The following is a 144,179-nucleotide window of genomic DNA, read 5'->3' as shown; positions in this document are numbered from 1 at the left end:
AATAAAGTCTCATTTGGAAGATTTTGTCTTTATTTCCTTTAGTATTTTTGGAAGGTGGAAACTGACTTCAGTAGGTAGGACTACGGAGCAAACATTGCGTAATAAAGCAATAAGCCCCAAGAAGCCGTGGTTTACAGTGAATTTATAACACAGAGCGGAGTGCCTAAAACCCCCTTAGCTGTAATAAATTCGCTGTAAACCACGGCTTCACAGGGCTTATTGCTTTTATAAAACGTTTATTCCATATAAGTAGCAAGGTTTCACAAAATAAAACAAAGCAAATAAACATAAAAAAACATTACTCTTCCGCCAAACAATGTAGTTCTTCAGAAACGGTTGTGGTTACAACAAAGTGGTTGCCGAGCAACACAGACTCAGAAACAAAGAGGTGTGTGTTTGTAGATTAAATTTACAACCGCTTCGAACATGGCTCAACCAATCAGAATCAAGGACCGAAACTATCTGTTTTAGAAATATTATTTATATTCCAAGCTAATAAGTTCTATAATTTGTCTTCCTCCACTTTTCAAAACAAAACGCCCCTGGGTGTTGCATACAACTCACAAAGGGAATATAGCACTAGCTGAGCCCTATATGAAAGCACACACATGACAGGGATTTAACATGAATCCAGCTGTTAGGAGAACTCTGCACAGCTTAGCAATGATACTCTATGGGCTTTGGGGCTAAATAGACTTGATGCTAAATGTCACTGCACAGCCTTGTGGGAGCACAGTTGTAATTGTGCCAAAACTTTGATAGCATGCGTATCTTGAGAATGGGGTTTTCTGTGCTCTGGTCAATAAGTGCTGTGATGACTAAAAAGCTAAAAATGTAACTGCTGGCAGACAAAGCAAACAAGGTCCTTGTATCAACTGTGCTCTGTGAATATTTGTGTACTCCGCATCTGTGCCGGTTGGCTGTGCGGAGTGATGGCATCAGATGTCGGTGTTGGTGACACACGTAAAATCAGAGAGAACAACAGTCATCTGACAGGGCTGCTGATTCAAACAGCACTGTGAGTGACACTAGCTATTGATGCTGCGCTGTTGCTCTGCTAGCTGACATTACAGTGAAGTGTCTTATGACAGCAAGAGGTGAGAAAGAGAGGAGTCGAATCATAAGCTGCTCAGTTGCTCTGAAATATATGGTTGATGCCATTATATAAATTCATTTGAGGTACAGTGAGGCCCAAAAGTCTGAGATCACATGAGACATCTGCTAACAAAAGAAATAAAGATTTCAAAAGGTTTTAAAAAATGTGTTATGACATAAAATGAATAAGAAATATTGAAGATTCAATGTCTATGTCAGTAATAAAATGGAAAAATTTGTGACACTGCCAAAAGCAAAAGGGGAACACATACAGTACCATACCAAATACTAAATACATAGCTTTTAATTCAACTTTACAAATTATATTGCAGTATAAATTGATATATATACATATATATAAAATTAAATAGAATATCATAAGTGGTTTTAAACTTTTTGGGATATCTAATGCTTTATAATAAAAAATACACTGTAAAAAAAAAAATGTAAAAAAAAAAACAGTCAAATAACTGGCAGATACGGCTGCCAAACAAAAACTGTAAAATTACAGTAAAATATCTTAATTGAAGTAAAGTACAAAAACAATAAAAAACATAAATTTTCATTAAAGGTATTACATAAAAAAAATGTTATTTTACAGATTACGTTTCAATTACGATATTTTATTTTAATTTTACGTTCTTTTGTTTTTTGTCATTTGACCGTTTTTTACAGTGTAATTAATATGTATGTGTAAGTGAATAATTAATAATCAGTATATATTGTGTATAAACAAAGTAAATGGCTATGTTGCAATTCCTTTACATTTGACTTTTGGGCTTTTTGCTTCTTGTATTGGATAGTTACAGTATATAATGACAGGAATTTTTTGGGAAGGTCGAAAGATTGGACTCAAACCTGTATCATTCACACAAGCACCACAGCTCAATGCACCAGGAACACAAATGCTTCATGGTTATTTCTTCAGCTAACAATTGCAGAACAATGCATTACCAAATAAGTCTTACATATAACCCTAGAATGCTGATGATACACTGCCGTTTAAAGACTTTTTACTTTAATACTTTTATTACTTTTATTTATCAAGGTTGCATTAAACTGATCATAAGACATCATAACATAAAAGTTCTGTTTCAAATAAATGTTCTTTTAAACTTGTTATTCATCAAAGTTGTACTGCATGGTTTCCACAGAAACAAAGCAGTACAACTGATAGCACAGTGTAAAGGCTTTTGCTCCAGAGTGTGTGATAGCTTGAGAAAGATGAGAGAACATGGATAAGCCTCAGATGGACAACATGTTCATCATTACTGAGAGTATGAGTGTGTGTAGAGTCTCGCAGTACATCCGCTCATTATAAACTCACTTAGATTTAGTTTATAAGTCTACTGATTAAGTTCTCCATTCAGTCCTATGCTGGTCCGACTTCATTTTCTCTCTCTTTCTCTGTCCTTTTGGACTGTGACAGTTGAGTGGAGTAAATAACGCATTAGTGCTGTTTTGGGCCCAGCTGTGTGTGTGTGTGTGTGTGTGTGTGTGTGTGTGTGTGTGTGTGGAGTAAAGAGTGATGAATTGCCTGAATAATAAGGACTCCCAGGAGCAGGCCACTTAACCACATGGCATTTTGGATCAGGCACATTGAAAATACAATACACAAACTTACACACACAAAACACTAACATTGAGAGTTGAGCATCGGGGATAACAAACATTCACTAATATTGAGTGTGCAGATAGAGAGCATGATATGAACATCAAAAGCAATCTTCTTTTGACCTTGAGATGAATATTTAAAGGATGAGTGTCCAAACACACATCCAGGATCAAAAAATGAACCTCCTCCTGTGAAGAAAGTAATCTAAAATATAAGTGTGTGTGAAAAGCGTTCATTCTCCATCAGGAAATGTGATATCCTTTATGAGCATGAGTGTGCCAAAGAGCAGCTAAATGTGCCTTTGTTGTTTCAGTCTCATCGTTGTTGGGGAAGCTTCTTTGAAACCGTAGCTTATCAAGTTACAAACTACTCATAATTTAAAGCAGTTTGACAAGAAGTAAGCTACCTGTACCCCCTTAAAAAAAAAGAAAAAAAAAAGTAATTTATTACACTATAAGTAGGTAATAAGAAGTAGCAGGTTGAAGACTAAGACTTTGTTACAGGCCGCGCCAGTGTGATTACAAAATTGTTCTCTTTTACAATATGTGCTGCCATTATTTGTTATACTATATGGCAAACACCAAAATATAAACAGTCCAAACGTGGGATGAAACTACTCTTTCTGACTGAACCAGCAGCACAGAGTAGTGAACCATTAGAAAGCATGGTGTGAACTTACCCATTTGAATTCGACAGAGTTCTCTGTTACAAAATCCTATGGGCTCCCCAAATGACTTGAAGAATATAGGAAAAAATATTGTGCCAAGCTCAATATGAATAAAGTTACATTGCATATATAGAGTTACATGAATGTCAACTCAAAAACCTCAACACTTAACTTACGATAAAATATGCAATATTAGTGTTATTGGGGCAACATACTGTAATGATCTGTACTGTCATTATTATAGGATATTATAGGTTTATTTATTATTTTTTTCATTTTTGCTTTGATCATAAAATGTCACTTCACTTCACTTCAAAATGTTGTATATGGCTGCAAAAAAAGAAGACATTAATTTCACAGCTTTTATACAGTGATTAAAAATCAGTAAATCATGTTTTGAACCAGTTAATTTAAATAAACTGTCTGAATGCACCAATGTACAAAAATGAATTCTCGGACTTCCCAATATTTCATGAGATAGAGAATGGACATTTTAGGCAAGCCAAATGGATTGTTTCCTTAGTTTGTTTGAGTATAAAGCGGTGTGCACCAGTGTTATTTTGGTATTATTTATATGCTTGGTTATATTATTAATTAATATTATGAATTTGCCTTTATTTTTATTTTTATATTTTCAGTTTTCTTTTTAATTTTAGGTTAAGTTTTATTTATTTTTCAGTTTTAGTCATTTTATTTTATTTCAGTAAGTTTTCAAGTTTGAGTTTTACATGTAATATTTATATTTTATTTCAATTTTTTTTTTAAATCAAGTTTTTTCAGTTTAAGTTAACACTGGTGTGAACAATACATTAGCGAATAAAACTGTAACTTAGCATTTTAGCTTTAACTACACAGTCGTCGGGCAGTCGTGGCCTAATGGATAGATAGTCGGACTTGTAACACGAAGGTTCGAGTCTCAGGTCCGGCAGGAATTGTCGGTGGGGAGAGCAAATATCCAGCGCTCTCTCCACCCTCAATACCACGACTGAGGTGCCCTTGAGCAAGGCACCGAACTCCCAATTGCTCCCCGGGCGCCGAAGCATTGGCTGACCACTGCTCCGGGCGTGTGTGCACTTGGATGGATTAAATTCTGAGTATGGGTCACCATACTTGGCCACAAATCACTTCACTTTCACTTTTTTTCACTTTCAGTAGCTTCTTACAGGAAAAGCCACACTATTTGGAAAACAGCTGTGCTACTGTAATGCTACTAAATACTCACTAGCACCATTGCTAGTTACTCCCCAACTCTTAAGGTCCTTGCACACTGACTCTGAAATTTTCTAATGCGTTTTTTCGTATTCGTCATCCTGCTGCGAGACGAAGTGGATGAATTTGACAATCGCCATTCTGGATTTTGGCATTTTCTTGTACGGAGGCTCTGAATTGTCAAAACACCTTTCAAAATGCTTGCTATGGATGCAAAAAACACAGAAAATCAAACTCGATCCAAAATTTTTTTATGACGGGCGAAAGTTTTGGAGGTGAAACGTGATTGACACAACGTAAGGTCATATTTACTTTCCAAAGTGTGAAAATTTCGGACGAAAATGTGTGCAATGGCCTTTACTGTCATCAAACCAGAAATCTGAATCAAGCACTGACTTGAGGTAAATATGTGTAATGGAGATGGCTAGGATCGCAGGAAGTCTGAAACACACAAACACATAGCAAGCATCAGTCCTCACCCCTCCATGAGATTTTTGAAAGAGGGAACGAGAGAGAGAGAAAGGCTTTCTTTGGATGGCTGTTTAAAGCATGAAATTGACTTATATTTCTCCTCGTCTGCTGCCTTTGAAGCCACAGCTCATGACTGTGCACATACTCAGACTGCCATCAGCCAGTCAGCACTAACATGACACTTCAGAGTCATTAGTCACATGGCATTTTCAGCTCAGCTTATTGGTGCAAAAAAAATTCTAAAGTGAAAAAGCAAAGATACGCAAAATTATGGGCTGTCCTGCACCAGTCAAGCAACTGGCAGGCATTGAGATGAATAGAAAACTGCAGGTATGAATGTGAGAACTGCTCTAGTATCCTTCACCACACAAGCTCCAGAGCCTTCTACTAACTGCAAATAAACAACTGTCATGCTGTGTGAAGTACTATCACAAACAAAAGAGGTGGAAAAGAAGGGAACTGAACCCAGCACAGAGGTTTCTCCCTCTTAAAGCGTCTGCGTGTTCGAAGCCAAAAGGGAGGCAAACTCACTGACAAAAGCCCTTCCCTCTCTTTCTAGGCTGATGAAAGCTGCTGCACTGACCAGCACTCCCTGCTGTACACGTTCACAGCTGGCATACACACACTTCCACACTCTCAGTGTGTGAGAGTTGAGCTCGCTGAAGAAAAAAGGACACCGCTCAGAATGACAAGCCTATTGATTTGAACAAGAGAAGCACCTTCACAGCCAGGGCCGGCGCTCCGCACACGCACATCACGCACTGCGCGTAGGGCACCAAGTGCTTGGGGGGGGCACCAAAAAATCTGGGTCGTGAAAATATCATCACAATATAGGCTACTAGTATAAATAACAAATAAAATATTTCTAGCATGTTAATATACAAAAGCAATACAAAAGTAATATAGGCCTAGACCAAATTAGTCGAGAAAAAGGTGAATCTCTGTGCCAGTCTCCCTCTGGTGCCCCCCCTTCCCCACCTCCCAGTGGTCTGTTCAATTATGCTTCAATCAATTTCAAATTTGGCCGACACCGACCTCAGACATGGCCTCGAAAAGGCACCAAGAGTCGGGGGCGGAAAAAAGAAAAAAGAAGAGACAGCGGGATGATGCTCGCGCGTCGCTTGCAGGTAAGACAATGTTTTAAATAAAAATGTTAGTTTTGTGCGTGTAGTATGCATGTCCAGGGGCGTCGGCGCGTCCGCGTCGCTAGTAGTGCAAAAGATCCGGGGCTTTAGCCCTGCATGTTGAGTCTTTTATTTTAACGGGGTCCGGGGGTTTCTTCCCCGGGAAATTTTGAAACTTGGGCTGTTAAAGATGCAGTTTGTTTGAGAAGGAAAGGAAGGCCAATCGTTGGGGTCCTCATCGTCATATTTGAATGACAAATAAAGCTAATTTTCCCCCTAGGTAGGCTATACGTTACAGATGTGTGTGCATATAGCTATTAGTGCCAGGGCCGGCGCTAGCCATTTGGGTGCCCTAAGCACAAACGCTTGGCGGTGCCCCCCCCACCACCACCAAAGAAATAACTACCATTCAGAATTTCTTAGGTTCTCTTTACTTCCAAAATAACTGCTGCAAATAAATAATTGGAACAGAACAATGTAAACACAGAAAGTTAAAAGTGCAAAAAAAGTTTAAAGTGCAAATAACAGTATAAGTGTATGAATTTTATGAAGTATGAATTTTAAAGTGCACATTTTAAACTGCAAATAACCATACATAACTGCACAGTAGAATTTACTCAACAGAGGGACTACATCTCTATAAAGAGACCATTCTGCTATTCTATAGAACTATATTAAACATTTTCACTACCATCAGTTGTCAGAGGCCCTACAGAGGCACACACCTACATTTCCTAGCTGCAAAATCAGCTATCAGGTCATCATATGACAGTTTCTGAGCCACGTCCCCATTGATGCTGATGACAGCCAGACCACTTAAACGTTCCTGCCCCATTGATGAACGCAGGTACGTTTTGATGAGTTTGAGCTTTGAAAAAAAAAATTTGTATAATTATTTTGTATATATAATTTTGTATAATTATTTTGTATATATAATTTCTATATACAAAATAATTATACACAGTACACGCACATATATCATGTAGACACAAACTTTTATTTTGGATGCGATTAATCGAGATTAATCTTTTCCCAGCCCTAATAATTTGACAACTCTGTGAATATGAAAATATACAGGTCCTTTTAAAAAAATTAGCATATTGTGATAAAGTTCATTATTTTCTGTAATGTACTGATAAACATTAGACTTTCATATATTTTAGATTCATTACAACACAACTGAAGTAGTTCAAGCCTTTTATTGTTTTAATATTGATGATTTTGGCATACAGCTCATGAAAACCCAAAATTCCTATCTCAAAAAATTAGCATATTTCATCCGACCAATAAAAGAAAAGTGTTTTTAATACAAAAAAAGTCAACCTTCAAATAATTATGTTCAGTTATGCACTCAATACTTGGTCGGGAATCCTTTTGCAGAAATGGCTGCTTCAATGCGGCGTGGCATGGAGGCAATCAGCCTGTGGCACTGCTGAGGTGTTATGGAGGCCCAGGATGCTTCGATAGCGGCCTTAAGCTCATCCAGAGTGTTGGGTCTTGCATCTCTCAACTTTCTCTTCACAATATCCCACAGATTCTCTATGGGGTTCAGGTCAGGAGAGTTGGCAGGCCAATTGAGCACAGTAATACCATGGTCAGTAAACCATTTACCAGTGGTTTTGGCACTGTGAGCAGGTGCCAGGTCGTGCTGAAAAATGAAATCATCTCCATAAAGCTTTTCAGCAGATGGAAGCATGAAGTGCTCCAAAATCTCCTGATAGCTAGCTGCATTGACCCTGCCCTTGATAAAACACAGTGGACCAACACCAGCAGCTGACATGGCACCCCAGACCATCACTGACTGTGGGTACTTGACACTGGACTTCAGGCATTTTGGCATTTCCCTCTCCCCAGTCTTCCTCCAGACTCTGGCACCTTGATTTCCGAATGACATGCAAAATTTGCTTTCATCCGAAAAAAGTACTTTGGACCACTGAGCAACAGTCCAGTGCTGCTTCTCTGTTCAAAAGTGGCTTGACCTGGGGAATGCGGCACCTGTAGCCCATTTCCTGCACACGCCTGTACACGGTGGCTCTGGATGTTTCTACTCCAGACTCAGTCCACTGCTTCCGCAGGTCCCCCAAGGTCTGGAATCGGTCCTTCTCCACAATCTTCCTCAGGGTCCGGTCACCTCTTCTCGTTGTGCTGCGTTTTCTGCCACACTTTTTCCTTCCCACAGACTTCCCACTGAGGTGCCTTGATACAGCACTCTGGGAACAGCCTATTCGTTCAGAAATTTCTTTCTGTGTCTTACCCTCTTGCTTGAGAGTGTCAATGATGGCCTTCTGGACAGCAGTCAGGTCGGCAGTCTTACCCATGATTGCGGTTTTGAGTAATGAACCAGGCTGGGAGTTTTTAAAAGCCTCAGGAATCTTTTGCAGGTGTTTAGAGTTAATTAGTTGATTCAGATGATTAGGTTAATAGCTCGTTTAGAGAACCTTTTCATGATATGCTAATTTTTTGAGATAGGAATTTTGGGTTTTCATGAGCTGTATGCCAAAATCATCAATATTAAAACAATAAAAGGCTTGAACTACATCAGTTGTGTGTAATGAATCTAAAATATATGAAAGTCTAATGTTTGTCAGTACATTACAGAAAATAATGAACTTTATCACAATATGCTAATTTTTTGAAAAGGACCTGTACAAACACTGAGATTGTGGGTTTTTTTTTTTCTAATTTCAGTTTCACCAACAGATGTCGCCCTTGACCGAACCTCTTGAAAATGACCGCATAGAACAACAACGAAAAAACTTTATCTAAGCGGTCTAATTTGGCAAAATCACATCACGTTCAGTTGCAGGGTTTTTCTAAAGTTCACCTTACCAAGAGGCAGATAGGCATTATATTGAAGCGAAGAAATTACAATAGGGAACGTTCTGCACTAATAGCTATATGCACACACATCTGTAACGTATAGCCTACCTAGGGGGAAAATTAGCTTTATTTGTCATTCAAATATGACGATGAGGACCCCAACGATTGGCCTTCCTTTCCTTCTCAAACAAACTGCATCTTTAACAGCCCAAGTTTCAAAATTTCCCGGGGAAGAAACCCCCGGACCCCGTTAAAATAAAAGACTCAACATGCAGGGCTAAAGCCCCGGATCTTTTGCACTACTAGCGACGCGGACGCGCCGACGCCCCTGGACATGCATACTACACGCACAAAACTAACATTTTTATTTAAAACATTGTCTTACCTGCAAGCGACGCGCGAGCATCATCCCGCTGTCTCTTCTTTTTTCTTTTTTCCGCCCCCGACTCTTGGTGCCTTTTCGAGGCCATGTCTGAGGTCGGTGTCGGCCAAATTTGAAATTGATTGAAGCATAATTGAACAGACCACTGGGAGGTGGGGAAGGGGGGGCACCAGAGGGAGACTGGCACAGAGATTCACCTTTTTCTCGACTAATTTGGTCTAGGCCTATATTACTTTTGTATTGCTTTTGTATATTAACATGCTAGAAATATTTTATTTGTTATTTATACTAGTAGCCTATATTGTGATGATATTTTCACGACCCAGATTTTTTGGTGCCCCCCCCAAGCACTTGGTGCCCTACGCGCAGTGCGTGATGTGCGTGTGCGGAGCGCCGGCCCTGATTAGTGCAGAACGTTCCCTATTGTCAGGGCCGGCGCTAGCCATTTGGGTGCCCTAAGCACAAACGCTTGGCGGTGCCCCCCCCACCACCACCAAAGAAATAACTACCATTCAGAATTTCTTAGGTTCTCTTTACTTCCAAAATAACTGCTGCAAATAAATAATTGGAACAGAACAATGTAAACACAGAAAGTTAAAAGTGCAAAAAAAGTTTAAAGTGCAAATAACAGTATAAGTGTATGAATTTTATGAAGTATGAATTTTAAAGTGCACATTTTAAACTGCAAATAACCATACATAACTGCACAGTAGAATTTACTCAACAGAGGGACTACATCTCTATAAAGAGACCATTCTGCTATTCTATAGAACTATATTAAACATTTTCACTACCATCAGTTGTCAGAGGCCCTACAGAGGCACACACCTACATTTCCTAGCTGCAAAATCAGCTATCAGGTCATCATATGACAGTTTCTGAGCCACGTCCCCATTGATGCTGATGACAGCCAGACCACTTAAACGTTCCTGCCCCATTGATGAACGCAGGTACGTTTTGATGAGTTTGAGCTTTGAAAAAAAAAATTTGTATAATTATTTTGTATATATAATTTTGTATAATTATTTTGTATATATAATTTCTATATACAAAATAATTATACACAGTACACGCACATATATCATGTAGACACAAACTTTTATTTTGGATGCGATTAATCGAGATTAATCTTTTCCCAGCCCTAATAATTTGACAACTCTGTGAATATGAAAATATACAGGTCCTTTTAAAAAAATTAGCATATTGTGATAAAGTTCATTATTTTCTGTAATGTACTGATAAACATTAGACTTTCATATATTTTAGATTCATTACAACACAACTGAAGTAGTTCAAGCCTTTTATTGTTTTAATATTGATGATTTTGGCATACAGCTCATGAAAACCCAAAATTCCTATCTCAAAAAATTAGCATATTTCATCCGACCAATAAAAGAAAAGTGTTTTTAATACAAAAAAAGTCAACCTTCAAATAATTATGTTCAGTTATGCACTCAATACTTGGTCGGGAATCCTTTTGCAGAAATGGCTGCTTCAATGCGGCGTGGCATGGAGGCAATCAGCCTGTGGCACTGCTGAGGTGTTATGGAGGCCCAGGATGCTTCGATAGCGGCCTTAAGCTCATCCAGAGTGTTGGGTCTTGCATCTCTCAACTTTCTCTTCACAATATCCCACAGATTCTCTATGGGGTTCAGGTCAGGAGAGTTGGCAGGCCAATTGAGCACAGTAATACCATGGTCAGTAAACCATTTACCAGTGGTTTTGGCACTGTGAGCAGGTGCCAGGTCGTGCTGAAAAATGAAATCATCTCCATAAAGCTTTTCAGCAGATGGAAGCATGAAGTGCTCCAAAATCTCCTGATAGCTAGCTGCATTGACCCTGCCCTTGATAAAACACAGTGGACCAACACCAGCAGCTGACATGGCACCCCAGACCATCACTGACTGTGGGTACTTGACACTGGACTTCAGGCATTTTGGCATTTCCCTCTCCCCAGTCTTCCTCCAGACTCTGGCACCTTGATTTCCGAATGACATGCAAAATTTGCTTTCATCCGAAAAAAGTACTTTGGACCACTGAGCAACAGTCCAGTGCTGCTTCTCTGTTCAAAAGTGGCTTGACCTGGGGAATGCGGCACCTGTAGCCCATTTCCTGCACACGCCTGTACACGGTGGCTCTGGATGTTTCTACTCCAGACTCAGTCCACTGCTTCCGCAGGTCCCCCAAGGTCTGGAATCGGTCCTTCTCCACAATCTTCCTCAGGGTCCGGTCACCTCTTCTCGTTGTGCTGCGTTTTCTGCCACACTTTTTCCTTCCCACAGACTTCCCACTGAGGTGCCTTGATACAGCACTCTGGGAACAGCCTATTCGTTCAGAAATTTCTTTCTGTGTCTTACCCTCTTGCTTGAGAGTGTCAATGATGGCCTTCTGGACAGCAGTCAGGTCGGCAGTCTTACCCATGATTGCGGTTTTGAGTAATGAACCAGGCTGGGAGTTTTTAAAAGCCTCAGGAATCTTTTGCAGGTGTTTAGAGTTAATTAGTTGATTCAGATGATTAGGTTAATAGCTCGTTTAGAGAACCTTTTCATGATATGCTAATTTTTTGAGATAGGAATTTTGGGTTTTCATGAGCTGTATGCCAAAATCATCAATATTAAAACAATAAAAGGCTTGAACTACATCAGTTGTGTGTAATGAATCTAAAATATATGAAAGTCTAATGTTTGTCAGTACATTACAGAAAATAATGAACTTTATCACAATATGCTAATTTTTTGAAAAGGACCTGTACAAACACTGAGATTGTGGGTTTTTTTTTTTCTAATTTCAGTTTCACCAACAGATGTCGCCCTTGACCGAACCTCTTGAAAATGACCGCATAGAACAACAACGAAAAAACTTTATCTAAGCGGTCTAATTTGGCAAAATCACATCACGTTCAGTTGCAGGGTTTTTCTAAAGTTCACCTTACCAAGAGGCAGATAGGCATTATATTGAAGCGAAGAAATTACAATAGGGAACGTTCTGCACTAATAGCTATATGCACACACATCTGTAACGTATAGCCTACCTAGGGGGAAAATTAGCTTTATTTGTCATTCAAATATGACGATGAGGACCCCAACGATTGGCCTTCCTTTCCTTCTCAAACAAACTGCATCTTTAACAGCCCAAGTTTCAAAATTTCCCGGGGAAGAAACCCCCGGACCCCGTTAAAATAAAAGACTCAACATGCAGGGCTAAAGCCCCGGATCTTTTGCACTACTAGCGACGCGGACGCGCCGACGCCCCTGGACATGCATACTACACGCACAAAACTAACATTTTTATTTAAAACATTGTCTTACCTGCAAGCGACGCGCGAGCATCATCCCGCTGTCTCTTCTTTTTTCTTTTTTCCGCCCCCGACTCTTGGTGCCTTTTCGAGGCCATGTCTGAGGTCGGTGTCGGCCAAATTTGAAATTGATTGAAGCATAATTGAACAGACCACTGGGAGGTGGGGAAGGGGGGGCACCAGAGGGAGACTGGCACAGAGATTCACCTTTTTCTCGACTAATTTGGTCTAGGCCTATATTACTTTTGTATTGCTTTTGTATATTAACATGCTAGAAATATTTTATTTGTTATTTATACTAGTAGCCTATATTGTGATGATATTTTCACGACCCAGATTTTTTGGTGCCCCCCCCAAGCACTTGGTGCCCTACGCGCAGTGCGTGATGTGCGTGTGCGGAGCGCCGGCCCTGCCTATTGTAATTTCTTCGCTTCAATATAATGCCTATCTGCCTCTTGGTAAGGTGAACTTTAGAAAAACCCTGCAACTGAACGTGATGTGATTTTGCCAAATTAGACCGCTTAGATAAAGTTTTTTCGTTGTTGTTCTATGCGGTCATTTTCAAGAGGTTCGGTCAAGGGCGACATCTGTTGGTGAAACTGAAATTAGAAAAAAAAAAACCCACAATCTCAGTGTTTGTACAGGTCCTTTTCAAAAAATTAGCATATTGTGATAAAGTTCATTATTTTCTGTAATGTACTGACAAACATTAGACTTTCATATATTTTAGATTCATTACACACAACTGATGTAGTTCAAGCCTTTTATTGTTTTAATATTGATGATTTTGGCATACAGCTCATGAAAACCCAAAATTCCTATCTCAAAAAATTAGCATATCATGAAAAGGTTCTCTAAACGAGCTATTAACCTAATCATCTGAATCAACTAATTAACTCTAAACACCTGCAAAAGATTCCTGAGGCTTTTAAAAACTCCCAGCCTGGTTCATTACTCAAAACCGCAATCATGGGTAAGACTGCCGACCTGACTGCTGCCCAGAAGGCCATCATTGACACTCTCAAGCAAGAGGGTAAGACACAGAAAGAAATTTCTGAACGAATAGGCTGTTCCCAGAGTGCTGTATCAAGGCACCTCAGTGGGAAGTCTGTGGGAAGGAAAAAGTGTGGCAGAAAACGCAGCACAACGAGAAGAGGTGACCGGACCCTGAGGAAGATTGTGGAGAAGGACCGATTCCAGACCTTGGGGGACCTGCGGAAGCAGTGGACTGAGTCTGGAGTAGAAACATCCAGAGCCACCGTGTACAGGCGTGTGCAGGAAATGGGCTACAGGTGCCGCATTCCCCAGGTCAAGCCACTTTTGAACAGAGAAGCAGCACTGGACTGTTGCTCAGTGGTCCAAAGTACTTTTTTCGGATGAAAGCAAATTTTGCATGTCATTCGGAAATCAAGGTGCCAGAGTCTGGAGGAAGACTGGGGAGAGGGAAATGCCAAAATGCCTGAAGTCCAGTGTCAAGTACCCACAGTCAGTGATGGTCTGGGGTGCCATGTCAGCTGCTGGTGTTGGTCCACTGTGTTTTATCAAGGGCAGGGTCAATGCAGCTAGCTATCAGGAGATTTTGGAGCACTTCATGCTTCCATCTGCTGAAAAGCTTTATGGAGATGATTTCATTTTTCAGCACGACCTGGCACCTGCTCACAGTGCCAAAACCACTGGTAAATGGTTTACTGACCATGGTATTACTGTGCTCAATTGGCCTGCCAACTCTCCTGACCTGAACCCCATAGAGAATCTGTGGGATATTGTGAAGAGAAAGTTGAGAGATGCAAGACCCAACACTCTGGATGAGCTTAAGGCCGCTATCGAAGCATCCTGGGCCTCCATAACACCTCAGCAGTGCCACAGGCTGATTGCCTCCATGCCACGCCGCATTGAAGCAGCCATTTCTGCAAAAGGATTCCCGACCAAGTATTGAGTGCATAACTGAACATAATTATTTGAAGGTTGACTTTTTTTGTATTAAAAACACTTTTCTTTTATTGGTCGGATGAAATATGCTAATTTTTTGAGATAGGAATTTTGGGTTTTCATGAGCTGTATGCCAAAATCATCAATATTAAAACAATAAAAGGCTTGAACTACTTCAGTTGTGTTGTAATGAATCTAAAATATATGAAAGTCTAATGTTTATCAGTACATTACAGAAAATAATGAACTTTATCACAATATGCTAATTTTTTTAAAAGGACCTGTATATTTTCATATTCACAGAGTTGTCAAATTATTAGGGCTGGGAAAAGATTAATCTCGATTAATCGCATCCAAAATAAAAGTTTGTGTCTACATGATATATGTGCGTGTACTGTGTATAATTATTTTGTATATAGAAATTATATATACAAAATAATTATACAAAATTATATATACAAAATAATTATACAAATTTTTTTTTTCAAAGCTCAAACTCATCAAAACGTACCTGCGTTCATCAATGGGGCAGGAACGTTTAAGTGGTCTGGCTGTCATCAGCATCAATGGGGACGTGGCTCAGAAACTGTCATATGATGACCTGATAGCTGATTTTGCAGCTAGGAAATGTAGGTGTGTGCCTCTGTAGGGCCTCTGACAACTGATGGTAGTGAAAATGTTTAATATAGTTCTATAGAATAGCAGAATGGTCTCTTTATAGAGATGTAGTCCCTCTGTTGAGTAAATTCTACTGTGCAGTTATGTATGGTTATTTGCAGTTTAAAATGTGCACTTTAAAATTCATACTTCATAAAATTCATACACTTATACTGTTATTTGCACTTTAAACTTTTTTTGCACTTTTAACTTTCTGTGTTTACATTGTTCTGTTCCAATTATTTATTTGCAGCAGTTATTTTGGAAGTAAAGAGAACCTAAGAAATTCTGAATGGTAGTTATTTCTTTGGTGGTGGTGGGGGGGGCACCGCCAAGCGTTTGTGCTTAGGGCACCCAAATGGCTAGCGCCGGCCCTGTTCACAGCAGACTCTACCAGACCTGAAGACTGACTCACAGCAACAGACCACACCACAACTGTTAACTCTTGGAAAAACTAGATATTATAGTTTACAGAAATACACAAATAAAAACACTAAGTGCATATTGACATGAGAGGTCATGGTATATTTGTGAATATAGTCACAATATACCATTTCATAACAAAGTTACTTTTATAATAATTACATTAAAATTCTACACAATTTTGTCTACATAAATTAAATCACTACATTTAATTACATATTTTATTAATTACATACTTTATTAAATACTTTTTCAGGAAGGATGCATTAAACTGATCAAAAGTCACAATGAGATTTACATTGTTACAAAAACATTCAACAGCTCGAAAATGTAATAATATTACTGTTTATATTGTATTATTGATCAAATAAATGCAACATTAAACAAACCTTACCAAACTAATTTAACCCAAACTTTTGAAGGGTTGTGTAGATCCAATATGAATCAATATCGATCTCTTAATATCAGTCAGTATTTGATATGTTTCTGTTATATTGTGCAATTCAATCAAGTCACTTCTTGTGCAGATCATCTTTCTGCCCTGACGTCACCCAAACAACAAAAATATCTGCAAAAATCAAAACATAAAATCTGCTTTCTTAAATTGAATAAGAATGATGATTACACATTGATTGCAATTTAATTTTGTTCATTAAATAATTGATATATTTGGTCAAAATTTGAACATGGGGGTGCTTACCAAAATACATTGGTGGCATATGATGCCCTCACCAAGTAGCTAGCAGGTGTTTCACCAGTGTGTTGAGCAATCAGCATCAAGAACCAGAACTATCCATTTTACAACCTAAACATGAATTATTCTGTTTGTACACACAGCAGATCATGCCATGAAATGTCTTAATTAGTGTTTCTGCATTCTTTGTTTATCTCTGTCTTTCTTTTCAATTCTCTGTCACACACAGTTTGTTGTCCCAGAAGCTGTGCTCAGTGTTAGCATTAGCTCCTTGGGTGTGTGGGCTTTGGGGAGTATGAAGCAGAGCAGTCATATACATCTGGGTAATAGCGCTGGTGTGGTGCAGGGCCGGCGCTGCCTGGTGAGGGATGGCGCTGCTCGCTGCTTGCCTGACAACCATGAATCATATGCGGCTACTCTAGAGCCCCGCTCTACCATAAAACAAAAGATGGAGATGAAAAATGCAGCAATTAAGTGATTTGATTTCTGCTCTGCCCCTCCTGTCCCTTACCGCCACACACACACCAAATCTCTCTCAAGCTCTTTTTATAACACATTACGCACTAAACACACTCACATGGCTGAGAACAGGGCCGTTGCTAAAACTCACAGTCTACAGCGCATAGCCTTTGTATCTTTGTATTGATTTTGAACTTTACACCTATTAACGTCATACAGTACAAATAACTTTCACAATTACTCACAATTAATAATTTCTTGAGCACTCTTTAACTGCAAACTAGCTCAACATGAATACTCCAACCAGCTTAGTGACAGTATTGTGCCGTAATGGCAGTTTCCTAAGTTTGTGTAATTAAGAAAGGCATTAACAGCTCTAGTGTCGGCCTCTGGGGGGCGATGAGCCTCAGCTAGGGCCGTGATGGAGTGCATGAGGGCCGTGTGTACTCACTCAGCCCTGGCAACCTCATCCATCCTGGCCTGCTCCACGCCTCTGCCACAACCACATCCAAATCACCAACTAGGTAAACACCGAGCCGACACAATCCATCACTACACCCATGTGTAAAGGCATGCTTGAACACGCAAGCTGATATAAACACTTACTTATGACATTATTAATAAACACGATCAAACAGTTATCAAATGAATGCCTATGAGTGTGCATTAATTTGGTATACAGATAAACGTCAATAGAAATCAATAGAAATCCTAATATATTTACTTTTTTTTACTTTAATGCATTCACAATTTTCAATTACGAATTAATTTCTATAATCACTCAAATTTGATTAAAATACACAGGAAATGAATTGAATTACACACACATAAACAAGCATACATTCAGTGCATTTATTAAAATCACATTTAAACTCGTGTTATTCAGGACAAACAGCACTCGTGTAATACTGCTGTCCCTGCTTGTGTGATATTGCTTATCATATGATATAAATATGAGGCAAAAACTCATACAGGGGCATTTTTGCACCAATATCTTGAATTTAAGGGCATAACTGCATTTATGGAGTTGTTGCCCTGCATCATATTTGTCAACAGTCAACTATTTGAAATGTAAGATGACGTACAGGTTTGGGGGCGGGGCCAGTCCGTTAACTGTGTTAAAATATTTTAATTGCGTTATTTTAATTAAGTAATTAATAAAGTTAATGCGATAAACTGACAGCCTAATTTAAATACAACTTATATTCAAATATTTAAGACTTTTTATGATCACCACCCTTAGAAAAATTTACTATTAATGAACTACAGTAATTTGGAAGAAATTACCATGCCAAATAATATATTGCATTATAAATAAACATATTAACACATCTCTTTCAATTAAATTTAACCCTATAACACTCTCTGTTCTATTTCTATTTTATCTACTTGTTTACTTTTTATTTATTTAAAAAAACAACTTGGCCTTCTAACACTTGCATTCTCTATTCTAACTACTTTTTTATTTTAAAAAACTGACCTTCTAACACTAGCATTCTCTATTCTTTTTCTATTCTTTTGACTTGTTTTCTATTTATTTTTATTTTTTTAAATTGACCCTCTAGCACTAGCGTTCCCTATTCTTTCTCTATTCTATCTACTTGTTTTCTTTTTATTTATTATAAAAAAAAAACGTACTTTGTGTACTACGCTAAACTAACCGAGACTTGTCACAGCACTTACATATTATATATAAGCTTAACTTGTTTCTATAGGATAAAATTCACAATGTTATTGGTAATTATACTGAGAGAATACAATAGTCACATCACTATTATTATTGGATATTGGAAATCTTTTATTTAACAATTAACATACGATATTAAAATTTATGTTTCTCAAATTTTGTTAAAATATATAGAAAATGCGCTGAATAATTTGTTATATCTTTATGTCTAGAAGTTATTGAAAGGCTGTAGATTCAAACCCCACATGGGGTTTAAATCTACAGCCTTTCACTGTAGTTCCCTTAAGCAATGCACATAACCTCTAGTTGCCCCAGATTATGCCTGTACTGAACGCATTTAAAAACAGCATCATCAAAATGACAAAGTAAATTAGTAATTATTGCATGAAATACAAAAGGAAACACTGGCAAGACTCTCTTTACAACAATATGTACATCATGTAAACAGTCCACCCACAATTAAAAGCCTCAGTACATTAGTATGGGCTTTAGGCTATTACAGTAATTACGAGACAAATATTTCATTTGGAAGCGTAAAGACTTTGGTGTTTAGCTGTGTGTCATCTAATCCAGTGGTCTTCACATTGAGATCTTCCATTGCCTCTGATCAATGGTAATAACTTGATATTGGCTGAATTTTGCAGAGAGGTTGAAAGAGCCACAGAAACATCAATACAGTGAAAATGTTGTTCACGAGCAAAGATTTTTGCTTTCCCAAACACACAGCAAAACTTGAATGCAAACGCAGACACACACACACACACATACATATAGATTTACGCACACTAACTCATGTTCACAAATGTGGCACACACAAGAAAAAAAGAGTGTACCGTATAAGAACATCAAATGAGACAAGTGCAATAGCCGTCTAAAAGCAGATTATGTCTTTAAAAGTTGATGCTATTTCTGTCAGCCAGAGATTAGTACATCACATCACAGATGTCTTATATTTCACTTGGAAAATACCAAGTAATGTTTATCAAACTCTTTGTGAATGTGTATGTGAGTTCTCAGCTTAATAGTCTCCTAATAAGACTATTTTGTTCAGATCCAGATTGAAAAGTACCACCCTTCAAGAAGGACAGATTTCATATGCTCTGAAATGCTGTTCAGATGCTAATAAACTCCATTAGAAAGGCCGTAAAGGAATGAACAGCCACAAATCAGTGTGTGTGTGCATATTTGTGTGTGCATACACAGCGGGTAGATCTTGGTCAAACATTAAAGCTTCAAACACACTCCAAGCATGTACATGAAAATGTGTTAGAATGCAACCAAGTATGCACCACATTCTTAACACTGCTACAAGGGTGCCCTGGTAGCTCTTCTATGGTCAATTTTCTCCATCAGGTCAAATACTGAGATGACGAAGCAGCAGTTTGCTTAGTAAATTAAATCTTGTTAAACTATTAATTATGTTTATAACTAGCTACCTGAATAATGACATTTTCATAGCACAGATATTAGGAGGTAATTCTATCACTTCATTGAGAACTGAGGTTTGTTACCTTAGCAGTAACAGAATGTTAAAGGGATAGGTCAGAATTTACTCATCCTAATTGTTCCAAACCGGTGTGATTTTAATTCTGCAGAACACAAAAGATGATATTTTGAAAAATGCTGGTAGCCAAACCATTTTGGTTACCATTAACTTCCATTTGTATAGACAAATAGCTAATTTACCCTGAGAGAACATCTCATTTTTTTGTTCTACAACAAATAAACATACAGGTTTGTAATGACTTAAGGATGAGTAAATGATGACAATTTGAATTTTGCGGTGAACTGTCCCTTTCAGAACGGTCCCTTTTTAGGTGAAATGTACTTGATTAGCAGTACTTGAAAAGTATGAATAGCAGACCATACGGTGGTTGGCAAAGCATTCATATCTGCACAAAGCATTTTCCTCCCTTCGCTCACTTAATTTATTTATTCTAAACCAGTGGTCAGCAAGCTTTTTGACATAAGGTGCCATTCTGTATTTTTCTTGTTCATTACAGTTCCAAATTGGCGTGTAAATATGAGGGAAATTAACATTTATAAAATAAACAACTAAATAAACTAAATGCTATTTAATATTCATCTCTTTCTCTTTCTTATAGCCTGCATGCCAATCGTTGCCCCTGAAGTCATGCAGAAAAAGGTTGCCAACCCCTGGTCTAAACAAAAAATCAAAAAACATCCATGTGTTTTTATGCAAAGTTTTGGCCATTGCAATAAATAAATATGGGGTCATATAATGCAATTCAAGTTTTCCTTTCTCTTTGGAGTGTTACAAGCTGATTGTGCATAGATAAGATCCCTGAAGTTGCAAAGACTAAAGTCTCAAAACCAAAGAGATATTCTTTATCAAAGTTAAGACTGCCACGCCCTCCTAAAGCGGCTCATTCAAACACGCCCCCACATGTCTAAGTCACGGTGTGGAAATATTTGCATAATGCTGCCCAAATGTTCACGCAAAGAAAGAAGGCGTGGTTTCAGTAACCGCAGTAGTGTTGATGCAGCCATGTCAGTGAGACGCTGTGTTTCTAGGTGAAAGCAAAAGCACTTTATTTGGCCTTCCGAAAGTGGATGCATTTAGGAATCATTAAGATTACTTACAACAGAATAGCACAACCCAGATGTTATCACAACACATTTTATGGATGACCATTTCGTGAACCTAGGAGAGGAGGTAATTCTGACTTTGCTTTGACAATCTGGCGCTTCTGAATCAGCGACTGCTAGTATGTTTTGTTATTAGTTTAAGTATTTGCTATTGACTGCTCAAATGCGGAGTTTTGCGCATCGTGTGTGTGTGTGTGTGCTGGCGTATGTGAGAGAAGGAGAAACGGTCACACAATCGGGGCTTGTGTGCAAACACATAGGAGCTTCATCACTGTGTCTGTCACGTGACTCTGTTACACTTTCGGGCTTGAACTGATGGTAAAACTAAGGACATTATTAACTGTCTTTACATTTATTTTGCTTTTTTTTTAGATAAATATTTTTATTTGTAAGAAGACACATAATGCACATAATCTAAATTCCTAGACACGCATAAAAAGTAACATTATTTTTTTTTTCAATCACTATCAAAACCGCTCTAAACCACAATTCACTTATTTAATTTCATGAAATAGTCACAGTGGCATCCACAGTGACTAGTTCAATTATGTGTCAATTTACCTGCCATTGGCATTTGATTAAAATGCTACTTTATTCACAAACTGTTTTGTTGTATTCAGCTTTTTCACAAGAATTAAATTCACAACTTGCATGGAAACATATCTATTGATGGACTACATACCTGTTATGTTATGGCCAGTTTGCAGGTAAAAGAAGCCAGTTCTAGATCAGATCATGCACCAAGATTTCAGAGTTCAGCCAATGTACTATTAAAACCATTCCTGCAGTGGAGAGAACAGCCAGCATTAATGAGGAGGAGGAGGAGAAGGAACAACAGGAAATGGTGAGTGTGTGCTCTTCCTGTTCACAGGCCACAGAGGTGAACAAAATGAACCTGTTGGTTGATAAAAAGGGTGATGTCACTGAATTAGAGATGATTTCAGTTCAAACATACAGCCGAAATGCATAATTCACACACTCATACATGCCCGCGCTGCCCACACACGAGCAAGATTTGTCTCAACACTACAACCACCCATACACACACACACACAAATACACACTCCAATGAATGCACCCAAGTGGCGGTCCCCTCAAAGTAGCGGTATGAGTAGAGAATGGAGTAAATTAGCCAGTATGTATGACTGGAGCGCTCCAGAAATAGCCAGGGTAATGTATTCTCATAGCGGCCGGTGCTTTGCACAATGGTGCCCTTAATAATACAGTTCATTTCTGCTGAAATAAATAAGGGCTCCATTTCCATCTTATTTCATGCAAATGATGGCAGCCCAAACAGGTAGAGGGAGTACTGTGTGTGTGTGTGTGTGTGTGTGTGTGAGAGAGCAGTGAAGGGGGGTGTTATAGTGTCGGGATGCATTCAAATGAGCTCCAGGCCCCTTGAGTGTGGCAATGACTCCCACGCCACCTTGCCAGTCGCTGACACACACTCGCACGCAGTCGATATGGCCGCCGTTACATACACTGCAGTGCTGCCAATATCAATTTCCTTGAATGCTCCTCAGGAGAACAGCACACAGAGGAAGACAAAGAACGCAGTGTCTCTTTTTCCTTTGCTCCATATGATAAACAATCATATAGAAAACTGCATTTAGTGTGCTATGTAAGCAGTGGAGATGGAAGCGCACTGTGGTGACACAAAATCTGAAAAATGCAGTCCTCCGAGAGCAGTTCTTTAACCTTTTAGAGAAGGTAAAGTCAAGATGAAATGGCGGTCACAACTCATTTTACTTCCATTAATGTGATGTTTTTCCGACAGGATCTTCAATGAAGGAAAAACAAAAAAAACATAGGGCCTTGATTTTATACACTGGGAATTGATTGGATTATTAAAAAAGTGGTGTCTGTATGACAGGTCTCTGTGAGACTTTTTTTTATTATTATTACTATGAAAATTTGAGGGAAGGTTACAAATACAATTCTGAAAAACAAGATTTAAATATATATGAAACAATATAGAAAATCATATATATAAATATTAATATATATGCATATATTATGAAATCTGAAGGAATATTGAAAAGAATATATTTATAAATTGGGGGAATTTGAGGGAAGATTACAAAACCCATTTTAAAATGTAAAACAATTTGAAAAATAATTTCATTTTGAATTGTATAAAAAATATGATTTTTTTTTTTATTATGATTAAAAGAAAGAAATTCAGTGAAATACTACTGTAAGCTATAAAATTATTCACAAATTGAGCAGAAACATCCAGGAACAATTTTAATTTAATTTTATGTTAAAAAATACATATAATACATATATAATATACTATACTATATACATATATAATACATATATATATATATTAAATCCAGTTTAAAAAATCCTTTCAGAAATTAGCTGTATCTTAAGAAGTTTCTTAACTTTCTTAACTAATCTGAAAAGCAAAGTTGTTTCAAAGGTGGAGCAAGTCAGTAGCTACATTTTGATACACAGAACACGCATTAAGGAAGTTAATAGGTTCAATTTTGAATTCACATTGACTTTAAGGCAAGTTAGGAACTAAAAATACACAGCGAGTTGTTTAACACCTACACTAAACAGCTTAGTTCGCTACATTTAAAAGAGTTAATGACTCATTCTCAGGCTCCACTATCTAGTTAAACCTTTCAGCTTCAAGATTCAGAGACTCCACAACCTTACTTCTTTAGACACCACTTCTCTCTCTCTCTCTCTCTCTCTCCCTAGTGTGACTTACAGCAGGCACGGGCTGCATAAGATTAGATCATAAATTACCCGCCCAGAGATCTGCATCTCTTCCTCATCTCTCACTACATCCCCACACCTCACGCCCCCTCCCTGTTCTTCTCTCCGCCCTATGTGCCCCTCTCCTGCTTTCATCTTTCATTACAGTGCAGTGTCCAAGGTTGCAGGGCCGGCGTGTGACTGTATCATCCGCAGAGCTCCAGAGAGTAAAGCGGACAGAGCAGGTCTGCTTGACTGAATAAACTCCTCGCCCGGACTTCAAGCTGCAGGTGTTCGGATGCAGCCGCCTGCTGAATCCAAAGAAATGAAGTGAGGTGCGAGGTGTGTGTCAGGGGTCCATCACACAGGACTTCCCACAAACACGTACACACACACACACACACATACATACATACACACACACACACACACATGCAATCAGCGGTCGCATGGGCTCCGTGTCCAAGTCAGTCTGCGTTTAAATTGAACTGACCCCTCCTGGCCCGATGCCCCTTCCCTCAGTGTCTCTCTCCCTCTCTCTGCGTGAAATCAGATTTGTGCACTGCACTGGCTGGTGTCTGTCGAACAGTAAGGTGATTTATCAGGAATGCAAAGAGCATGCAGAAACAATCTTTATTGAATCCATTTCCTGCTTGTCAGCCGGGATCATGTTGGCTGTTCATTAAAGGGCCGGTACGGCACGGTGCCGGCACAGAGCAGGTGAGAAGAATGTGTCTCAATGGCGTGATAGATTGGCTGCTCCCCTGCCGTGACAGCAGTTGGATGGATTAAACCGGGGGGGGGGAGGAGAGAACAGAGGGGGGAAAAATGCTGACTCCAACACTCACCCCGTCACAAGAATTTTTACGTGGCCGGCGACTGTCATTCCCTCCAAAACACAATAGAGCCAATGAGCTGTGAAAGCATGCGTGAATGTACACAATCACACTTCAGTGATGTAGTCTGGAGGTTCTAATCATTTATTGGTGAATTATCATAATTTGTATTTTCTGTCGTTTTCCACAAAAAATATCTATTTCCCTAAACAAGATAAATGTACGTGAGATTTTACTTGAAAATTATGAAAGAAGACGTTTGTCCAAAGAAAATACAAAAACATTATTATTTTGCTCTATTGGTATTATACTCACAAAATTTTAATTTGAAGAGAAATATATTCTTAATACGTATCAGTTCATGAGATATACTACTGTTCAAAAGATTGGGTCAGTAAAATTTATTTGATCAAAAATACAAATAAAGTAATATTGTAATTTATTTATTACAATTTAAAATAACAGTTTTCTGTTTAATATATTATAAAATGTAATTTATTCATGTGATGTAATATTTAGCAGCCATTAGTCCCATGATCTGTGACCAAAGTGCACATACACAGAATGTGTATCAAACATTGGACTGTCTGTTCTGATTAAACCATTTGTCTTTAGCTGCTATTTTGTTCGGGCTTTGCAACAGAAGATCTGAAAGAAACAATAATCCTACTTTGTCTTCCAGTGTCATATCCCGAAGGGTGGAGGTTAGCTTAAGACGACACACCTCCCACTGACACCACCAAGTCTCTGCGCGGGTGTATTTGTGTGTACCGATCCTGTTCTGAATCATGATTTGCAGCTAAGAGATGTACGGCACAGACACGCAGTGACAGCACGGTAGCAAATCAATACAAGCATGTGTGTGTGTGTGTGTGTGTGTCAAGGGTGTTTTCTCAGAGAGGGAAAGGGAAACAGACTCCCTTCTCCCTCAGGACAAAAATAATTAATATAAATAATATATAAATAATAAATAATAAATACAATTCTACAGCGACACCGCTGGATAAAGTTTCAGAGAGAGGCAGCTTACCTTGAGCTCACTGTACAGGCAAAAAGTCACATGACAGGAAGCCTCCTTATGACTATCAATGAGTCATATGCAACCAGTCCACAAATCAACCTGAATGGGTCAAACTGAAAATGAACAGAATAATTACAATATTTATTTTGTAATAATTATACAGTATGTTATATAAATAAATACAATCCAGCTCACCTGGACATCATCCATTTTGGTCATATAAAAATAACTTTTTTTTTTTTTATAGTTTGTTAATATATAAAATATATTATTGGTTGTTTGTTGATAAGTGTAAATGGTGTTCTATACTGGGCTGAAAACCCCAAACCAAAATTTGACTACACCCCACTGATGTGTGTTTGTGTGTGTAAGAGAGATTTCTTACCACACAGACATTGTTAAACAAAAAATGCCTTGCTCTCTCTCTAACCATTAGCTCATTAATCTGTTCATTAATCTATCCCTTGTGCATAAAATTATGATGTGTAATAAAACACAATTTCAACAGTAATGAGCGTCACTAGTTATTAAAGTAAGAATTGTTTTGATTTTCCTTTTCATTTTTAACTTGAAATGTCACAATTGCCAAAAGCTTATTAAATTACCAGCTTATTCATATGTATGAATACACTCACCTCTTCCAATAGGAAAAGGACTTGAAGTCACTATCGTATTGACATCATATCGAATCAGATCAATATCAAATTCAAGACATAATAGACCTAATGATGGAAAAACTGAAGCTGTATACAAACAATCACTTCACATACACACAAACAAACACACACACAGAGAAAGACATTAGCATGCACACACACTCAAGACTCTTTACAAACATTCTCACTTGCACAAAGACACACATTAGAACATATACCCGAGAGACACACAAGCCTCTATAACCATGTGCATGCTAATTTCCCCGTCAAACACACAATTATAATTTAAAACATGGTAAAAAATTCATTTATTTAAAATACTGTAATCATTTGTACCATTTTACACTCTGTAAAAAATATGGACTCTAAGATAAAGACAGAGAGACAGACAGACAGACAGACAGACAGACAGACAGACAGAGAGACAGACAGACAGACAGACAGACAGACAGACAGAGAGACAGACAGACAGACAGACAGACAGACAGACAGACAGACAGATATTAAACCAAACTATAACAATAAGAACAAAGAAGCCACATTATGAATTAAAGTTTATCAAATGTACATAATGAGCATTAAAATAGATAACTACTTTAATCATTTACACCTACTGACATTTCTACTCCAACAAAAATCATGATTTAAAATCTAATATTTTTCACCATATATGGTTCCAGTTAACCAATTAACAGGTTTTAACGGTAGCATTTTTAGGGTCATATTTCTGTTAAAATTGCAAAAAAAAAATCACACATTAGCACATGCATACACACTCACACACCAGCACCTGATGCATCGCCTCACTTCACACATATATGCAAGCACACATACTCAAGAGGCAGGTAAATTTGATTGAGTTGGAGGAACGTGGAACAGTTTTGGTTCTTGATTACATTAGACGGAAAAGAGAGGGATGGAGGATGAAAAGGATTGAGAGTGGCCAGCGCAGGGAAAATAATATATTTCATTGTGATATCAAAATCAATAAGCATCGACTGAAAGGTGGCTAAAGGTGATGTGTGTGTACATGGTCCTTCAGGCTCCAAAGACTTGCTGTCAAACGGCCCTGGAGGAGGAGAAGGAAAAAAAACCAGGGCGAGCAATGCAGAAAGAGAGTGAAACAGGTAAATAGAAAGGGGAAGGGAAAAAGGAAAAGGTGGCAGAGAGCAAATGAGAGTGTAAAAGGAGGGAACAGGGAGGGAAGACAGAAAGAGAGAGAGAGGCGCAGAATTCCCGCCTGGTGGAATCAATACAGCGAGGTGGAGTAGAGCACAATAGCTCCAGCCCCAGATGAGAGGTCCAGTGAAGCAGGTCTAATGCTCCCTCCCCTCGCTCCCTCCGTAGCCCCCGACCCGTTTAGTATGCAGAGCTACCGATGCACCCCCTGCAACCCCATTGGTCCTCTGCCCACATGCTACTCCGCCACACACGCAGTCACTTCCACCAGGAAAACATTTCTTGTTGAGCAGAATTCCTCTGCTCTTCACTAGTAATGCGTGCACACACACACACACTCGCATTCCAGCTAAAAACACAAAAGCAAACACACACACACATACTCCTCCGTTTTTATCAGCACTTGAGAGTACCCAGGCCTCAATTAGTTCTTGATGAATGAGCCCATAAGATGCAGCTTTCTCATTTCCCCCCGTAGCTTGATATTCCAGCAGCCATTATGGGCACAGCTCTCATTGTACTGTGAGTGAGAGGAGATCAGGCTGACTGAAATGTACCTTCACTCAAGCAGAGACACACACAGAGAAAGAGAGAGAAATGGAGGAAGAAAAACTATTGTTCTAGTATTTTTTAGTTCTTTTGATTCTTCAAACTATCTCCCTTTATATAATTATTATTTCTCCTTTTCCAAAATCCTTTCAGTAAACCTCTTTTTTAACTTACAAGTAACAATACAAGATTGATGTGTGTGAATACCTAAATCTCTGAAATGAAATGGTCAAAACAAGCTGTTCAGCACATATCTATAGGAATTCATAGCTGCCAGTTAACCAATCTCATTATAAAATGTTCTTAATCCAATATATTATATTATATTTTCACTGTATATTTTATGTTCATTTTTATCTGACGACAAATGTGACCCTGGACCATAAAACCAGTCATAAGGGTCAACTTTTCGAAATTGGGATTCATACATCATCTAAAAGCTGAATAAATAAGCTTTCCTTTGATGTATGGTTTGTTCAGCAGACAATATTTGGCCGAGATACAAGTTGAAATACAATTAGAAAATCTGGAATCAAAAAATCAAAATACTGAGAAAATCGCCTTTAAAGCTGTCTTAATGAAGTCCTTAGCAATGCATATTACTAATCAAAAATTTAATTTTGATATATTTATGGTAGGAAATTTACTAAATATCTTCAAAATATCTTCTTTACTTAATATCGTAATGGTTTTTGGCATAAAATAAAAATCGATAATGTTGACCCATACAATCTATTTTTGGCTACTGCGTACAAATGTACCCCTGCTACTTAAGACATAATCACATATATCACATATATCATTCCAGTTAACCAATGCACAAGTTTTGATTCTTCAAAATATCTCTTTATATAATTATTTAATTTTCCTTATCCGATATTCTTCCAGAAAGCATCTTCTTCAAATCACAGTACAGGATTGATGTGTGTGGATGCCTAACTCTCTGAGATGCAATGGTCAAAACAAGCTTTTCAGCACATATCTACAGTCATTTAAATGGTCGCTGAGAATTTCATAGCAGGACAAATTTCAGAAAGTGAAGAACGGAGGTTTTGCATTAGCAGAGCCGAGAGCTCTGAATAATCTCACTATCTGACATTCTTTAATCCAATGTATAATATTGCCTTTAGCTAGATTTATGCATCTTTGAACTTTAATTTGGACAGTTGAGGTTACTCAGGATCCAAAATCAATGTGTTATGAGACTCAAATAGCTTTGGTGTAAACTATTTGCAGGTTGACTTCCCTTAATGTTGCAGAAATTCACCTTTAAATTACCTTCTATATGATGTGAGCTAGACCAGAGATACAAATGGTTTGCCTAAAAACAACTAGCTTGTTTAGAAGAAGTTCAGAAGAATTGGCTGACATAATCCTGGGGTTTAGCCAGGAAGACAAAAATACAAAACAAAATCACGTTGGTGATTACAAGTGTAGTAGGAATATATAAACTACAGTGTTTTAATGAAATAATGCAAGTAGAGTTTCATGGCACGTAAATATTTAAGAGGAAAAATGTCTAATTCCTTGATATCTGCCAGCAGGTTTCATGGACTGGTTCATTATTTATGTATGACTGAAGCACCTTCACCCATTTCACAAACATTTTAAATGATCTTCCATCTATCGCTCTCTCTCTTTCTCTAATGTGCTCACGTGAATGCAGGCATCTTTTAAAACACCTTATTTTTCACCTTTTTTCGCACAAAACATCTTTCACACGTAGTGTTTCTGTCACAGAACAACACATGCCAAACAATCTTTAACGTTCACTGCATTCCTGGTTGAGATCCCTTCATAAAATGCTTCACAGAACGGTCAAAACTGAGTGAGGGTGTCGTTTAGTTTTGACCTAAGGTGTAAGAAGTAATGAGCATTAGATGATAATGTTACTTATTTTATTTATTTATATTTATTATAGTAAATTATTTTAATTTTTTTTTTAATAATTAGCAATATTTTTAATTTCATATATTTATTATGTGTCATACATGCAGTGAGATGACAAATGTTTCAAAAACTAAAAATAAACCTGAATTATTTAATAAATTAACAGAATTTTAAGCTAATAAACTTAGCCCATATATCACTGTCTATAGAATAAACACTTGTCCAAAGCAAAAAAAAAAAAAAAAATAAAATTAAAAACAGTACAAATAAACAGTATTTCTAATGTTATAATAAGCCTTTAAGACAAGCACAGCACTTCCACTTCAAAAGAGGGAATGTCTCAGTCAGCCAGAGGTGAGAAAAAGCTAATTAACATATTATATAACATATAATAAGTAACTTAGTATTGTAACAACCAGATCAGAAACGTACAAACTCTATGTGGGTGACCATTCACCAGTACAGCAGCACTAATAAACAGTGCACTTAGGAGTTCGACAAGAAGGGGGGGCTGTCTGTCTTCACTCTTGAACAGAACTCCAAAATAAACCTCACGCAGAGAAAGACAGCGAGAGCAAGCGAGAGAGAGAGACACATTAGTCCGCACCTACTCTCTGAACTAATACAATAGCTGCACAACACAGAGGGACAAAAGGGACCTCGCTTGAAATGCCAGCCTTCAATATGCACCCAGCCAATCTGATATTTAACACGAGTGTTTGGAGATTTATTTTTGTTTTTGTGCGCTGTTGTTGATCAGATGAAGTGGAAGGAAAGAGAGAGAATGAGAAAGAGAGAAAGCGAGAGAGAGGGAGAGGGAGCACAGATGAGCCTAACTAAACACAATAGATAAATACGGCGCAGCAGGGGAGCTGCTGTCAGGGGAGCAGTGCTGCTTTGTAGTGGAGAAGAAAAGATCTCTGGCAGATGAATGGATCCAGCGTCCAGCGGCGGGACTGACCCGAGGGAATCCACAGCCTCACCCACCCACTGAGGGGGCTCACGCTGAGGGAGGCAGGAGCAGCGAGTGCCCCCTACCTCTGCGATGCACATTCATACTTCACAAAGTATACAAATACACAAACATGCAAAATCTAATGAAACCTAACGAGCTCTGAAAAACCGCACCAAGTAGCTCAGTGGAAGGGGAAGGCAGGTGATTTAAATGTTCCACTGTTTAGCTGCAGACTGAAAGGAGCTGCACAACATCAACCAATGTTGTTATTTAATATACAAGTTTAACATACTGTTCAGACTAACAAGTAATCCCATCCCAAACTAAATTATTATTATTATTAATAACTTTACTATTAACCACTTATCACGTTTTTCTTAAAAATAATTGATTATTGTTTAAAAAAATATAATATTAATAAAAATTAACTTGTAATAATAATCATTACCATCATAAAAATTATTAAAATAATTTTCATAATAAATTAAACAATAATAATAGATATTTAATTTATTATTAGTATTAATATCGTTTTTAGTATTAATATTGTTTAAGATTATTAACAGTAATAATTAATTAATTAACCATTATTAATACATAATAATAACAATAATAATAATAATAATCTATTATTAACATATAAAACAATCATAATAAATCTTGAATCTTAATTATTATTATGATTATTATTATGAATTAAACATTATTACATTTTATATAAAAATAAATTATTACTGTTTTAATAAAAAATATACAACAATTTATACATTTTTAATCAAGTGTTATACATTTTAATTTAACAATTCAAGCATTATTATTATTATTATTATTATCATCAATTATTTAAATATATATATTAATACCATTTTAACCTTTACTTCTACTACTACTACAACTGAATTATTATTATTATTATTCATTTATTTTTAAATAAACAATTATTAGTTTTTATTGTTGTACTTTTAAATATTTAATCATAATATTTAATTTTACTTTAACAATTATATTAGAAAAGAATATGCATAATAATAATAATTATTATATGTAAAACACTTTTTAAAGATGCATTTCAAACTGACAGCATCACAAACACATGAGCTAAACCTCCATTGACAATTACAAAGCTGGTCCATTCACTTCCAGGAGAGGAAAGCTCCCACTGTGTCAAGAGGATTTTTTGTGCTGTACTAAGGTATGTGTATGTGAGAGGGACCTGTCAATCACACATTTCTGTAGAACATCAGCTTTCAGTGATGGAATGGCTTTTTTCTTTCTAACACACAGAATGTGATCTGGCCACTGTGCTCACACATTCCAGCCCTTACAATAGAGCCGAGCTCAGATGCTTTGATTCAAGCTCACTACAGAGGCCCAGTAATGCCCCACAGAACCTCCCATACACTCAGTTTCTCCCTTTTCTGGAAATGCTTTAAACTTAATATTTCAACTGCATAGCCTGAACTTGCAAGGCACTTTAGTCTGAAAAAAAGCCTGAACATGCAAAGCAATAAAATCTGTCATCGTTGTTCATGGGACCACATAAGTGTTTGAGCTAATCACCTGTGCCTATCACAGGAAATTACATCATGATGACACTGACTGGCTGATGGCACCACAACCTTTTACTAGTGATTATGAGACTATAGTTATATAGAGTATGTTGCTTTTTGTGCGTCCAAATGGTGTAGTTACAACATCTACATCTCTGTGGACGACTCGTGATTCCTCAGACAGGTAGATCAAAAATGCATTAAAAACAGTAATATTGTAAAATGTTATTACAATTTAAAAATTAAAATGAAAAAAGTACATTTTAAAATGTAATTTATTCTTGTGATGCAAAGCTAAATTTTCAGCAGCCGTTACTCCAGTTTTCAGTGTCACATGATCCTTCAGAAATCCTTGTGAAATGTTTAAGTAACATTTTGTATTTTTATCAATGTTGAAAATGGTTGTTCTGCCTTATATTTTTGTGAAAACCGTAATGCTTATTTTTCAGGATTCTTTGGTGACTTTTAAAAGGCAATGTACTAGAACAACGTTCAATAACACGCAAATAAACAATATAATGACTTCTAATGACACTTTTTGTCTAGTCAACAATTTATTCACCTGCATAATAACATAATTAAATGATCTTCATTTGGCGGTGGTAATGAGTCGAAAAGCATCATAACTTGTGAAGAGCTGCGGGCTGAAGCCACCTGAGAGAGTGCAGCACAACTAATAATGCAATATAAAAACATACAGGAGTAAATCAGTTCATCATCCTTTTTCTAACAGTCGCCCTATCATCACAGCACTTAATCTGTCAACTTGTGCTCTGTGTGTAATTTTCTGTTTGTGGCCAGAATAAATACGTTCGAACCTGAGAGGGTTGCCAAAATTGAGCTTTTCCACAACTCTTTCTCTTTTTGCCTAGACTCGCCAAACTCTACAATCAGATGTAAAAATGAGTGTGTGAGTGCATCCGTTTGGTGAATATGTAAGTGTGAGTGTGTACAGTGAGATCAGGAGGTCTTTCCTTTCCACCCACTGGTGAAGGACCTCACTGAAATCCTCTCATACCGCTGATATGGAATACTGCTGCTGGATTAGCATATAATTAGCATATCATTAGCATTCCATTACCTCAGCACAGTTTGTGTTGGTGTGTACAGACAAGGTATCGCCTCATCAAGAGATTCACATCCCCCCTCACCTCTTTAACTGTTTCTCCATCTTTTTTCCTCTCCACATCACTCTGTTTTTCTCCTCTGTCTCTCACGCAGAACCATGCTGGCAACGGCAGAGGGAAAGCAAGGCACCGCCAGAGTGATACAGGCACGTTCTTGTCTGCACAGAGAATGGAAGCTCGCCGCAGAGCTACGTGAGTAATCATACCCCTCTGAAAAACAGCGAAGACAAACACACACACACACACACACACACACACACTTCAGAAATAAACAAACACGTTCTCTCCCCGGTGCTTATTCATTTACCCACACCTTAATGCTATTAAAATTCTCTCCAAAATATTGCAAAATATACACACAAACAGGATGGTCTCGATATAACAACCTGGTGACTGGCTGTCAGTAAGCGCTCATACATGCACAAATAGTAAACAAAACAAACAAACAGAAAAATACTATTCCAGTTATTATCATGATAAAACATGATAAACAATTTTTTATGCCCTGCAGTGTTGGTAACACACCTGTGTGCAGCCCTCCAACGACGTGTTTCATGTCTCGGTAATAGGTCTGCCTTTTTTACTCTTAAACACATTAATGGCCAACACAAATCAGCTTTCTTAATTTAAGATATTTTACACCTACGATTTCTGATCAGAATAAGCAAGTGAATTTAAATAAACATCCTACACACATAAACGCACATGTACACCCTGATTGAGGGCAGCGCTAAGCTTTGGTGTGTTAAGTACCCCGGGTAGGTGAAGGTGGGTTTAATGACCCCGTTGATGACCAGGCCACGACTCGTTTGTTTTCCGTCCTCTCCAGCTGACACAAGCTCTACACCGCAACCCAATCAAAGAGCCTGACTACTACCTCTTTTGTTTTCTTTTCAATTAGACTCAATTAACATCAGCCGAAGGAGTAAGAGACTGTGTAAGTGAGAGAGAGAGGGAGAGAGAGAAGTTATTCCTCTTTCATGTTTATTAGAGAGAAACAAGCCGTTCCAAACCTTAATAAGCTGCCTACCTAGACAGGAAAAGACATTCTGAATTTTTCAACTCAAATTTCAGAGACATTTAGTGAGTAAAAAGATCTATTGCCAATTGACAATAGTATAGCAAAGCATAAAGCACAACTCACAAAGTCACTTTCAAACCAAGCAGCTTTCTGTTGGTCAACGTGGTGAAGTCATATGGCCAACTTGAACCCAAAGCAAAATCTGCATGGGGAAATGGGCAAAGTAACTCAGTAGGGTTTGGAACACAGCTAAAACTCACAAAACTGCTTTGTGTTTCAGTGTGTGTGTGTGTGTGTGTGTTCTGTGCATTGTCTGTAACTGGCAGAGTTATACTATAGTTTGCTTTTTAATTACAAATGACAGTAATAATAGCTTCTACGCAGCAGATTATGTCAAGTGTTTTGTTGTGCTGGCTGATGTAATGTGCACATAGTTCCAGATTGTGCATTTAAAACAAAAGCACCAGAATACTAGAGTGCTCAACAACTCTTGGGTTTGAACTTCTATGTGTGAAAGGCTCCCAAAAGGCCCAAAAGCTTGTTTATTTATTTTTTTAAGTAGGACATGATAATTCATGTGAAGGGCCATTGGTTTGGTCCGTGAAGCTTGCAGCGCTGTGGACATTTGGCCAAGTTCCCACTGCAACCCATTAGCAGAATTCCAGCAATAAACACAATTCAGGCCAAACAGCAGAGGACGGGACGGCGCTCACTCAATTCCATCCACATCCAAAAACATCCCACAGTTAAAAAGATCCTCTTCAGAATGCGAAATAGAATTAGGAAGACGGCGCTATACTGCCAGGACTCAGGAACGGCGACTGTGTCAATGTTGCTTAAGCTAAATTAGAGCTCCTTCAATGAGCAAATACACCCGCTCTCTGCCACACACACACACACACACATAGCATGATCTCACTGTCTGTCTGGCTACAAAAAGCAGCACTGCGCACACACACACAGACTAATGGGCATTTGATTAGACAGAAGCTCGTGCCTTCCAGTGATCAATAAGAATGATAGAGAGCTAATACGTCTCTGTCTGTGCCGGGACGCAGTGCTGTTTAATGGTTAAGAGTCTACAGGGAGAGCGTTCACCGCACTGCTCATGGAACAAGGGCAATTGACCATCCCGTCTATGACAGTGACCTCTTCACTGGCCAGGAATACATCATTAAGAGGTGACAGACACACTCATTCTCACACACACACACAGTCACGCGTGAGAGGTTAAGACACACATTTACAGATGGGAATAAAATCAGCGTGTGTGGGTTTCACATTTTGGCTTTGGGGGTGTTTAGCCATTATGAGGTTCGATTAAATTTGGGATGTCCCAAATTATGTTTCTTCTCAGCCTTATTGATAGGAAGAGGAGCTCATATCACATTGCTCAACGTGTCAAACCACATCCTATCTGCTTAGCCACAGCTCCAACAGTGATTGTCTTGTTAAAGGGATAGATCGCCAAAAACATGTTACAAACCTGTATGGCTTTCATTCTTCTGTATAATACTAAAGAAGATATTTTGAGAATTCCATTTTTTTCCCTTACAATTAAAATCAATGGTCACCAAAACCAACAATCTTCAAAATATCATATTTTGTGTTCTGCAGAATGAAGTAAGTTATACAGGTTTGGAACAACATACGTGTAAATAGATAATAAGGGTAAAGTAAATAACATTTTTTTTTATTTTGGGGTGAACTATCCCTTTAATACCAGGTGTAAACATCTCAATCCAACCTGAAGTGGACATCATTTCAGCAATTGAGAATTCATCATTTACAAGTCTTACAAGTCAACTAAAACAAGTCTTAAACTTTGGCAGTTATGTAGGAAGTAGACAATAATTTGAATGACTTGGAAAACCTCATGCATACATAAACTATATTATAATTTCTATCCAATAATTATTAAGATGTTATAATGGGCCAATATTAAATTTAGATACCTTTTGGTGTAAAAATGTGCAAAGAAATTAAAAGTAAAACACACACACACAATTATTTATAGTTTTAAATGCTAAAAGTAGACATTATAATCCAAGTCTGTTTTTTGAGTTAGTGTTTAGCACTAAAAAAAAAAATGGACAATGGTACCATCATGCATCTCAAAGATCATGCAGGCTACACAGAACATCTTCAGTATGCAGTGACAGATAAGTTACCTAAACAAAAACATCTGAAAGCAAATAAATACATTTAAATGAATATGAAGCATGGATATCTAAAATTACTATTTCGCTGTATATAACCAGTATTTTCATTTTCTATGCCTTATCAACATGTAGTCATATATTGATGCTAATGAATAAGGGGATGAAATCAGAGGCTCTCCCTTCGACCCCTCAATCACATGTGGTCATAGGAGACGCATTTGAAACGCACATGTGATCAGATCAACCGAAACCGATGATAATGCCAGGTGTAAACAGGGTTTTAAACGCCTCCAACTGCATTCTGTACAACATTCAGTTATATATACACTCTAAAAAAAATGTAAACACTATTTCAATCTTTCTACTTCAAAATTTCTGGCAATTTTACTGGCAATTTCATAGCAAAATTTTGTTTCACAACTAATTTTTTTTTTCAGTGTAGTCTTAATTATTGTGGACATTTATATTAACAGAGACAGCCAAAAAAGTACAGGAAATATAACTCAAACACACGTCAACAGCATGAACACCATGTCAAATACAGTTTCTTTAACATGTAGAATTAATAGTAATTGTAAAACAATGCATTAACGATTAACTTGTTAACAAATATCACAAAAATTTCTGTGTGCTTGTGTAAAGAGAGATTGCAATATATGCACATGTGTGCGCTTAGATGGCAAGAAAGGTGACTGAAAGATGTAGGGCACAGCTGGATAAACACTGAGAGACGAAGAGAGGGAAAATGTGGCATTGGTAAAGCAGTGAGACAGAGTGAGACGGCCAGAAAGAGAGAGACATGCAGCGAGAGTGAGGGCGAGGACAGCCAGCTGCAGTGCTGTGATAGGACTCAGACAGACACCACGAGAGTAGCAGATATCACCGCTGACATTTCGGGCTCCGCTACCCCCAACAGCCCCCTGGGATCACAGCAACCGTGCCACAGCCCTCCCTGTCAATCTCCCTGTGCCTGTCATTCTCCTTTTACTGACTCTCTCTCTTTCTCCCCATTATCTTCCGAGCAGCGTGCGTCCCTTCATCTGGACAGACCGTTGATCCATATCACCCCTTCTGTCCCCACTCCTCACCGGCCCACTGTCACTCGCCAGAGAGAGAGAGAGAGAGAGAGAGAAAGAGAGAGAGAGGGAGAAAGAGAGAGAGATTGAAAGAAAGGACAGGAGGGTCGGAGGGCAGTGAAAGTGAGGAATACAAGGAGAGAGAGAGGCAAAGGTTGAAGGTACTCTCGCCCCCTAAGTGTAGAGGAGAGTGAATGAGGGAGAAAAAAGGAAAAAAAAGAAAGGATGAAATAGAGAGGGGATCCAACGTGCCCTCTCTCGCACCCTCTTTCTCCTCGTTGGTTCCCTGCGCTCTGTGTTGCAGCGCTCGCTCTATTGTGCTAGCTTTCAGAAGTGCTCAGTTTGAGTGGCAGGCCGTCACAGATCAGTTCCTCGCTAAAGCATCCTGGCAGGCCGGGGTGACGGGCCAGGAAGGGATCTAAGTGGGTTTATCAGCGCCTCTTAACGCCTCTCCAGCTCCCTGACACAAAAGAGAGGGGTATTAAACATCTAAAGCAAACCAAAAAGCGTGAAAGCTCCTTATAGGGCCTCTGGATTGCGGATGTGCCTGGGATCTTAAAAAAAAAAAAAAGAATAAGAAAAAGAATAAGAAAAAGAAAGACATAAAAAATAAAAACAACCGAAAATGTCATAAATGACACAGAAAGCAATGGGAGAATTGGGCGGGCGACACTGTCATTTTGGACAATCACTTGTCAATGCGGAATAAGCATGGCTGTTGATAGAAAACTAACTCAAAATTAATAAATTGATTGTGTAATTAAAAATATTCCGTTAAGCCTGAAGTACAACCTAAATGCAAAGAACGTTTTTATGAATTACACAGACAGCTGCCACTAAAGTGAGTCTCCAAACAGAAGGTTCACACCAAGGATGATAACTATAACGATCAAATTGTAATAATTGTTCTAATTCTATGAGAATAGTGTAGTCCACACAGCTGTAATAATGAGACAGAGAAATGATTTTGTTGGAATCACTTTCAGAAAGATTTTTTTCCAGTCGATGTATGCTTAAAACATTGATATCCAATCAAGCTCCACTTCAAAGAGCTCAAGGATTTAAAGCAGCAGGTGATAATGAACAGAATGTTATCGCCTGTTAGTGTGTACACTAATATAGTTATGGTTGACTTTATAGTTACCGTTCTTAGTGTAAACAGGCATTGCATTTGTTGTGTGAGAGCGATTTTTTTGCATGGTCATGTAAACCAAGCAGCTCCTGATCAATTTTAAACACGTTTCAAAAATCTATCCATTCAGCTTAAATCCATAGTTCTCATCTAACTTAAATTAAAGTTCAACCAAAAATTGGCTGTTAATTTAGTCACCCTCAAGCCATCCAAGATATAGGTAACTTTTCTTCAGCAGAACAGTAAAGACTGTAAATGCAAGTAAATGCAAGTCCCTGGCTATAGTTACTTTGAGAGTAAAAAAGCATGTACAAGAAAGACTAAATTAATACCCGTGGCTCCTGAGAAGATACTAAGATCTTATGAAGAGAAACGATCAATCTGTGCAAGAAACTGAACATTATTTATAACATTATTACCTTTAGCCTGCATAATACTTTTATCAGTTTGCAGTTGTAAAGTTGGTTGTTGCATGTTTGTGTGTTTGTTAGCATGCCCTGAGTTGACCCATTTCTAAGTCTGGGGCTAGTGGGGGGTCCAACTTTATGTGTTTGTAAGCAAAAGGTCATGGAGAGGTTTCGGTGTGCCTGCAGGGGGTGTAACCATGAATCAGAGACCCAGTGCATCTTCCTCCACCTCCCAGTCTGGAGGAAATAAAAAAGGAACAAATTGTACTTCAACTGTTTTTAGGAAAGCTCTTCTGTCTGAGATGTTTCCTAGTGGTTACTGCATTGATTCTGGTGCACTAGTGCCAATGTGGACAACGCATGTTCTAGTCTGACTTGGGTCATTTTCATTTCTCACTTTCCTTTTCATTAAAGTGCCAAAATAAAAATGCAAAAAAGGCCGTTTCAGTAGAAGCAGAAGAACTGCTTCTGTGCTCGAATGAGTGTGTGTTTTTCTGGCCTTATCTCCATGCTACCTTTGACTTTTCTCAGCTTGTGTTGGATGTGTTTCAGAGGCATGGTAATTACATAATTACAGCTGTAATTAGCACTGTGGTTGATTGGGAGAGAGCTCGGGGGAGGCCACCGCAGGTCAACTCAACATGGCTGCGTGCCTACACCTGACCGACAGCATTCCCACACAGTATCGCTCCATTTCCTCACACGCTTTTTCTGATAATGGCTGTTTACATCAACACGTGGAGGTGGGTTCAAAGCCATAGCAAAACATATGCGAGATCGCCTAGTGTATAATAGCTCAGCCACAGCCAAGCTCACTGCTAATGTGGTTGTGAAACTCAACGAGAAAACTCGGCCACTTCAATGTGGAGGCGGCATTCGACTCTTCGAATAGCAACTTGGACGCCAAGTCTACGACAGTGAAGTCTCTGATATCGACAGCTCATTAGCAGACCTTCTGTCTGAAATGATACACGGCAACCTGCCATATATTCGGCGGAAAGAAGGATTTTGAAGCCCATGTAGGCATATAATATGCATGTTGGCTTCCATTTAAAATGACCTTTGATCCTTAAAACCTCTCAAAAAAGTTTCCAAAATATAATCTGACAGGAGAACCGGACGACCTAGTACATTTTGCCAAAATATGCAGTGAGACCATTATGCATAGAATACTGTATCCCACAATGCAAGGCCCTCGACCTGACCTTCCAAAATGCATTACAATGAATAAACCAGAAGCTATGATTTTTAACATCTTACTCATGACTTATTATTTTAGTTTAGTGCCAAAAAGAGTTCAGGCATGTTGTGTTTACACAAATTGGGTTTAAATTGCAAAATAAAAATAAATATAGCACTTATTACTGAGGTTATAATTAGATGCCAAACTGAATTAAACATGCCACATAATGAGGTCGTGTAACAGCAGTGGAGCAAACTATAGTTATAGACATTTTACTGTTGCATTCTGTTGCATACTCTTTTGCATTTTATTACTAAAAAATATCCAGTGCTGTAATGTACGCTAATATTCCTATAGACCAGAGCTCATTGTATACTGGCCACCGTCACCTGCAGAGAAATATTCAGAGGAAGTCTAGCTCTCACAGTGAGGGCTTTGGCTGCTAGCCAGGTAACAGACTAATTGTGTTTGCCCCCTACACAGCGACAGCCAAGAAAAAGTGCTCCCTAACCCTATTACAATATTGACTAACTGTATACAAAAACACAATTAAATGAATTCTATATACAAACAAACAAACAAACCCCACTCTCTCAACGGAGGGATCTCTCCTCAGTATTAGGATCACAGCTGCAGGGTTTCAATGAGGAAAGTGCAGCATTACATCTACAGATCTCCAGTAAACAGCAAAGTATGAGGAAGTCACAAAGTCATGAATTCAACACTTCCAACTCACAATCTTAAAAAATAATTAATCTTAATTGGTTATATGCAGCACCACAGGTTTATCAAGCTTTCTATAGACACTGTATAGAGGGCTTTGTTGGTTATAGCAGAGTTTAAAGTTCTTAAAGGTACAGCATAAGTCAACATTCAAAAGGCATTCGCAACACATTTTGAATGTTGACTTAAAAGCCTATACTGTACCTTTAAGAACTTACATAAACTCTGTTATAACTAACAAAGCCCTCTATACAGTAGTTATAGAAAGCTTGATAAACCTGTGGTTTGTCATTCCGTAAGACCTTTGTTCATCTTCAGAACACAAATGAAAATATTTTTGATGAAATCCGAGATCTTTCTGTCTATGGAGAGTCAGAAAGATCTCGGATTTCATCAAAAATGTCTTCATTTGTGTTCCGAAGATGAACAAAGGTTTTACAGGTTTGGAATGACAGAATTTCAGAATGAACCAACCAAGACAAGTGGACAATCTAGATTTTGTGTGTGTGTGTGGGTGTGTGTGGGTGTGTGTGTGTTTAATACTTTCATTTGTAACATTTTTTTTTATTTATGCATGAAAAATATGGACTATTTTGAGGTTGACTTTTAGAGTTTGCTTCTCACAGACATGAACACACGATATAGTTTATGAGAAAATCACAGCAGTGCAACAAAACGGTTCAATACATATGGAGTTCAGAGAGGATGCGGAATATGTGCAATTCATTTAGGGTGAATTATTCTCAGTGAGTTTGTCGCTCTGGGGTGCCATGTTGTAGGTTTTAGGGGTCTGAATTTAAGTATGCATGCAAGAGGCGGTTCACCCTCACCGGACCTCGCCATGGGTGACAGTTTCCTTGGAAACCCTTCCCAGTGCAGCAGCGTGGCTGGGGGGGGGGGGGGGGGGGGGGGGGGGGGGGGAATGTGCACGTGTGCATACAAACACACACAGGCGGGATGAATGAGGAATCGTCACACATACTAAGCACATGTCAGTCTGTGCTTCCTCCCTTCCTGTCAGCTCAGCGTTGGTCTGGTTGAGAATCCCTACAAAAAAACTAATTTGCATAAACATGCCACCTAAAATTAAAAATCACACCTCTGTGTAAAGTTGTTTCGATGTGTCAAGATTTGATTTATTGGAGCATTCCAAATCATTCAACCATTTGTGTGCTTTTTGTTTCTACCTTTTAATTTGTGTTTTACCCTCCCTTCATAAATAACCAAGCACAGCTGTCCCTAGGAAAAAAATAATCCCTCTTCATTGTTCAGATTTTTTAATCTGACATTGACAGAAACACACTGGGACCCAAAATCTGAGACCATTAGTGAAAATTCTTCTATTTTGCATTATTTTTTAATTAAAAAAATAATTTAATTAAATTTGCTGAAAAACAATTTAGGTGAAAATTTGAATTCAAAAATAGCCTAATTTCAGAATTTTAGAATTTGGTTCAGGCTGCATGAATTCCACAAGTTTGTGTAAAACCTGATGATGTTCTCAATATTACAAAAAGAATACTGTGCCTCAGTCTGTACAAAGTTAACATGATCAGCGAATTTGATTATTAACACAGAAATACTTCAGAATCATAAAATATTTCTTCTTCATTTTACATTAAAAGTGTCTTGGTCTTAAAATAAAAAAATAAACCAAAATATATATATATTTTTTTTTAAATAAAAATAATTTAAAATAACTAAATAAATAAAGACTTTTGGATCCCAGTGTATAGCTAAGTAGGTTAATTCTTAATATTTTTCTTAGCACTCACAGAGATACAGTTTCCTATGATACTGACCTCTCTCTCTTTTTCCAGATCAAACACGCTTGTTCATTCTCCACCTCTCATGCATGCTATAGAAGAGAAGAGGCAGATCTCTATGCTCAGGAGAGACACCCAGAGAAGGAAAGAGCTAGGAAAGAGGAAGCGCAATGTCAGCAGTCTGAGGTAGCTGGGCGTTGTGAGATAGCTCATCAATAGAGCCTGCTCTGCATACTAAAGAAGCCTCCAGGCATAAAGAGCGCAGTGTCCAAATTTCCAGCACATCCACTGCTAAAATATTCAGTGCCCTTGCCATAAAATCAAGTGAATGGCTGTGGAGGACAATTATACAAATAAATCTATATCTGCAACCACATGCAAATATACATACATATACATATATATATATATATATATATATATATATATATATATATATATATATATATATATATATATGATATTTATATATTTTTTGTATATTAGTCTGCAGCTAAACAACTACAAAAACTATTTTTGGCGCTACAAGATTATTTTTGTATGCATTTAAAGGACAAAAGCATAACTTATAGCTTCATAATAACTTACATATTATATATTATGATAGATATATATTTGCCATCATTAATCTGCACATTTTATCAGTAAGTGCATTTCTTGTGAATCAAACCAAATATCTTATTGTTAGCGCTATCCTCCACATGCTGAACACAGGGACATGCATGCAGAGATAGATGGATGTCAATATTTGATAGCAGTACACAACTTAATAATTTTGGCTAATGTACATTCACACTGATATAAATATAATTACATCTTTGTTTATTTAAATAGAGCACTTTACTATAAAATGTTACATTATGTTTTCTATTGTATGTTAAAGTCACTGTGGAATAAAAAATAGAAGATATAGCTGAGATGTTACAAGCGCTTCTGTCGGTTTTTCAGACATGGCACAAACTCACTGTCTTGTTTTCACTGCTAGTCCAGAGATGGGCTGTTCTCACCGTCTGCTCGAGTATCCAGCCAATCTGGTGGAACACAGCACATATGCAGATATTATCAAATTCTAATATGAAATACAAAACCGTTTCACTACTTTCAGTATTTCACTTTCATAACAAACACTATCTCTATTTTCTTTGACAAGTTAAACCTTATGACGCTACTAACTGTATTACATTTTTCAGTGCCATGGCAGATGATGGGGGCCTTTCAGACAGAATGAGTTCTTGCATTTAAAAACAGGAGACTCAGCAAAAGCACATCCACTGTTTCGAACCTCTCCATTGACGAACTGCGCTGCGTCAAGACCCTAAAAAAGCTATGAGACACAGACTTGTGTCTAGACCATTTTAACGGTTTCGAAACCAAATGTTTTTAATGTCAACTTATAGGTACACGCAACTTCAATGTCTTCAACTAAACTGTCCAATGTAGCTTTCAAAAAAGTGGTTCCTTCAAATGAAACAGTTTGTTCAGACAGCTCATAAAACCCATTCAAAAAAATTATTTACCATTTAAAGTCATTGGGCCGGTCCCAATATTCACACTTGCAGACTTGACTGCTTAAGAGCATGTGCATTAGACAGAAAGCAAGTGCACTGATGGTCTCAGACTGTCCCAGGTCTGAAAAATGCCAAAGAACATTGTCCTTGATAGACAAATAAAACAAATCCACACTATCTCTAATACCTCTTTGGAAGCATATCCTATGATATGTCATGCCAGGAACTCGGCCCAAAATTGTAAGACGTTGAGAAAACTTTTATGTGTGAAGTTCAAGTAATTAGATATTACACATTATTTGGTATTAAAATGTAAAGTTTTACGCATTTTATTGGTGCAGAGACGAGTATGTGAATTTTGTAAAATGCTTGCAACTATTTTTTTTTCCGCATAATTAGAAGCACCACAATGAAGTGGTGTCATTTTTTACATTGGGACTTCTAAACAGTCATTAAGAAGTTTATTTTAAAGTGTTCAATATTGAAAATCAAAATGTATAAATAAAAACTTGCATTTTTACAACACTATGATGTAGTGTGTTTCATCAGGTAATCAAAAGTTCTATGCACACTTATAGTCTTCATGCCCTGTTGAACATTTGGGCCAAATATTGAAAACAAGACAAGTAAACAAACGGTAAAGTGCAAAGACCACAAGTGTGGTTATTGGGACAAACAGTCTACTCTGCATTTTCAGGTGTGCGTTTTAAACAAGTATACTATTAATTACCGTTTTTGACTGCGGTATACAAATCAGCATTTATTCTGGTATTATTTATTTTACACTTATTTTGTTAGTTTATAGCTGTCTACTGTGAGTTCAATCATTCCAAATATCAGTTTTTAATAAAAAAAAATAGGATTCTGATAAAAAATATAGGCAATTTAGTTATGTATCTTTCAGTTCACTTTTTAGTAACTTGTGTAGTTTAACTATAGCTTCCCCAACACAATGTCATTTTGTCAGCCCTGTATGATTAAATGCGAGTTTAAAGGTCAAATGGAAGCATAAGGGTAGTGCCATGCAAACAGAGGGCACAAAATATACACAGCAGACACACTCTTGCATCCACACACACCCCGTCTAGCCACATCAATCTTCAGGGTGGAGCTAAATCAAATCCAGTGGCTTTCTTTTGACCCTTTCAAAGGTTTTTCATTTTCATTGCCATAGAGACCGAATCATATCGACCAACTGGGAGAGTTCAAGCTAACTAAGTGAAATCCATGTGTGTGCGGTACGAGAGTGTGAGCATGCGTCTCTGTTTGTGTGTGTCAGTGTCTCGTTGATTTTATCTTCCTTCAGTTTCATTCGCTCCCTATTCTCTGTCCCGAAGGTATATCAGCGAGAAGACTGCAGAGTAAATTGTCCCAAATTGAGTTCCCTCTCCTCGCCAGAGACAGGCCACATCTCCGGCGTTTAGAGGCGGCGAGAAAAAAAAAAGGAAAAACAATCTTGGCACAGTCAGGCTCTTAACAATTTTCTCTAATTTCCGTCTCTCTCGCTCTCTCCCCCACCATAGAGTTGCTTTCTAACTGATTCCCCATTGCTTGTCCCTCTCCCTTCCATCGTATTTCTCTCTTCCAGCTCCCTTTGTCTACCACGCCATCTATCTTCCCCCTCCCCCTTGCTTCATCTCTCTCCTTCGGCTTGTGTTCTCTCTCTCGCTCTCCTCACTGACACACTACCCATCACAGCAGACCCCCAGGCGGTAGAGTCCCGCTCTGACAATAATCACACAGTAAGTTTATAATGCTGCCAGGCCCGAGCCTAGCGCAGCGCACACTGCTCCCTCGGCTCTCCTACACCCCATTACGCTCAGTAGGAGCCGAGCTCGGGCTAGCCGAGACCTGCGCTGATGGATAGCGGCAGGGAGATCTTTAGCGCACTCCCCCATGCTGTGTACGGGGTCCACGTCTGGTCACATGTGGCCGCAATGCTAACGCTAGTGGACCAACTAAGGCTGTCTCCATTCATCCTGTACTAATGCCGTTTAGCTCCCGCCGTCTGGCTGAAAAATCATTGTACATGCTTTATTTTACATTGTCGGTATGTCGGTTTGTGGACAAACTCGCAGCAAACAGAAAAACACTTTCATTTGACAGCGATGACGGCTGATAAACCCCACTGTGAGAGTCATTCTAATAGCATAGGCTTCCTTTCAAAGTGTTTTTGCTCAAATGTCAACTTCAATGACATGCTTGTCATCCTCAGAGTATATTATACTATTTCAACATGACTGACGCCAGTATTTCCTAGAGATGACGGACTAAAATACCTCAGAAATGACTGTAAAAGTCTCTTCCAGAGATGACAGTATACCTCACAGAAATGACTGTAACAGTAGGCCACCTCACAGAGATCACTTACTAAAATAAGTGTACTGAGGCTCAGACTATACTAGGAGTGGGGTAAATGTGTATTATTATTGCTAAGAGACCATATATTTAAACAGGGCAGTTCTAATACAGCTGCCTATAATGGAAATATGCAGGTGATAAAAGTGGGAAGCAGTTTTTAATGCTAGAAAATCATTACCACTATCAACTAAAATGTACAAACTAGTGCTGTCAAACCATTAATCACATCCAAAATAAAAGTTTTTGTTTACTGTGTATATTTATTATGCATATATAAATACACACGCAGTATATATTTTGAAAATATTTACATGTATATATTTACATTCATATACAGTGCCCTCCAAAAGTATTGTAACAGTAAAGACACAATTGCTCTGTTGACTGTGGAGTCAAAACATTTACAAATATGATTAAAAGATGAATATGTGACAAAACTACAGAATGTCACATTTTATTATTGAGTGATTCAACACATAGATGTTTTACCAGCTAAGAAGTTCAGCACTTTTAGAGTTTCATCCCTCTATCTGATGTGAGCATAAGTATTGGAACAGTTGCCTCGCAGGTCTTTCTAAGTGATCAGCTGTGTCCTGTTGCATTAATTCTTCAGATATTAAAAGCAGGGAATGTGTCGTATCAGTTATATCCATTACTTCTGTATTCTGAATCTTGCATTCGATGATGACACACACAAACCAGGATGAAGATGAGGGAGCTGACTTTGAGAGAAAAGCAAGCAATTTGGATGCTAAAAGAAAAGAGGAAGTCAGTTAGAGCTCTAGCAAAAACAAAGGGCATGGACAAATCAAGAGTTTAGAAACCACCAGCAAACAACAATGACCTGATAAACTGAGAACACAACAGTAGTTGATGACAGACAAATCATAAAAGCTGCGAAAATGAACCATAAAAGACGTCTGTAAAATCACCAACAACTTCCAGAAAGCTGGGGTGATGCTCTGACAATCTACTGTCCTCAAGAGACTTTGACACAGAATTACAGATGCTACACAGCAAGATGCAAACCTCTGACCAGCACCAAAAATAGAAAGGCAAGATTAGAGTTAGCAAAAAAGCCCAAAGGTGAGCCAGAAGAGTTTTGGAACTGTGTTTATGGACTGATGAGACAAAGATGAACCTTTATCTAAGTGATGGGAAAGCAAAAATGTGGAGGAAAAAAGGGAACTGCAAATGATCCCAAGCATACAGCCTCATCTGTAAAGCATGGTGGAGGTGGTGTCATGGCATGGGCATGTATGGCTGTCTCTGGAACAGGCCCTCTCTACTTTACTGATGACTTAATGTATGATGACTGTAGCAGAATGAATTTGGAAGGGTACAAAGCCATCTTGCCTACCAATATTCAAGAGAAATGCCACCAGATTCATTGGGAAGTGCTTCATATTGCATCAGGACAATGACCCTAAAACACCCTATAAGTTCAGTCAATGAATTTATAAGGGCAAAGAAATGGAAAGTTTTAGACTGCCCAAGTCAATCTCCAGATTTAAATCTGATTGAACATGAATGTCACCAGCTGAAGAGGAGAGTAAAGGCAGAAACTTCCCAAAACAAGCAACAATTGGAATTGGCTGCATTAAAGGCAGGGAAAGTATTTCAAAGGATGAGACCAAGAGTCTGGTGATGTCTATGGGTCACAGACTCACTGCTGTGATTGTGTGCAAGGGATCTGCAACTAAATAATAGCTTTTAATCTTTTATATTTGCCTTATGTTCAACTGTCCCAATACTTATGCTCACATCAATGAGTGGGATGAACTCTAAAAGTGCTGTTCTTTTTATTTGGTAAATCATGTATGTGTTGAAACGGCTAATAATAAAATGTGACATTCTGTAATTTTGTCTCATATTCATCTTTTAATCATATTTGTAAATGTCTTGACTCCACAGCCAACAGAGCAATTTTGTCTTTACTGTTCCAATACTTATGGAGGGCACTGTAATTGATATTATATATAAAAAAAAAATAATATATAAACATATATTTTTCTTAAATATATCCATGTATGCGTATACATATACATAACACATACACAAAGAATACACACATATATTTTGTGAACAAAAACGTTTTTTTTTAATGCGATTAATCGTGATTAATCGTTTGACAGCACTAGTATATACCTTAAATGTAGAAAAAGTGGCACAATTTACCCCACTCCACCTATCTCAAAAACACAATGCAAACCACACTTACAAACCTATACTATGTGAAAGGCACTATACTTTTTTGCTCATGCAGTAAAGTATCTCACAGAAAAAAATATTAGTAACTACTTTCATCAACAAAGATACACTTCCGGTCCCCACTAACATTTGCGTGTATTGATACAAAACGTAAACTGATATTAAGATATTACGATCACACTTTATTTTAAGGTTCAATTCTATGACTTATCCCTCAATAAACTCCTAATTTGCTGATTATTAATAGTTAATAAGGCAGTTGTTAAGTTTGTAGAATATGGTTCTGTAGAATAAATGCTTTATAAGTACTAATAAACAGCCAAGTCGTGGGGAAGTCGTGGCCTAATGGTTAGAGAGTCGGACTCGTAATCCAAAGGTTGCGGGTTCGAGTCTCGGGCCGGCAGGGATTGTAGGTGGGGGGAAGTGAATGTCCAGCGCTCTCTCCATCCTCAATACCACGACTGAGGTGCCCTTGAGCAAGGCACTGAACCCCCAACTGCTCCCCGGGCGCCGCAGCATAAATGGCTGCCCTCTGCTCCGGGTGTGTGTTCACGGTGTGTGTGTGTTCACTGCTGTGTGTGTGCACGTTGGATGGGTTAAATGCAGAGCACGAATTCCGAGTATGGGTCACCATACTTGGCCGTATGTCACTTCACTTTCACTTCACCAATATGTTATTAATAGGCATGCTAATAAGCAACTAGTTAATAGAGAGAATTGGTCCCTATACTAAAGTTTTACCAATATTATAAACATAAACATCAGTTTGCTATAAAGCTGATTTGAAACAATGTGTATTCTGAAAAGTGCTATACTGTATAAATAAATTTGACTTGACTTGAAGAAATTAAAGACAACCAGTTTTGCCTTCATGCTGACTTAAATTTGGCTTTCATTTGGAACTGCCACTTAAAGAGAGCTGTTGTTGGAAATAGCAAACATGCTTTAAACTTGAAGATACAAGATTGAGATACTAGCTTAGCTGCTATACCAAAAAATAATCTATCATGTCACAAATCAAATAAGTCATCTATCAGGATATGAGAATCACAAGCACCCACATATATACAGACATCCCACCGCAGGCCAATATGAATCCAGTGCGAGCTGTGTTGCCACAGATCTCTCAGCGCTAATGAAAGCAGTTTGAGGAAGTAATCTGATTCATGGTCAGCAATTAAATGCAGGAGAGGACTGTCACTATAAATTACACACGCCTTCAGTCTCTGCATCTCGGCCAGGATCAGCCCTCAGACTGCCAGATCATCTCCATCAGCTCCATCACACACACTAATCATATCTAGGTTTAATGTGATAATCATATTTCAGCCTGAACGTTCTCGCAAATGGGCGTATCAGTGTAACACAATGCAAACGCACCCACAACATTAATTACAGGTGTTTTGTTAGTTGTTATTGTAGCCATTAAAATTGCTCTATATTTACACAGTCTAGCAACGGTCTCTAGTAATAAATCAAACGTTAGAATGTTTAGATTAGATTAATTTAGAGAAAGTGAACTCTGAGATGATGCATTCTCATTAGATCTTAAATACCTGGGATGTTAGTTTTTTCCAGGAGTGAATTAGGTCCCCATCACTAGTACAGAGGGACAGTAATATCATGGTTCTTTGATATACCATAGTACTGTATTAATGCCATATTTATACAAGAAATTAGATGAAATGGGTGTATTTTGAACAGGTGATTTTTAACATAATGATATGAAACGTTTGTAACCGCTAATAAAGTCCAAAATAAATAAAATAAAATAAAATAAAAATGCTTACCCACTCTCTCCATCATGAAAACACCCAAAGAGGTGATATTCTTGGTACAATGATTATATCAGTAATACATGCTACTCAATGATAACCATATTTAGCTGATGATATCTACAACAATACATTTATATATATAGAGAGAGAGAGTTGTTGTCATGCAGTATTTAAGGTGTATTGTATTTCATTTGATGAAGTGATGCTTATAATTTTAATGTAATAATACACAATGTTTATAAGCATTAACAAAGTGCCATGTCAATGAAACGAAACAAAAACAAAACAAAACAAAACCTCACCTGTCATGTCACTTCCTCGCTCTCTTGCTAACAAAATGCTAGTCAAAACAAAACATAACTTAACAAAAAAATCAAAACTGCAGGTAAAACTTGGCCTATGTCATGTTCAGTTACCATCTATGCTCTCTTACCCTTTTTCTATCTCTCTTGACTTTTCTGAGTATTACAAATGCGAAAATCCATAAATATCACCTGCTTTCAGTGTATACATCAGCAGAAAAACAAACTCAGAAATGGAATTGTATTAAAAAAATTAATCGTTTACTCAGATGAACCGCTCTTCTGCTTTCTGAAGTTCTAGGAAAAAGTCTGCATCAGGTGCATTGAACACCATAAAAAGTCCACTGGAAAAATAAATCAATATCTGGCTCACAAACAATGCTAAAAAGTCTACCCGGAAATGATATTTTGTTACTACACTTGAGCCAATAATTGGTCTTAAATACAGCATCCTGAAATGCCGCCTGTTAATTGAATACTATATAAAGGAAGTCAGGCAGCATTAATGCTTCAGCTATCCTGCGGTTCAGAGACCAACAGGGATCGGGTTGTGATGAATAATTCTAACCCGGCACAGCTGAACTCTGCGTGTGTGTGTGAGCGCCTCATACCACACAGGTATTTTACACTCCTGACATGTCTATCAAGCCGCTGCCAGAGCTGCTCCCGCTGTCAGATCTAAAAGATGACAGGAGGGAAGGAATGTGCGAGAAAAAAACAACAAAATAAACAAAGACATCAGACCTCGCAAAGGGGAGAGGCAGAACTCTATGGTGCAGTCCCTGCCTCCCTGTTTTGTGTGAGCATGGCTGCTGCTGTATACCTCACATGCTAGTTCGCCGCATCTTGTTTCTTGTTCCCCCGCAGAAACCGTAATCATAAACTATGTGGAACACATGTCCCCTCAGGGACCTACAGACACATACCGCGATGCCACAGCCTGTACGCCGGGCCGCTCTGTGGACTGCAGTGCACAGTGTAACAATATACACACGTCCTGTAAACATTCACACACAAACACACAAGCAGAACTAATGGCACTCTTGCTGCTGCTGCGGAGGTGACCTGCAATCTGGAAGCGATGATGCTGTTTTTGTTTGAAATAGGTCTGTGTGAAACAGAAAGAGACAGAGGGATTAGAAGAAAAACAAGGTTATAGAGAAAAGGTTTGCAGGGTTTTCAGATGCAGTAGGGAGGTAACTGACTCAAAACAGTGATGCTATCCAACTTAACTAAAATTTCAGTAGCATATCTCATTGTTTTACAACTGAAATTAGTCAATAATTAAATTAATTTGCATTGAATATTCCATTTGTTGCATTCAAAGTCTGCCTGATTCATTTCAATTTTAATAATCAGTTTGAAAGCATGTACAAAAACTTGCACTGTAAATATACATTGTGTGGTACCAAAAGAACAGTTATGAAAGAACAGTTCATCCAAAAATAAAAATTTAATGAAAGTTTAAATTTAATATACTCACTCTCAGGCTATCTCAGATGTTGTTTCTTCATCAGAACAGATTTTGAGAAATTTAGCATTACATCACTTGCTCACCCACGGATCCTCTGCAGTGAATGGGTGCCGTCAGAGCGAGTGTCCAAACAGCCGATAAAAACAAAACAACACAATAATCCATGCCAATCCAGTCCATCAATTAACAACTTGTGAAGTGAAAAGCTGCATGTTTGTAAGAAATATTTAATTGATGGACTGGAGTCATGTGGATTACTTGATCCTGACGGCACCCATTCACCGCAGAGGATAGGTGAGTAAGTGGCTTAATGCTAAAATTCTCCAAATCTGTTTTGATGAAGAAACAATCTAATCTTGGATGGCCTGAGAATGAGAAAATTTTCATGAAATGTTCTTTTTTGTTTGTTTGTTTGCGTGAACTATTCCTTTAAAGACATTTAATATAAAGTGGGTACAAATATTTAGTTAAATACTACTGCTCATCACTATGGTTTGATTCAGTTATACAAATCAGGCAGCAAGGTGTATATTAAATAATTTAATATATTAAATTTTTGACTGAATTTATTTAATTGCTTCAACCTAATTGAGAATTCCACTGTTTTTGTGTAAGAGGATGAGGATGATGAATTGTTAGCCCGATGTACAGCTCTTTTGAGGGTAAAAGGGAAGGCTAATGATGAAGCCCTTTTGGTATATGCCTCCTACCCTCAACCTCTTTCTCTCTGTTGCTGTTTGTCCCCTTTCACTTCTTCATTGAATATTTATATGCTTCTTTAGCAGGGATGAACTGAAAGGAGAACTTTGCTATGGGGCCCTAACCCTGAGCAATTACATTTCTGCCCAACACATGGAGTTCTAGCATCAGCCAACAACTTCCACAACAACATCTCAAACCATACAGTAGGCATGAAATCCAATTGAACCCCATATTACTGAGTCAGTTCCTATGTTCATCAAAATGTAAATCACTCTGCCCCAAACTACATTTTTGATGGTGCTGCATAGGCCATACAGGCTGCTGGTTAATGTTTTAATGGTTCATTTGAATAATTTACTCACCTTCTCTTCTAACCTGTGCAAATTTTCATCCATGGATATGAGAGGATGACGACTTGTGCACTATATTCCAAGTCTTCCACACTTGCTACACTTGTTATTTTGAATCCAAAAAGTCTAATCAAAACCTTAATGAAATACTTAATGAAGATCTTCTTAAATGCATGCTTAATACCATATGAGGAGGAGGAGGAGGAGGAACTGTACTGAAATATATGCTACAGTTCAAAAGTTTGTAAGAAAGTCTTAAAGGTTTTGAAAGAAGTCTCTTATGCTCACCAAAGCATAATTTATTGAATAAAAATGCAGTAAAAACAGAAACATTCTGAAATAAAATTACAATATAACAAAATACCTGTTTCTTTATTTTAATATATTTTAAAATGTAATTTATTCCTTTGATGGCAACACTGAATTTCCAGCATTGCTATAAAACTTAATTGTTACATGATCCTTCAGAGATCATTTTAATATGCTGACTTGGCGAAGAAATATTTACTACTATAATGTTGAAAAAAGGTTCATATTTAGAAACCATTATATATTTTTTTCAGGATTCTTTGATGAATAGAAAGCTTAAAAGAACAGTCTTTATTTGAAATCTCTTGTAACATTATGTCTTTACTGTCACGTTTGATCAATTAAATGCATTCTTTTTTAGTAAAAGTTTTTTGTTTTGTTTTTAATCTCAAAACTTGTGAATGATAGTGTAACTAGTTGTGGAGTGGATCATCATCAATCCAGATCAGAATATGAGAAGTGAACATGATTAAAATCCAGTCCTGTCCTCAACTGTTTCTTATTGGGCATCCCGTTTTACTCATAAATACGGCACAATACAGAAGCCAAATGGGTTGCAGATGACATTTCACTTAGACTTACCTACATACTTTTATATTCTCAAATCATACTTTATAAACACTACCCTATTTTTTCCACCACCACTATATTATTCAAGGTCTTTTCTTCTGGTGCTCAGGTGTATTGAATTAAATGCTGAACAAATGACTGTAAATTTATGTAGATTAACATGCATTACCTGAGTCCAGATGTGTTTATCTGGGCTACACACTTTCTTTCATTCTGCATAGATATATGTATGTGTGTGTGTGTGTGTGTGTGTGTGTGTGTGTGTGTGTGCGAGAATGTGTGTGTGTGTGTGTGTGTGTGTGTGTGTGTGTGTGTGTGTGTGTGTGTGTATGCGTGTGTGTGAATGCTTGTTTGTGTGTGTGTGTGTGTGTGTGTGTGAATGCTTGTTGTGTGTGTGTGTGTGTGTGTGTGTGTGTGTGTGTGTGTGTGTGTGTGTGTGTGTGTGTGTGTGTGTGTGTGTGTGTGTGTGTGTGTGTGTGCAGTTTTATTAAAGACAGGACTTGGGGGGTGGCGAGGCGCTCTCGGTAATTTTCCTACAAAGTGCTTTAATCCATCACACGGCCAACATGTGGCCTTTCCAGTCATACATCATCTCACCCTGCAGAGAGCATACAGCATCAGCTCTCTCCCGTTTCTCTCACTCTCTCTCTCTCTCATTCACTCACACATTCTTTCATTCTCTCTCTGTCTATAAATCTATCTCTATCTCTCCTGCCTACAGAGATGTAGACATGTTTCTGTCTCTCTGTAGCCTCAGTCAGAGCGTTGCCCTCAGCACTTTTTCATCTCAATCCTACTCTGGAAGAACACAACGGGAAGAAACAGCTAGTACATTGAGGGGAGAAATAAAATGGGGGGAAATACAGAAAATAACAGACAGAGCTAAAGAGAGAGAGGCTAAACACCACACCGTGTGTGTGTAATGGCGTTCCTCCCTCCTTTCTGCCCTGGCCTAAACCTGTCTCCATCTCCACTGCACAGTAAATGGCACAGCCTTATCTATCACACAGCTCTCTGTAATAGAACACAAGCTCCCTCACTACCATTAGAGCATTGCCATGTGTCCACATGATTACACACACATATACACGCACACACTCCCCATCTTTCACTCTAAATGTACTGTATACTTACAGCGTCTGACATCCACCAGAGCATTCACAACATTTGCCCTGCATTTGAGGGGATTTTATGTGAATCTAAAAAGGCTGATGGTGGGAAGTTCGCACATGTTGGATACAACTGATTGAAATGTTCCTAGAAAAAAAAAAATAATAAAGAGGGGAAAAGTTTCAAATGCACATCAACACTTCATATCAGATAAAGAGGACAGGCGCATCCAAGATAAATGGGGAAACTGGCGAATGGTAATAGCCAAAACAGATGTGAGAATCGAAACACAGATTGGCAGATCATATCTCAACTGCCGACTGAAGAAAAACTACCTCTATAAACTACGAAAACACAGAGGATGCAAATTACACTCGCACAAACAGCACATGGTAGAGGATGGCACATTGCTTTCATACCACTGTTGATGTTTTTTTATTTTTTATTATGCAAACAAAAGAGAAAAAAAAAACTAAAAAAAGAGGGCTGTCATTATAGACCCTATGTAATGGTTTAACAAGTGCAGTTCTCATCCATGCATTGATGCATCTACAATAAAAAAGGAAACTGTCTGTTTGACAAGCCATTGACTTAAAAATGTCCATTAAAAAATAAATAAATTGTCAAAGTTTGGCAAAACCTCACAAAATAAGTTCCTTCACAATCAATTGATGGTTGGGAAAGTAAATGCATAAATAAATAAATACTAACACTACGACTATGTCTAAATAAATTTACAGTCAAACACTAAACTAAAAACCAATTGTTTTGAATTGCGCAAGTGAATTTAGGCATCACAACATTCTAATGTATAGTATGAAATATGTATACTCTTTTTGAGATTTGCTAATTATATTTAACAGTATTATTAAATTGGTAGTTTTGTTTTTAAAATAACGTCAAGCGATTCTTAAAATACGACAAAGGTTTATAGAGTGTCCCTACAGGAGTCAATATTTTGGCTTGTTGTCGTAAGAGAAAGATTGACAATTTTAAATGGGTACAGAAGTTAATTTTGTCATCTTCTAGATTCAAAGTGAGTGACTTGGAATAAAGCAATATAAGAAAACAATATATCACGGTGTGTGTAGTGATCAAAGACAAGTAAAAGACAGGTGTGTGGAGAGCTGAACCTCTTTGATTAGGTAATACCTTGTCCATACACACTAACCCAAACAGCGCTGAGGAAATTGCATGGTAATGATATGCTAATGATATGCTAATCCGGAAACACTGTTACATATCAGAGGTGTGACAGGATTTCAGTCAGACCCTTCACCACTGGGTGGAAAGTAAAGACCTCTGTCCCACAGAGAACACACACACACTTTCAGCTCTCCGTACACTCAAAAGACAGGTTTATCAGTTTCAAAATAAACTAAATAGAAACAAGTGGTTTAAATAAAAGTCCAGTCGACAGCATCTGTGACATGCTGTTGATTACCACAGATAATAATTTCCACTTGTAAAAACAAATGCAAATCACATTTCCAGTGATGCACTTGGAAGTATATGGGGCAAGGACAATGTAAAGGACAATGTTTTCCTGTTTTGTTAACTTGCATATATTTCTTTTTTTCATATTTAAATAGTAAAACGTTGCAAGGTTGGTAAGTGATTTTCACACAAGGCTTTCTTGTGGAATACCTTTGCAGTAGTGATAAAATGTATATAATGCCTTGCTCCATAGATGACTTGGATTTTCACTTCTTAAAATAATTTTGTTAGCATTTTCCATCAGTGTTGCTTTTTATTTTTAAACAACATTGTTGATTTAACTGAGACATTCTTTTTGCTTTGAACCAAATGCATAGATTCAAAAACACACACACAAACACTGACCTCTTATAGCACTTTACAAGTCCATTTTGAGGGTTTGCGTCTCACAAATTCGAGCATGTGTGTAGGTCTCAAAAACCACCGGCTCTCACGTTCACCAGCGGTCGCAGTGTGCACAAGCGTGAATGTGTACATCTGTGCTGCAAAGGTGTCAGATATTTTCCTGGCACTTCAAATGAAACCTCAAACCCATAATAGCCACCATTATCTGCGTGCTTGTGCCCATACTTCTCACACAACACACAGATCCCATTTCAACCCAACAATGCACAAACAACCTCTGGAACACTTCCTGACATGTGCCTGGACACTCGTTACCACACTGTAGGACGATTACTGACTCATAACACGCACTAACAATTACACACGGATTGCATTACGGTACACACAGGTCTATGAAACAAGTCTCAGACTACATAGAAAACCTTCATATAAACAAACTCTCCTCTGTCTACACCTGTTTATTTAAGTCTTGCGTCAGCAGGTTTCAATGGGGTTTTCATTTAGCCTGCCAACGTGTAAGCTGCTATGTTCAGAGATTTTAATATCGCCCTTGCAGACGAAGAGATTCATCAGTGACCTTTTATGATGGGACTGAAGAAGCTGGAAATGGTGACACAATGTCACAGAGAACATAATAAATCACATAAAATAAAAGCAAGCTCACTTTGACAGCATCTTCAGCCCATAACCGTTTCGAGTGAGAACAAACATATTGTAATGACCTTCAAATGCACATGATGTCGTTGAAAGGTGTGAGGGAGACATTAAGCGCAAAGTGCTGTGGCCGACTACATGGTGAGAGGATGTTAGCAAGATGGGGTGAAGATTTGTTTCACAGAGGGGTGGCGGCTCTGAGGCGGTACAGCCTATATATGCTATGGACGCTTTCTGCCAAATCCCTCTATTACGACAAGAAATGATCTTTCTTCCTGTGGCACAGCTGGTCAATCCCATATGAATGTGAGGAGATTTTGTGGCATATGTAATGAAGCATATGTCAAGGAAAGCTGCAATTTTTCCTTTACGTGGATCTCAAACAAGGCGGGCTGACTGTACACTATTCCAGTCATTACACAGCTACCCACCACATGCATTAATAAATGTGTGGAAGTGCATTTTTTTTTTTTTTTATCATATTACTCGTGTATTAAACCAATCCTAAAGCTTCCACTAAAAATAGTGTACTACAACATACCAAACAATCAGGATAGTAACAAGACAAACACTGTAAAAATATTAGTGTAATATTAAAGGGATCATGAACTGAGAAATCAAATTTTCTTTGACCTTTTGACACGTATGGTCATTGTACTATAAAAATATCCTGTAAGTTTCAGAACTCAAAACTTACTTGTTAGACCAAAAAAAAGCTTTTATTGACACCAAGACAGACTGTTGAGAACATTAATGCAGTGATCTCATCATTGCAGTTCATTACCCCTTTAATACTCATTTTCATTGCAATCAATAACTTACAGACAACTGATATGAAACAATAAAGTGCTATGGTGACCACCCACTTTTTTTTAGTAACCTTGGTTCTGGAAGTATTTTTCTCTATAGGGATTTTAAAATAAGTCTTTGTTAAAGAGTTATCAGCCATGAACCAAACTAACCAGCTACATGGTGAAACACATTACAAACTTAGATTTGAAGCAAAAACCTATTTGAGAAATGGGGGGGGGGGGGGCAAAACTACAAGACCTCTTACTTAACAGCTTTAATGAAGAAAAGAACTACACTCCCATTGCGAATGACAATCAAATGAACAATGACAATCTCATTTAAGTTCACTGCAAAATATGCACAAAAATTTAGTGCAGGGAGACTGACTGTTAAATTATTCACAATGGTTCATGGAAATGGACAGACACAAAAGAGTTCTTTCAGCACGATTTACTTGTCACAAGTCTGATCAGTGGAGCTTTCTTGCAGAATCATGGGTAATGTAGTTTTCCATTAGGAATTTCACTGTTATACACAATCATTTAAAAAATAATGCATGCTGACAGCTTCGACAAAAAGATGTTCTACTGATTAACAAACTTATAGCCAAGTGTGTTTATAAAGGTTTATGAGTTATCATTAAAAATCAGTTCCCCTATGGAGAAAATGAATTGGATTTCTGCAACTAACTGCTGTACTTATAGAGAGCGAGTTTGCTGTGTGACAGAGAGACATGAAAATAACACACGTTTCAGTTGCGCAGATATGCGTTGACATGTGAGACACCAAACACTGAAATATCTCAGGGCTAAATTCCACAATTGACCAATGAATCAAGTATTCCAGAGAACTGTTGCCACATTTACAACATATTCAAACTCAAAAATTTCTGCATATTTAAATCTTTACCTCTAACTTCTTGAATATACGGAAGGGTAATTCTGGATAATAGGTGAAAAGTAAGCATTTCTTTGAGAAGGAAACAAATTATCCTTGATGGTGTCCTTGGATGTTCTTGTGGTATAAAACCTTTCAGATGCATATGTTTTCAAACAAATTATCAATATATAGAGACTTTGAAAGTACCCATTTGATAACCACTCAAACCCTCAGTCTTAGCCGTGAAGGACATGTTAATATTGCAAAACAGGATGAGCAGACGTAACCCATTTGAGAGCATAAGCTAAGGGAAATGGAACGAGCAGAATTTGACATATTTGGCCAGTAGAGGACAAAAAAATCACCAGTGACAAAATTAAATCAGACTTAACAAAGGGAATTTAATGTCAATGACATTTAGCACCAGCCTAAGGCGACAGGTAAAACAGTCCAGTCAGCCATTTCTTTGCGAAAGAGCTCATGGGACTGATGGGACACTGGGATTGAGGATTAATTGAAAACGAACGTAGTTCTACAAACGCGCAACCAATTCAGAGCAATCACTCACTGTCATTCTGCACACTGGATGTATGTTTACATACAATATGTTTCACAGGGTAGACACACAACTGGAGGATGATCCCACGATTCTGAGAAGCTCACGATGGGTCAGAGGTTATGTTTAATATAGGTGGACGTAACAAACATGACCTTCAAAACAAGTCAAAACATAAGACCAAGACACGGCGAGGAACTTTGATGGTCAAGACATTTTGTGTCCTCACACCTCACTTGGCGACAGCGAGAGAAGGCGAGGATATCGAAGGGGACATGACTGAGAGGGGAAACAGAGCTCAAGCTGGGCCAGGCAGCAGGCAGGCCAGCAGGACGCCTTCACCCTCCAATAAACTTCAGCTAAAGGTCAAACAGATGAATTATTCATTATTCAAGGTACAGCCAAGGCCAGTATTGGCCTCCGTCCTAGGCTGGCCATTTTAAAGTGTTTTAGATGGGGGGTTAAAAGGGGAATGGCAGCGTTGTGCAGTTCGATAGCAACAAGAGCGCATGAATCGGTTTACATGCAAGCACCAAACTTATTGCACAAAAGGCTAATGCTACGCACTAGCCTATACTCCTAGGCTTTCATTAAAGGCACCTTTGAAATAATACAAGTGAAATAGGTGCAAAGGTTTCTTAATAAATACCTGAATTAAAGTAGACATTGTGGGTCAATGTGTGCATAATGATTGGAGTTTTAAAAATTGATCATGCCCCATGTGGGCCCATGTGTGTGTGCAGCTTGTAAAGGGCTTTTGATCAAATATTAAATATTCAAAAACCCAACTGTAATTTGATGAAGTCAGATATCCTCAAAATGGGAATAGCAGTCAGCACTTTTCACATTTCTGCTTATAAAAGCCCCTCAGTAAACGGATTTAGAAACGGGAGGGGAAAAAACGGGGGTCTTAGTTAGAGTAATAAAGGCTGTTTAAAATATGCGCTGACCCGTGAGATGAACTGTAGTCCTTGTTGCACGGCCAGCGATCTCTCGACCGCCTTGGCGCCTTCCCCTCCCTCCGGTGCCACATGGTGCCGGTCCCGCGCTGCCCTCCGGCGGCCAAACAGTGAAACTGCAGAGGTGTGTGGGCAGCCGCTGCAGCACAGCGGGCCTCTCCAATCCATGCCCTGCCATTCACAGTGGTATCAATTAAGAGCTGCAAGCACTCTTTCTTAAATGCATACATTTAGTGAAGCCTTTCAACAGTTCAAAAGCACGGATGACTGGTTGAAATGCATTGATTGCCTGAAGGGGGGTATCACCACTGGGTTCAAACAAAAAGTACAGTCCTACAAGTTGCCCCATTGAAATGCAGTCGCATTATTTCAAGAATGTATCCTGCTTAAGCTCAATGTTAATATGACACTTTAACAGGTCAATTCTAAAGGGCTGGAAAATACATTTATAACTAATGTGGGCCAACTGGACAGGCATGATGAAAGAATTTGAATACCTACATCTTTACACCAGAGTTTTTCAAACCGCAGACGTCTCACAAACCAGGGGGTCCATGGACAATTTCTAAATAGAGGACAAAAAAATTATTGGAAAAAGAAATATGATAGAAATAGTGAACACTGAAGTATATTTATTCTAAAATTATCAATTTTTAAGCCTTTTAAGGTAATTAATTAACAAACAGCGAGCCATTTGTATTAAGAAATTAATTATAACAAGACCGATATTATTATTATGAAAAGTGCCCTGAGAGTCTGAAAACACTCCTTAAACACAGTAAAAAAAAAATTAAATGAAATAAAATTATGAAATACTCTAAAAGAAAGAGAGTCAAAAATTGGGCTGTAAGAAAATAAATACAGCACCAAATGAACACGTTCAAAAATGATGTGATGAGAGAAAAACATACCTATCAAATGGCTTTGACTTACAGGTGATTTAGACCCATGAAGCAATTCAGTGTCTGAATTGTTTTAGTCTACTGGTTTCACCATTCTGCTCTTGAAAACACTCTCGAGTTAACAGGCAACAAAACCAGAACCATGATCTGAAAAGTGAGAATTTGTGTGTCCACATGAATATCTGCACTGGGCATATTCACTTATGAAAATGCTTATGAACTGGAGAGTCCATTTGTGTTTCATGCATATTTCATGTAAAGCACCGTATAATAAACAGAGGAACAAAGGAGCAAGAGTAACATTCTGAATTGAAAGAGGATGTTTCAGCAAAGTAAAGAGATGAAAGAGTGATATTTGCTGGTAACATGCAGGAATACAAAGGTTAAGCAAAGATAGGGAATATGGTGGTGTGTTGGAAGTATCAAACAGTAAATATTTGTAGCAGTATTAGTAAAAGGATAATAGTAATTAAATACTGAGAAAACAATGAACAGCACCAACAAATATTGAAATTGCTAATAAATAATAATCTAATCTATTAAGGGTAGGCTTCAAATTTACTTTCAGAATAAGGAAAATGCAATTGCTTTTTAGAATTTGAAAATCCATTTTTTGATGCAATTAGATACAATAACAATTCAACCACCAATTCAAGTTCAATGTCATTTTTTGTTTTTTTCTATATATAATTTCTGAAGTAAAACTGTACTTTCAATACAGTGCTCAGTGCTTTTAAATGAAAATACCTCAGAACAATTGCAATGTACACATTTATAAATAAAGTAAAATACAAAAAAAAATAAAATGGTTCAGGGTTTGACCACTACAACTTTAATCAGTTAACAACTTTAACTGATTTTATCCAAAAGACAAAAAATATATATTTAGTCATGAAATTATGACTGAACAGTAAATGTTAAAAAAACATACAGTCTCACATTGCAAAATAATGTAAAAGTTTTTCCTAGAAAGATATGTTAAGTTTCATACAAACGCTACCTGTCCGCCACAGCAGAAAAATCCTGAAGTCCATCACCTTAGGTCACGGTTCTCTGACAGAAACGAATAACAACCACCCACACAACCTCTTCCTACACACTCTATCTACAGGTTTCGATGCAAATGTCTTCGGCAATAAGACACAGTGCTATCGCTAGTTGCTCTTGGCATGCAAACGATGCATTTATCTAACTTTACCTTCACTCACCATCTGCAGGGCTCCACTATATTCTTTGCACAGAGTTCAGAAAGCACAGACAAATATTTAAAATGAAGTAAGAGTACTATTTAGGTCTACTTTGCATGAACATTATAACAAAGAAATTAATGTTAAAAGGAATCATTTATGGACTGATTTTAGATGTTTCAGATGTATGGTTTGGCAGAGAACGGATGTGATATGAAAAAGCACATTCAAAATAATGTACTATATCAGTATTTCTGCATGCATTTCAATATGGACGGAGTTTCCCTGCACCTCAAAACCGCCAAGTCAATCTTTCAGTAAAGCTGGGACCTATTCCCACTAAGCTGTTCGGCCTGAGGAGGTGAGGAAGGAGGGGGCCAGGGGTCTGCCATACAGATGATCCATTCCACAGAGCGAACATTCAGCACAAGGATCCCAGGGCCTACAGGGACTCTGATAAAGCACCTGGACATTTTTATAGACAAACTACTTATTTTTTCCCCTCATATCGCTTAGGACGACTGATAACTTTATATTTCTCTAAAGCGCTGTGCTGAAAAGGCTGAGGGAAAGGGCCTTTCAGCAGTTTAATTGATCAAGACGAAGCCATGGGGGGCACCTTCAGATAAAAGAGACGGGAACGTTTTGAAGTACAATGGATGAATCTTTTTTTGGAAGGAACCCAATAAGGAGTAAAATATGAGTCATTACTTAAACTCATTGTGGAGCTTTAACTGTATGTCACTTTTAAAGTAAACGCTTTTCATAGACCTATTAGAGACTGGGATTTATTCTGTTGAGTACTTGTTTTATACTTAACCCTTATTGTTTTTCTGTATCCTGGGGGAAATAGACATGGGGAAACAAGCAAGTGGGTCCAATTTGTGAGAAAAAAAAATATTGAAAAGGGGGTCCCTACAACTACTCCATTGAAATGACTTGGTATGAAAAATCTGGCATCAATCTTTAAGGTATTCCAACATAGTTTGAATTACCCTGACCTTGAGGTAAATGTGGATATGTGTTGAATGTGTTTTTCATATAAAAGGTACAAATTATAAAACTGAAAATAATATTTGAGGGGAAAAGGTTCTATTGCATTAGAAAACAGAAATAATATATATATATTTTTTATGTCCATGGCCATTTAATGGTTAACTAAAGTATAATAGTTTTTGCACTTAATGAAAGTGAATTTAAAAAGGTCAAATAACTAGTTTAACATAAATTAATTGTTTTAAATAGCCATAGGATGCCCTTCAAGCAGGCATGCTTTTCAAGTCTATTTGCATTTCTACTTTGTATTTGCCCTTAAACTATTCCTTGTTTTCACAAGGGTCGTGCCTGTTGATAATAAGATGAAATAGGCTATATATCTGTATGCTTCAAATATATTGCCACATATAGACAATAGCTCATCTCATCCTTAAAACTGCAGAGAGTTCATGCACACTAATCAGCATATTGCCTGACACGTCCTAGTGCTCTGATTACACAGGAACATCATTTCATTCACAAATTACGGACGTAAATTATTCAGAGCTAATAGATTGAGACAGACGGCGGCAGCCTCTAGGATAACCTAATCACTTCACTAAAACATTGCTGCAAAATGGGACTCACTTGAACATTTTGAATCTGGACAGTATTTTCAATGTTGTCTTAAGGGGCTTGCTAGGTTTTGAGACACAACCTCTTTTTACGTTTTGCAAAAAAATAAAAAGTAAAAATGATTCTCTCTGCATGCAAGCATTTAAAATATAAAAGTATTTGTAAATGAAAAAGTATTGAAATGAAAAGTATGCAAATGACATCCATTTTCAGTGCCCTGTTCTTGTTAGACATCACAAAATCACATCCAGAGAGGGTGCAGAGCGTTTTAGTGAGATCTCCTCCCTTTCAGACAGTGAAAACAATGGTTAGTGTCAACGTGACTTTAATTGTCTTACCTTCTGTCCGTGCGCGCGCTGAGCTGTACAGATCCACGAACGTAATGCAAGACGCAACCATAATTTGGATAAAACGAAGAGGCTACAAAAAAATAAAACCCAGTCATATAAACTCATATGTTGCTTTGACATGCCGTTACATCCGCATGTAAATCTAGCCGATAAGACCTGAGCGTCGAATTTAAGTTTATCAAATCGAGATATCTGCATTCAGATGCGGGGACTGAAAATATGATTTTAAATGTATGCATGGTGATGGCCAAAGCTGCAGCCGGCGAAGATACATCTGCATATGGAAATCAGGATAACCCTGGGTCCAATTTTACTTAACAGTGATGTACTGGTTATTAATTAGACCGGAGTAATATGGGGCAGACCAAGGAACTTAAAGGACGTATTAATGCATCACGATTCAAAATCACCTCTCCTATTTATTTACTTCCAGCCTGGAGCTGTGATTTAAACGGCAATAATTCATTTATTGCGTGTAATGTCAATATTGTTTGCAATGCGTTAATATTACTACAGTTCCTGACCACGCCTCCCAAAAACTTCTGACCAATCAAAGAGCGGTATGGATGACCGACACGTCCATGCGCATGCGCAGTGTTGCTTTGACTGTAGCGCGGGAGTGCAGTGATACACTGGGAGGAAGGTCGTTCATAGACGCTGCAATTGTCAACACCGTTGAAGTAAGTGTTATTATAAACGTTATTAGATCCTAAATGACTGAAATTGTTGTATCTGTTAAAAATTATATGGTTTCTCTTTCTGCTGATAAAATTTCCAGGTCGATAGCTGATAGCTCACAATAGCGCTAAAAAATAACAGCGTAAACTAGCCTAAGATATTTGCTGGTCTTTCCTGGTTTACGGTTGCCTAGCCAAGCCACTGTTTTTTGTTTATAATATACATTAAAAAGTTTAATTCGTGGTTAAAAGGGGTTTTATTGCATTATTTTCATTGTCTCTTTCAAAACTCCTCCCAGTGGTCTATTCCATCCTGTTGACATGGAGGGCGAGTTCTCGCAGTCCCTCACCCCACCTGTATCCCCATCTGCTCTGGATCATTATGGTGAATCTGCTCCCAGTCGGCCTCCCTGCTTCACCTGTGTTTATGAACCAGGTAGAGAAGAGACAGGACGACTGTCATCAAATGGCTACATCAGCAGAGGAGCCCTGAAGAGGTACTAAGTCCTGGTGTTATAATGATGATACACTGTGTCAACTTGTCTGTTAAACTTATATCCTCTTTTCTCTATGTTTAGGTTGCTGTTAAAGCTCGATCCAGCTCCTGCGGATTTTGAGGGGGACACGGTTGATATTTTTGACTTCCCATGGGTGGCAGAAACAGCGCTGGTAGAATCTACCAAACTTCTGTTTGGCTTGTTCAGGTAGGAGTGCAGGTGTGTTGGCTCTGGAGGATTGCCATGTTGTCTGCTGAAACAGGAAGTCTGCTAATTTGACAATCTGTCTTTCCTTTCAGACAAAAGGTATTAAAACTGGAGACACTGGTGCAGTCCAGCTCACATGATTTTGGTAAGCATCTGGAGACAGACTTTTTGGGAAGAGTTGTTACAGTCTGACAGTACTTTTGCAGCTGAAATATGAATAACTGTATTTTGACGGTTTCAGGTCAAGCGAGCAGTCTTCATTATGAGGCAGAGGAATTGAGACAGCAGTGTGTGCTCTTCCTCAGCTATATCAAGGTCTTCATTTACAGGTACAGATTGCTGTGACTTGGAAGTAGTCAAACAATATCAGAAACTGGTGTCATGTTGAGTTTTGCTCTCCAGGTTTTTGGAGCCCTCACAATCCCTAGATGAAGGTCCTCTTCATGCCTTTAAAGAAGCAGAGGCTCAACTGCCTTCAGTCTTGGTGGAGGAGCTCTTCAGTATCACGCTGCTTGTTGGACGAATCAAAAATCTGCCAGCCAATGTCCAGAGTGCACTTACGATTCAGCATCAGGGAAAGGTACTGCAGAACACCTCTGTGCCATTTTCATGAGATAAATTATATGTTTTAGCCTATTGATGATATTCCTCAGTATCTGGTTATGCATTTACTAAATGGATACAGGATAGTTCACCCAAAAATGAAAATTCTATCATCATTTAGTTGCCCTCTACTTGTTCCAAGCCAATAGGATATTTTTTCTTCTTCTGAACACAATAGAACACATTTTGAAGAAGGTGGGTGACCAAACAGTTAATGGTCCCCACTGACTTCCATAATATTATTTTCTGTTTCTAAGTTCCACCTTCTTCAAAATATCTTTTTATGTTAAACAGAAATCTTATACAGGTTTGGGACAGCTTGAGAGTGAGTAAAAGTAAATGATAACATCATTTTAATTTGTGGTTGAACTATTACTTAAATAGAGATATTTATTTTATTTTTTTCAGAGGAACCATATTTTGACTAAAATGGCATTGTTGCCAAGTACTGTAGGTTAAAAATGTTAAATGCAATTAAAATAATTAAGACACACCGTTTGTCACTAAATGAATGTTAAATCAACACAGGAAGCGAGATCATTTTTATTTTCAGTATATGTACACATATTTATGTACCAATACTTAATATACAGCGACATTCTTCTACATCTACACAGACACTACTCTTAAAAGTTTGATTTGCTAAGGTTTTTAAAATGTTTTTGAAAGGTCTTTTATGCTCACTACACGTATTTGTGTAAAAAAAAGTAATATTGGAAAATATTATTACAATTTAATATAACTTTATTTAAACACATTTTAAAATGTAATGTATTAATCTGATGGCAGTGGTTGTGATGGTTTCATTAAAAGGAGAATTTTGAAAGAATTTCATGGAAATGAAATCACAAATTAATCACATCTTTATCAGCATTTTTGGTCTCTCGGTAAACACATTCAGTCACACTTTTGGCCTCTTTGGATGGACTTTTAAAAGGTTGATGGCCAAATACAGAGTGGTTTAAAATTAATACAGTATTGATCTGCGACACAAGTACATTTTATTCCTAGTAGTGAAAGAAAGTGGCATAAGGAAAAAAAATCTAACCCCCCTTTACAGCTCTTTCCTCCATCTTGGCAATTATTGCATCTGCACCTGGACATCCACTGGTCTGTTCTGGAGATCCTGCACCTATTGGAGCAAAGGATGATGGGTATGTTGCAGTAGCTGTCTCTAGATTGCACATGTAGTCCTGAATCTAGGACTGTCATACTAATGAGTGTTGGGTCCTGGTGATTTTGAAAGGTCAGGTAGTTTATGCGCACCAGTTCGTGAATTTGACAGGCGAGACGCTCACAAACATCAGTCTGTTTGAGGACCAAGTCAACAACCTGCTCTATGATCTAATTGGCCTGGCAATGAACAAATATAATAAGGTGTGTGTTTTATTTAACAGACATGAAAAACATTGTGGTGTAAAGGTTAGGAGGTAGAACAATCTTTCATTCTCTCACTCTCCCTAGGTGAGACCAACAGAGACTTTGAACAGCCATCACTATCACTGCCTCTGCACAAAGGAATTATGGATTCTACTCATACATTTACTGGAGCACAGGAGCAAAACCATACACACTCAGGTTAGCACATACACAATCTCAGCATAGATGGTTGTTTCATACGATTCTTGATTCTGATTTTTCTTTTCAATCCAGTCTTTTTGGAGTTATGTAAATGCCCTGCTGCAGACTGTCCTGAAGGGGACGCCTTTAGGAGACCATGACCCAGGTCTCCCCATGCACTGTAAAGACCCTGACGGCTTCACGTGGTGGCTGCTCACACACTTGGCCCAGATTGGGATGCACAACCGGAACGGCACTGCTCAACAGGAGGTAGATCAACACAAACTAGTATCACATGATGCGATTTTATTAATTTTAATAATGAATATTACATTGGTGAGTTTGTTGCCGTTTCAGAAACAACTTGACGATAATTGGAGCTTTGTGATGGGGCTGCTGAAGTCTAGCTGTGATCCAAAGGTGATTAAAATAATATTGCATATTCCGGTGTATTATGTGTTTATTTTGCTAATCTGCTTGTTTGTCTTGTCTGTTTATGAATAGCATTAGATACCTTTTTGCACTGTGCACATTGTGTATTTTGAAACGTAAATACTATTGATTAATTTTCAGAAAGCTGCACAGGAAGAGCAGATACGAATGATTGTCCACTGCTGCCTCAGCCTCAGCTTGATGTGGGGCCCAAATGTCAGTGCTGTCACAACACTCTGGGAGTATTACAGCAAAAATCTAGTAAGTCATTTCTGCAATTATCTTAGTTATTAAAGCCATGATGTACAGTGGAATTCAGAGTTTTTCCCTATTTAAATCCAGAAACAAGAATTTAAATGATTATATTATATTAATTCAAACTTGTCCATATCAGCTCATTACTGCAAGATCACATAGACATTAAATATTATTTCTGTAACAGAAGTCCACATTTTTTTTCCCATTTAAATATGTAAACAAGTTTTATAAGTTCAAAGTAAGTAGTTTTGATCATTTTAATAAATTACTTATAGTACATTATATCTATATTTACTTATGTTGTCCATATCAGCTAATTACTGCAAGATCACATTTGCATTTTAATTTAATATTATGTTTTAATCATTTAAACTCATTCAAACTGTTGTTGTGCTGATAATATAATTTATTAATTGGAAAAATGTAAAATGAAAGCATTTTCACTAGTGATCTCTACAATACCAGCTGTAGTTTCATAGTGACTAGATCCATGCTGAATCAGATTTTTTGCAGGTTTTCTTAATGTTGGACTTGAAGAGTATATTCAATATATTGAAAAACATTTGATGTGGACTATACTTTAATGCTGCAATTAGACTATGCTTTAACAGTGTGAAAGACACCCTTCAGTACTACTTCTAATTCTGAACTCTCTTCTTTGTGTATGTAGAACAGCTCTTTCACCGTGCCCTGGTTAGGTGTGTCAGGGCTGGGCAGTATCAGCAGGACTCCTCTCTGTCTGTTGCAGCAGGCTAAGAGCTGCTGCAGCCCTGCATCTGTCGGCTCCAACTCTCACATGCAGCTCTACCGCTCAACCAACTCCTTCCATATTTTCCTACGTATTCTGGCCCTTCACCTGAGCCAGGAACATGCTGGCGGCGCCCCCTGGAGACAGATCAAGGGCAGGTGAGAATGAGCCTTGAGACTTGCACCTATTTTCAAAGTTTAGACCTCGTCACCCCTACGTTCTGTTTTCAGATCAGTCGCTAATTCGGTTCGCCTGGTGAAGCTCCGGTAAGAGGCTGAAACAGACAGAATATGGATAATGAATTTTTCTGTCTGGACCGTGCTCAGTCGTGCGGGAAGCGCGAAGGCTAATTAGCTAACGAGCATAGCAGTTAATTCACCTTAACGCAGGCGTTCGGGCTTCCAGCAATGCCGTGGCAGGGGCTGACTTGGCCGGCTCCAGGATCACCTCCTCCCCTACACACACACAAACACACAGGGAGGTGTGGGCTGCGCTGATGGCACTCGGGCTTGGAGCGCGCTCGGTGGGAGGCACAGCACACGGTGCATTAATGAGATCGGCAGGGAGCACGTTCAAGCTCGTACTCTGGGAATGAGCAGCATCTGCTCGTGGCAGGCGAAAAAAAAAAAAAAGCTGTCCATGATAAACAAACAAACAACTAGACAGACAGGCAAAAAACACAAACAATATCTCGACAGCCTTCCATTCGTCTTTGGCTCGTTCTCTATCTCGGGTCAGTCTCTAAAAGCTTGCGCCACACTTCTGTGCACCGCGTCTATCTGTAGCGGCGACGCGGCTCGACTCCCCGCAGCTTTGCGTGATGTGTTTTTGTCCAAACATTAAACGGATGCTCAAAGGCCTGCTTGTAGTGCAGTGTGTTTGTTATGGAGACTGCAGGGTTCTGTTTGGGCCAAACAGTCAACAGTAGAAAGAAGGTGGGAGCGGAGGGGGTCAATATTGATTTCTCCTTCTGTGCTGCAGCAAATTGAGCCGCACACAACAGTGCAGCTACCACTGTGTGCCTGAGTGTTTCTGACATTTAACATGGTCTTTTAAAGGCATTTCACCGTGGTGCCCAGAGGATCAAACAACATACACTCTCTCTCTCTCTCTCTCTCTCTCTCTCTCTCACACACACACACACAAGCAAACTTGCACATGCTGCTCACAGGCATAGCTTTCCAGGAAGACTGAATGTCTGGAGGAGGTTAGCGATGAGTTGAGTACCTAGGTTGAAAAGTTTGATCCTGATGGACCCCAACATCTTTTTAAAGCTATGGCAGCATTTGTGTGGTGGAAATATCATTAGAATAAATTAAATATTGATCAGTCTTGAGTCTATGAGAAAATTTGGCATATTGTAGACATTGATTGTACATCAGGGCTGAGTATCACAATACAAATTTCGCAACAAAGATGCACAACAAAGATGACCCATAGTAGCTGTTTCCATCCAACATTAAGAATTAAACTTTGCGCAAAATTGGAATATCGCATAAAACATTTGCGAATAAATCACCGTTTCCATCTAGTGAGTTGAAGAGAACAAAATCGTCACTTCCTGATAAAATTTCGCTAAATATCATGAAAAAAAAAAAAAAACATTTTGCTGCTGCAGTAGTAGAAGGCACTGTATATAATAATTTTTGTATACAATAAATTACGAGCGTCAGAGTGCTTTGGTCATGAAATCTTATTTTCAGAGCCTATTTGGAAACAGTTCTGGGAGTTAATTATAACAAAGCACTTTGACAAGACTTTGCTCAAGCATTCAGATGCTGTGCCATGAGATCCTCCGTTGGTTGGTCCAGCTTTATGCTCATGTCTTTTTTCATGTCTCATGAAATTTATCCAACTTAGTTGAGAGCATAAGTTTCTTTTTTTTATGCACATTTTCAGAATGATCATAAAAATAGGTGGATGGAAACATAGCTAGTGTAAGATACTATTTTACATTCATTGATATATTTTAACCCATTTGTATTTTTGTGTATATATTTGTATTTGTATTGTATTCAAACTCGAAGATGGCATGAAATGTTTAGTTTTTCTGATTGTTTTTTCCAGGTAGATTCGTTCAAAGACTTTTGATAGTCTTTGAAACATCTATAAGAAGGTGTCAAATTACAAATTAATCGGCATGTTTTGCATCTCATGCTATCGTTTTCCAGCACAAGTGTTTAACATTTGATGTACTGATAAATAAGTTTGTTCCAGCATATTGCAAATCTTGTGAAGAAATTGTAAACAAAATGAATTATTTAATTAAAAAGTGTTTCTAGCTAATATACAAAAAAAACACATATATATAATTTTTTTTTTAATCTTAATTTTATGGTGGGGTCAGTGAAAATGTTAACAGTGCAAGAAAAAGTGTGCCATCTGGAAAAAAAACATCCTTAAATATACAAATATTATACTTGATGAATGCAAAATAAGACCATTTTATTAGCAGACTCAGAATTTTAGACTTTATACATTGAGAAATTTCATAAAACGCTTTAGATGATCAGTAGATTCAGTAATTGAACTGTAGGAAATAAAAACATAAGCAAATTAAAATTGATCGATTGATTGATTCGAAAATTGTATCAACACAGTGTTTATTCCACATTATAACCATGTCTGACTCATGTGTCCACAGACTCTACTCAAAGTTCCACCAGAGGCGGATGACGGAGCTCTCTGACACGGGCCTGCTGCACTTCCTGCTGCTTTTCTTGGTCCTGGCGCAGTGTGCAGAGCTGGAGGATGTGGCCAGCCGAGCGTGCGACTTACTCGCCATGCTGTCCGCTGACTCCACGCCCTCGGCCCTGCGCACGCTGCAGTGGAGGGGCCAGCTGGCTCTCGTGCTGCTGTATTTGGAGAAGGGACTGGATGCTGGCGCACTGGCGGAGCAGTTGGCCGCCTACTTCAGCCAAGCGGCCCGCGAGTTCTACCTGAAGACCACCGAGCCTTCGCGCAAGCTAGCTCTCTGGGCACCACTTAGCTCGTACCTGGAGGGGGTGAGCGAGGTGTTCGAGACGAGTCCTAATCTTACACTGTCAGAGGAAAGGCTTCTGAACGAGGGCTTTGGACTGCTGCTGCCTGCCTGCCGTCAGTCCGAGCTCAGCTCCGCTTTGGGCTTCCTGCAGACGGTGCTGGCGCAATTACGGTGAGAGTACACACATGCTTTACTTTAGACGTTAAGATGTGTTGGTTCCTCAAACACACAGGGAAGCCCCCCCAGTGATCCCAGAAGCTTATACATATGGCACCCTGGCCCCTGCGCAGCTCAAATCTCTCCCCTGCATCCCTTGTATGTTGACAATGGCCTGATTGTGCAGTAGTTACAACGTAGTGTGGAGATAAGCTTATCCATTGTGCACAGAGCCCCTGTAAGGTCCCCTGTGCATCTCTAGGGGCCCGCGGCACCCAGGTCAGCCCGTACAGGTGCTGGAAGAGAGCTGTGTTGAGTTTCGGCCCATGGGTCCGGGCCTGGCTGGAGACAGCTGAGTATGGACTGAGCTGAAGGGAGGGACGAGTTCATGGCAGGGACATTGGTGTGCCTTACATGGCTAACACGGTCAGAGACTGGCTAGGGTGCGATCTAGTAAGGTGTCTGGGTTTGAAAGCACACACACACACAGACCTCCAAGGTAAAGAATCCACTGCTTAAGTGTCCACTCCTCTCATTTTACCCAAACCAAACTGAATCACTTTAACACTACTAATTCCCACAATTCCTAAGCAGGATCTGTGGGTGGGAGGCCACTCATTTGCACATTAATGGACGATAAAACTGAGTCGAGCAAGTTTTTCCCGAACAGGCTCATGTTGGCACCAAGATCCCGCTGACCCAGTTTAAAGAGACGGGGCGCTCTTCGACGTGTCCTTACAAATTATTCTTAATTTCACCGTGGTTCTATTGTATCGCTTTTATTAATGCGTTTTCACTGACACAATTAATGCGTTATTATGTGGTCCGGTAAATTGAACCCTGGCTTCATTACGGCTGTTAGGTTGGAGACGGCATGCGCAAGCCTTGCGTGAATTAGCCAGCACGCGGCTACGGGGCGATGTAAGGCAGACTGTAACTGACGGATGATTCACGCAGATAACACAGACCAGGCTCTAGGCACGCTCTAATTCTCCTCATCGCATTCACTGCCACGATCCTCTGTGTGTGTGGGCAGTGAGATCGCAATGGTGACCCCTGCAGCACGGTGGCGTCTTTGCCAAGTGACTAATCGAGTTCTCGCCAATCGATTAATCCGGTTCCTTCCCGCTGCGCTTTCGCCGTGCACACCTCTCCCCTCAGGAGAACAGAGTGCATGGTGACACTGAGGGTAAGAAGGGAGGTGGTGAGAATTATCTCCGTTTCTGTTTCGCTTCAGCACAGCAGGGGCTGTTTGTCAAACACATTTAAGAACACACAACTGTTTTTATTCATTTCAACTGTTAGGACAAAATAGCTTTAAAAGGATGCAAGAATTGTAGTGAATTTAGACTGAAGGTTTTTAATGAGTTGAACATATTCAGTGATTCTTGACTATTTTTAAAGAACGAACAGGGTTACAGTACATCACCGCTATGAACTATGATTTTCTATTGTTAGTGAGTTGCAGATGGTAACTCCAGATATTCGCATTCTTGAGAGCTTTTGTTTGGATAAAAATCTGTGTGGTGCAATATGAGTCATCAGTGTTTTTGATATGTTTTCTAGGAAGAGAATGACATTTTTTATTATTTTTGTCAATATTTAGGAGTACATTTGCACAAGATTTTCCAGAGGGGAAAAAAAAAAGTGTAAAAAATGCTTTGGACCTAAATTTACTGGGAAAAGTGCTGTACAAAATCAATTGAATCATTTTAATTTAGCAATATTTTCTAGTTTCTTCATTTAGTTTTTAAACACTGTCTTTTTAATATCACACTTATTTTTTTACCATAAGATAAATAAGTTTTAATTTACATACATCAACACGACCAACACCTATCAGCACACATTACCATTCAAAAGCAAGAAATGAATCATTTTATTCAGTAATTGTGCATTAAATTATTGAAAAGAGAAGACATTTCTCATTTCTAGAGGATCACATGGCAATAAAGATTGGAGCAATGGCTGCTGAAAATTCAGATTAGTAAATTACATTTTAAAATATATTAAAATTTAAATGATTTTCAAAAGTTGGAAAACCCCTGAATTAGCACATAGCTAATACACAAATTAAATTTTGATTTCAGTAGGTCTTTGACAGTTGCTTTGGAAATTTAGCTAGGATTAATTTTGCTGTTAATGAATATTTAGCAAGTTTGCATTACATTAATTGTACCGAAATGTTCCCTTGAGCAAACAGAGCCTACAGACTTACTGATGGGAATTTCACTCAATAATTCTTCACTACAGAGTTTACCCTTCAAACATTGATGTTGATAGCCTAAAACCTTCAAATGGTTTGACATATTTACTATTGAAATGGAAAGCGAAATGTTTTCTTCTGTTTTCACCAGCACACTAGCATATAGATTAGCCTCAGAGCTTATAGACACAGACTAAAAGCCACAAAACTTTGATTTGGATTTCATGGCATCTGTCCCCACTCTAGTATACCTACTTGCTATTTTGAAAGGCATATTAGCTGATGCTATAACACATGCATGGTCAGAAATTAGCACCATTGCTTAATGTCATAGTGAAGGACGTGCTTCTCCATCAACGGGGTGTGTGTTGAGCGATACGAAGATATCAGAGCTTACGCACAGTGTCAGATGGCATGCTCATGATGCTTATCTGAGTGTGTGATTCCATGTGTCAGTTTACACGAAGGCACCCGGCGTGATCGTGTAAGTCGGTGTGCACGTTCCAGAGGTGTGTGTTCAAAATCTGTGCTGCAGTCCGGGGAGAGATTAAACGAGTGTTCAGATGGTACGGCGTGTGTGCGTGTAAGACGCCGCAGTGAGGGGATTAAGTGGGGTCTCTGACGATGTCTTGTACAATGAGGGTTGATGGGTGTGAAAGGCCCATTCCGCCGCGGTAACGAAGCTAATGAATTCACTCTATAATCGATTGTCTCAGCTCTCCGTGGATTAGATGCAACCTTGCTGGAAGGCTCGAAGGTGTGTGCATGTGCGCGCACACATGACGCTCGCCCCGGCCCTTTCCCGGCGCTCTCACTTTCATCGCTGAGAATGACAGGACAGGAGGATCATCTCCAGTCTAAATGAGATTACAGCCCCTTCAGCTGCTTATCTGAGCTAATGCCAGCCACTGCAGAGCCAGACTCGTGTTCTCAGCCTCCCAATCAGACCAAGCCTCACAGCTACTGCCAGGCCACGGAGGAACCGCTTGCTCCACACCAGCATACTCCATCTAATCCCTCTGTCCGGAGAGATGAGGAAAATCCGCAGCAAAAAGAGGGCAGAGGGGGCCGGAGATAATACAGACAGTGAGAAAGGCAGCAGACACATTTAAGAAGGTTGGAAAGAGAAAGGAAGATTGAAATGGTATGGACGAGTCTGGATAGATTAGACGGGGGAATGAAACACAAGAACTGAATTTAGGAAGAGAGGGCCTATTATTATGAATCTCCACACACTTGTAGTCTGCAACAAGCCAATGACACGACGATAAAATCCAAGCAGTCATCAGGTGTGTGCACTCTCCTGATTATGGGGGGGGGGGGGGTGAATGGCAATGGAAAACTACATCAAACTGCTCCTCACATCTGCTTTACCATTGTTTTGAAAGGCATATTAGCTTTTTAAAAGTAGTGATGTATTCTGACTAATACAATATATAATTTTCAAATATTAATTGTTTACATATATAAATATGTCATGAATATTTTATAGAATATTCAAAGGTTTGGGGTCGGGTTTTTAAGAAATTAATTTTAGCAGGACACATTAAATTGATCAAAAGTGACAGTGAAGAAGCTTAAAATGTTACAAAAGATTTTTATTTCAAATAAATGCTATTCTTTTTAACTTATTTTTATGAATATAATCACAAAAAATAAAGCAGTACAAATGTTTCTCAAGCACCAAATCACAATATTGGAATGATTTCTGAACAATCATGTAACCGTGAAGACTGGTGTAATGGCTGCAGAAAATTCAGATTTGCCATAACAGGAATAAATTCCATTTTAATATATTAAAATAGGAAACCATTCAATTAAATTGATTATTTCACAATATTACAAAAACAAAGTTGTCTTATTTTTTTTTATCAAATAAATGCAGCCTTGTGAACATAAAAACCTTCTTTTCAAAAACATAAAAAGTTATGGAACAGCCTGTAATTACAGTTTGTAATTATGTAGATGTAATAGACAGCTACTGGTACACATATGTAACGGGCCGAGTCTGTTACACAGCTACTTGTACACTTAAGTACTGTACAATCTTGATACACTTTAAGTAGCTTATGTTTGTGTAATATTATGTAATTGTAATGTCATTAGAAATGTATTACACGTATTTTAGCTGTGTACTGGTGGGTTAAATCAAACTAAGGTGCAACTGGATAAGGTGTACAGTATAGATACACATGAAGTACACTTAAGAACAATCTTGATGCACTTTATTTTAAGTAGCTTAAGTCTGTGTACTTACATTTATAATAATACATTTATTATACGTTGTATAAAGTCTGCACATATGTAACAATCTTTTGGTTACATAACTTTACTTACTTACTTGCGTCATTTAGCAGACGCTTTTGTCCAAAGCGACTTACAAAATAAGAAAATAACTAAAACTAAAAGTTACAACTCTATAAATACTATATACCCACATATTTAAGAAAATAAAGAAATTAAATAAAATTGACATGCATATAACAACATTTCAATACTAAACATATAAATGAAAAAACTAAAATAAAAAGCGATACTTCTATCCCTTGCCGGTGTCCCTGCCCGGTAGAGTTGATGGTCTTTACACTAAGAGGGCTTCACACGACGACTGCTGTGACCGCTGCCGCGGTATAATAACCTTTTTTATACCAATCCAACAAATCACCATTTCCATTCAGCTGGACCCACTTTTCAGTTTATCAACTAAAAATGGCCAAGCAAGTGCACACACTGACAAGATACGCGATACAGTACGAGACCAAACGCGATTTTAGCACCTCTCAACACAGAAGTAGCTGTGTAACAGACTAGGTCTGTTACATATGTGTAACAGTAACTGCCTATTACATGTACATAATTACAAACTGTAAGTACAGGCTGTTCCATAACTTAGTTACATGGGAAGCACGTTTTGTTTCATATAAGTACAACGGCTACTACTAAATACTTAACTAGGTTAACTAGGTACTCTGTATTATGGACACCTTAAAATAAAGTGTTACCAAAAAGAACATTTGCTAGTGTATTCAGAATATTTATATAATATTTATGCAATATATGTAACCGCTATCAATTTATTATAGATGGTTATTCCCCGTTTTGTTGCTTCTGGAGGGATTCATTGCATAAAGAGCTCACCAACACAATAGCTGGAAAACTGCGAGTCTTGAAGTGTGTGCTTGGCATGAATCTGTTTCTCCGTTTTTCTCTTTAGGAGAGTTCACCAGCGTTGTGGCCTGCCGTCTCACTCTGTAGACTCTCCCAGTTGGGTTCCACTCCCCAGCGTGGCTAAAGAGCGCCACCAAGCGGTGGCAGCAGCGCTCTGGTCCCACTTCTTCCCCTTCCTGTGCAGCATGAGGCTTTCCCAGACCCCCCCGCCACAGCTCGCGGACGCCGCAGCAGGTCAGGGAAACGGAGAAAATGAACTCTTGTTCTCTCAGGGGCTCTCTTTGCATGGCTGCCTTTTCTCTGTGGGCTCTGCTCTAAAAGAGCTGAATAGAAGGGAATTGTATGAATGTGCAGTCATTTTGATGCACACATCCAGGACAAATCATTAGTGTGTTTTGGGGGGGGGGTTTGATTGATTTTGAGAAATATTATGACCTGCTCTCACTTTTTTTGCTCTGTAAGTGTAGCTCTTTTAAAAGTAGAAATATGGGAACGAGTGTGTAAAATCTAATAGTATTTTATGCGATTAGGCTTCACACTGTTGGCATTAGACATGCCTGGCTCTGCCCCTCAAAACCTACAGCCCCACCCCATCCAGTCCATTATGCAAAGCTTCGGCTGGGATGAAATGCTCCACCCCCTGCTGGTAACCCACTATCTAAATCACCTTCTGCAAAATGGGTGAGTTTCTTTTTTTCCATTTACTCTTTCTTCCGGTGCATAGTTGGACTGGCTTTACTGTGAGCTCAAAAATTCTCTTTCACAGAGAGCTGGTCAATTGGGTCAACTCTGGGCCAGGTTCAGGTTCGGCCCAGGCTTTATGTGTGCGTGCCTGGATCCGCTGTGTTCTACAACAGTACCTCCATAAAAGCCAAGATGCTCCAGATACAAGAGCAGGTACAAAGAGCTCATTAAGTAATAGAGGGCATGGTATGTCAAGTGGTTAAAGGGATAATTCACCTAAAAATGAAATTCATTTACTCAACCTCATGTAGTTCTAAAACTGTATGACTGGTTTTGTTTTTTGTAAAAACAACCTGATGTATTAATAATTTTACCAGTAAAATTGTCACTATCCTGCACTTCAGTCCTTTTCAGGGAAATTCAGTTACGGTTCAGGGAAATTTTTATGGTCCACTATTTTGGGCATGCAAGACCACTGCAGTCCCAAGTTTATATAAGAACTAGAGCCTCTAACAGCAGCTACAATGATGTGATGATTTTTACTAATTGTCAATTGGCTAAATTTTTTTTAGAAGGTGGGACTTAAACAACATTGCATGCATTTTTTTCTATTCATAAAATTATGAGTAAACCATCTGTGTGTGAATATACATAAGTCTTCAATTATGACTAAATTACGAATTTAAGTTTTTTGGAATGAATTACTCCTTCAACCCAAATTTGCTCACAAGTGATAGCGAATCAGTATTATTAAAACGATTTGGGAGTGTCAGAGAGAGCAGCTGTGGTATCGTGTGTACAGGCAGAAATCTGGATGAACAGCTGGCCGAGTTAACCAGACAGGTTCTCCGACTTCCAGAAGTGGAGTCTGTGCTGCAGAGAGCAGGCCTACATCCTGCTGCTGCCAAAGATCCCAAACCTGCAATGGCTGTGTTCATCAAGGTACACACACTCAAACCAGAAGCTCTAACATATAAGCCATACTGTATCTCCAACACCGAATATGTGTGCCTTACTAGGCTGTTGGTCGATCATACTGTGAGCTCCAGCTCCTCTCTGAGCGTTCTTCAGCAGTGTCCCGAGCACAGGAGTATGTAGGAGACATTCTCAAATATATCAAACCTTACCTGTTAAACAAGAGCCGGGAGGGTCTACAGCTGTCATACTGGACTGTAGGTAGGTGCCTTTTGACTCAGTGTACACTGTCTTTTGTTGAATGTTGATTTTCACTTGAAAATGCAAAAGAAAAATGGGTTGCAAACAGCACTTTGTGTACTATAAGCTTATGGTGGTTATTTTTCAGGCTGCTTGGTCAAGCACTGGAGCCACCTGTTGGCCACCTCTAGAGCCCAGCAACTGCTCCTCCGCATTGTGAATGTGCTGTTACTGCCCCACGCTCTCCTCCAACAGGACAGTGGAGCACACACTCAAATGCTGTCAGCCCTCAAAGAAAGCCTGCCTCTATTCCTGCAGGTTAACGCACCTCCAAATCCAATACATACTCTGTATTCAGACTATTGAAACCTTTCCCTATATCCTGAGGTCATTGTTGAAGTTCCCTGATCTTTGTCAAAACTAAGATTGTCTTGGTATCTTCAGGGTTTGTCAGTGGCGGTGAGTGTGTCCCAATCTCAGGGGGCGTACCTGAAGCAGCAGCTGCACAGTGTCATTTCCCAGTACCTGAACCGATTTCTCCCATCCTCACCCTCTACTGGAGTGGTGGTCAATCATCCTGTCCTGCTGGCAGCCTGCGAATCAACACCCACCCCGCAGGGGGAAAGACTCAGGAGGAGCATTTTGCATGTGCTAAGGTATGAGTCATGTGATTTCATATTTATATCTAAATGAACAGCAATAAAAAAAAAAAAAATCATATGTAGCTTCTTCACAGTCATGAGTATAAAAGGAGATGACCAACCTTTTAGGAATAACATTGTCTCTGCAGAGAGAACTTCCTCCAGTTTAAAGGTCTCGCTCCTCCTCCTCAACTCGCTGTTGTTCTCTCTTTCCTGTTGGAGCTCCTGAAAAGGAACAGTGACAGAGATCCCGCCTTACTCACAGTTCCACTTCCTTTGGTGCTGCGCTGTCTGATGCTGGTCAATGAACCACAAGGTAGACCAGGACAAACTATATAAAGGCCCATTCATACCAACAACTACAATAGGTGTAATTTTAATGTGTTCTGTCAACATAACTGCACCATGCCGTTTCAAGTTATTAGCTGTCGGTGTTTTTATCAGGATTTTTTTTTACTAGAAAGTTCATGAGAACAGCATTTATTATAAATAGAAACAGTATAACTTTGAATTAATTTAATGCTTTTTTTTTTTTACAGACCCTAACCTATAGAATAATGTGTGTATTTATGTAGGCTCTGTTATTCCCTTAGATTTGGAGCAATTTAATTTTTTTTAAACTCTTTTTGACAATGGTATTAGTTATTATAGTTATCACTCTTGGTGTAAATGGAAGTTAATCCAGTTAATGCAAGCTGTGTTTAATTTTTCCCCCGTTTTTATTCACCAAGATGGTGTGAAAAGAAACCAAAAAAGGATCATTTGAAATTGGTGGGAAATCAGATGTGATCTCTAGTCTCTCACACATTGCTATAACATTGGAACACACGAATTAGAGAGATCATCTTTTATAAAGACCTCTTAATGTAATGTATTTCATTGTTTTTATTTAATCAAATCCCTGTTGTGTTTCTCTCAGTAAAGAGGCTGAGCACAGAGGTTACGCAGCTTATTGTGGAGCGGTGCACTGCTGCAGTAGGAGAGCAGCCATGTGAACACACCACTACTATTCTACGGTAAGTTACCCACACTGGTCAGTGATGCCTTAGAGACTATACTCTCTCTTTCTGTTGTTACCTTTTTTTTTTCCCAGGGCCTTCGTGGAAGAGAATGAAGGTGTATACGACCAGCAAGTGTATAATGTTCTAGAAGTTGTCGCTGTCCTTCACCCCTTCACAGTGACAGCTCTTATTCCCTTTCTGTCACTGAGCCTTAGAAAGACAGAGTGCAAGAGAGGTCTGGGAAAAAATAGCTCACTCAGGTACAGCAACAGTAACCTATATGTCAGCTGAGAGCTGAGAAGAAACTTTAAGATAAAACCAGCACTATCCATTAGCATTTCCATTTGCTTTGTACTATGCTTCATTTTCTCCTTCTTAAAAATCTGTCTTATTTTTTTAGGAATGGCTATAGGAGGCTTCTGGCCCTACTTGGAGACAGTGGACAGGCTGAGATGATTAGTTTAGAAGAAGACTGACTTGCATCAACTCTCAATACTCTTATGTAAACAGTGTTCATGCTGTAGACTTGAAAGTGGATCCATGTGTGAATATTGTGAAAAAACTTTGTTTGAATACCCTGTGTTCTGTGCATTGTTGCTGGCTTTGGGAATCAAGCTATGTTGGTAGGGTGTATTAAGAGGTACCCCATAAGGCCCAAATACTAAAAATGTTATAGTCATTTGTCCCAGTTTTATACGTAAACCCTCTTAAAACTTTAAAGTGCACCACATGCTGTTTTCTGAAGGAATTTACAGACAGCTAGTGAATGAGCGACACTGGCAGAGGGAGTCATTAAGCAGGTCGTTTGGTGCAAAATGAAGCCAGAATTAACCCAGCTGGCACTGGACGTTGAAATTGGATTTTGGTTACTTTACAACCTAAAACAACAAAATATCAACATCAGCTAATGGTACTGGACATTAATTGACAGATATAGAATTGACATTGAATTTTGGTTACCCAATGCTGCTACTAAAATTTAACCGAATATCAACATCTTATGTCGTTGTGTGCCTGCTGAGAAAGATGTGGGTGCAAAGTAATGCCTTGTATGAGTTTTTCTTTTAAAACATACAGTAAAGTTAAGTAATACCAGACGAACAAGAATGCTGTTTTCCCGAATTTCAGCAGTGGCAAATCTGATATTAACTCCATACAACAGTTTGGTAAACAAGTTAATATTAAGTGACTTGCATTTTAAACACATTAACTCCATCCCAAACGACACACTATACACTTGTACACTATGTACTTATGTACTCAACCATGTAGTGCTTGAATTAAATTTTATTTTGTCATTAATAATTGGAGTCTGACAGCCTCTCCCCCTTCACAACATAATTAAAGCTGCAACAGTTGAGCATGTGAAGTGTCCAACATTCCACACTTTTTTATTTTTGATTAAGTGCATCATCCGGGTATTTAAAGTTTACTCTTTCTGCTTAGGAATTTTAAGTGTGTGAATACACTACTTGCACTATTTATACTATAAAACATCATAGAATAGTTCATAAGTATGAGATTTAGGATGCACCTATTGCCTATTTTTGCTCTATTTTGCCTGTGAAAAAATCTCTAAACAAAACTAGTAGAACACGTCTTCGGGCAAACAGCAGAATTCCATTCCTTCCCAAATCCAATTTTGAACAGATTGGTTGAGCAAATGACTAAATCCATTTAGATCCAGTCAATCACTTGGAGGAATTAATCAGTCCTTTTGAACAAATTAAATGATTCAATGACTCACATTAGTGATCGACTGCCACCACTTACTGGCGGTTTTAGTTTTATATTTAAAACATTTCATATTTTCAACCATTTTTATTTCTATATAGAATACTTGTTTCTATATAATATTTGTTTCTATTCAAAATGTTATATTTAAACCATTAATCTCATAATATTATATATGCAATTATAATCGCAGTGTAAATGCATTCATGTCAGTGTCAGCTGCAAGAAAGGCAGCACTGTACAAATAATACATTTTGACGAAGCTACTCAAACCCCACCAAGAGAGCTAGAATCAAGATAGCGATTAATCGGAAATTCGATATTGTTACCCATCACATCTAGAAAGAGGCTACATTAAGTTGTCATGTGGTCTACTGCTATCAATCAGCACTTTTCTGACAACTGCACAGACTAGTAATCAAAATCAGTCATGAAACCACAAATATGACACCAATGGCTCCCACAATCACCTTCACCCCAAACCTTTCCTTTAACTATTCATACTGTTTGCAATCTCCATGCAATTCTGGCCACAAATTGCCTGGAGCCTCTCATCACTCTCTACCTCCTACCCTTCTTTTCCCCCCCTCTTCTCCATCCCAATCATTCCTTCCATTTCCATCTCAGCTCCCGGTCCTCTCTTACAGCCAGCACGCTTGCACCTCACCCCGCAGTGTGGCACAGGCATCACACTTCATTAGAGCAGAGCCATCAAATGAGCCACACTGTCTATCTCACCTCAGTCACGTCGATCTTTCACTCTCTGAGCCAATCATAGTAACTATTTTATACAATTTAACAGTTGAGGTACGTTACCACCCCTAATAGAATAAGTGTTACAGTATATGGCGACATTAGCTTAGTTCCAAAATTTAGTGAGCTGCCTTCCTATTGAACATATATATTGAACAAAATTACTAAGACCTACATTTTATCTCCCCTGCCATAGTTTCTCACTGAGTCTGTGAGATTGCTTTACCTGCTTACTGCAAGGTTCCCACAGCCATGGAAAAAAAATATCCAGACCTGGAATGTCATGAAAATTGTTAAAATGCTAGTCTATAAAATAGAAAAGCCATAATTTTGAAAATTTGACCAAAAAAAAGGGAAATACTTTAGATTATAAAGTAAATGATCTTACCTAGAAATCACAAATGACTGGACAACTTTTAGAAATTCACCAGTAGAGTAGAAACCCTAAAAAAATAAAGCTACTGCTTGACTCTTGTTTGTTTCCAGAGAATCAATGATTCAAGAACTCACTGTTGTTAATCATTATTCCACAACTGCATAAATGTTGTATTTATTAGAGACATGTAAAAAAAGTGTGCCCTTACATGTTTTCTTATGGAATGGGTTTCTGGTGGTGGGATGGAGAACAGTCAAGATTGTGAAGATGCTGTGTGTGCATTTGACGTCAGCTGTGGTCATACACATTCAGTAAACAATTGTACGGTCTTCATCCTGAGTTTTGATAAAAGTAGTTTGTCACAGGCTGAGAAATGATGTGTGGATAAAAGCGGCAGAACATTAAAGGAACACTGCACTTTTTTTTGGAAATAGGCTCATTTTACAACTCCCCTGGAGTTAAACAGTTGAGTTTTACCGTTTTCGAATCCATTCATCCGATCTCCTGGTCTGGCGGTAGCACTTTTAGCTTAGCTCCACCAAAGAGTTTCGATAATTTTCCTATTTAAAGCTTGACTCTTCTGTAGTTACATCGTGTACTAAGACCAACCGAAAATGAAAAGTTGTGATTTTCTAGGCCGATATGGCACCCGTGGTACGGCAGCAAAGTTCCTTGATTATTACGCCGGAATGAGAGCATAGTTCCTAGCCATTTCGGCCTAGAAAATCACAACTTTTCATTTTCCGTTGGTCTTAGTACACGATGTAACTACAGAAGAGTCAAGTTTTAAATAGGAATATTATCGAAACTCTTTGGTCATTTTTGAGCGAGATGCTAATTGTCTAATCCAATTCAATGATCTATGCTAAGCTAAGATATGCTATCTATGCTAAGCTAAGATAAAAGCCAGACCCCACGATCGGCTGAATGGATTCAAAAACGGTCAAACTCAACTGTTTAACTCCACGGGAGTTGTAAATTTAGCCTATTTTCCAAAAAAGTGGCGTGTTCCTTTAAGGTCAGAATAGCGAGTGGATGTAGTCCTAAGAATCTATGAAAACAGTTCCTTAACACTTCGGCCTTGTCCCAAATGCCGATCTTGCGTATTTCTTTTGATTTCATTCTGCATGGATTGTTGAGTAATCACTGTGAGGTACGAATACCCTTTTTATGTTAAAATGATAAATGGGACAACCAGCAATCTTGTGGAATTGATGGACCACAGGTTCACATCAAGTGCACCATTTGGGACTGGGCCATGAAGTGGCTCTTAATCATTCTGACAGATTTAACACGCTGCTTGTTAAACTGTATTAGCATGGTGCAGCACCGCAGCACATCCAGTTCAGAAATGCATGAACGTCAGTGAATCTTGACAATAAAAAACTCTTTTACTTCTTTTCGAAGGTTTCCACATCCATCAGAACACTGGCTCTACGAGATCAATTTATGATCAACGACGGTTTCATCCACCTGTCACAATTTGTGGAAGTACAATAGGCTCTCACATGATTTCCTTGGTTCATAGTGTGTTTGTGGGAATGTCCTTGAGTTATGAGCGGAGAGATTAGAGAGCTCCTATCCTGTGATGTGGCACTTGTAGGGTCTGCAGGTTGGGGCAGGTGAAGTACGGTGCAGGCAGGAAACATGTCGCCACTCCATTCGAAGCGAACGGGAGCGTCGGCCCGTAAAAAACCTCCTCTTTCCCCTTGGTGCTCACATCTAGCACCTGCCAAACAGACAAATGATGGCATCTCAACACTAATTATCCAAAATGTCATTCAAACATATGCACCATTCAAGACAACTCACCTGAATGCAGGCAAGTGGTTCATTTGTCCAAATTGAATATCCACCAACCACATAGATTCTGTCATCATGGACGGACACTCCTGCCTCATTTTGGCCTATGAGGAGAATGTAAAAAATATTGCTCATATAAAAGCAAAAACATTACCATGCTTCACTGCTGGTTATACCCTGTATAATTGTGTATGTGACAAATAAAAAAAATCTTGAATGTTTTATGACCCCTTTCAGGCACTGTGGATACTGTGGAAAGCCACTTCATCTTCCATTTACTTTTTCTTTTTTTTTTTTTTGATTGGATGACTTTAATTTGTCTCCCAAGTCTGTGATTCTAAAAACTTCTTACTAGCTAAACTAGGTTCATTATTTTACATATTCCTATCAAAAGTTCATAGTTATTAAAGAATAAAAGTGTAATAGGTAACATGCTGCACAATGAGAATTTATTTAAAAAAAATACATATATACAATGTGCATTAAAGGAATATTTCACCCTTCCTCAGGCCAGCCGAGATGTACAGTAGATGGGTTTGTAGAGATTCTAACAGCTGATTTTGAGCATTATTTCACTTGCTGACAGATGGGATACTCTGCAGGGAATGGGTGCCGTCATAGCTAATAAAAACATCACAATAATCCACAAGTAATTCACTCCAGTCCATCAATGAATGTCTTGTAAAGTGAAAACTGCATGTTCGTAAGAAACAAATCCATCATTTTCACTTGTAAATGATGCTTGATGACTGGAGAAAGCAATATTATGGATAAAGGCACTCATATTTTAGCCATATTTGAAGCAACGGTTTGATGTTAAAAACATCTTTTGCTTCACAAGACGTTAATTGATGGCAAGGCAAGGCAAGGCAAGTTTATTTATATAGCACATTTCATACACAGTGGTAATTCAAAGTGCTTTACATAAAAGAAAGTGAAATAGACATTAAAATCAATAAAAACATGGAAATAAGAATAATAAAAACAAGGAATTTTAAAATGATATAGAAAATGATTTAAAATAAATTTAAAGAAAATGATTATACATAAAATGTATTGCAGTCAGTTCGGACATACAGCACAGTGCTCATTCAAATGCACAGTTAAACAGGTGAGTTTTGAGTCTTGATTTAAATGTAGCTAATGTTTTAGCACATCTGATCTCTTCTGGAAGCTGGTTCCAGCTGCGGGCCGCATAATAGCTAAAAGCAGACTCCCCTTGTTTTGTGTGAACCCTTGGTATTTCTAACTGACTCGATCCAAATGATCTGAGTGGTCTGTTTGGTTTATATTCAGTGAGCATATCAGCAATATATTTAGGTCCTAGGCCATTGAGTGACTTATAAACGAGTAAAAGTACTTTAAAATCAATCCTAAATGTAACTGGAAGCCAGTGTAAGGACCTGAGGACTGGTGTGATATGCTCTAGATTTTCTGATGGACTTGAGTCATGTGGATTACTTCCAGATTATTGTGATGATCAGCTGTTTTCAGTCTCATGGCACCCATTCACTGCATTATAATAATAATAATAATAATAATAATGCATTTATGGCACCTTTCAAAACACCCAAGATCACCTCACAAGCAAACAAAGATAAAAAATACAAATCACTGCACAAGACAAAAACACACAACAAACACCGCACATATACAGGTAAAGCAAGAGAGCAAGTGATTTAATGATACGTTTCTCAAATCTGTTCTAATGAAGCAGCAAACTCATCTACATCTTGGATCACCTGAGGGTTAATTAAGGGATTGAGGGAGTTCATTTTCAGCAAATTTTCATTTTTGGGTGAACTATTCCTTTAAAGCACCATGTAAAAATCATTCAGTACCATATTAACTGTCCTCAACCATCACTGTACTATGGTATCACCTTAGTACTTTTGAAATGGGTGCCAGTAGCACTACTAAAATGTAGTGCTTCAAAACAAATACAGTATATATAGAAATAGAAACTTTTATAGAAAGAAAAAATGTTCTGCAAGAATAGTTGAATAATCATATCTATTACATGGAGAGTGTGTGTAGTGACCTGTGAGGAGACTGAATATGCAGCGTGTCCACTGGTCCATGTCTATGTCGTAAGAGTCAATGTGTCTAACCAGGATGCGGTCATTGTTGTAGTCCAGATCGTTCCCCCCCAGCACATACAGCTGCCTTTTTACTGCCACCATCACATGGTACACCCTCCTCTGCAACATGGGACTGCGCGCTAACCACTGATTCTATGACAGAGAGGGAATTACAAAAGAAAAACATACTTTAATTAGTAAATAATAATAATAATAATAAATAACACAATTTCAAGCTATACAATTAATTGAAACATTTAAAATATTTCTTTAGCCTATTCCAGTGCGTGTGTGTGTGTGCATTTATTTGTGAGAGGTGTGTATACACAGAGATTGCACGAGCAGTGGTGAATGAGAGTGTGAATATACACGTGTGTGTTTGGCGACCATCTGTTGAGGGTAGTGTGGGTGGGGGGTTGCTGTTCCTGGCAGGTGAATGCAAAGCCACTTTGAATACCAATGAGCCTCTGCCTCCTGTTCTTTCCTCCCCTCTTCTTTCTTTATATCTCTCTCTTTGAAAAATACACAGTTGCAGTGACCACAGAAGTTCTACAATACTTATTCTTATGTCTTTTTAAATGTAACATTAATAAATTACAGTGGTGTGTAGAGGTGGGGTTGTTTTTTGTGAATTAATATTTCATTTCTATTCAATGTTAAATGCAGTTTGTATGCTACAAGCGTATGCAACACCACTGACCTTAATCAGGGTAGATGCCGTATTTAATTTTTCCCAAATAGATGCACAGCCCTTTTAATATAATATAATGTTTTTACTTTGTTGTCAATCATTTAGCTGACATAGCACTAAAATATGTCTTTCCAAACAATTCTTGGTTATACAAAAATAAAATGTAATACATTGTAACTATAATATGGTAACTACATCAAGGTGTATTAATTATTAATCATTTTTAACCAGCAACCCATACAGTAATATTTTTGTATATTTATATTAATGTAATGTATTAAAATAAGTTACATTATATTTTTTAGTAACTAAAATAATACAGTAACAAGCATATTTTCTGTAAGTATTTTGAAGAAAGAAGTCTCTTACGCTCACCAGTGCTATATTTATTTGACCAAAAAATGCTGTAAAAACTAAAATATTGTGCAATATTATTACAATTTAAATTAACTGCTTTTTATGTTAATATATTTTAAAATGTGACTTATTGCAGTGATGGCAAAGCTCAATTTTCATCAGTAATCTTTCTTTTTTTTCATAGAGGAAGATGATGCACTACCCAACTACATTAGACTCACATAAATACCAACATATTACCTGTCCTGGGTCATACACCATCAGTCGATTCTGGTATTGAGCTGTGTTAGTGACACCACCTGCAGCAGAAGGAGCCATATGTTAAACAGATTCTAGTAATGCTTTTAAATTTTGGGCCTAGAACCTCTGTCAGAATCCTATACACATTGGGAGATGTCTGATATATGCCTGATATTGGGCTAATTGTGAAGTAATGTATTAGTACCTGAGACCCAGAGCAGCCCGTCCGCCACACAACCTGCATGACAGGACAGCGAGCGGTCAAACGGTTGCACATAGGTCCACTTGTTTCTCTTGGGACAATAGCGCTCCACACTGGGCAGAACCTGCCTCAGTTCATTCCTCCCCCCGACGGCGTAAAGATACTGTCCCAGAGCTCCCAGCACAAAGTGCTCCCTGCACGCCTTCATCGGTGCAATATCAGTCCAGCAGTTCACTCTCGGATCGTACCGGCACGCTGTCCTCACCGCACATGTCCGTCCGGTGGCGTGTTCCACTTCCCCACCGGCCACAAACAGGAAGTTGCCCATAACAGTCACACAGTGGTGACTTCGTCCAGCAGGCATGGGCGCCAACTCACTCCAGTTCGAACCCCCGGCAACACGCAAGTGCTCCTGCGTGGAAGGGTTGAAGAAACGCAGTTCCCGTACACGGCTGACCTCCCGTTTGCGCCCACCGACGATATACAGGGTCAACGACTGAAAGCGTGGCGTGGTCCGTGCCGTCTGACGTAAAGGCTGTGCAAATACGGACCGGTGGTAGTCCAACGCCTCCTCCACCAGGGCGGCGACAGTGCTGCTGGAGTTGAGGAAGGGGTGGCTGTTGGCCATACGGTGCAGGGTGGAGACCTCCATCAGGCCATAGCGCACGTGTTGCAGCAGTTCCTCCATGTATTGGTATCTGCAGTCATGCTCCAGCCAACGCACCAGCAACTACAGCAGGGCAGAGTGGCTCATCAGTATTCAGCACTGATTCAGGATCAGGAGATCACACTGCTCATATTACAGGCTGCAGCTCACACCATCCACACAATACCGTCTGTCTACGCAAGGCCAATGCTTTGTATCATTGCATGCTAATGCTTAAGATATTGTGTCTCTATACAGTGATGAGAAGACAGCTGCAGATGAGATGGGGGGGCTCTGTGAGCGCACACACACACACACACACACACACACACGTGTACATGAGGTATGCGTGTGAAGCATGCACACATACACACTCTGGCGCAGCCAAGGGAGTTAGACAAAGGGGAGTTAATTGAACTTGAGAGCAATCTAGACTGTTTAGCTGCAGAGGCAGGCAAGTACGGCGGAGATGGCTAGAGATAAGCGATGCCACTCTCGTGGAAACAAAGTGGCTTTTAACACAATCAGCCCTGAGACAGAGAACTTATTATAGAAGCCCGAGATCATGGGCCACCACCTCTAGACGTTCCGGAGCAGTCTCCTACACACAAATGGCAAATTTAAATGCTTGTAATATATTTTTCTTGGCATATTTCGTCATTTAAAGATTTGAATGGCACAACATAAATGGGTCGATTTTATTGTGCTTACACAAAATGTTTTACAGTACATTAATTGCAGGCAGGTATTTCTAGGAAAAATCAAGGAGTTTAAGGTAGAGTGTGTTATTTCTGCACCGCTAGCAGCACCAATTTGGAGAGATAATGATTGCTACCAGAAAGGTTTCCCAAACACTCCCCCCCCGTCTGCCATTGGTTGTTAAACAGGAAATCCTGCCCCCAAACTGATTGAGATGATTTAGCTCTGTCAGATGCAACAAACAAGAGTCACTTTTGAACTCATTAAGCTACTAATGCATATTAGGCATTAAGCAATGTTAAGCCAATAATTATCTTCATGTTATGGCTGATAAGAAATAAATGGCCAGTACATAACATTTTATATAATATTGTCTACTTTTTAATTCTGAATAAAAATAAAAGTAAAAAAATAAAATGAATTGTATAAAATGATTAATTTTTTTACTCATATTAAAATTATGTTCATTACCAATATTTTTACATACAATTTGTGTATGTAAGTGATTTATATGGTGTGTTTATAGATACGTTTTTATGTGGAAATAGAAAATGTTGTAGTGTAAAGGCCCAACCAGGGACTGGAGTTGAAAATTAGCTCTAGCTATAAACTCTTTTTGCATAGCATTAGTTACTAACTTGTTTTGTACTATGTTTAATTGCAATGTCCCTGTCAAATAAAAGAGAAATAAATAAAATAAATAAGCCTTTGATTACCTTTATGTTATGGCTGATAAGAAATAAATAGCCAATATATATATAATATTTTATTATATAGTTTAATATGATCCATTGTCTATTGTTTTTAATAAAACACAGTAGCAATAAAATGAATCATACTTAAACTGAATTAAGTGTTTTTCCTTTTTTTTAAACAATGTTTTTCAAGTTTTACTCATAATGTTACGGTAGATGCCAATAAGCCTATAACTATTTATATCTTATGGCTTATAAGAAATAAATTGTTGATATATAAAATTCTACACTATATTGCCTAAACAACTTTAATAAAATAAAAATATATTTTTAAATGCTATTTGTGAATTTAGGCACCAAAATATTATAACGTGCAATATGAAACATGTATAGTCATGTATTATTATGGATTATAGACTTCAATTCTTAATGTTTTTAAACACTGATTAACTTGAAGTGAGCCAAACATGATAATTGCATGCACAATTAAAGATCTAATGTTGGCCGAAGTATTCAGTATGGTTTAGTAAAAGATACAATGGTATACGATTCAGTTAAATTAAAGTGTAATCTCATTCGATAACCGCTGATACCTATATAAGATGCATTCCTAAATAATTACACATTTAAGCTTTAAGTGCACCGAGGTTTCAGCAAAACCCTCCATTCCTGTTTGGCTCCATTAATCATGTAACGCTCTATTGAGGTTCTGTTTCGCTTTCTTCCTTTCTCTGAATTTTAGTTGGGTTTTTTTCAAACCTCCTTCTCCTTTTCACAGCCAACAGAACAGAAGAAGAAAGAGAATGAGTGAGAGTGGAAAACGAGAGAGGGAGGGAGAGAGAGAGAAAGAGTGAGGTGTGAGCGAGGCAGCGTCTGTTGACTGTGAAGGTCACACTGGATCAGAGAACTTCCTCGGGGCAGAAAATAAATGAACTCCCCCACCCACTCCCGCATGGAGAAAGACAGACAGAGAGTGAGTGCGAGAGAAGAAAAAAAAAAAAAACAAAGAGGAAGAAAATGTGATTTCCAGAGCGTGAGACTCAGAGAACTGCATGACGATGATTGACAGCCAAACTATATCGAGGGTAGCACTGGCGGGTGCACGTTCGGACCGGCGGACGGCAGCACCAGCCCCTGTGCCCATCACGCGTCCGTCTGATGCCCAAATTAACCTTCTCTGCAAAGTGAAGGAGGCCCAAAGCAGCCTAATCAGGGCCTGATTATGGCAGCAGCGACTGGTTAAAGGGTCAGGGTAATTGTGCCATCAGAGGCCTGATTGTTTTCAATCAGTAGGGCGGCCGGAGTGACAGCTGGGGGATTGAGGCGCTGATGGAGCCGCGGTGGGCCTAATCAGAGAGAGGCTGGGTGGGGGGAGGGGGTGGTAGGGATGCCTGATTGGTGCAAATGAATAGTCACACCACAGCCCCCCCTCCACTGACTACAGCCTCCGCCCGTGTGTACATACACTCACTCACACGCACACACACACGCTTGCATTGTCCGCACACCTTTTTTTTCTTACACCGTAAATTAAACAGGTGGAGATTGTGTTTGTGAATATGACCTTAAGCATTCAGATTTATTCAACAACACTTTGCATTTGGCCGTTAGAGAGAATGTCACAGGGTCCAAAATTCTGAGACTTTATTTTCTAATTCAATACAATTGCACTATTAAATTATACATTATTATATATTATTAAATTACAATATATTACAAAGTATATTAAAAAACCTGAACTAAAAATTTTACATTAATGGACCCTTTTCACATTCCCAGGGTGCAGTGGAAGTCGTAATAGTTGGGTAAACCTCTACAGTGGTGAACGGAAACTACAACAAATATAATTTTGCATTCCCCAAAATAAATAAAACACGATAGCATTTCTATGACTTTGCAAAAGAGGAAAAAAATATCTAGAGACTGATTACAGTGGCCACAAGGCAGCCGTTGTAGTAGAAACACCCATGCAGCAGCATTAACTAGTGTTCTGTTATTCAAAACCAAGGTAATACGATACAAAGTAGAGTTTTATAAATGCATATCAAATCTTCATATAAAAAAAACTCCATTTACTGGAAAACGCATCATAACTGTCTGTGAAAGGGTCCATTACAAAATGGTTTGTTCTTGTTTTGGTTTAATGATAGCAGCACCGCATGAGCTCCACAAGTCTTTGTAAAACCTAATTTTCACATTGTCCAGCATGATTCAAGATGTTCCATAGAGCATCTTGAGCTTCAGTGGATGAACATCTGACTGTCTGTACAAAGAGGGTCACATAAGTGAATTATAAATGATGTAGAAACTTAAATATTTCGCAACTGTTCTTTGTTGCAAAGTTTTCAAAATCTGAAGACAAACCCAACAACGGACGTCTCAGAGCTTTGAACCCCATGCTGATATTTTGCATTAAAGCTGCCTAAGCAGTTCAGAAATGTTTTGAACAATTACAGTATGTGAATCTGCGGCCCACACACCTGCCATATCTCCTCCTCACTGAGGGAGGTGAGGCGGTCGCTTTTTAGCACTTCCCTGAGGAGCCGATAAGGTAGGAGCAGCACTTCCTCTTGTCTGCTCCTCTGAAGCTCAGAAAGGTGATCCACCAGAAAGCCCACCACTGCTTCCTCTAGGGCCGGCAAGTGGAAGAGGTCTGCCAATCTGTACAGGTCCAGGTAGTTAAAACTGTTCAGCTCCTTCAGGCACAGATATAAATACAGACAGATTCACAGTCAGAAGGGGTGTTCTATTCATGCTAAAGTTTATGAACACAAACTGGTTGACCATTACAGTCTAAAATTAAATCTTATATGCCCTGACTCAAGCCCATAAACGCAAACAATAAGATATTAGCATGAATGCACACATACAGTTGTTAAATATTGTAATGCAATGAATAATACAGTTAAAATAAATGATAACTGGAAGCTTAACAGAGCTGAATTTCATCAAAGACCACAATATCCATAACTGTAGCCTGGAAAATTCTAAGTAAAAGAAAGAACAACGGAGAGATAAATCCAGTCAGGATGTTCCACAGATGCACGGTTAGGAAAAATGCTTCACACAGAGACTGACTGCCATCTACTGGTTAAAATGAATAATAAGCACATTTTAAATGCAGTGATGAGCCATGAAAAGTCCCAGGTGGAACATGAAGATCTTGTAACATTTTCTGGGCTAATTTATGGGGAAAACCTATGGAATTCTACAGAATCGGCTCAAAATCCTTAAGAAATAATTACTAAATAAATAAAGAAATAAAAATTTCTCACACAAAGGCTTCAGGAGAATATAACACAAAACCATATATAGTCATATACAATGTTATAATTTTTAATAATACTATAGTTATTTGTGTCTTTTTGAAGCTTGAAAGCTCCAACTGTACACATTAATTGTAATCAAACTAAAAAGAGCATGAAGGTGATGACATGAGAGTGGATGGATGATGACAGTTTTATTTATTTTTTTCAGACCTACTCCTCTAAGAAGTGAACAGGAAGCAGCAAAATCATAGCACTTTTAAAAAACAAAATCTGACACAAACACAGTGATGATGTAAAACAAAGATCTGATCACACAGTGAAGTTATATGTGGTACCTGCTGACCTGCCTGCATGTTTCCAGGGCAGAAATGACTCAAACACACCTGAATGAGATAGTGAGAACAGAGGCTGAGCAGTTCCAGCAGTTGAAGGTGGCTTCCAGCAGACAAGACGTCTTGTATCACTCCTGGCTCCAGCATGATCTACAGACAAAGGACCAGAGTAAGACTATCCTATAAGAAGCAACAACCTTGCAAACAGGGGTCTTCAACCCTTTTCAGGCCAAGGACCCCTTGGGGAAGAGAGAGATGGAGCAGTGACCCTTTGTTAAATATTGTATAAAAGTAAGCATTGCATTTTAAGCCAGCTCTATAATAATATGTATAGCAGACTACTATATTAAATGTCTTTACATAATTTATGGATTAGATTGCAAATCCATTCAAATGTTCATTATTAAATGTACAGAGTGCATTATATGATCATACAAATACAGTATCGTTTTAAAGAAGGAAAAATGCTTCTTCTCATAGAGGCTTAAGAGCTAAATCGAAATAAGCCACAACACGTGTTTCATTCTCTGTACCACAGATGGTTTGCTCAAATCGTGCAAAAAAAACTGTATTTTTCAGGCTGGTGCAGCTAAAGCACATATGCATCCAGGAGCAAAAAAGCAGCCAACTGGTTATAGTCTTAACTGTCACTTCTGATCCACTAGTGACCAATATAATGCATATCAATTTATTTGAACAAATTTTGAATGTTAGTGTATATAATACTGAATCATGGGTGCCCTTACATTATCTCTGCTAGCAATGCTATAATGTCAAAGTTGTATAGCAACAGAGAGCCAATCACAAACAAAACATATGTATTCATTAAATATTTATACACTGTAAATAATTAAAATTAAATAAATTAAAACATATACATATACATATATACATATATATACATTAAAATGTCTGTTATATATTTATATAATTATATATATTAATATGTTATTGACCTAATAAATATGCATCTGAGAATATGAACTCAAGAGTTCACAAATGTATGGTGTGATGAACCCAGGATTACATTTAACCAGAATTAGATGTTCAGGTGTGTAAACCCATTTGTGAAGCTCGAGAATAAATATAATTATTCACAAATATTTCACTTATCTGCTCCTATTTGAGTGTATTCATAATGGGGTCTTTCCAGAACCTAGAGACCTGTCTTTGCTTGAGGCGCAGTCAATTTTTTTTGTTTTGCATGTTCAGGCTCTATGTAGCTGTGTGGGCTATGCTGAATTTACCTGGCCTGTGTAGGCGAAGTCCAGTGCATGCTTCAGTCCCACGCTAGTCACACCCTGGAGAGTTACCTCATCCGCCTCACTCTCCACCATGCACAGACTGAACATGGCCTGAAGACACACACACACACAAACAAACATATGAGCTGGATGCACTACAGAACTAGAGTAATATAGCATCCTGTAAATAGACCTTAAATCAAAAACATCAATAAACTCTTCATTCAAGTCTAAAGAGTCTCATACTGAGAATGAAAGTGAGTCCATGACCATCAATCAGTGCGTACTTTAGTTTCACACACACAAAATAAAGAGAACAAGAGGCCAGTGCTGTCCCGCTGTGTTCTCTGGCAGGAGGACACTAATCAAAAGCATTGATTACTGTCACAGAGCGAGCGTAGGATGGTCATTGATCAGAGCCCATGGAGGAGAGGAAGTCAAAGGACATTGGATCATCATTACACCTACCAAACGCAACTGATCAAACCTAACTGCTCCTAATGATGAACATCCAGTGTTGAATAAAAAAAAAGTGTGATCTATCTATATATCTCTCAAACTCAAGGAGCAGTAAATCTCAGATGCAGATTAAGTCTGGTTCTGGATTAAAATTAGTATCAGCGCATAAGAATCAATAGACATCTAATGCAGGTCTTGGCTCAGTCTGAAGCCTCCATGTGCTGAAAATAGATGCCAAGTGTTTATCATCTTATCTTTGTCACCTCACCTTCAGAAACTTTTCCCCCAGTAGTATCTCACAATTGAAGTGCCTGGTACAAGTGTACCATGTTTTCCTATTTTCTATTTTAAGAGCAGCACTTATTTAATGCCTGACCTCGGCTCACATTCAGACATTCAAAAGGACTCAGAGCTGAGATTTGTTGACGCTACTTAGAGAGCTCCTTACTGGGACACCAATGCCCATAAGCAAGACTTATAGGGTTTTATTGCAAGGGGATTGTGGGTACTAAGGACCAGTCCTGAGTCACATGTCTGGCTGGATGACTTATGACCTTGGAAAGGCAGAGCAAGCTGGTCAGACAGCAGCTCTGCAGGCTAATTAGTTTACAACGCATGCTTTTTGAGCCATATGATAATGCAGAATCATTCAATGCCTCACATCATTTCCGGCATTGCTGCACAGTGAATCTTCAGTACCACGCAATCATATTTCACGTGAGCTCTGAATGCATGTTAAGTCTATACAATGCACCACTAAAACTGTGGCAAGAACAAAACAGACAAAAATAACAGCACTACCAGTATAGTCTGATTCACAAATACTCTTATGAGCTGTTTTTTAAATAATAGTTCAAAGAGATGAATTGTTGTTTTGAATCAGTTTGGCGAATCTCTCACTGAAGTTAATTGGCCAGAGTGGTTACTGAATCATCATCTGAACTTACTTGTGTCATGATTGTTGCTGATGTCATTAACTGTTAAAGATATACTTGTATCTGTCATAATAGATAGACAGACAGACAGACAGACAGACAGACAGACAGACAGACAGACAGACAGACAGACAGACAGACAGACAGACAGACAGACAGACAGACAGACAGACAGACAGACAGACAGACAGACAGACAGACAGACAGACAGACAGACAGACAGACAGACAGACAGACAGACAGACAGACAGATAGATAGATAGATAGATAGACAGACAGACAGACAGATAGATAGATAGATAGATAGATAGATAGATAGATAGATAGATAGATAGATAGATAGATAGATAGATAGATAGATAGATAGATAGATAGATAGGTTTGTTTACTCAAAGAGCTTTGCTATACAAACATCTTTGGACTAATGTGTAATGTCATTATTACAGTGTTTGTCTTTAGTGGCAGAGCCACAGGCACTGATTACACCATTCGCATTTATTCATTAGTGCCGCTGATGTGTTAAAGCTCGAAAGGGTGCAATATCCTGTAATTTCTCATGGGCATCATGCCTGAAAATAGAATAAGACAGGTGCCACTGGGTAAACTGGTATAAACTCTGCCACATTTCTAGGGTGGTTCTGAGTGCTTTGTCCATCCATATAACGTTAATGTCACTATCTTTTTGTGTTTCAAATAACACATCTCTTCTTAACAAGCCTTAAAATTGTAGGTATAATTCATGCACAAACAATGCAGGACCACTTGCGAAATACTCAGGATTTAGGATTAATTTTCTAACACAAATCATTTTGAAATTCACTGTAAAGCATCAGACAAATGCTCATTCACGTCTGCCTATTTAAATCTATTCAACTGTTTCACCTAACAGAAATCAGGAATAATACAAACCTTGCAGGCATACAATGTCAAAGGGTAGCTGTCAAACCGAGCCAACAGCTTGCTTTGATTTGTGTACACAGTAACTATATTGACTGAAGCTTTGGATGAGTCCATGTTTTACATAAGCCATGACTAGCGTTAGTCAGTCATTTGATAACAAAGGCAGAAGGTGTCCTCATCAGGAACCAAGGGCTAAAATCAAAAACAGAGGGATAAAATCTTAACCATCCAGCCCAACAGAGGTGGAGAGCTTCCCAAGAGACATATAGAGATAAATATACCTGCCCTGTTTAATTCTGTTCTTTGAACTGTGCAGATAATCTTTCTCTCTGTTCCAGAGCTGGATGTATTTCTTCTGTGTAATCTTCTGAACAAACCAAAATCAAATCTCACTGATACGGTTTCCAGGCCGCTGCTGACTTTTCATTTCCCATCTTGCCTTCCATGTGAACTGTACATATTTGAATCAGGATTACACAGCTAAAAAGGAAAATCCTGTGTTTACTCACCATCATGTCGTTCCAAACTCGTATGACTTGTGTGAGGGACTAAAGATGTTTAACAGTATGTTTACGCTGCTCTTTTCCACGTAATGAAAGGGAATGATGCTGTACAGTTCCCAAAATTTCACACTGATTTCAAACATGGCACGAAAACATTTTGATACACATTTGAATGTATGTACACGTCACTTTTAATATAAAATGACTTATACATATTACATTTTTGTCTTTTTCTCTCAGCAGCACTCGTCCCCATTCACTTTTATTGCATGGAAAAGAGCAGCTTAAACAGTCTGCCTAATATCTCCCTTTCTGTTAAAAAAAAAAGGATATCAATGGAAGCCTTTTTCTGACACATTAAAAAATACACACATACTATACTTTGGTAAATCATTCATTGTAGTCACAATATGAGATACTAAATCACGAGTATGAGATTAAAATGAAAAGTCATGACGTACTAATCCATAATTATGGCATAAAAGTTAGACTTTTATAATAATCGATTGACCCCTTACCTAATAATTTTTACTTTTTGTTGTTGGTTTTTTGTATGTCACAACTATGACTTTATATCTCATAATCTCTTATTGTTCATAATTTAGATTGACATAATTCATGTCATCACTTCAACTTTTTATGTTAGAATTAATTATGGCTGTCGAGCCCGGTAACCTAGTAGGCAAGTGTGTTCAGAATCCCGGCTCAAGGACCTTTCCCGATCCCACCCCCCTCTCTGTCTCTCACTTTGCTTCCTGACTGCTCTCCACTGTTGTATCATAATAAAGGCAAAACCAAAGATAAATCTAAAAAAAATAATTGTAGCTTAGTATGTCATAATTATATCATATAATTACTTTCCTATCTGGTGGAAATGGGCTACCATAGATATGGAACAACATGACAGCAAAAAATATATATTTTTGGGAGAACTGTACTCTTAGGATGCCAGCATAAGTGTATCTTTATATAGAGCATAGAAACCTAAAGAAACTTGTGTTGCAGACACTCTCATTGATCATGTTTCATGAGATGGAATATCTAGAGTGTAAAATCTCACCCTGAAGTAATCACTGCAGGCTGCCAGGACTGCCTTGTGAGCATGGAACTTCTGCTCCCCGGCGACCAGGGTGACATCGCAGAGCAGTCCGTCCTTGCGCTGCTGATTAAGGGCAGAGAGGACAGAGTCCTGGTGGGATTTGGATTGACACAGCCTCTGTCCTGTCAGCATGTCCTGAGAGCTGAGACACAAGAACAATGCTGCAAGACAAGCCTATGCTTGGAAATTGTGAACATCTCATCATGGAATCCTGTGGCCAGAAACAATGAAGTGTGCATGTGTGCGAATGTGTCTTTTTGCCAGCTGCTGAACACTAGGTCTATCAATATATCTATTCAGTAAGTGAGATGTCATTGATTCTCACTGCTCCCGTGGCCCTGAATAGCTCTTTTCAGCTCAACACATTCAGATTTAGCTCTCATTCTCAGTCTGTACACTGGGAAAAAATGTTATTTAACAAAAAGAATGCAGAAATGATACAGTAAATTTGTTTATTTATTTTTGTTTTAAAAAGTACATGTAATTTTACTGTAAAGATTTAAAGATAAATATACATTAAATTAAATTAATCTAAATTATATACCTTTGTTTTAAAAATAAATTAATTACAAGCAAGATTATATTTATAATAATAATACTTTAGCAAGGCAATATATACACTTTTACAATAAAATTATATTATTATAAGTAAAAAAGTATGAACCTTCTTTGAATTAGTATGGATATGGGCATTACCAAAAATTGCTGAATAAACCAACACATTTGTTGGTATTTTTTGTTAGTTATCCACATTGGAGTGCTAAATGCTAAATTTTTTGTTCTTTAATTAATGCTTATTTTAGTACTGTGGCATGACATATACATGATTTACTCTGATGGCATATGTGGGTGACACTGCTCTTTCTATGTTATTACTGACAGCAGTTGCTGGGGTAAAGAGGAGGGCACTGCTTAAGTCATCATGTTGCCCTCCATTGTAACTATAAGTGCCATTCTCACTATATTTTGCAGTTACAAAAAGATTTTAATACCGGTTAATATTAATCTTTTATCATTTTAATCTTATATGTATATATCGGAATTGTAGAATATAGTCACCAAAATGCCCCCGCAGTGTCAGTTATCTCATCACTGTAGTAAATTTAACAAAAAAATGTTTTACAGTGTTAGTTAACACAAAGTAATACTGCCTTGGGAGATAAAAGCTTCAGATGACCTCAGACATCCTCCAGAGCTCTTTAAATAAAGCTGACCATGTCACAACACCTCCCATCAAATCCAACGGTGTCTACATCAAATTAAAACTCACCAAAGCGCTGAGGACATGGAGACCTCTCAAGGTAGACTGAGGTTTGCAGAACATACCTGGGAGGAGGCTCAGAGGGCATGCTCCTGGAGGAGAGGGGAGGAGGAGGAGGAGGAAGGTCTGCTTCCTGCTGATACTACAAAACACCAGACAGGCCCGACTGAGCATGTGCAGCACTCTATAGTGAGAAAACAGAAACAGCTAAGACTGAGCGAATAAGGACACAGCCTACATATCTGAGAAGCCTCAGATAGCCTGAATATCTGAGCATCTCCGTGGAGCTACTGAGAAGAGCTTTTAAAGATTTAAATGATTTGCTTCCGCAAAACATTAAAATATCCACTGAGAAATGTATGTGATGCATATCACATGTTATAAGCTTTTTATTACAACTAAGCACATTTCCTCCCACAATTCTTAAACTGTAATACATAAAATCATTATATAATATTTAAATTGTTTTTATACTTTTTGATAGTTGCACTAGCTTTAAGCAGATAAAAATAATACTAATCAAATTAAAAAAATTAAAAAAATGTCAAAATTGAATTAAATTTCGATAAAATAAAATCATTGTGTGATCAGACAGGATGACAATTGCACACAAGCTAAAAATTAAAACATCCATGCATATTAAATTAATGAGAATACTGGGGATGAAATGTGAATAACTTATAAAAATACGGTATGAGGTCAAAAAAATCTTAACCATCCTAAATTATCTGTATGAAAAGAAGGGGAGTGAAAATATGACCAGACATATTTTTGAGAGATTCGCTCATGCAGTAATGCTCATCTAAAGCACAACACAATAGAAGAAGCATAATAAAAACACCACTCACCCTACTGATGCACAATGTGTTTGGATACAAAACAGCTAGAGGCAAAGTTCATTCTGATCCAAAATCTACTGGCTGTGGCGCTCCTCTCATAGAGCCACATGTGATGGACAAATGGTTCCAAGGCAGAGAGTAGGCGATTTGATGCAGGACTCATTGGAGCCTAATGGCCCATCGTGTCTGAGGCATCCCAGCAGATATTGATCTGATCACAAAATGACCTTCAGCCAGCAGACTGTAGTCCACAGACGATGGAGGAGAAAAGATGAGGGAAAAGGAAAGACATAAGAGCCATAAAACTAGTGTCTATGATACAGTATGACATATATTTCCTCAATAGCTTTGGTGTGTCACTCAAATGGTCCCATGTATCATCTTTAGCCTGTCACTGACCTACTTAACCAGAATACACCCTTAATCCATCAAAGTAGAGGTGGCTGAATTGACAATTTAAGTCAGATACAGTCGCGTTAAAATCAAAGTATAGGTTATATTACTAAAAAATAATAATAACAACCCGTGGGCGGATGTTATTATTTTGACAATTTAATTACGTCACGGACACAAAGCAACCCTGTCACTAAATGCACAAAATCCCTTTTAAACCTCAGCTGTCAAAGGTCTCCTAGCAACAGGGCAGAACCAAGAGTATTTGGCCAACAATAAATGTAATCCTCACTGCAGCCTCATGACATTCATCTGTGAAGTGTTTCGGTACATCCATCCATTCAGCATCCATCCATAAACACTGTGTAAACGCTTCTATATGTTAGAAAATATACAGGGTAAAATTACAAACATACACAGGGCTAAAAAGCGCACGCACGCAGTGTACCTTCGCGTCCAGTGTCCTCTTCTCTCGGTCGAAATGATTTTATCTGACGTCTGGTCACTTGGCAACTTTGACTGACCCAAACTAAATATCTGCATCGACCCCAGGAGAAAACTGTCCAGAGACCGGGGGTGTAACTCGTCACGTCTGAGCTACTGTAAACGCGTTAATCAGTCCCCGCCTCTCGCGGTCACGTGCGCGGGATCATGTGTGTCCACGAGGCGCCGAATATGAAATGCCAACCAGCAAAAACAATGTGAGATTTTCTTATTGATTTTGAGTGAAGTATATATTGGTATTTGATATGTTGTTTTATAACATAATTACTTAATAAATAGACCTACACGTTTTTTTTTTTTTTAAACTACAATTATGTATTAGCCTAGGTTTTAATTTAAAAGCCACATAATCCCTTAATTTAAATTAATAAGATTAAAAATGTTAAAATATTTTATTGCATTAAAAATTGTGAGTCATTTATAAGATTGGCGACGCCCATTAAGTTTTAAGATGTTATTAATTTATACTTTCCCCCCCCCAAAAAAATCACACTTAAAATGAATTCAAATTCAATTAAAACAATTTAGGTCATGTTCAGGGCCCATTGGAAGTTTTCTGAGGTCCTTTAGTGGTCCCGGGCCCCTGAATGAGAACCACTGGTTTAGACTGTACTATAGTTGAACTAATATGTGACCCTGGACCACAAAACCAGTTATAAATATCACAGGTATATTTATATTAATCGCCAACAATACATTGTGTGAGTCAAAATTATTTATTTTTCTTTTATGCCAAAAATCATTAGATTATTAAGATCATGTTCCATGAAGATATTTTGTAAATAGTAAACTGTTAATATATCAAAACTTAATTTTTGATTAGTAACATGCATTGCAACTTCATTTGGACAACTTTAAAGGCAATCTTCTCTCTCTCTCTCTCTCTCTCTCTCTATATATATATATATATATATATATATTTTTTTTTTTTTTTTTTTGCACCCTTGTTGTATCTCAGCCAAATATCGCCCTATCCAAACAAACCACATCAATGGAAAGCTTATTTAGTCAGTTTTGTTGTAAATCTCTTTGATGTAAATGTTTCATAAAATTGACCTGACTGGTTTTGAGATCCAGGGTCATATGCAGATTGCAACATCACACGTCATTGAAAGCATGAAGTGTTTTGCATACTGTGCCACATTCGCTTGCAATGCCTTTCAACTAAATTGGTGTGTAGATTTAATAACACTTGCATTGTGTTTTTAGTTTATTGATGTTTCATAAAGTCAGTTTCCCATTACAGCTGGAAATCCAACATTAACCCGTTTTCCCTTAAATGAAGTCCAACACTTTGTATGCTTTTATTGCGCGCCCGCCTGAAGGTGACACTCACTCTGTCTCATAACGGAACTGACTGTCATTTCATTTCATGGGCTGTTGTTAAAGAACAAAGAGCTTACGGTCGTCAGTTAACAGGCATGGATAAGTTCAAACCTTTGCTTAGCTTCACTCAGAAACAGCAGACCAATTTAGGATTCGGACTGATTGCTCTTATATCTGCTGGCAGCGAGCACATCTTCTCGGTCTTTGCTTTTCAATGTCCTTGCAATGATTGGAATTTCGTTTATGGCAACGTCTGCTTCCTCGTACCCGCGCTTGCACTGCTCATCTTGAGTTACATGTTGAGCAGTAAAACATGGAAATTGTTCACGGGTCTGTGCCTAAGGAAATCGAAGCTATGTCGCTTTAATTACGCGATTGGCTTTTGGTGTGTTTTTCTTCAAATCACCACGACTGCGATGGTGGCTCCTCTCAGCTGGATCGCAGTGGCTCTACTCAGAGGGGTGTATTTCGAGTGCTCAATGACTGGCGCCAACATTACACTTTTTAGACGTCACCTTTGCAACGATAAGTTTCCTCACTGTCGGACAGAGTTGGAGCAGTTCCCTTGTGATGGAACCGCAATTCCGAAGAGTGAGAGAGTGGCTGTGCTGTCCATCATACGCGCTGAGTCGCAGGTGAGCACTGAGCAGAAAACTCTGTTAAAGAGACATGGCATGGGTCTAATTATTGTTTTTGTCTGAGTCCAAGTCATTTCACTTAGATCTCAAATCTAAGACTCGGACAGACATTGGCAGTGACACCTGGGTTTGCAGAATTTAGATTACTTAGAACTTGTTGTGGTCCATAATTCATGGTCATAAACAAAAATCTTTAGGTCTACCAGAATAAATATTTTTAAATATATTAATAAAGGAAATTTTCTCGTTCACATTTCTCTATGCACATTTCTTAGGAGTGGCGTTTACAGGCAGAAGCCTAAATGTCCTTGTTGTTTGCATTCATAAGGTCCTCTAAAATCATCTTTAAAAAATCTATAGTGATATCTGCTTCAACACATCTCAGTTTTATTTTTCAACAAATATGTCTCTTAATATTTGAATAATTTTGGAAAATACTTCTAGGTACTTGGTTGGATCCTGATAGGTTCTGTGATGACGTTCATCTTTCTGCTCACATGCACGGCTAGATGCTATTCTCCAATCAGTTACATGCAGCTGAAGTTTTGGAGGATGTACACTCAGAAGGAGAGTGAGTTTTTGGACAACTATACAGCTCAGCATGCCGAAAATCTTGCAAAGAGAAACACAATAAGTTTCTTTGATTTAACCAAACCCATTCCTATGAAGAGTCCGCCCAGACAGGCCTGGGAGAAGATCTCCTCCTTCTACAAGTTCCGAAGCATGGACAAATACTACAGCATCCTGCACAAGCATGTGTGCACTTGTGAGGACCTTGAAAATCCAGTAGTAAGGTCTTCAGTGAGGTCTGAAAATGATTTTTCAAACCCAGCAGCACTTGCATTTGTGGATGAAGGCAAACTGGTCCTTTAGGCGCTGTCTAATTGACAGCTTTTCATGCTTTACCCTGTTATTATGGGCATAAACAGAGCTGTACTTGCTTCTTTATTTTCTGAGCCTTTTACAGTGTCAGTTCACTGTTCTTCTAATACTGCCATTTTAGCTTTTCTTTTGAATACTACTTTTTAACATTACTGGGTTTTTGTTGTTTAATAAAATTTTTGTCCTTCAATATATTTTTTATATGGACAATAAAAAAACGTTGCTTATGGCAAGTAGAATTTTTAAGAATTGTCAGTTGTTTTCCTCATTCATTAGTTCAACAGCTGTGCCCTGACCATTTCTAAAGGACTGTACAAACAAAGAGTTACATTATGATGCTAGACTTTTGGTGTCACTTCAACTTGCATCATGCACATGATGATTAGTGATCTCATATTTCAACAGGCAGAACTTTGATGCTTTTTCATGAAGTAATCATGTATCATTTGAAAATTACACTGCTAAAAGCTCACAAAAAAAAAATCAATATTCATTAAGTTCTACCATTTGCGGTTAGCGTTAAGGTTAAGTCTTTATGGGAGAAGTGCAGAGCACAACAGTGGGCGCTAGAGCAGAACAGATAGTGTCTCCTCATACAGAACCAGAATGAATCACTTCCTTTTTACCTAATGTAAAGCATTATGTTGCAATACACTTCTTTGTTTGCCCAAACACGCACTAATCTGCTGTTCCAGCCTCTAGATTTCCAAATTCCATCGCTAGCAACCTCCAGATTCTGGCAATCCAATAATAAAAAGCACACTGTCTGTTACAAAGCTCGGCTGACAATTGCATTGTTGGGATTTTAATTCTTTGACTGCTGTTGCATGATGTGTAAATGTGTCCATATACATCTGCAGTCTGTTGTGACTTCTGGCAGAACCTGATGGGCTGTTTTTGTTCACGGTCTTTCACTGAATGGGAGGGGGAAAAGGATGGGCAGGGGAGGGATTTGATCAACTGTGGGGAAGCCAGGACAGAAAAGGAGGAGATAAAGGAAGTGTGGAAAACAAAGTGAAAATAAGAGAGTGAGAAAAGGGAGTGCCATAGCAGAGATCATCTCTTTCCGTTCAGCAGCTTTTTTGGAGTGTTGCAGCCATGTCTGTACCAGCTATGGATTCATTTAAGACTGTGCTAAAATTCCTCACCAACCAGAAGACCACTATTGGCTACAGCTTCATGGCTATTTTGACAATAGGTAGTGAACGAATTTTCTCCATGGTGTCTTTCCAGTGTCCGTGCAACCATAGACAGAATTTTGCCTATGGATTAACTTTTCTGATCAGCCCTGCTGTTGTCTTGCTGACGATTGGACTCTTTGTTAGCACACGTCTTTGGCGGTTATATACTGGGTGTTGTCTCCACCCTCTCAAACTCTGCCCCAGAGGTAACTTTATGGGATGCTTGCAGGTGTTTATAAAAGTGCTATCTGGAGCCTTCATTGCCCCTGTCATGTGGCTTAGTGTAGCACTGTTAAATGGAACTTTTTATGAGTGTGCTGTTAGTGGCCTTGATGAAAATGTGGTGGTGCAAATTTTCTGCAAAAACAAGACACGTACATGCCAGGACGAGCTCCCCCGAGTGCCCTGCGGCAAGTCTCAGCTGCCTCCGAATGAAAATATGGAACTGCTGTTGATGTTAAGAGCCCAGTCACAGGTAAGCACAGACTGTTACTGTAAAAATAAATCTTATACATATATATATATATTTAATTAAATTTTATTTTATTTTTTTCTGGAATATTTGGTCAGTCGCAAAATTGGTAAATTGCAGTACTAGCAGACTGATATTTTGTAATCGGCCATGGTAATTGTATATCAGTCCATTCATCAGGCACTATTTTTCATAAAACACCACAGATTCAAACTCTTGTGTCAATCGCAACTGTCGCCATTTTGTGTTGTAATGAAAATGACCAGAGAGGATTTTATTACTGTAATGTTGGTGCAATGTTTGTCATGTTGCTAGGCTGATAGTTTTGTACGTAGTGGACTAAATTTTTCTAAGCAGAACGTTTAAAGATGAGGTCACACTGTTTGGCAAATTTTCGCAAGCGAAATGCAGTCAATGTGACTGGGAATTTTACACGAAGAGGCAATCACAGATACATTTTTGTAAAAGTTTGTGTGCAAAAATTGGTCCAGTGTCTATAGACCATGCAATTTTTTTCCCCATACCAGTTCAGCGAAAAATCCCACCCAGCAACACCCAGGGTTAGGATTAGGGGTAGGGGTTAGTGTTTGGTGTAGGCATTCATCACTGTGATTGATATGGCCGAAAAACTGGTTTGAGGAATAAAAATCAGACTGTAATATAGACTGTAATCAGGGTAGCGCCATATTGACAGGAATAAAAACAAAGCTGTGAGGGAAAGAGGTACAGTGTTCAATTGACTGTACAGGTGTTCAACAATGTACTGATTGTGCAGCTAATGAACATCTTTCAGAGAAAAAAAAACATTTGTAGACAAAAACTCCATTTTACAGTTTTGCGAGTTCTAAGTTGTGAGAAATCAAATCAAGCAGCTTTCTGTTGGTCAGCACGGCACATTTGCATGACCAACTTGAACATAAGCTAAATCTGCATGGGGAACCTTTTCTCCTCATGCAAAATTCCTGATTGTGTGGATTCCTATTGGAATGACTGGATTTTTCATGCAAAATTTAGCCGAGTATGGGTGAATATGACCGTATGGCAAAAGATTTCCCCCCGGCAAATTTCACAAAAAGATTCAAACTGGTCACAAAATTCACTGTGCTGACCAACAGAAAGCAGTTTGAAAGTGATTTCTGTGTTAGTTGTGCTTCATGCTTCACGAAAATATTCACAATTGACATTTTTGCCTGCTAAATTTTGATAATAATAATTTGCTATAATAACTTATTAATTAACTTATTAACCTATAAATTATTCTATCTTATAGCATTCAACTGATTGATCTATGTTCGCAGATCCTTGGCTGGTCCATCATTATCATATCAGCAACAGTAGCCCTAATTGGAACTTGCTTTAAGAACTGTCGCTCTCAAGTAAGCTACCTTCAGTTAACTTTCCGGAAGATCTACATGAAGAAGGAAAAGCTCAATTTTGAGGTGTTTGCAGAAGATTATGCCAACAAACTGTCAGAGAGAAATCTCAAGAGTTTCTTTGACAACAAAAATCCCGAACCATTTCCCTTTCCAAATCACAAGGCCTGGGAGGAGATCTCTACAATATACACTTTTAAACAAAGCGAACAGTACTACAGCACGCTGCAGAGATACGTGGAGCGTGCAGATCGGGACTACAGCCCTGAGAAGCGTCCTGTTCTAGAGGGGCAAGATGGCATCCAGATGACATAGAACACTGCATGGACTGGTAACTGGAATTAGAAAAAGAAGTGCCCAGAATATGACCTTGAAGACAAAAAGCCACTGTGAATCAAGATAGAATAAATTTTTTGTTTGGTAGCTACAATCTGTATTGAAAGTGTTTTTGGACATTTTTTTGATCCATTAAGCAAGTGGTCATTGCACTATTCAAAAGGCAAATACTTACAGTTTTACACTTTTATATCAGTAAACCAACACAGATCTCAGGCTCTATAAAGAGACGTTGACAGACTTGTTTGATGCTTTCCAAAACAACATTCAGTTTCATACTGCTTGAATGTTGTATTCCAGGATTTAAAAGGAAAAAAAAAAACACTCAGGGCATTTGTCATTCAAGCCTTGTGCACTCTTAGAATCGGTAGCTTGTTTATGCCTCTCTACATTTGAAAATCTTTTTCACCATATCCTTATTTACACATTTACATTTACATTTATTCATTTAGCTGACGCTTTTATCCAAAGCGACTTACAATTGCTATATATGTCAGAGGTCGCACGCCTCTGGAGCAACTAGGGGTTAAGTGTCTTGCTCAGGGACACATTGGTGTCTCACAGTGGATTCGAACCCGGGTCTCTCACACCAAAGGCATGCGTCTTATCCACTGCGCCATCACCACCCCACATATAAAAAAGGCAGTGTGTTTAATACACTGTTATGCATGATAATCTCAAAAGACCTTGGTACTGATAAGTAACTGTCAAGCACAATATTGATTAAAATCTACAATAAGGTCGCATTGTACATGTGTCAAACAACAAAATAAAAAAACGTGTAAACCGCAATGCTTATTTCCTCTGCTGGTTTTAAGCTGAACATTTGACAAACAGGAAACCGACAATCAGAGTCCCGAACACTAATTTCTTCAGTAGTTTTGACCCACAGATAAACTCTGAATAGGGTCTCGTGATCAAAACAAGTTTCTATTCAAAAAAAGCATAGGACCAATTACTACAGAATGTTCAAATATTACACATAGTAAGGTGGTGGTTTCTGGCATGTATGCATTTCCTGCACTGTTGTGAAAGAGAAGTAAATATACTTAGGTTAAGTGAAAAAATTACCAAAAACATTAATGCATATTAAACTGTGTTGTTCAATGTAAGTTTAAAGTTACAGTTGAGTGTGCAAAATATTGCTTAGAAGTAACAAAATATAACCTAATAGTGACATTAAAATTGAGTCATACCCACAGTCTTGCAGAGATATAGCGGCTGACCTGAGACTTGGCTCAAGGTCCTTTCCTTTAAAAACAAAGGCACAGGGTTAACACTTTATTTTAAGGTGTCCTTATTACACGTTACATGTACTTACTATTATAATAACAATAAATTATGCAATTAACCCTAAACCAAAGTCTCATCCTACTCACATGTATTTAATTAATATTACTCAGTACTTATATGTATAATTACCAGTGCTGTCAAGCGATTAATCGCATCCAAAATAAGTTTTTGTTTACATAATATATGTTTATGTACTGTGTACATTTATTATGCATATATACACACACATACAGTATATATTTAGAAAATATTTACACGCATTTTTATATTCATATAATTTATATTATATATACACATATATTTAATATATAAAACAACATATGTTTCTTAATTATTTACATGCATGTGTGTGTATTTACACTGTAACAAGCACACCTTAAAATAAAGTGTAACCGGCACAGGCAATGGCAAAAAACAACCTAAATAAACTTTTAAACTAAAAATTGTACTAACAAAAGCTGTTACAATACAATTACAGTTGTGGGTTAGCACCCGGAATATTAATGAATCGTTCACTAAACAGAACTATAAATGACAGTGAGGAACTGTAATAGGAACTACAGTTACAAGCACACAGTCCATCTACCTGTTTTGATTTACATGTAACAGACAAATAAACGAAATGTGATGCTTGTATGTGAAAGTCATGCATGTACATATAACCTGTTAAACTATATATATATATATAATGTTTTGCAGTTTTGTACTGAATGCTAATACTTCTTGTATTTGTTTTTGTATAATATATTTTAATATTTGCATTTATATTATGAATGTATATTTTTTAGGCTTTCTCAAAAATACAGAAAATGTACCCTCTTCTACCCTGCTGAAAAAGGCAGCCTAGACCATCCTAGTTTGTTCAGCTGGTAAATGGCCAATTAAAATGTATCGCTGGTTAACGGTATAAGGTATGTTTGTAAGCTCAGCCTCCTCCAAGCCTTACCATGATGGCAGTGGTCAAGTTGATCTAACTGTAACAACAGCCTGTGCCAGTAGCTACTACCTAAAGCTAAAGTGTATTAAGTGAATTTAAACTGGTCCAAACTGGTCTAAGATGTTTCAACAGGCTTGATAAGTCAAAGCCATATCCAGAATAAGGAAAGCCCTATATGTTTGTTCTTGCCTGTATAATCAATAAATGCACAATAAATAAAACTACTCTACAACCAGTGTCTGATTAATTCATAAATCCCAATTCATTCTGTGAAAAGGTTTGTGCAGCTAAATAGATCAACAAAACTACAGATAAATGAGTAATAATAAAAGACACGGATTATAAATTGATTTCCGGAGGTTGGGATTTAAAAATTATATAATTACATGTTTTAACTCACTTATATTACATAAAAAATAAACTTGCTTTGATTGTGGAAAGGCAGTTTAGGGGAAAGTGGCTGGACCGCCAGGCTATATAATCCATGCCAGAATCAAGCCTTTTCACACGTTTATTTTTATACATTGTTTATTTTATATACAGTTTTTTTTTTGTAATGGATTCAAGAGTGTGACAGCATGAATTACTACAATGGTACTAATGTATAGCAGAGCAAGTAAAATCGGGGTGTTACTCACCCCTCCCAAACCAAGCTCAGACAGTACTGATGATCGCAGATAGCATCGATGCCAGCCGGGCCTTAGCGCACGTTTCTTCCATGCAGGCCCTAATCTATGGACATTTGTGACTTAAAATGACAGACTACGGTGAGGAGCAGAGGAATGAACTAGAAGCAATAGAGTCCATTTACCCAGACTCATTTACAGGTAAGTTTGACTGCAAAGTTTATGTTTTATGCTTATAAATTCGCCACGCTGTTTGTTAGCTGACTAGCTTTTTATGAAACAAAGTTAGTTAAACATACGAGCGACTCGGTCATCTCTGTGATATCATTCTTTATAGCTGTGGAAGTACTGGTTCAGTCTGTGGTCACCCATAATTACCTGTTTACTTCCAGGCTGTGGGAAGTGACGAATAATAGTGAGCTCTGCATGTTTAATCGGTTTGTTTCTTTCCTAACAATATTTTCATTCATGCAGTGCTTTCCGAGGAGCCCACAAGCTTCACCATCACAGTTACTTCTGATGCGGGAGAAAATGAAGAGAGTAAGTTCATATGCTTTACTATCTGTGTCTGTGCACGGAATATATTGCAGTATGTTTTACTATATTAACCCTGTGAACTGTCATATTTGATTATGTCAGGCATTTATGGCTCATACAGTATAATGTAGAAGATTACGGAGGAGGAAAAAAACACTGCCCAAACTGAGCAAAAATATGTAATTTCGCGGCCAGAAAGTAAGATGAAATTCTGATATATTGTAACTGCAACAGACTGCTTACATAAAATGCATATAAATATCACTTGTCACTATAACCCTCGGTTTCACAGACAAGGCTTAAACCTAGTCCCGGACTAAAATGTAAATCTGAGCTGTTTCAACTGAAACTTGCATTGATTGATCTTTAAATATAGCAGTGCCTTTGGTTTGTCTCAAGATGCACACCAGTAATGTTTTTAATAAGGCATGTTTCTAAAAATTACTCAAATGTCCTAATTGAACTATAGGCCTAATCCTGGCTTAATCTAAGCCCTGTCTGTGAAACCAGGCCTAAATCTCTTGATAATGCTTAGTTTTATGATCAAAGCCCTGTAGTTTTTATTGTGGTGGGCAAAATGTATAATTCAATACAGTAAAATGTTGATTGAGAGATAACCGTTCCTGATGTACTCTAATTATCTATACATTGTTTTAGAAAAAACATGTTAAAATTAATCTATGCTTCGGTCCAGTAAATGTTTATCATGAATTAAACATTTTAGTATGAGTTATTTTTACTTATACTTAATAAAAATCAGTTTTCACAGATTTTAGAGCAAAAAGACGAGTGCCGCAAAGGGTGGATATTTTTTCAATACTAAAACAGCTTTTACTTTGCTAAAAAAAGGGGTAAACTATCAATCAGAGAACAAAAGAAAAATAGTAACCGAGATAAGATGATAACTGAGATGCCCTAGAAATGTGTGTGTATCGAATATGATACATAAGCAGGCTTTACTTTTAAGGTTAAATTGTAGCTCAAAGCAGCAACTTCAAAATCCCAACATTACTGATTTCTGTCTGTTGTAGCGGTGGAGGTGACTCTTAAGTTTACATATGTGGAGAACTATCCAGACGAACCCCCTCTGTGGGAGATCTACTCACAGGAGAACCTGGAAGAGTCGGACACAGAGGACATTCTAACAATTTTAAAACAACAGGTCTGCACACATTACATTTTGCACAGCAAAAACACATTAGCATTTGATAAAGTGCACATACTGATGTTGGGGATTTTTTTTTACTGTCCTTTAGTCTTTTCTAATAACCTCTTTCTTTTGTAGGCTGAAGAAAACCTGGGAATGGTTATGATATTCACATTGGTGACAGCTGTGCAGGAGAAACTTAATGAAATAATTGACCATATTAAGAACAGAAGAGAAGAAGAAAAGATAAGAAAAGAAAGTGAGGCAGAAGAAGCTGAGAAGGTTTGTTTTGAGCATATCTTCTAAATGTAAAGGAATAGTTCACCCCAAAATGAAAAAAATTGCTCAAAATCTACTCCGCGCCTCAGGCCATCCAAGATGTAGATGTTGTTTCTTTGTAAGAACAGATTTGGAGAAATTTGTCATTACATCACTTGCTCACCAAGTGAATGGGTGCCGTCAGAATGAGAGTTCAAAAAGCTGATAAAAACATCACAACAATCCAAAAGTTTGTTTAGCCACAATAAACAAAGACTGGTTGTCAGTGAAGGCAAAAAATGATTGTGCTAAAGGTGTAATTACAGCTTCTACCAGAAGGGGGCCATGAAGACTAACAAAAGGTTGACCACTTGGGTTGAAACAGACCCACCCACCTGTACGCAGATGTTGCTATTGTACACTTTATAGAATGTTGCTTTAAATATTAGATTTGTTATCAGTTATATAGCTATCATTTATATTAAAATAAAACATGTTCTTTTTGTTTTGTTTTTCTCAGCGTGCATTCCAAGGCACTGTGGTCACAATTGAGAACTTTTTATCATGGAAAGCAAAATTTGAACAAGAAATGGCAGAGCTAAATAAGAAAACGCAGAAAGAAGATGAGCAGGCAGGAAAGGGAAAACTCACAGGTGAGTTGAAAACGTATTAAAAATAGCATATAAACCACCTATTCTTATGTTCCGTTTATTGAATTTTTTTATATTACAGGAAAACAGCTCTTTGAGAGAGACCATAATCTTGACACATCAGATATCCAGTTCTTGGAAGACGGTAAGCACTGTAAATTTTTGTTGTTGTGTGTCCAAGTTATATAGGATGCCATTTGCTTTTTTGCCAACTTAAACTCGATTGTCCTTGCTCTTTTCTTCTAGTTGGAAATAGTGTAGAAGTAGACGAGTCACTGTTTCAAGACATGGATGATTTGGACTTGGAGGAGGATGACCCTGATTTCAACCCACTGGATTTAGGCAGTGATGAGGACTGAATTGTGTTAACTCTCAACCTGACACGAATGATTTAGATGCCAACATCCTCCGTAGCAGCCTCATGGAGCAGGACTTCAGCTCACCGGTTCTAAACACAAACTTTTTCAGTCACTACCATTTTTGTTGCAGCATATTTTACAATAACTGTCAAACCCAGTGTGATTTGTCACAATTATTACTATTAAAAACATCCTCTTATTCTGCTGAATGGCTTCATTTACACAAGATTTACATTACATTACAAACTAAGTTTAACTCCAATCATTCACTGTCTTTGTCTATATACAGTAAAATAAAAATAAAAGTTTAGCATATTAAACGAACGCTTAAAAGAGAAAAAAGAAATCTGATAAATCAAATTATTGTACTTCAGAGTTTCTGATTAACATTTAATTTATATGTATCAATATTTAAATGTTTGGGATTCATTTCATTTTGCTTGAAACAGCTGTGTATTTCACTAACAAAAAGCACAAGCAACGGATTTAGAATTTAATACTTGGTAACACTTTAGAAGAGGGAACACTTATTAACTATGACGTTTCCCTCACTAATTTGCTGTTTATTAATAGTAAGGTAGGTGTTAAGTTTAGGTATTGGGTAGGATTAGGGATGTAGAATAAGGCATTAATATGTGCTTAATTACTACTAATATTCCATTAATATGCATGCTAATTAGCAACTAGTTAAGAGACCCTAAAATAAAGTGTTACCTAATATTTTTATACAAATACTCTTCTTTTTGAATGGTAACTGCAAAACACGGTGTTCCAGAAGAGTATCTGTGTCTTAAGCTGCCTTGAACTTTAAATGTATACAATTCAGGAAACAAGTGAGATATTTGCTTGTACTTAATCCTGTAAATATTACGGCTCAGAAGGGTCAAGGTTGTTTTTTTGTTTTTTTAACCCTTCTGATTTCAAACCACATGATGAGACTGAATAAATCATGGTGTGACGAGATCACTCATGTCCCAGATGAAAGAAAGAGGAACGTTTTTCATCTTCTGTTGGTACACTTTGTCAAATCTCTCATTCTGTGCCACAGTGAAGTAGTTCTTCCAATCGCCAATTGTTCCTGTTTAGAGTTTAACAGTGAGGTTATTTATCTAGATATCTAGTCAATAACTAAATCCAACAAGTTAAAAACATTCAAATTACTCAATGGAAGAGATTAGTGACTGTATTCTGAAAATGTAACTTCATATCATTGACATGTTTAAAACGTAATTCTTACATGTATTCAGTGTATTCAGTATTCAGGTCTCATCATTGTTGGAAATGAGGTACATCAAAGTAAACCAAATGAAAATAAATGATAATATCATAATTATTTATTTTATTTCAAGTAATGAAAATATTTTTATTGGTTTTAGTTTTAGTTTTCAATTCCTCAGAATACGAAACTTAATATCTACTTTTTCCGTCTCAAGTAAATTTTTGTATGGGAAAACAAAAAACATGGAGGAAAATATTAATATATTGCAGTGCACCCTACATTTGATGTCATGGCTATGAATTTAAGACTTATAAAACTTAAAATAAATAAAACAATAAAAACATTACAATTAAAAATATCTGTTTTCTAATAAAATGTAATTTATTCCTCTGATGAAAACTTCTGAATCATCAGCAGCCATTACTCCAGTTTTCAGTGTCACATGATCCTTCAGAAATCATTCTAATACTCTGTTTTGGTGCTCCAGAAATATTTCTTATTATCAGTTAAATAAACAAACAGTTGTGATGCTAGTATTTTTGTGACAACTGCATGATATGTTTTCAGGAATCTTTGCCGAATATGAAGTATTTAAACGAATAATTGTATTTTTTTTTTTTAAGCTTACCGATCCCAAACTTTTAGACGGTAGTGTACAGTTTATCTTATTTAAAAACAAGCAAAGAAGTCAAACCTTGATCATCTCCTCATATGTAATGTACAAGAAGTTCATCTCATCTTTGTGGGAGCACCAGTTCTTGACATGCTCAAACCAGCAATTCCCAAAAACCAAAACAGATGATTTTCGTTAAGGGTTGTTGATCAAACAGCTGATTTGATTGAAATTGCCACTTAGATTAAAAGAAAACATTTTGTTTACCATTTCCTTCCATGAATTTCTCAAAAAATTTCTCAAAGTCTTTAGGGGTCTCCAGCATATTTGCAAAAATGGAAGACACCAAAACATCCTTTGGATTTCTGGCCACATAGATGACCTATTAGTCATTAAGAAGAGTAAAGAGATCATGTAAACATTTGCAATAGACTGAAGACTTTTAAGGAGACTGAAAGAGAAAGCAGCGGTCATAAGTATTCAATCCATTGGTAAGACTTGATTATTTCACTGAAGCCATAGATGCAGTGGCACCTTGATAAAAGCGATCTCACCATGTTTGTGAAATGTACGCACACACTATGGTTAAGGCAGGTAGGCAGACTCCCATTGAAAACTGGACAATAGATGTCTAACTGAGATAAAGTTTATAGCATACAGTTGAGTGATCAGTACAATTTTCTCAGCCAAAAGCATGTTACATATGTATAAAGATTCTGTATGGTTTTTGCATATAGATTATTGCACTTCTAGCAGTAGCATGTGGCTGCTATGTTCTCTGTCTTACCTGATTTGGGGTAAGCAATGACAAAGACATCTGAGTCTCGAATCTCAAAGTTATGAATTTGATCCACCACCTCAGGAGATATTAAGTTGAAGCCCCTATGAAGGACCAGCTTATATTCAAAAGCTGCACAACTGCTGTGATTGAAACCATCTGAGAGACCAAAAATTTGTTATACATCATATGTCAGTGTCTACATTCAGATATTGACCAAGAGAATCTATAGAGTATTCACATACATTAATCAAAACAGATATTTGCACAAATTAAACAATATTTACATTTAAAACCTAAAATCTCTTAAGTGATTTAAAACTTCATAAATATGATGATACTTACATGATACTGATGTCCAAGGCTATAGCTCTTTTAGCGTTTGTGCAAGCTATTTGATCCCAAATCAAATCTGTGATGTGAGAATATGATATGGATATCCCAATAAAACAAACAGCATGCCTTATAGGGGTCGTTCACGCAATGCTTTTTGCATTCCAATTTTTGTTGTTTTCGTGAAACATTGGCTTGGCAGAAGCATTTGACCTTCTTTGCTCTCGTTCTTCTCGTCTCTTGCAGTATCTCACACATTATATGGGAGTAACTAGTTACATGTAACGGAATTACGTCATTTAATTACAAAATAAATGTAACTGTAATTAGTTACAGTTACTGAGAAAAAATGTGCAATTAATTTAGTTACTTTAAAAAATGCAAATGATTACAAAGGGGGTTACATCTGAATTTTTTCACACACACACACACACACACACACACACACACACACAGATTTAATTGACTTCTTTCATAAATTGCATTGACTACTCTAAAATGAGATGCCAATGTTTCAGGAGTTTACACACAGAATAGGACACATGCTTATTCGATAACTGTTTTATTTCCTATTTGGGTTTATACATTTTGTTGTTGTTGTTGTTTGTTTGTTTGTTTTTAAGATTAACTGTTTTTTCCAAGGCACTGTATTATGCCAGTGTTTCCTGTCATAGCAATGCAAACATTTGTTTTCAAAACCAGTACAGCTATTAAACTATTTCTTGTTATGATTTTAAATCTGTATTTAAATATTTAAATTTTATTTGAATATATTTTTCGCTATATTGGGGAATATAGCCAAATACGTGCTAAAGTATTATTGATGCAGTCAAAAAATTAACTCTCCAACTGCTTTGCAACCTAGCTTTGTCTTCCTGAAAGGAAAGTACTAAAGATGTTATAACAGTTGGTAAATCTGATAAAAGACAGATGAATTCTTTTTGGGCCCAAACATGCCAACTGAAGAGCAGTGAATGTACATACTGTACACACTCAGTAGGATTACAGTACTTAAAGGTGGGGTAAGCGATTTCTGGAAGCCAATGTTGGTATTTGAAATCACTAAAACAAACACGCCCCTACCCCAAAAGGGTCTCGCCCTTATTTTGATAACTCCGCCCCATACATACATAGCCTACGCAACCCAGGCAACGATTAGTTCTGTGAAACAAAGCAAAACCAATGTTACACCGTGTCTACACCAGACGTGAGCGTCAGTGATGTCGTCTACACTGGATGCTGCGTGGTGCGACAAATCCCCAACAGAAAACTGCTGCCGTGTTCTATTTATGATGTGCTGACACAAATTTCAAATGATTTTCAACGGTCGCTTTATCGCATCCAGTGTAGGCAGACTTTAGATGTTGCGGTGCGCTGCGTCCGGTGTAGACACGGTGTTACTAACCTATCGACAAGAACCAAAGCAACCTCGGCGTCCGATTGCAAGTCTTCCGCTCGAGTTCTCTCCAGCGCTGGAAAGCTGGTCCGATATTTAAACAGGTCCTACTTCTTGCCTTATCGTTCCGCAGATGTTTTCCTCTTTTGTTCTTTATCCGACATCTCCATCTTTCTGTCGCTCGGCTCGGCTGTTCATTGAACACTTTCTCCTCCACATCATGAGTAGCCATGCCCCTTACTGCTGATTGGCTACAAGTTTGTTTTGGTACTCGGCCCTGACTTTTGAAAAATTACATACCCCACCTTTAAGGTCATTGCACACGGAGTCCGAAATTTTTGCACGTTGAAAAATAAATACGACCTCACATTATGTCAATAACATTTACACTGCCTCCGAAAATTTTTGTTCGTCACAAAACAAAACAAAAAAATCGGATCGGGTTTTTTTGCGTATTTCGCATCCGTGGCAAGCATTTTGAGAGGTGGTTTGACAGCTCAGCTAGTTGGGGTTTAATATTATAATTTTGGACAAAATAATAAATTTGGGGTTTATGACCGCAGGATTTTCAAAGTGGGCACACAAAATAGATTATGCCTGAGAAATAATGGCTGTGGATTAATTTGGCTAACTATCCTGGCCTGGGATATTTTTGTGGTAGAAAGAAAAGTGCCACACCTGCGCAGGGTAAAACATGGGACTTAACTTTTTTTCCCTTTCAGGATGTCATGATGGACTTCATCAAACTGATTCTGTGTCAAATGTATGAAATACATTGTGTTTGTTAACATGCTACATGTGGGCTGAGTGTTTCACAGAAAACTGATATTAATGGGTGAAAAGTCTAAATAAAAGGGTCATGCTTAAGAAATTATTTCATGATAGTGATATACATTTAAACAAGAAGATAACTGAGCTGAATTGAAATTCACTGTATATGACTCAGACGTGATATACATAGGGGAAAAGAAAGAAATCAGATAAATAATAAATGATATTGACTGAATGATATGGGTTCCAGCTGGAGCAAGGGAATGAGGATATGAGGTATTCTTCAACAAAACAGTCTTTAAATGATACAATAGCTGGAACACAGGAAACGTAGGAGACACGGAGCACATAAAATGACACATAACAGCGGACACTAGACACCGGGCTTAAATGAAAGGAGTAAACAAGATAATTGATTAAATCAGGTGAATAGACTGAAGGTGATAAACTAATAATGAGAACAGGAAAAAAAACAAATAAGGGCAAACAGGAACTAAGCAGGAACATACACATAACAATACCACAGATGGTTTACTCCACTAATCTGGACCGAGTGACAAAGCGAGATACATGGTTTCGATGTTCCCTTAACATTGTTGAAAGACGGAATATCCAGAGATCACACCAGGCATGTATCTAACCCTGGCAGGGGCAGAAGTGTCCCCTAGGGGGACCAACAAGGAGAAGGAGCAAATTCAAATGGTGGCTTAAAAGCCCGAAGTTTGCTCCAACTGATAAAGAACCTGCCAGAATCAAGTAAAGATTGAGGAGAACTCAGTGTTTGGCAGAAAAAGAACTGATTGAATCATCCTGATCCTGATATCATCCTGATAAAGCATGGAATGAAGAGATTACGATGTGGTTTAGATTTATCAAAAATCAAATCAAATCAGATCAACATTTATTTATTTAGCACATTTAAAAACAACACCAGTTGACCAAAGTGCTTTACATATAAAAAATTAATCAAGAACAGACACAAGACAACAATATCCATCACTGAACAATGTCCCCACAGCTAGGGGCAACTGTATTTCACAGAGTAAAGGTATGTTTTCAACATTGATTTAAAGCAGTCTAATGAGTCACAAGATCTAATGTGCAATGGGAGACTATTGTACTAGCTGCACCCGTGAGAGCAGATTCTTACACAACCCTAAATATAGCGAGTTGCAATAATCCAACCTGGATGAAATAAAAGAATGAATCACAGTTTCCATGTCCTCAAAAGACAGAATTCTCTTCAATTTGGCAATAATACGCAATTGATAGAAGCTTCCTTTAACAACAGCACTGACTTGTCTATCAAACTTCAACTCCGAGTCAAAGGTTACACCAAGATTTCTTACTTGCGTGTTGATATTATTGGCTAAGGGGCCAAGATGTACAGAAAGCTGTTTGGCTAATTTTGGGGGGCCAAAAATCACCACTTCCGATTTGGACTCATTGAGCTGCAGGATACTAGAAGCCATCCACACCCTTATTTCATCCAAACACTCAAACAAAGTAGAAAAATTGGAATCATTGTTACATCTTAGGGGCAGATACAGCTGGATGTCATCAGCATAACAATGATAAGCCACATAAAATTTTTGACAAATTATACCCAAAGGAAGCATATATAGAGAAAACAACACAGGACCAAGACATGATCCCTGAGGAACCCCCGAGGAAATAAACTGTGACAATGATATAAAGCTTCCGAGCTCCACCGCAAAGGATCTTCCATGTAGATAGGATGAGAATCAATTTAAAACAACCCCCTCAAACAACAAATCATTTGACATTTTGAGAAGGGCAGTTTCAGTGCTATGTTGAGACCTGAAACCAGACTGAAATTTATCAAAAATTTTGTTTCCATTTAAAAATGGAGAAAGTGGATTAAGAACCACCTTCTCCAATAACTTAGCCAAGAAAAGCAGTTTAGAAATCGGTCTGTAATTGTTTAGCACTGAAGAATCCAGAGTGGGCTTTTTCAAAAGAGGCTGCACCAAGGCATGTTTAAAATATGAAGGAACAACACTCTTTGAAAGACTCTGATTTATTATGGACAGGATCATAGAACCCACCACATCCCAAATCTTAGTTAATAAACGAGGTGGAATAACATCTAACGAACAATAAGATGGCTTAAGATGTTGAACAACTACTAACAACTCAGACAGAGAAACGGGCTCAAACATAGAAAACTGAGCAAAAATGCAGGAGTCAGGCCGAGCTAGGAGTCCAACAGGATTTGAAGCAGAGATTGAGATATTGGCTCTAACAGTCCTGATCTTATCCACAAAAAATTGTGCAAAACTTTCACAGGCTTTTTCAGAACTATCAAAAGCAACTGAACCTACAGTATTCAGGACTGTATTTATTGTGTGAAATAGCACTCTCGGACAATGATGATTCTGTGAGATTAGAGCTGAAAAATAATGTGCCTTGGCAGATTTAACAAACTGTTGGTAGGTATGCAAACAGTCCCTGAGTCTTGACTTGGAGCTTGTCACTTTTCCATCTCCTCTCTGCCTGTCTCCATTTTAGCCTAAGTAACCGGCTCTCTGCATGAAGCCAGGGCTGTAAACCATTTTAGATTTCACCTTTTTAAAAGGGGCTATGGAGTCCAGAATACCACTACACTCTGAGTTAATACTATCTACCAAAATATCTAAATCAGAGCATAATGGGGACAAAACTGTGTCACACAAATGCATTTGGGATTTAAAAGCTTCTGAAAACTCAGAGGCTGTCAAAGTGTTAACGGGCTTTACACAACGACCTGCTGACTCACTGCTTCGAGTGATCATAGAAAAAAAACATGTTAAAAGTAATAAAAATAATGATCTAAAAGCCCAATGTTTTCTACAGCCAGCTCACACACCAGAATACCCCAAGATAAAACCAAGTCCAGTGTATGGCCTTGTACGTGAGTACAACCCACTACTACTGACTAAGGTTAATTGAATTTTAATTGAATATTAAAGTCACCTAGGATGACAAGGCTATCACAGCACGTCATCATAGAAGATACAAATTCTGAGAATTCCCAAATAAAATCCTTGTTATATTTTGGAGGTCTTGTATACAAGTGCAAAAATCACAGGCCAAGTCAAATCCACTTTAAAAACTTGCACTTCGAAACTCCCAAACATTACCTCAAAAACAGGCTTACATTTAAAACAACTCCTAAAAATAGTAGCAACACCCCCACCCCGACCCCCAGTCCTTGGAGAGTTCAGAGAAAAAAAGTCACAAGAAGAGGCTTCAGCAAGAGAGTCCCGATCACCCTCATTAAGCTAAAGAAAGTCCAGGCCATGTGAAGAAATCAGATCATTAATTAAAAATGTTTTATTAGTAATAGACCTGATATTTATCAAAGCCATCTTCACAGACAAATCGACAGAAGCCTCATTTCGATAAATTAGAGGCATATATTCCAAAGAACGAAGGATATTAGAAGTAACCCCCCTCTTCTTTGAATGCCGTCGAATAATTTTAAATCCCGATGACACTTCCCGACAAGGGGGAACAACCGCAACCAGCGCAGAGTACCTTACATCCCAGAATCGCGGTGATAGACCCTGGAACGCGGAGTCGAGGTCATCCACCACTGAGCTTGCATGTCTGGCGAGACCTGCAGCGACGTCACACGCACGTGCGGTCCTCAGTCTCACCAGTACTCCTCCTCGCTTGCCCCGTCTCCTTCGGTATTGGAAACAATATATGAGCCCGCACCAGTCCTCCACGGCACACGCCATGTACGGGGGATCGCATGTCTTATGGCCACCTGAGTGCCAACTAGAAGCCACAACATCCGACTTTCTAAGACTCAGCAGGAACTCGCGCTCATACACGCGAAGCGAGCTCACTCGGTGCACGAGCAGTGATGAAAACAGGACAAGAACAGATAACACATAGGACACACACAGCAGGCGGCATCTTAAAAAATGCGAGAAATGTTTAAATCAAAAAGATTTATTTTGTCTATTTATATGACATCAGCCTACTGATAATGCTATTGTTTTAACAAATTTCAGTCGTTACATAGGTTTAAACTATTGATGTAGATTTTACTAATTAATTTGTAAGATTAACTTGACTCTTACATTGGACACACTACTATCACAGGCTAAAATTAAAAGGGTAGTACAAAATTAGGGAAGAAATTGCCCACATCTGACTGTCTTGGTGAAGATCTCATAGTTACATTACGGATATCTAGTTGGGGGAAAATAGGTATTCATAGCCTTTTATAAACCAAAGATGTGAACAATGTATTATTTTTTGCAATCCATTATATTAGGCTTTGATAGAGAATTATGTGAAGGAAGGGAACTAGAACTTGCAAGAATATTATTAAAATTATTAGGCCATGGCTGTAAAATTGGTAATATGCCTGGCTGTACTGAAAGCCTGCTCACCTGTACATATTTCCTTGTAAATATGTTTGAGGACAGATGGCTTGAAGGTATACCATACATCTGCTATGAACATGTGGTAGTGACTAGCCAATTATATTGTTTAGTCGGAGGGCAAAGAAAAGCTACAAGGCTTACATACTTGCACTGCAAAACATGTCTAAAGGGCAAAGTGTGTTATAGTAGAAATATCACGTGGCACAGATAACCCTCATAGTGAGGAAGATGATAAAGGTTTGATATAGGGTGATTGATAAATTGATTTGGTTTACTGAATATGACCCTAATTGCTTAGGAATTATAGGCAAGGGAAGTAGTGAATACTCTGAATGATTTTTATCTTGGTTCATAAATTGGTAAAAGATGCTCGTAAGTGCCTTGATGAACAGAACTGTTAAATGCGCTGATCTTAAGTGGAATGAGAAAATGTTGCTCTAATGTTAAGGGAAGAGGAATTGGGCAGAGAGCTTTTATGTTGTTTATTATATAAACAAATGGGGGAACTGTCAGATTATACACTCTCTGCCAAATATTTCTGTGAGTTTGCCTGTCTGTGTTTCCTCTTCATTGTTAATTTCCTAATCAAGGTTGTTGAGCTAGGACTGCAAGACTGACAGGATGCATCTGAAAAGAAGTTATTCTTTTCCTAGAACTTTCTGCTAATATTTAATTCTATATGACATGTTTTTGTCTTGTATGACGCGCATATGTAATGTTTAGCCTATTGGATAAACCACTACACCACCCCCTTACAATGTATCTAAGCCTATGTAATCTAATGTAGGAGACAATAAACTTTGAAGAAGTTTGTGAACAGACAATTGGCTTCATATTCATAACTCTTTCCATGGGCCCATGCAAAGACTGAGAATAGTCGGATGGCATCGAAAGATCCAAAAAAATATTGTCTTTATCCATATTAAAATGCCATTTTTTTGGCAGCAGGTAATGTTTGTGATAAAAAAATTATTTGTGAGAGAATTCTGGATCTCCATGGTCATTTTTCATACATTAACCATATGATGTGTGTTAGTGTTAGGATTAGTCCTAAAATGTGCTGCATTCCTGGTTAGTTCAACCATGCAGTTTACTTACCTGCAATTTCTGTCTCTCTGTCTTCTCGCTCTCTCCTCTTGAGTGACCATGAGATTCTTGTCCATCCTGTGACTTGCAGGTTGTCTGCCCTGATTAAATCAGGAGGTCTATTTTAACACACTTGGTCAGAAAACAGAGAAAGGCGGGGAGGATCTGTAAATGACTTGAATTTGGCCTGTAGGGTGGGAAAAAGGAGTGGGACGTTGAATGATCAGATTTTTTTTGAATGTATAAGGCTTATAGTTTAAAGACAAAACGAGCTGATTATTTAATGAATCAAAATCTAAAAACTGAAGACTCACACACACATCATAAGTAATAATAACTGACTTATTGTGCAGCAAGTAAGATAAAACTTGTTTTTTTTTATTGACATTTATACAAAAATACAGTTTTTCACAGTCTGTTTAAAGGACTAGTTGATAAAAGTAGCAGGAATAGCAGATGTGGACAATTCTGTCAAGGAATTTTCTCAGCACATAGAGTCCTTGAATTAAGAATGCGGCTCTGAAAGACACAAACATGCCAAAAATATTGTCAAGCAATAGTTCAACAGTTTAACATAGACTATACATACGAATTCCTGCAATGAATTCCTCAAGCTGTATGTCAAAATTACCTGTTTCTCTTCAGGTGTTAGCAGCCCTTCTACAGCAACCACTTGATACTGTCTGTGTTTTAGGCTACCGGGGAATTTGCGCATACGTCGTACCATGGTAACTGCTGTAACCTGTGACAGCACCTTCCTCATTTCCCCAGGTGCACACCCCGGATCGAAGAGGAGCAGGCATAGGTTGCCATTTACTTTCTGTTCCAGTCCTACGATAGAGCGACTGTGGCCTGATCATAAAGACAGGATAAATGTATGTCATCTTATAAAGCCAAGTCTGTTTCTATGAGGATAATGCTATCTTGAGTTTCATGTGGGTTAAAAAATAAAGGGCTGTTGTTTTTTTTCACAAGAGAAATCTTGAAATACCTTGGTGCTGGAGGTATATAGGTGGTAATGTCGTCAGCACTATTTTGGGTGGCAGTCTTGCATCCCTACTGGCAGAATGTGAGAAATACTGTTTCACCCACTCAAACAGTCTGGGATGTGTGTCTCCTGGGCCAGTGGGCTTGTGAAAATCCACAATTTGGGCTCTAAAATTTTTAAAGGAAAGTTAAGATGTGAAATGAATAATATTTAAGCTATTTACATGTACACAACTATTCAAATGTTTGAGGTTGGTTTGATTTTTTTTTATGTTTATGTTTTTGAAAGAAGTCTCTCACCAAGGCTACATTTATTTGATCAGAAATACAGTAAAATATTAATATTGTGATTTTTTTTTACAAGTTAAAATAACTGTTTTCTATTTTAATATTTTTCAAATGTAATTTATCCCTGTGATGGCAAAGCTGAATTTGCACAAATCATTGTGATGTGCTGCTGTGGTGCCCATGAAACACTTCTTATTGTTCCCGATGTTGTGCTACTTAAAGTTTAATTAGAGAAAGCCTTGATACATGTTTTCAGGAGTCTTTGATGAGCAGAAAATTGACATATCTTTCTGACCCCAAACTTTTGAACAGTAGTGTGTGACTGTAAACTTGGGGTTTCAGTATGTACTTCACACTAAGGGAGGTGAGAACTGCATAGATTTCTGTAGCTCCTATCCAAGCCCGTGTCCCCTGCAGTCGATGGTTGAAGTTTGAAGCACCCTGAGGATCTGCGCCTTGACCCCAAGCCTCTTCAATTAAGGCTTGCACTCTCGGAATGCTGGGAACTGAAACTGTAAGGGAAAATGTTATGATGAGTACTGTTACAAGGAAAATCAACAGCCAAGAGAATAACATGATGTTACTGATGTTATACCAGGTAAAAGTTTATACTGCTCCATCCTATGCAAAGATGAAAGAAGCATCTGGAAGTTTCTGTAGCCACATCCCCAGCCTTTATCCCCCTCCGATGAAGAGTAGTGATCAGTCTCAGCACAAAGCCACACATGTGCACAGTCAGAGGCGCCCCTCTGATAGTACCTATACAGAGCTCCCATAAGTCCTGAAATAGAAAGGTTACATCTAAGCCTTGAGCTGTTTTCTTTATTTTAATTTTCTAAAAAAATTTTTTCCGACCATTAAAAAAGTAATAAGCTATATAGTTAAAAACCTAATGACACTACCATATTTTTAATTACTATTATAAATAAATTCACTAAAAAAATGTAAGTATATATATTAATTAAAAATATATACACATGCACTATAGTTCAAAATGTTTGGGTCAGTGAGATTTGTTTTTGAAAGAATAACTTTATTCAGCAAGAACATTCAATTGTCTGAAAGTGACTGTAAAAACACTTATAAAAAGTTACAAAAAAGTATATCAGTTTTTATTATTATCTATCAAATAATTTATTATAAAAAAATTTATCATTCTTCAGTCTTGTCAAAATGTTAAGAATCACAACTGTTTTCAACATTGATAAGATAAAAAGATAAAATAACTGAACTGATTTTCAGGCTAATAATTCACCAGCTGGACCAAATATGTAAAGTGTTTCCCATACATTGATTTATTTGTGGCGGCCCACCACAAATAGATTTTCCAAAAGGCTTTGACTTTGTTAAATAAACATTAACACTGCACGTTTCAAAATCGAAACCTGGTGGGGGTGTTTTTATATCACTGTATTTCTGACGGAAACAAACTGTCTATAGAAAATTTTCATTTCTTTTTAATTTCATCTTGCTGTAATGTCTGACAAAGCAGTGTTTGTGAGCAGAGCTCTGCTTTGTGTACAGCCGTTACCAGGGAAGCCTCTATTTCCCTTGCTCTAAGCGCCTCCTGCTGGCAGAGAATGAATTTGCATATATATGCTGCCACAAATAGAGCGCAAGTCTGTGGGAAACACTGGGTGTAGCTCTATTATGCACTCTCAATCAGACCTGATGTTTTGCTTCTGCCATCATCCACCCCAGAGGCCAGAGATTCAAGCATCTCTGCTTTTTTCCTGTGGAACTCTGCAGGAACCATCTGACCTCGAGACACAGCCCTCTCCATATTCCTCTCCATCTGCTTGCGATAACCACCGCTGTTATCAAGCCCAAACTGCTTCTGAAAAGAGTAGTGTAAAGAAATAATCAAACTTTTTATAGTGGGTCGACACAAGTAAATATGACAATTTGTACTTTTTATGTGAACATTTTCTTTAGCTAACCTGGAGCTTCTTAAAGTCCTCTGCTTCCCGTCTAGATGCATCCTCCCTCCACTTTTGCTCCTCTTCCTCCTGAAGCTTCCTGGCCAGAGTCAGGTCTTCAGATGAATGTCCTTAAAACACCCAAACAAAATGAACATCAAGTCAGATGTTTTAAGAAACCACACGTTTCGCTACACCAAAGGCTACAACAGATTTCATGTTGATTGATTATTATCATCTTGATGCTTTGTACTTGTAAACAGAACCCACAGAACATCTTAATTTCTAAACTAAAATGTAACTAACCAACATTTATTGAATAAAATTCATATGCAGTTGCATTCTTACTACTATACACATACCTGTTGCAGATGCTGAGCCATATTCCAGGTGTAGCTCAACATGCTCTTGAAGGGAGGAGCTACTGAGACAACTCAGAGAACACATTGGACACTCATAGCGCATCACACCTGGAGATCCCAAAAATACAGTTATAGCTTAATTTGGCCATCCAGTTTTATGCAGAGCTATCAAATTGACCACCTTGCTACCTCACCTGATCTACCACTGCTTGTAGAAGATGCTTCTGTTGAAGTGCCAACCTCAGAACCAGCCCCTTAAGAAGACAAACCATAACAGACATCAATCATAGACAGCTGGTGATAAAAAGAGTGTAAAATGAATACTTGTAAACATACAAATATACTTGCTACAGTGATATTTATGTTTTGAGGTAAGACACCTTCAGCTTGGTCCTGTAGATGAAGCTCAACATGCTCCTGCAGAATAAAGCAGTCTTTGCAGACCAAACTGCACATTGGACATGCAAAGCACCCTTCTGCAACAAACAGAGAGAAAATATTAGTCTAATGGAATAATTTAAGTCAATTTTATGTTGTAAACTTAACAGCACCTTTAATAGGTGAGGACAAACGCTTCTGCTTTGATTTTCGCCGCCCATCTTCCCTCTCCTTGCTTGGGTTGTTGCTGGATTTTTGTACAGTTCTGACCAGTTTTACTGCACCATTCGCTGTGGCTGCTGCAGGTGGTGAACTATTCAGACTAACCGAGGTTCCCTGAAAAAGAGAGGTCCCTGTAATCAGGGAGGCCATCCCGTTTCCCTGGGACGGTGACTGAGGTGAGGCTTGAGATACCTTGTCCATATTTTTCACATTGACATTGGAAGTCCTTGTAGAACTGGGACTTTGAGTAATCCAGTCATTTGAGCTTTTCTGTCCACGGTCAACCACTGTTGCATTCGTGTCCTGGCAGTCTTGCTCTATATGTGCAGTGCTGATGTGGAAGTTCAGCTCGTCATATGAGACGCCGGACAAAGAGCAGAACGGGCAAGCCATCACACTCTCCGTGTGACTCAGGAGGAGATGGGTTCTCATCTCTGCCTCAGATGGGAGCTCTTCACAGCAGATGTCACAAATAGGCATTATCACAAGGCTGGATAAAACAAATGGACAAATTAACCATGAGAGTATCAGCAAAAAAAAAATCAGTTACTACAGGTATTGTTATAAACTGTGGCAAATTTACAACAAAACAATCAAAATGACACAATTCTTCTCACACAGTTTGAAGAACATCTAATATTATTCATATTTTAGTACCAATAATAGACCTGACAATGATTTTGACAATTCTACCCCTGTATAACATTTGTTTATAAAGCCATGTTTGTTTAGAAATCATATTTCATTAATCCAAATATTGTGTAACAATTAATCCACAGGCAAAAGTTCATAATCGTGACAGGCCTTAATTTAAAATATTTGCAGTAATTATTACCAGATAATCATTGTTTACCTTGGTAAACCTTGATAAACAGTCGTAAGGGATGCGTTTGTGTTTGGAATGCATTTAAAACGTAATAATTAACAAATAGTAAAAGCTCTGAGTCAAGGCAATTCGGCTTTAGTTCATCTGAAATCCGGATTTGATCAAGACGCACCTGACGCGACATCAAGATCGATTCTGTCAACAAAGAACACTGCTAATTTACATTTATAACATCTAAAAGCCTTCTTCCACTGACTTCATGCACAACAGCAAAAATTCAACTCGAATCTATCTCGAAATCGACATTTATTTCCAACGTACCTGTTCAGAGGTAGATATGTTGACTTAAATAATCACACGTTTCACTTTCCGTTTATTATTATTGAACGAGGCCGCTCGTGAAAACCGGAAACAGTAGCGGAGGTGACGTTCCTTACCAGTGGACGCCATATTGCCCTCAGCTGGACAAACTCGGGAGGGTCTTGAGAGAAATTTAAAAACACACAGCCAGTTCATCCCTCTTCGATTTACGACTAATGGGTGAGATTTATACACTATATACGATGTAAAGGTCTTTTCTTTCCAGGGAGTTAAACAGGGCGTACTGACAGAGTAATGAACCATTTTGACTTTTAGTCCAAGCTAGCATAGCACGGTTAGCATGTTAGCACAGAGAAGGTGGGCACAGTTTAGGCTGAAAGAGAAAAGACTGAATGATTTGAGAGATTATAAACCTGTAACGTATTAACAGTGCGTTAGTGGATTTACGAAACTGATTTGATTTGTGAACAATAAAGTCTTGGTTTCAGCTGTCCACGAAATATGTGCTACTGAAAATGATGAACACCAAGAATATTTAGTTGTTTGATGAGCCAAATAGATTGTGTGGTATTAATATAGATGCTTAGACTTTTATATTTAGAGCTGTGATTACTTATGTAGTATGTGGTAAACTGTCCTTGTAAAATTAGTCCAGTCCTCCACTACAATTCCACACAAAACCAGCTGATCCGATTAAAACACCAGTGTTTACAAGAGCTGCATTTGTGTTAAGTGAGTAATTAGAAGTTAGAGAAGATGTCGACATATGTTTTGCACCTTAAAGGGAAAGTTCCTCCTAAAAATGACACTTGTGTAATCATTTATTCACCCTCATGTTGATCTCTGTTGATTATCTTTCTTTTGTGGAAGACAGTAGAAGATGTTGAGACTGAGAGCCTCAGTCATTATTCACTTTCAATGCATATTTTTCCTTGCATTGAAACTAAAAGGTGACTCAGACTGCCGTCTTGCATAAATGTATAAATGCATTAAAAATGACTTGTTGCATTATAGCCAACTGTTCAAATTTACATTACAAAAATATTAATAAAAGGGACTTATAATCTCTACATTTCAATGCAAAAATAATGCAAATAAATAAAGAATTAATAAAAATTAGAAATGAAGATATACATGACGTGTTTTTCCCTATATTTATATATTTTATGTATTATGATATAGCCCGTTGGGCCAACTTAAAGGTCATCTTGATGAGACAACATTGGCCTGCTGGTTTGAGCATCTCTGCTTAAAAGTTTCTACTACTTTATTACTGATCCACTAACTTGCTAAAGACTATTCATGATATGTATGATGCTGTAATTATGAATGTGTTTAGTCAAATATACAGGTAATAAATGAGACAAAAGCTGCTGAGTTCAAATGTTTAATTCTGAACTGTTTGTTTGATATGAAAGGAAGCTGAACAACAAAAACATTGACCAGATAATGAAGGAAGTTCAGCATGCAAAGTGTCAGCTAGTGCTCAGAGGTGTTACACAGGAAATGCTAGTATTAACAAGCATAACTGCTTTCAGAGAAACCATTACCATTGCGTACTGGCTCAACCAGTTGTGATTCTTGTCTGTAATGCTATCAGAATGCACATCTGACCACATTCCTTTCTCTGATCTGAAGATGCAATGGCAAGCCCAGGCAAAGAAAGCTATCGAATGAAGAGCTACAAGAATAAAGCCTTGAACCCCCAGGAAATGCGGAGACGGAGAGAGGAGGAAGGGATACAGCTCCGTAAACAGAAGAGGGAGGAGCAGGTTTGTCATCATTTTTCTTCCTTATTATATAAGCAAATTAAATTGCAGTTTTGTTCATGAAGGATTCATCATACATTATGAAATAACTGTATATATTATAAAAGGGTTATATAACCAGATTTGTTCATTTAATGTATCTGTTTTGTGTACAAAAGTAACTACTAAAATAAGTCGTTCTACCCACTCCGCAGCTGTTCAAGAAGAGGAATGTGTCTCTGCCACCTGGTGATGAGTCCATGCTTGAATGCCCCATTCAGGACCCTGATATCAGCTCCACTGTACCTGTATCAGGTGTAAGTGATCCAGGCAGCAGACCATCTGTTATTGTTGTCAAACAGATGATTGGACCGTAAAGTTCACAGAGAGTAGACATATTTGTCAGTACTTTTGCCATGGGGCTTGGTTATTAGTCCTGCATAATTTTAAGCATATTGAATTGACTACACAGCACTTTAAAAAATAAAATTAACATGGTTGTATATATTTTGTACCAATTTTAGCATAGTGATATTATAATTAATTATTATCTTATTATCAGTGTTAAGACAGTTGTGCTGCTTACTATTATTTTTGTAGAAACTGTAATACATTTTTAGGATCCTTTGGCAAATAGAAAGATCAAAAGAACAGCGATTATTAAAAATAGAAAAATGTAGTATCTATCTATGTATCACTCTCTATATATGTATGTATGTGTGTGTGTGTGTGTGTGTGTGTGTGTGTATATGTGTATATAGATAGATAGATATAATATTACTAGAAAAGCCATTGAAGTATGTTTGTACAAGACCATTATTTACACCTTTCATACACACTTTTTTTCTGGTGCTTTTAAACTATTTTATGTCAAAAACCACATCTTGGATAAACATTATCTGTGCAGGAAGGAGTTATAACCCAAGACATGATTCAGATGATCTTCTCTGAGGATCCAGACCAGCAGCTCATAGCCACTCAAAAGTTCAGAAAGTTACTCTCTAAAGGTTGGTGTCTTTATTTCTGTCTCATCAACTCATGGATGACAGTTGTTTAAAGTCAAGATTAAGATGTTATTCATTTCCTTTAGAGCCCAATCCTCCTATTGATGAGGTCATCCACACACCTGGTGTCGTCAACCGGTTTGTTGAATTCCTAAAAAGGAGTGATAACTGGACTCTGCAGGTAAGAACATTTCATAGCACAAGTCTTGCGAAAGCTGCGTTGCTGTTACAGCCAAGATTTAAGAGGCTATTGTTGCTTGTTTTGACCAGTTTGAAGCTGCCTGGGCCCTGACCAACATAGCCTCAGGAACCTTCCAACACACCAAGGTGGTGATTGAGATGGGGGCCGTGCCCATCTTTATAGAGCTTCTCAACTCAGACTATGAGGATGTACAAGAGCAGGTGATTATTTTGCAGATTGTAGCCTGGTTCATGCTTTTCATCCAGTAGCTGTTTTATCAGAACTCCATAGCACCATGGAAGTGATCAGTTATGTGTAACTGTTTTTACAGGCAGTGTGGGCATTAGGAAATATAGCCGGGGATAATGCAGAGTGCAGAGACTACGTCCTCAACTGTGGCATCTTGCCTTCTCTTCAGCAGTGAGTGTCCTCTACTGGTCCCAACACAGTGATTGCATGTTTGTATTTGCTGATTTTCAGGAATTCTATGATAGTATTATTGACCCCAGAATTTTAACTAGTATCTTTTACTGTATTTTGTATTTTGCTTGCCAAAAACATTTAGTCAGCATACACAGCTATGTTTTGAATGACCGTCAATGGAGAAAAACATATTGGTTCTCTGGACCATGCTACCTGGCCAAATCTTGATGTTTAGTTTGCTTTAACTTCCAATCCAAAAAAAACTACTTGCTGTTCTTTTCTCATTACAAGGATTCAGAATTAATGAAATCTCTGTGTTCAAAGAATTTAAATCTTGTTGGTAGAAGTATTATGATTAGGGGCCTTATCCTTAGAAGAACAGCTGACACTGAATAAATCTCACTTCCTAACGTCATTCTGATGTCACAAACTGTTTTTGTTTCCCACTCGCAAACCTGCTGGTATGTGCTTTGTAACTTTAGCCGGTGTGCTTATATTTCACTATGGGATAGCATTTTTCTGTTGAAGTGTGTCTGTTATATAAAAGACTTTACCATTACTGCCATCTAGTGGTTTGATTACATATTCTTACCTCGTCTTTGCAGGTTGCTTACGAAATCAAACCGGCTCACTACCACCCGAAACGCCGTGTGGGCGCTATCCAACCTTTGCAGAGGGAAAAATCCACCTCCAGACTTCGCAAAGGTGAGTTTGCAGACTAGTTCTGGGTAAACCACATTCCAATTGCATAGTTATCAGATTTCAATGATGCACACAAACACACTCTCTTTGTGTAAACCAGTGTTTTTTTCCTCCTTGTAACATGATCGAATAACTTGTTTCTTCACAGGTGTCACCATGTCTGAGCGTGCTCTCCAGATTGCTCTTCAGCAGTGATCCTGATGTTCTTGCAGATGCCTGCTGGGCACTTTCATACCTGTCCGATGGACCTAACGACAAAATCCAGACAGTTATTGACTCAGGCGTGTGCCGCAGGCTGGTGGAGTTGCTCATGTAAGGACCAGACATGCTAACTCGATCAGTAAACCATGTGATGTCTTTTATCACTTACTTAGAATAACACCTATGTGTTGTCCGTTCACAGGCACACTGATTACAAGGTGGTGTCCCCTGCACTAAGAGCAGTTGGGAACATTGTAACAGGAGACGATATTCAGACCCAGGTAGTATAGCTGTCATTTATCACATGTAAAGTTGTCTGCATTTTCGAAAAAAATAATTTTTCTGATCTGTTGAGATGCTTTATATTGTATGTCAGGTGATTCTGAACTGCTCCGCTCTGCCCTGCCTGCTCCATTTACTCAGCAGTCCGAAGGAATCCATCAAAAAAGAGGCATGCTGGACTGTCTCCAATATCACAGCTGGGAACAGAGCGCAAATCCAGGTACTTTAGACTGAGTGAGACACTATAAGGTTATGATACCATATATATGTTGTGTCTGAACAGCCATGGCTTGATGCTTTTTCTGTTGCAGGCGGTAATCGATGCCAACATATTCCCAGTGCTAATTGAGATACTGCAGAAAGCCGAGTTCCGCACCAGGAAGGAGGCCGCGTGGGCAATAACCAATGCCACCTCGGGAGGCACGCCAGAGCAGATTAGGTGCACTGTGGGCTTTTTTTGCTTTGGTTTTTACCTATTCTAGGAATTTTAAAGGATTTATTTTGATTGAGGATTCGTTACCTTAAATTTTCTGAGAATCTTATATAATGCATGCTGAACCACCTGCATACCCATATCATTTACCCATAATCCGTTTTAAGACCGGCTTGAAGAGCTTAGTCATTTACACAGGGATTTTGGTTAGACTAATAGCAGTCATTAAAGCACAGAGTGGGATCAAAGCTCATGGCACATTTCTGGCCTGTAGATGGCAGTTATAGTCAGACCATCTTTAAAGTGATTTTTCTTTGTTAAATATTTTATTTGTATTCACATCATGTGGTTTTGTAAATACTAGGGATGTCATTTTAACACATAAACAAGTAATGTGCACTTAGACAATAATAAAACCCTTTAAAAATTTATCACTAATAATCATACCTTAAATTCCTTAAAAAATAAATATCCAATTTACTTTTGAAGTGGAATTTTTATCTGACACTCCAGGAAGTGCTCAATTGTTATGCTAGCCATTTTTTTTTTTCCACATTTAACCCACACATATTATACGCCTACATTCTAGGAGAGAAAACTGCGTTATGGGGTGCTATTTAGGTGGATGTTTAGTGAGACAGAAGTTGATAATTGTGCTTTACATGCAGATACTTGGTTTCTCTCAACACCATAAAGCCCATGTGTGACCTGCTGACAGTGATGGACTCCAAGATTGTGCAGGTGGCTCTGAACGGCCTTGAGAACATCCTCCGACTGGGAGAACAGGAGTCCAAACAGAACGGAACAGGCATCAATCCTTACTGTGCTCTCATCGAAGAGGCTTATGGTAGGCATGCCTCACCTAATACATTGAATCATCTTATGCATTTAATGTAATGTTTGGTTTTTCCAGGTCTGGAAACGTCATTGCCGTCATTATAAATATTTTTTTTAGTTATGGTCAGCTCTTAAGTATTTAATTAGTTCAAAACTGCTAATTTGCCAGCAATTCTATCTTTAGAAAATTATTTAAAAATCCTTATCCAGTAATCTTGAACAATTGGACACGTACTAAAAATTCACTGCTTAAAAGGTGCAGGAATCATGTATTTTTAGCTGATTTGATTTTCACAATTCCGTATTTGTCTGGGTTGGTTTGAAGAATATTATTAATGATGATAATAACAGTATTATTAAAGATAACATTTATTATTATTAAACAAAAATAAACATGCACAAAAAACATCAGCAAATCAACAAATTTTATAATAATTTTTTTTAATAGTCTGAATTGTCCAATGCTTTCCATTCGTGCAGACAGTGCTGTTTGTTCATTTGTTTATATAATTGTTTACTGACGTTCCCACACAGGCTTGGACAAGATTGAGTTCCTGCAGAGTCATGAGAACCAGGAGATCTACCAGAAGGCCTTTGACCTGATCGAGCACTACTTTGGTGTGGAGGAGGAGGACGCCAGCATCGTTCCGCAGGTGGATCAGAATCAGGGCCAGTACATTTTCCAGCAGTCTGAGGGACCGATGGAAGGCTTCCAGCTCTAACCTGTATCCCTCTGCTACTGGCCAAGCTTCAGGCCTTGCTTCCTCCATCCTGCCTGGAGTCTCCTCTCCCTCCTTCTCTGCAGCGCAGGACCTCAGCTCCAGCCTCGCTCCAAGACAAGGAGGCATGTACCCGCTACTCATAGCAGAGATGACGCCTGCATCCCGCAAGCCCTCACCCCCCAAACCAAACCCACTAAATCATCCGTTTCCTTCCTTCCCCCATATTCCAAGCTCCATTATCGAGAGAGAAAATCTGTGAGATGGACCGAGGAGGGTAAAGCTCAGAGTCTTAGTTTAAGTCCTGTTGAGACTTACAAAAAGCATCTTGCTTTTGTTATTATTGTTGTTGATGTTATTATGATTATTAGACATTGGCACTGGTGTCCTGTAAAGTAAACTTTACTCCATATCCCTTGAGAAATGTGAAACTACCTCTTCAATCCGAAAATGAAATGTGTGACAAACACCCAGCCTTTAGCTCTGACAGTTCTCTTCTCTTGTGAAGTAAAGGCTTCTATGCAAACATATATTTTCAGCGGGGCAGAAATAACATGGCCAGACAATGTAACTAATGTATTTGCATTGATACATTTGCATTGGATGAATTCCCTGACTTTGTGTGCCAGCACACCAACAGTTTGTCATGCCATGTTTGTTCACAATGCATCCTGAGGGCACGTCAAGCCTAGTTATACTATTTATTTTGATGTTTTGTTACCTAGCAGCAAACTGCTAACCTGGGAGATTTAGAGCCGTATTTATTGTGCTTTTTAGAAGGAACCGGTCTGTGGCGTCCAGCTTTTCAGAGACCAGTGCACAGCCCGCTTCCTCGCAGCCCTCGCTTTGCTAATGCTGTTAAAGCGTTACAAGCGTTGCATGCAATTATTTAAGTGTGGTCATGTGATGGAGTTGTTTGTATGTATGCATATCATTGGGTTGTTTCTCATCTCACCTGGAAGGTGTTTCTTTTTGCGCTGAATGGCTTTAATTTGATTTATTTAATGTGCACATGGTAGAAAGTGTTGAGATTTAGTAAAATGTGTATATTATATATACATTGAGGGTAGGAGGAGGATGTTTTTCAGTGAAATGGTCTTGTGTGCAGTGAAATACTAATGTAAGGAGAGCATCTGTCATAACATTCTTCATTCAAAGAGCTTTTCCTCATATGGTCCCTACTAGCGCTCAAATTTCCTCCAAGGAACTTATGTTCTGATTCTTGTAATGATATATCATTTTTTTTAATGCTTCAAATGAACTTACTTGCAGGAGATTGCCTTAGTCATAACTTGTCTGGCAGAAAGTTCCTCTCAGTTTTGTTTTTGGTGTGATATTTACTTCCTCCTTTATGTTCTGCCCGTAAATGACTTGCACCCATTTTCTTTTGAAACAAGCTTGATTGATCCAAATAAGAGTTATTATAATGGAAAGTCCGTATATTTACTAAGAAGAAAATCATTAAGATTGTAAAATTAAACTTTATCAAGCACATTCGATTGTGTATAGTTTTGTAAAAATTCTCATGTTTGTACAATATTTTCTAAGTTTTTTTTTTTTCGCATCAGAAAAAAAACCCATCTGTGTTTTAAGTTATAATTGGTACAAACATACAGTAGAGAGGAGATCATTGCTTTCCTCAAGGACAAATGTTGATATTGTGTGACATGATGTAGACAAATAAAATGTTCTGTTACACATTTAAATAAGTTTATTGATTTAATTAAGCAAGGCTGGTTTAACAGTGCTTGTCAATGTCAAAATGATTGAGCCAACACTAGCAAGAGTTCAACTAGAAGTGTCTTTGGTATTAAAGGACAGTTTGCTAAAAAATGAAAACTGGCATCATTTACTGACCATCAAATTGTTCCAAACATGTATGACTTTTTTGTTCTGTTGATCATAGAAGATATTTTGAAAAATGTGTGGGTAACCAAACAGTTGTTGGTCCCCATTGACTACAATAGTGAGGGAAAAAATACTATGGATATCAACAGAGACCAGAATCTGTTAGGTTTCCCACGTTCTTCAAAATATATCTTGTGTTCAGCCCAGGAAAGAAACTCATACTGGTTTAAAACCTCTTGAGGTTGATTAAATGATGTCAGAATTTTCATTTTTGGCTGAATTGTCCCTTTAAGGGGTAAAATCACAAAGTCCCTCACACAGAACGTTTTCAGCGCAGCCTCAAATCCAAGAACTGCAGGGACTCGAGAGATGCGTTTTAACCCGCTGAACTAGGCCTGCTGTTTACTGCCAATTCGAGCTCAGCGGTTAAAGACGTCCATCTAATGTAGGTTAACATAAAAATTAATTAAAACGCAGCGCGGTTGGAACAGAGGAGATGGAACTGGATTAATTGTAAACTAATAGGCTATATAATTAAAATACCACATAACATAAATATGGTAAGGACACAAATCTGCGTTAAAACTTTTGTAAGCTTCCGTTAGAAAATGTGTGAAATTGTAAACGGGTCAAAAGTCTTGAACACCATAGGCTATTTGTTTTATAGGCCTAAGTGTTGTATAAAAGTTCATAAAATATTTCCGTGGGGCGTAAAGCGCACAAATGCTATTTTAAAATATTCACTGGAAAGAAGACAAACATCAAGTCAAGGATGTTTGATTCATGACATCGGAATTATTCTGTCATGGTTTAGCCTGTCATGTCAGGGAATTGTGCAAGTGTGACTGGCAAGATATTGACAGGTAAAAGGAGACTAAATATGAGTCGTATGTCTGTTTTGTTTCTTTTAAGTTCTTCAGAAATCTTCATCTTCAATTGTGTGCTAATAAAGGCACGACTAGGAAGTTTACATATATTTGGCTTGGAACAGTGCTGCAAAAGGTATGTGAGCAACACATAATTTACAGGTTTTGTTATTTCCATTGAAGATCAATATCGGTGCTACATCTTTACAATGACATGTACTGTCTGTATGACAATGAACAATGATTTTACTGTTGTTGCAGGAGGGGTGTTTTTCTTGTGAACAAATCAAGATCAGATAAAATTGAGTCTGTGGCCTCATTTATAAAGTGTGCGTACGCTTAAATGCACCCAAACGTTCATATTTATAAAAACGATCTTTGACTTGGAAAAGTGCTTAGCGGCACGTCAGGGTTTGAGCAGACGTACGCACTTTATATTGTCAGAGTATTGCAGGTTTTTTTAAATATAAGCTGTTCTTGCAGCTCGCTGTTCAAAATTATTATAAAATTAAAATATATTGGTGATATTTTATATGTTAGAGATATTTATTAGTAGCTGAAACCATTCAATTGCGTGCAAGTTCAAGATCAGTTGCGATTCATAGCTGAAAGAGACGCGTACGCACGTTTTCTGCTCGTACGTTCATGAATCGCACGTACGCATATCTTAGAAATGATCGTGAGATCAAATTTAGCATGGTTTCTTCAACATTTTATAAATGAGGCCCCTAGTGTGCAAAACCATAATCATAACTGACTTGCACAAAGCCCAGAGCTAAATACCACTTGGGGATTAATTGAAATGCCACTAATGGAAACAAGCACACTTAGGCTTAGACTTCATTTGCTTGTGTACATAGAACTACATAAAAAACCTGGGTGCCATTTCACATATTCTTAGATATTGTTTATTTAGATCATCTCAACAAATATTTGACAAGAGGATGCAAACAGCATTATCATCCAATGTCATTAGCATCTTGAGGATGAATTTCAATGTAACATTATCTAACCATCTACATAAATATTATTTTTTTCTTGGTATGGAGTTGTGACTGTTTAGGCGACAAAACTGGACTTGCTAGTTCAGAGAGGGGAATGCCACAAAACAACACCTGAAGACTGTATGCCACTGGCAATTATGACTCCACTGTCTGCATTTGTGGTCAAATGGATGACGTTTCTTGCAAGTAACAATAAAGAATTCATTCATCTGTCACATGTTTAGAAACGCTGCAAAAGTTCCATTTCTTCGCCACTGCATTTTTCACCCATCTCTCATATTTCAAGACGTTTCTCGCACCAGGTGACATTTGATACTGAAGCCTGCAATATTATGCTCCGGGTGAGAGATAAAAAAGAAAACCTAAACATTTTGCATTTACACAAACCTTCAAAGAGAAGAACATGCAAATACCCTCTCAACATTTAAACCTTTGTTGTTTGTTTTTTAAATTTGTACATTCAAAGTGAGCTATCGACCACAGAATTTAACACTTCAATTTAACACTGCATAACAACAACACTCTGTTTTATGTAACTGAAATCCTTAGCAGAACATAGTACCAAGTAATTTGCACAATAGCCAATTATTAGGCATTTTAGCGATTGAGGAAAACAAAGATTTCAGCATGACATAAGAAACATGACCTGTTTCCCTGTCTTGAGATGAGAGTTTGGGGCTGTTCTCGATCCAGTCACAAGCCTCTGGCACTCTCACTATGTTTCTCTCATAGTATCAGTGATGTGTTAGGTCTCTAGCCAAGAGACACACTGTCACACCAAAGAGAAAAACGAGCAAACAGAAAAGACATAGTTTCATTCTCGACAGGATATGGAAGATGTTGTCTGTTAATTTACAGGAAAAGTCTCAGCTTCACAATAATTCATTTTAATAAAGTAAACAATTTTCTTCCAGATGATTGTAGATATGCAAAAACGTTACATTTAGGTCCCCAATAAATAATAGCTTTACAGCATTTATGAGTCTGTAATGCAAATTTCTACATAGCCTACTAATGAATTTTATGAAGTAAAGTGACATACTGCCAAGTATGGTGACCCATACTCGGAATTTGTGCTCTGCATTTAACCCATCCAACGTGCACACACACAGCAGTGAACACACACACACACCGTGAACACACACCCGGAGCAGTGGGCAGCCATTTATGCTGCGGCGCCCGGGGAGCAGTTGGGGGTTCGGTGCCTTGCTCAAGGGCACCTCAGTCGTGGTATTGAGGGTGGAGAGAGCGCTGGACATTCACTTCCCCCCACCTACAATCCCTGCCGGCCCGAGACTCGAACCCGCAACCTTTGGATTACAAGTCCGACTCTCTAACCATTAGGCCACGACTTCCCCTATTATTTTAATATTAAAAATATTTATAATAAATTAACATTTAATGTAATGAAAATCAATTAACTTTAATTTCTACTAATGCCTATATGTTATTATAATACCATATCAATTATTATGTAATATTATATTATTAAAAAGTCAATTTAATGTAATAAATTCATAAAGTTACTGTTAAA

The 144,179-nt window shown here is 38.1% G+C and overlaps 8 protein-coding genes across 9 annotated transcripts; 5 read left to right on the top strand and 3 right to left on the bottom strand.

The window, feature by feature from the left end:
• Positions 1-66,082: 66,082 nt before the first annotated feature.
• LOC306887381 (protein MMS22-like) lies at positions 66,083-85,426 on the top strand. Its single transcript, XM_079445063.1, has 25 exons — positions 66,083-66,169; positions 66,466-66,663; positions 66,745-66,870; positions 66,963-67,015; positions 67,112-67,199; positions 67,273-67,450; positions 68,534-68,627; positions 68,720-68,850; positions 68,938-69,051; positions 69,127-69,303; positions 69,391-69,453; positions 69,607-69,726; positions 70,394-70,629; positions 73,116-73,625; positions 79,031-79,218; positions 79,515-79,665; positions 79,751-79,881; positions 80,471-80,610; positions 80,688-80,844; positions 80,972-81,141; positions 81,268-81,479; positions 81,614-81,780; positions 82,384-82,480; positions 82,558-82,725; positions 82,866-85,426. Exons 2-25 carry the CDS (start codon positions 66,488-66,490, stop codon positions 82,939-82,941), a joined length of 3,723 nt encoding a protein of 1,240 aa, XP_079301189.1. The 5' UTR covers positions 66,083-66,169; positions 66,466-66,487; the 3' UTR covers positions 82,942-85,426.
• A 43-nt stretch (positions 85,427-85,469) lies between these two features.
• On the bottom strand, positions 85,470-104,603 carry LOC306887393 (kelch-like protein 32). The gene is made up of 12 exons (XM_079445079.1): positions 104,425-104,603; positions 103,593-103,824; positions 102,810-102,928; positions 101,445-101,625; positions 97,591-97,698; positions 96,395-96,493; positions 95,223-95,438; positions 90,706-91,432; positions 90,501-90,559; positions 89,173-89,365; positions 87,141-87,235; positions 85,470-87,057 (listed from the first exon to the last, which is right to left on the bottom strand). Exons 3-12 carry the CDS (start codon positions 102,830-102,832, stop codon positions 86,896-86,898), a joined length of 1,863 nt encoding a protein of 620 aa, XP_079301205.1. The 5' UTR covers positions 102,833-102,928; positions 103,593-103,824; positions 104,425-104,603; the 3' UTR covers positions 85,470-86,895.
• Positions 104,604-105,838: 1,235 nt separating this feature from the next.
• On the top strand, positions 105,839-107,570 carry calhm6 (calcium homeostasis modulator family member 6). The gene is made up of 2 exons (XM_079445470.1): positions 105,839-106,441; positions 106,889-107,570. Exons 1-2 carry the CDS (start codon positions 105,902-105,904, stop codon positions 107,315-107,317), a joined length of 969 nt encoding a protein of 322 aa, XP_079301596.1. The 5' UTR covers positions 105,839-105,901; the 3' UTR covers positions 107,318-107,570.
• Positions 107,571-108,333: 763 nt separating this feature from the next.
• LOC306887080 (calcium homeostasis modulator protein 5-like) lies at positions 108,334-112,043 on the top strand. The gene is made up of 2 exons (XM_079444563.1): positions 108,334-108,982; positions 110,278-112,043. Exons 1-2 carry the CDS (start codon positions 108,425-108,427, stop codon positions 110,665-110,667), a joined length of 948 nt encoding a protein of 315 aa, XP_079300689.1. The 5' UTR covers positions 108,334-108,424; the 3' UTR covers positions 110,668-112,043.
• A 1,535-nt stretch (positions 112,044-113,578) lies between these two features.
• LOC306887330 (RWD domain-containing protein 1-like) lies at positions 113,579-117,476 on the top strand. Of its 2 annotated transcripts, XM_079444983.1 has the most exons (8): positions 113,582-113,745; positions 114,019-114,084; positions 114,184-114,279; positions 115,113-115,243; positions 115,367-115,510; positions 116,007-116,139; positions 116,219-116,281; positions 116,383-116,824. In XM_079444983.1, exons 5-8 carry the CDS (start codon positions 115,385-115,387, stop codon positions 116,493-116,495), a joined length of 435 nt encoding a protein of 144 aa, XP_079301109.1. In that variant the 5' UTR covers positions 113,582-113,745; positions 114,019-114,084; positions 114,184-114,279; positions 115,113-115,243; positions 115,367-115,384; the 3' UTR covers positions 116,496-116,824. The 2 variants fall into 2 exon arrangements, with proteins under 2 accessions (XP_079301108.1, XP_079301109.1); XM_079444982.1 differs by lacking the exon at positions 114,184-114,279 and having other exon boundaries at positions 113,579-113,745; positions 116,383-117,476.
• On the bottom strand, positions 117,443-125,367 carry LOC306887823 (amine sulfotransferase-like; the record flags this gene model as incomplete). Its single annotated transcript, XM_079445828.1, has 5 exons — positions 117,443-117,573; positions 118,343-118,352; positions 118,409-118,488; positions 119,115-119,264; positions 125,268-125,367. The coding sequence occupies 5 exons, from the start codon at positions 125,365-125,367 to the stop codon at positions 117,443-117,445; spliced, it is 471 nt and encodes a 156-aa protein (XP_079301954.1).
• A 2,074-nt stretch (positions 125,368-127,441) lies between these two features.
• On the bottom strand, positions 127,442-132,492 carry zufsp (zinc finger containing ubiquitin peptidase 1). Its single transcript, XM_079445968.1, has 12 exons — positions 132,398-132,492; positions 131,202-131,740; positions 131,031-131,126; positions 130,845-130,904; positions 130,651-130,758; positions 130,310-130,419; positions 130,038-130,206; positions 128,965-129,150; positions 128,719-128,881; positions 128,086-128,249; positions 127,726-127,946; positions 127,442-127,613 (listed from the first exon to the last, which is right to left on the bottom strand). The coding sequence occupies exons 2-12, from the start codon at positions 131,728-131,730 to the stop codon at positions 127,566-127,568; spliced, it is 1,854 nt and encodes a 617-aa protein (XP_079302094.1). The 5' UTR covers positions 131,731-131,740; positions 132,398-132,492; the 3' UTR covers positions 127,442-127,565.
• Positions 132,493-132,507: 15 nt separating this feature from the next.
• Positions 132,508-140,754, top strand: LOC306887921 (importin subunit alpha-6). The gene is made up of 14 exons (XM_079445965.1): positions 132,508-132,616; positions 134,036-134,169; positions 134,361-134,462; positions 135,053-135,152; positions 135,236-135,330; positions 135,420-135,551; positions 135,662-135,750; positions 136,359-136,458; positions 136,604-136,767; positions 136,859-136,937; positions 137,033-137,158; positions 137,250-137,377; positions 138,040-138,218; positions 138,743-140,754. The coding sequence occupies exons 1-14, from the start codon at positions 132,613-132,615 to the stop codon at positions 138,928-138,930; spliced, it is 1,620 nt and encodes a 539-aa protein (XP_079302091.1). The 5' UTR covers positions 132,508-132,612; the 3' UTR covers positions 138,931-140,754.
• The last annotated feature ends 3,425 nt before the right edge of the window (positions 140,755-144,179 follow it).

The sequence above is a fragment of the Barbus barbus genome (assembly GCF_936440315.1).
Source record: "Barbus barbus genome assembly, chromosome: 21".
NCBI lineage: Eukaryota > Metazoa > Chordata > Actinopteri > Cypriniformes > Cyprinidae > Barbus > Barbus barbus.
This window is presented reverse-complemented; position numbering and strand designations above follow the sequence as displayed.

Bases quoted from the DNA above. Each gene is read 5' to 3' on its own strand.
- LOC306887381 (XM_079445063.1), top strand. From the start codon at position 66,488: ATGGAGGGCGAGTTCTCGCAGTCCCTCACCCCACCTGTATCCCCATCT. The intron at 66,871-66,962 runs GTAGGAGTGCAG...CTTTCCTTTCAG, and splicing joins CTTCTGTTTGGCTTGTTCAG to ACAAAAGGTATTAAAACTGG. The intron at 67,016-67,111 runs GTAAGCATCTGG...TGACGGTTTCAG, and splicing joins GTCCAGCTCACATGATTTTG to GTCAAGCGAGCAGTCTTCAT.
- LOC306887393 (XM_079445079.1), bottom strand. From the start codon at position 102,832: ATGCCCTCTGAGCCTCCTCCCAG. The intron at 95,439-96,394 runs GTGTGTTTGAGT...CTGTGCCTGAAG, and splicing joins GTTCTCACTATCTCATTCAG to GAGCTGAACAGTTTTAACTA. The intron at 91,433-95,222 runs GTGTGTGGGCCG...GCCCTGCTGTAG, and splicing joins GTGAGGAGGAGATATGGCAG to TTGCTGGTGCGTTGGCTGGA.
- calhm6 (XM_079445470.1), top strand. From the start codon at position 105,902: ATGGATAAGTTCAAACCTTTGCTTAGCTTCACTCAGAAACAGCAGACC. The intron at 106,442-106,888 runs GTGAGCACTGAG...AAATACTTCTAG, and splicing joins TCATACGCGCTGAGTCGCAG to GTACTTGGTTGGATCCTGAT.
- LOC306887080 (XM_079444563.1), top strand. From the start codon at position 108,425: ATGTCTGTACCAGCTATGGATTCATTTAAGACTGTGCTAAAATTCCTC. The intron at 108,983-110,277 runs GTAAGCACAGAC...CTATGTTCGCAG, and splicing joins TGTTAAGAGCCCAGTCACAG to ATCCTTGGCTGGTCCATCAT.
- LOC306887330 (XM_079444982.1), top strand. From the start codon at position 113,673: ATGACAGACTACGGTGAGGAGCAGAGGAATGAACTAGAAGCAATAGAG. The intron at 113,746-114,018 runs GTAAGTTTGACT...TCATTCATGCAG, and splicing joins TTACCCAGACTCATTTACAG to TGCTTTCCGAGGAGCCCACA. The intron at 116,140-116,218 runs GTGAGTTGAAAA...TTTATATTACAG, and splicing joins AGGAAAGGGAAAACTCACAG to GAAAACAGCTCTTTGAGAGA.
- zufsp (XM_079445968.1), bottom strand. From the start codon at position 131,730: ATGCCTATTTGTGACATCTGCTGTGAAGAGCTCCCATCTGAGGCAGAG. The intron at 130,905-131,030 runs GTGTCTTACCTC...TGTCTTCTTAAG, and splicing joins TCTACAGGACCAAGCTGAAG to GGGCTGGTTCTGAGGTTGGC. The intron at 127,614-127,725 runs GTAATTTTGACA...TGTGTCTTTCAG, and splicing joins TAACACCTGAAGAGAAACAG to AGCCGCATTCTTAATTCAAG.
- LOC306887921 (XM_079445965.1), top strand. The intron at 134,463-135,052 runs GTAAGTGATCCA...TTATCTGTGCAG, and splicing joins CCACTGTACCTGTATCAGGT to GAAGGAGTTATAACCCAAGA. The intron at 135,331-135,419 runs GTAAGAACATTT...TGTTTTGACCAG, and splicing joins GTGATAACTGGACTCTGCAG to TTTGAAGCTGCCTGGGCCCT.